The following is a 144179-nucleotide window of genomic DNA, read 5'->3' on the forward strand; positions in this document are numbered from 1 at the left end:
CCTTATTTTTAGGTTGGTCAGATCTTTCCTCGAGGCTGAACATCTTCAAGTCCTTCAACGGAACTCGTGTGCATAGTTTTGAGACCTTCATATACCACTGACAGGTATGTCTATCCAGATCACTGATTCTCAAACTTTGGCACGTGTTGGAATCATGCTAAGGTTTGCTAGTCGCTCAGTCGAGTCCAACTCTTTGCTACCCCGTAGACTATAGCCCACCAGGCTCCTCTGTCCATGGAATTCTCCAGGCAAGAATACTGGAGTGGACTGCCATTTCCTTCTCCAGAGGATCTTCCCAACCCAGGGATGGAACCTGGGTATCCTGCATTGCAGGCAAATTCTTTACCATCTGGCTCTTAAACTCTCTCCATATTCTTTGTTGAATGTCTATTGTGTGCCAAATGCTTTAAGGAGTTATTTAACTCTCACGACAACCCTTGAAATGGGCAGCTATTTCTTTTGGGGCAACTGATGCTCAGAGAAATAAAGAAAAGCAATTCCCGAGATCACCTAGCTGGTAAATAAATGAGGGACCTAGTATTTGAGGCTGGGTTATATAGAACTCTACAATTAAGAACTCTCCTCCTGCTTAACAGCATCAATTAATCAGCTGCCCTTTGGGGCCCAAGATAAATTTACCTAATTGTGGCTCATCTAGCTCATTTCTCTTTCTTGTCTACATGGTCATCAAATGTGATTTTTGTCAAATGCCCCAGGTTTCTTGAGCCTCCAATATCTCCTTCACCTACAACTCAGCCCTTTGACTGCCCTCACGTCTCACAAAGAAAAGGAGGTTTGCTGAGTTGCATTTGGAGCCATAGGAGTTTGGTTTCTGAAAGTGTTAACTGTGGACACATTTAAATAAAGGCCATTTTCTAGGCTACAGCGACATAAATGTTCCAATGTAATATGCAAATATACCACAAGTGATTTAGGTTGTGCTGGGCCTTTATTGTTCTACTTGCAGTTATGTTGATTTAGCCCAGAGCTGTATACTTAATAACTTAGTAAGCAACCTTATTTTTCAGTCTCCCTTTGTCCTCATGCCTCACCCTTTCTTACATTAAGGGACTTAGGCCTGCATGCAGATTTAGTTTAATGAACAATGAATCCTTGAATAAGTGTAGTGGCAAAAAAAACCCCTTGAAATGCTAGGAAAAGTTCATGAGTTTTCACTTTCTTGATGGGATTCTTCATTTTATCATAAATATCATGACTCAGTTTATCCCTAGTAGTCCTTTTTTGCATTATATTCTATTTTGCTGATATTGGAGTTCTTAGATGCATTTTCTTTGGTTACTATTTGCCTGTGATATCTGTTTCTTTTTTGATATTTCTGTGTCGTTGTCTTAGGTGTATCTCTTACACAAAGCTGATGCTGGATTTTGATTCTTTTAAAAATCTCATAGTCTCTGTCTTTAATAGGTAAGTTTAATCCACTTACATTTATTGTGATTACTGACTTGTTTAGACTTATTTTCTACCATCTTATTTTTAGTGTATTTGTGTGTGTGTTTTCTATTAACATGACACTTTTGGGGGAGGGGAACGCATAGGTTTACTTTAATGTTTTTCTTCTTTTTTGAATTTTGATGGATAGCACTCTTTAGCACCCCATCCTTTATCCTCCTCACTGACTTGAAAGCTGTGTATCACATTTCTTTTACTATTTTAATATTTTTTCTTTTAAAAAAATATTTATTTATATTTGTGTTTTGGCTGTGTCAGGTCTTAGTTGCAGCATGTGGGATCTTCCTTGAAGCATGCAGATCTCTAGTTGTGGCGTGAGGGCTTAGTTGCCCCGCAGCATGTGGGATCTTAGTTCCCTGAGCAGGAATTGAACCCACGTCCCCTGCATTGGAAGGTGAATTTTCAACCACTGGACCACCAAGGAAATCCCTGATTTAATTTTTTAACATACTTAAGTATATATTTTCCTAACAGCGTTCATATAAAGCTTTTCAGTATCTTTATTTTCCTCTTGACAAGACAACCCCTCTAACACCATCTAACTATGAGCTGAATTATCCCCCATTGCATCATCCTTGTTAGAATCTTAGTTCCACTGTTTATCACAGAAATTAATTATATTATCAGAAATTATTTAGATTCACCAATATATTTGACCAGTTTCTGCACTCAGTGTTTTCCTTCTTCCACTTTCCCTTTTGCTGAAGTACTTGCTTTAATACTCAGGTGGTACAGGTGGTAACAGTACAGGTGGTAAACTCTCTTAATCTATGAAAAGATCTGTAATTTGATTTCCTTTTTCAGTGCTCATCTGTTGTGCATCGAGGTAGGCTGATCCAATTTTACCCTCTGCATGATCTGGATAATATTTCTCTGTTTCTGTCATCTATTGCTGTTGATGAGAAATCTGCTGTGAGCGCAACTGGATTTCCTTTGTTGGCAATTTGCCTTATCCTCTTAAATCTTAAGATTTTTCTCTCTATCTTTGTCATTCTACTCTACCATTACAATGCTTCTTGGTTGAGATTTCTTTGGGGGCGAGGAGATGGGGGTCACACTGCGAGACTTGCAGGACCTTAGTTCTTTGACTAGGGATCGAATCCAGGCTGCTGCAGTGAAAGCATCTAGTGCTAACCCACTGGACCATCAGGGAATTCCTGAGATTTTTAGCCATTCTATTGAGCACACAGTGTTTTTCATCTGAGGACTTCTGTTTTGATTCTGAAATATTCTCAGTCACCATTTCTTAAATATTGTATCTCCACTATACCTTTTATTCTATCCTCCAGAATTTCTATTACATATATGTTGGACTCTTTCTATATGCTCACTATGTCTTAAATATTCTTTTCTATTTTCCACTTCTTTATCTCTCTGTGCTGCTTTCTGGGTGAATTACTCAGGAATATCTTTCAAACCTAGGGCTTCCCAGGTGGCTCAGTGGCAAAGAATCTGCCTGCAGTGCAGGAGATGAGGGTTTGATTTCTGGGTCGGGAAGATGCCCTGGAGTAGGGGAAATGGCAACGCTCTCCAGTATTCTTGCCTGGAAAAATCCATGGAGAGAGAAACCTAGCGGGCTGCAGTCTATGGGGTCGCAATAGTTGGACACAACTAAGCACACGTGCACACATCTTTTGATACACTAATTGTCTCTTCAACTGTGTTTTATTTAGAATGTATCTCATTTGAATTCACTTCAATACTGATCCTTTTCATTTTTAGGATTTCTGATTGTTTCTTTTTCACATTAGCAGTTAATTGTTTGTTTCATAACTCTTTTTTTTTTTTTTACAAGTTATTCATCCCTTTACCTTGGTTGGGGGCTTCCCCAGTGGCTCAGTAAAGCATCTGCCTGCAATACAGGAGACCTGGGTTTGATCCCTGGGTCGGGAAGATCTCCTGGAGAAGGAAATGGCAACCCACTTCAGTATTCTTGCTTGGAGAATTCCACGAACAGAGGAGCCTGGCAGGGTACAATCCTTGGGGTCACAGAGTTGGACATGATTGAGCAACTAACATTTACCTTTGTTAGGATCCTAAACCTTTAATGGATTTTTCAGATTTCTTTTTTATTGGCACTTCTCATGAGCAAATTCATCTCTTAAGAGTTGAGTTTGTCAGCTGTCTGTCAGTTTACCTCAAGTGCTTTAGAATTTTGGTTTACAAGCTTGTTTTGAAGAGGAATCTTTATGCTCATTTTCTCTCTCTGCACTTGTCTAAATCCCCAGGAATCTAGTTGCAAACTGTGCTTCCTACTGGAGCTTAGGATTCCCAGATTTCAGTGCTATCAGAGATGTCACAGATGCAGTTAATGAGTCAAGGTGGCATGGCTCAATTTCTAATTGCCAGACCAGCTTCTGTTCCCCCCATTACCTAAGATATGGATTCAAGCAAGAGTCTGATATGGTATCTCTACTTCTTGAAGAATCCTTTTGGTCTTGAATTCCAGGTCGCTTCTGCCTGTTTCCAGATCCAGGGCTTGTGAGTGTGGTTATGTAATTTTATTTATTTAAAAATATAATTTAAAAAAATATATATATAATTTATCTGTTGCCCAGTATATAAACAGGTTATCTTTCCTCACTAATTTATGGATAATATGGTTGAATTCTCTTTTGTCAAGGGCTTCCCCGGTAGTCCAGTGGTTAAAAATCTGCTTGCCAAAATGGGACAGGGGCTCTATCCCTGGTCTGGGAAGATCCCACACTATACAAGCAACTCAGCCCATGCACAACTACTGAAGCCACATGCCACAACTACTGAAGTGTGCGTGTTCTAGAGCCTATGTTCCACAACAAGAGAAGCCACCGCAATGAGAAGCCCACACACTGCAACTAGAGAGTTGTCACAACTAGAGAAAGCCCATGCACAGCAACAAAGACCCAGCACAGCCAACAGTAAGTAAAATAAATAAAAATTAAAAAATATTTCTTATGTCAGTTTTGTTAAGGTATATATGACTCATATATTAATAGAATAAAAGCATCCATATAAAGTGTATAACTTGATGCAGTCATAAAGTCACCATTATATGATAAACATATACAGTATATAATCAAGAATAATTTCATGAACCCCCAACTTCCTTTGTACCCCTTTGCTATCAATCCCCTTCTCCAAACTGCAGCCCCAGGTAACCAGTGATCTACTTTCTATAGATTAGTTTTGCCTTTCTTAGAATTTCATATAAATTGAATCAGACAGTATATACTCATTGGAAGGACTGATGTTGAAGCTGAAACTCCAATACTTTGGCCACCAGATGCAAAGAGCTGACTCATTTGAAAAGACCCTGATGCTGGGAAAGATTGAGGGCAGGAGGAGAAGGAGACGACAGAGGATGAGATGGTTGGATGGCATCACCGACTCGATGGACACGGGTTTGGGTGGACTCCGGGAGTTCGTGATGGACAGGGAGGCCTGGCGTGCTGCGGTTCATGGGCTTGCAAAGAGTCGGACACAACTGAGCAACTGAACTGAACTGAACTGAACTCCCACTAAGCATAGTGATTTTGAGATTTATCCAGGTTGTGTATACTACTACTTCATTTGTTTCCACTGTTGAGCAGTATTCTGTTGTATGGATATATCACCATTTGCTTATCCACTCTCCTACTGATGGACATTTGGGTTGTTTCTAGTTGGGGCCATTATATATAAATCTGCCATGAACATTCATACACAAATCTTTGTGTGGACATGTTTTCACTTCTTTTGGGTAAATACCTGAATGGGATTGCTGGGCAGGAAAGTAAGTGTATGTCTGGAAACTTCCAACCTGTTTTTCAAAGTGGCTACACCATTTTGCATTCCCATCTGCAATATATGAGTGTTCTGGTTGAGGGGCAGGTTATTTTTAAAGCGTGAACTCAATGCCATCTTCACTGTAGGTGACTGTAAAAACATTTTAGAATGTACCCCGAGCTATAAAATGTCAGGAATGGTGATGAAGGCTCTGTGAGGGCACAGACTTTTAGTGTCCTGCTGTGTCCCCAATGCCTCGTACAGGTCTCGAGGTTCATGGCATGCACTCAGTAAATGAATCAATGAATAAAGATCTGTCCCTGACGGGCACTGACAGCTTTTAAGGGTTGGGTCAAAGTTTGGACTGTATCTCATTTAAACAAAGGAAGTTTTTTGGAGCCCTGTTTTCTCCTTCCCTAAATATCACAAGACCCTTGTTTTGAACTAGTTGGCATTTCTAATTACTATGGGACCTACGGTCCCTTTGGCCAGATTTCTCTTCATAGCCCAAGATGGCCACTCTACCTCCCAACACTGGGTCTGCATTTGAGCCAGGAGGAAGGAGGAAAAGGGAGAGAGGGGCACACAGCCTCTCTTTAAGGATGCTTTCTTGAAGTTGCAGATCATTTCTGCTTCTCTATCATGGCCCAGAACTTAGTCACATGGCCACATCTGGCTCAAAGGAGATGGGAAAGGGTGACCTTTATTCTGACCAGCTGTGGGCCTAGATAAATACCAGGGTTCTTTTACTTAGAAGAAGGGGAGGTTAATTACTGATGACTTCTAGCAGGCCCTACTCTGAGCCTGCCTCTGTCCTGAACTCTAGGCACTTTGAGTTTAATATACTATCTTAGTAGAAAAATACAATTATTCCTCAAAATCAGGGAGAACTTTTTAATTTACTATACAAAAGGAAGCCAGGCTGGTGGGTAAGGAGGTGTCTCACTCAGCACCTCCAAACTCCCCACTCCCCACCACCAGACCAGCCACATTAGCTTCTCCCTCAAAGTTCTCTGCTCCAGCTACAGGGGATGAGAGAGGGGTGGGAAGCAGTTGAAGGGTGGTGCATTCAGAGAAGAGGGAGTTAAGAACGGAATCTGTAGACAGACCCGCACTGTTGACCACCCTGGGACCTGAGTGGCTGCCTTCTGGTGACCCACCTGAGGAAGCTCTGATGGGCCCACTGGCTGAGCTGGGTGCAGAGAGCTGGGTCCACTTGGCTGCCCTTCCCACAATCCATCAGACTTGATGTCCAGGAAATATAGCAGCCTACAGACAGTAGGGCATATCCCAGAGCTGTGTGTACGATATAATAGCCATTAGCCACACATTTTTTCATAATATCTTATTTATTTTTAATTGGAGGATAATTGCTTTTCATTGCTGTATTTGTTTCTGCTGTAGAACAACATGAATCAGCGATGTATATCCATACATCCCCATCACTCTTGAGCCTCCCTCCCACCACCCACCCCTGATCCCACCGCTCTAGGTCATCACGGAGCACAGGGCTGAGCTCCCGGTGGCAAACAGCAGCTTCCCACTAGCTATTTCACGCATCACGGTGTATATATGTCAATGCTACTGTCTCTTGTACCCCCGTCTCCTGCCCCTACTGTGTCCACAAGTCCATTCTCTACATCTGTGTCTCTGTTCCTGCCCTGCAAATAGGTTCATCTGTACCATTTTTCTAGATTCCATATATATGCATTAATATACAGTATTTGTTTGTTTCTTTCTGACTTACTTCACTCTGTAGAACAGGTTCTAGGTTCATCCACCTCACTACAACTGACTCAGATTCATTCCTTTCACATGTATCTATTTAAATCTGAGCTAATAAAATATTAAGTCCGAGTTATACCAACCACATTGCAAGTGGCTAGTGGCCACCGTATTGGCTAGAGAAGACATAAAACACTTCCATCACTGAAGAACGTTCTGTTGGACTTGCTGTCCTGGAGGAAAGACAACTCAGGTTGAATTACAGAGGCAGAGTACTGAGAAAGAGGTGGGTGATGGGTCTGACATGCACTGTGCCAGGCAGACCCCAGCTGGGCCACCACAGTGCATGGGCCCCACTCTGCAAGGGAAGCAAGTGCGAGAGAGGAAGGCGTCCAGGCAAGGATGCAGAGGCGGCTGGAAAACTACCTGTGTCTTGTTTAAGGGATGTTGTAGCATGTGGTTCCTCCAGAAGCAGATGCTGGGACAAGGGTGTTTTTTTTTTTTTTAATATTTATTTTTTAAAGTTTATTTATCTGTTTACTTGACTGCATCAGGTCTTAGTTGCAGCACTTGAAATCTTTGTTGTGTCGTGCAGGATCTTCCATTGTAGCGCGGGCTCCAGAGAGCACAGGCTCAGTAGTTGTGGCGTGGGATATGGGATCTTAGTTCCCCGATCAGGGATCGAACCCAAGTCCTCTGCATTGCTAGGCGGACTCTCAACCACTGGACCACCAGGGAAGTCCCTGGGACAAAGGCTTAAGGGTAAGTAGTTTACTTGGGGAGGTGATTCCAGAAAGTACCAGAAGGGGAGTGGGGAAGTGAGACAGGGAAAGTGTGAGTGGTCAGGCAAGCAGCCACTGTGAGCGAGTGGGGCTCTGTCCTACCAGGGAGCTCTGGGAGCCAGTATAGTGCATGTACCTCAAAGTCACCCCTAGCGCTGGGGGACCTGTGGCTTTTATACATGAACTTCCATCAGTCATTGGCTGAAGGCTGCTCCCAAGCTGTTAATATGCCAAGACTTGTGGTCTGCTAAGAAGGCCCTCCTTATCTATGCAAAGTCTTCAGGTAAAAAGATGCAAATATGGGGTAGCAGGAAGTTAGTGGGAGCACACTGAGGTGGTAAGACTTGAAGAATGTGGGCTAGACACTGGGCCCTGTCTGCTACAAAGGAGAGAACCAACATCCTTAACCCCAGCCTCACATCTCTCTCTCTGTCTCACACACACACACACACTACTTGCACATCCCTCCTGCTGGCCTCTTCCTTTTCCTCAGACTCACTCTGTTCTCTCTCACCACAGGACCTTTGCATGTGCTGTTCTGGAGCTGTCTGAAGCACTCTTCTACTCTTTCCTGTCCCCTTTCATGTAGTCAAGTCTTACTTATTCTTCTGTTCTTGGCTCAAACATCCCTTCCTCTAGGTAGCCTTCTCTGAGGGACACTCCCACCCCAGCACAAGGACAAGCCCTCCTGTTGCACACCAGTCGAGCTCGCTGTCCTGTAAGTGTGTTACTATATATTTGTGAGGTTAGTTGATGTCTTCCTCACAGACTGTCTTGCAATCAGACTGTAAGGAAGGATCTTGCTTGTCCTTGTTCACAGCAACACATAGTAGGTCCTCAAGAAATAGATGTGAGGTGATGAGCAAAAAATGAATTAATTCCAGTCCCACTGACTAGGACTTCCAGTAGTCAGAGAGAATTTACCAGTTAAAGATCCAGGAAGGGGAGGAGGCTAATTAGCAATTCATTAGGATTCGTTTTCACTTCTGTAGTCAATGCTAATCACTTGTTTGTTTAAAACAGGAAGTTCTACACTCATTAAATCCATTAGTAAATGAAAATGTTTCTCAGGAAAGTCTGGCCTCCCACACTGGAGTGTAAATTCTAGGGCTCCCCCCACCCTTCCCCCGCTACTTTGTGCAGACTTCCCAAAAGTCAGGAAAGCAGGCGCTGACAAGCTGGAATCGCGCTGGAAAGCCCCGCTTCGCAGTGGGACCCTGGGAATCTGCTTCTTCAGTCCTCTGAACTCAGTTTCTGCCCCTGTACAATGGGCACAACATTCAGTCTCAGGGCTGTTGTAAAGATCAGAGAGAGCTGTGTAGCCAGGAGTATCAGCTCACACCCTGGTGTTAACTTCCTTGATGGCCAATAGAGGGTCTATTTGAGAATGTGGCTACCTGGCAGTCCCAGTGTCCTGAATTCTTTCATTCTTATTAACAGCCAGGCTCCTGGGACTTGCCTGGTGGCTCAGGGCTTAAGACTTTGTCTTCTAATGCAGGGTGCACAAGTTCAATCTCTGGTCGGGGAACTAAGATCCCACACGTGGGATCACTTTTCCTACATCAAATTTTTGTGAGTCCTCACACAATTCGACAAGATGAGCTGTTATTATTACTCCCATTTTACAGATGAGGAAACTGACTTGTCACGTGGTCATATGTCTGGAAAGTGCATAAATGGCAGAGGCAGGCTGCCTTCAGATCCCATGCACTTCACCACATGAAGGACAGTTCTGTCCCCACAAGAGGCCTCAGGGACAGTGGAGGGTAGGACTGGGGGTGCCTGGCAGGGGTGAACTCAGCCCTCCATCCAGTCCTGCAGAAAAGTCACAGAGAACAACTTCCCCGGGGCAATGCTACCAATCCATTCCTCAGGCACATACTGAGCACCCACTGGAAGTAGAGTTCTGTCTGCCTTTGGGTTTGGAATAGACCAGTCTCCCTTCCTGAAGTTTCATCTTTTTGTACAGCCTTATTTCTTAAGGATTGTACCTCAATGCTTTTTTAAAAATTTACTTATTTTTAATTGAAGGATAATTGCTTTACAGAATAAATTTTTAATTAGAGTATAACTACAATATTGTGATTTTTTTTTTGCCATACATCAACATGGATTGGCCATAGGTATACATATATCCCCTTCCTCTTGAACCCCCTCCCACCCCTCAGCACAATGCTTTTTTAAAAAAATAACATCAACTCACTTTGTGCTTGTAATGTTTATTTATTACTTATTTATATTTATGGCTACACTGGGTCTTCATTGCTGCACAAGTTTTTCTCTATTGTGGCAAGAGGAGGCTACTCTTTGTTGCGGTGCATGGGCTTCTTATCGCAGTGGCTTCACTTGTTGCAAAGCATGGGCTCTAGTGTGAGTGGGCTTCACTAACTCTGACCTGTGGGTTCAGTATTTGAGGCCTTGGGCTCTAGAGTGTGAGCTCAGTAGTTGTAGCACACAGGCTTAGTTACTCTGCAGCATGTGGAATCTTCCCAGACTGGGAAGACTGGCAGGCGGATTCCTATCCACTGTACCACCAGGTAGCTATGGTTTTCCCAGTAGTCATGTTTGGATGTAAGAGTTGTACCATAAAGAAGGCTGAACCCCAAAGAATTGATGCTTTCGAACTGTGGTGTTGGAGAAAACTCTTGGGAGTCCCTTGGATGCCAAGGAGATCAAACCAGTCAATCCTAAAGAAAATCAGTCCTGAATATTCATTGGAAGGACTGATGCTGATGCTGAAGCTCCAATACATTTTTTGGCCACCTGATGCGAAGAACTGACTCCTTAGAAAAGACCCTGATGTTAGGAAAGATTGAAGGCAGGAGGAGAAGGGGATGACAGAGGGTGAGATGGCTGGATGGCATCACCGACTTGATGGACATGAGTTGGAGCAAGCTCCGGGAGTTGGTGGTGAACAGGGAAGTCTGGTGTGCTGCAGTCCATGGGTTTGCAAAGAATCGGACACGACTGAGTGACTGAACTGAACTGTACCACCAGGAACATCCCCAGCCTTATTGTTTACTGTCCCTGCCTCCTTCCCTCTTCCTAGAGGGGTCCCTCCCTTTGTACCTGAGGGGCAAATACTGCAAAGCCAGCTTGGACGGCCTCTCTTCAGCGGAGACTCCCAGTTTCCTTTCAGTTCATGTTCTGAGCTGGCACTTACACCCCTAAGGTCTCATCATCGCCTGACAACCAGCTCCTACAGAGCACTGCCCAGAGGCCAGGCCCTGAGTCGAGCACTTTATTCTCACCAGGCTCTAATTCTCACCATGCTCTCAGGGAGCTATGATTTTTAGGTCCATTCTGTTGAAGCTTGGAGCAATGAAGAGACTTGCTGAGGCAGCAGGGTCAGAAGTCAAACCCAGGCTGTGTGTCCAGAGGCCATGCTCTTAACTGCTGCTCCCAACCTTCTTCCAATCCAGACTTTATCACTGCCTCCTCACGATGACTGTCTTGTTCAGCTCTCCTCTGAGCTTGGCTCTTAGGAGACAGAATGTATGCCTTTTTGTCTCAGGGTCTGGCACATAAAAAACCTCGAAAAATGCTTGTTGGACGGAATTGAAGTTTCCAGCCTGCAGATTCTGAATTCTGTGGCGTAAACCTGGTGTAACTGATCATGTAACTCATCATGGGATATCAGCAGCCTCCGGCTTGAATTCTATTGTTGCCCTCTATTTGGTGTCTCTGGGCCCATCCCTAGGTGGCTGTCATCCTAACAATGAGAGGAAGGCACATGCCGCAGCCCCCAAGGTGCTAAAGATGCAGCCAGGAATGCCATCTCTCCACAGGGACAAGGCGGCCAGCCTGACAGAGCCACAGTAGAGGGCAGAGGGCAGCGGGCACTGCCCAAGGGCACTGAGGCAGCCAGGAAAGCCTCTGAGCCTCCACTTTCTTCTTTTAGGGCTCTGAGGGGCTCAGATGAGCTGGGCCACGGATGGGGGGATGGTCTTTCTCCATGCACGCCGGAGCTGTGCCGTGGTTGCCTGTACAGTACACAACCCATCCTGTGAAGGGATCTTTGCCAAGATCCCTTTCCTTATTTGGCTTAAGCAATACCTCCTCTTCCCAAGCCTGGTTGCCCTGGAGAAATGCAAAGCACATGAGAGGAAGCCCAGATGATGTTATACTCCTATCACCAAAATGTGAGTAGAATAACAGACTCACAAATGCCTTATATTTTAATAATAATTTTTTGGGTGAGTGAAGAAGTTACACATATGATTATGTATATGGCTTTAAAATGTGAAGATATGAAGGGCACAATGTGAAAAGATTTCTCATCACTGATCCTGCTATTCTTCCTAGAAGGCTGCCACTTGGGTATTCTTTAAGAGGGATTCCACACATAAAGTATCTCTGTCCCCCATAAATACTAGCATTGCTCTGCTTGCCTTTTTCTTTAATAATAAATCTTGGTGATGTACACAGAGAACTAGCTCTTTTTTTAAGTCTATTTGGCACATTACATGATAGTAAGCACTTATTTAGCCAAGATCTTCTGGATGGACCTTGAGGTCATTTCCAAACTTTTATTAATGCAAACATTGCTTCAAAGAACACTGTGTTCACCATCTTTGCATGCTGCGCTGTGCTTACTCGCTCAGTCATGCCTGACTCTTTGCGACCCATGGACTGTAGCCCCCCAGGCCCCTCTGTCCATGGGGATTCTCCGGGCAAGAATACTGGAGCGGGTTGCCATGCCCTCCTCCAGGGGATCTTCCTAACTCAGGGATTAAACCCAGGTCTCCCCCATTGGAGATGGATTCCTTACCATATGAACCACCAGGGAAGCCCATGAATACTGAAGTGGGTAGCCTGTTCCTTCTCCAGGGGATTTTCCCAACTCAGGAATTGAACTGGGGTCTCCTGCATTGCAGGCAGATTCTTTACCATCTGAGCTACCAGGGAAGCCCCCATCTTTGCATTTGGACAAGCAAATCCCTAAAAGCAGGATTGCTGAGTCAAAGAGTATGTGCATTTAAAATTCTGATACCCATTGTTGTTTCATTCATTTTGTTATAAGGATGAACCATAGTTCATTTAACCAATCCCTCCCTCCCTCCCTCCCCAACCCCTCCTTCTGCTTTCTTTTTAATTCCGTACTTACTTTTAGGAAATAGTTAACATTTCATGACATTTGATGTACCATTGTTCAATAAAGCTCACTAGAACTTCTGGTGGGGCTTTTTGGGGCATGGGGTGACGGGGTCTTTCAGCCTCCTCTGGGTGGATTTGAAGTCCTGTGATTAGGTTGTTTCCTATCTTTTGCTCCCAGTCTCTTGAGATATTAATGTAAAGCATTAAGCATAATGCCTGGTACATACTGGGCATTCAGTATTGTGAGTTTCTGCAAATTAGGAACAACCTTTCAGTGACTTGCCTATGCAGGTACCCCTTTGTGCACATGCATCAGTATTAAATTCTTAGAGGCAGAATTGCTGGTCAAAAGGTGTGTACATTTAAATTTATGAGATACGGTCAAGTTGACCTCCAGAGAGCTTATACCAATATACATATTATATATATATATTCCCCTGGAGAAGGGACTGGTTACACATTTCAGTATTCTTGCCTGGATTCCAGTATTCCTCCATGGATAGAGGAGTATATATATACAGATATTGGCCACGCTGCACAGTATGCAAGATCAAAATGTGGGATCTTAGTTCCCCAACCGGGGATCAAACCCATGCCCTCTGCAGTGGAAGCAAGGAGTCTTACTAACTGGACTGCCAGGGAAATCCCGAGCTCATGCCACCTTACATGCCTGTTTCCCCCGCATACTTGCCAACACATTATTATCCAGTCAGTCACAATTTAGGTGGTGGGGCAATTTTGGAGACTGGTTGGTTCAAATCCTTCATCTAGCGGACAGGGAACCTGAGGCCCTGGGGAGGGGGAGGGTCCGCCCAAGGTCACCCGTACACTGTGGCATGGTTAGATTCCCATTTCTGGCCTCCCTGGCCTCTTCTCGGGGACTGGGCAGTGTCCCAGGTGGAACGTGTGACAGCATGAGGTGGGGTCTGTGAGGTAAGAAAGGATGTGAAAATGGAGTGGAGGGGAAACAGGGTGCACCAAGGTCTGTGTCCACTGCACACCTCTGCCCTGGGGAACGTAACAGGTTTTAGTTCTTGTATATTTTTTTGTTGGCTGTGCCATCTGGCGTGTGGGATCTTAGCTCCCTGACCAGGGATTGAACCCGTGCCCCCCTGAAACGGAAGGCAGATTTTAGACACCGGACCATCAGGGAATTCCCATGTTTTATTTCTTGAAGAAACTTCTGACTCATCTTCATTACTTCTCCCTGCTCCACCCGCCCGCCCCCGCCATCGCCATCTTTTCCCTTGGAAACGGCCTCAGAGATTCCGGAAGGTGCTTCCTTACTTCAGAGCCGCCTGTGTGGGAGGAAGCTGAGGACGTGAGGGTACTGGCTAAGAGAACAGGTTGAGACCTGGGAGCTGTGGTGCGAAAAGAATGGCAAATTACCTAAGGAGGGAAAACTGGAAGCGGGTGTTGGAGGCAGCGGGTCATCAGCGCTTTTTAACCCTTTCCTGCTGCACAGGCGGGCAGGCCCAGACACGGGAGACCAGAGAGATTTTCATAAACGGCTGGTGCGGATGGCTCTGGAGGGAGATGGGCACCGCTCCCTCTGAGCCCTTGGCAGACAGGCTTTGTACTCTGGGTGAAAGTGTCGGAAAAAAAGGGAGAACAGCTCCTCATCTCGGAGAGGATTCCTCAGGGAAATCAGGCTGCTTTTCAAGCGTACTTTGGAAAGCCACTGCCTCCTCCAAACTTCTGTGGGGAAGGGGGTGGGGGGTGGGGAGAGGAAGGCCATTTATAAAGCAATCGGCGCTTCCATAGAGGCAGCCATCACTCAGAGTTATTTTCTGAAATTTGGCTTCTCTTCCTTACTCTGGAGGCAAGGCAACACGGGCAACTCTGCTTCCAATCAAGGCCGACACAGAGGCTGGGGTGAGTCACACAAAGCGAGAGGAGCCCTGCCCTGCTCATCGCAGCCGGAGCTGCTTTTGGAAAATCACTCCCCAGGCTTCTGAACAAGGAGGGAGCCTCATCAGAGGTTCCATTCATCTCACTTCTTACTCTTAAACTTTAAAGCACATATTTATGTGCCTCGAGTTGCCCATGAACCACGGCGTGTCAAACAGTTTGGGGTTGATGGAAGAGGTACATTTTCTCATCCTGGGACTTTCAGAAACACAATTTCATTGCCAGGCTCTCTCCTTTCCAATTTCTCCTGCACTCTGCCACGAGATGAATATTCCTAAAACGCTGCTTTTAGCACATTACTCACCCATTCAAGAACCCTCCAAGGCCTCCCCTCTTGATCTCTTAAGGCTGGATCCCCAGGTTGACAAGTCAAGGCCCTTCATACACATGGCCTCAGCCACCACAACCTCCTCACACACCCCCTCCCTAGATGGCCAAGCCACCCTTGTCACCTGCCACAGACATGAGGTGGTGAAGGCCTGTCGACTTGGCCCCTCTCCACCCAGCATCTCTCTCTTTTCCTGGTAACGGAAATGCAGTGCTTCCTTTTAGGGGAAACCACCCCAGTTCCCTCTCCATATAGTTTGGTGAACTGACCTGACACCTGCCTCCAGGCCTGCCTGTGAAAATGTAGATCAGGGCAAACTAAGGTCCCCGGGGGGGAAAACAAAAAAAAGGCCCCTGTCCTATTTTGAGGGGCTTCTGAGCTAAGAATAGTGCTTACACGTGAAAAGGTTGTAAAAAATATCAAGGAAGAAGATGCCATAGAGCTGCAGTCCCCAGCCATGGAAGACAATTTTCCCATGGACCAAAGAGGAGGGAGTGGTTTGGGGATGATTCAAACGAATTGCATTTATTGTGCACTTTATTTCTATTATTATTACTCAGCTCCACCTCAGATCATCAGGGATTAGATCCCAGAGGTGGGGAACCCCTGTCCTAGAGAACCTGTCTGCAAAGCCTAAAATATTTGCCAGCTGGCCCTTTCCAGAGAAAGTTTGTGGATACCCGCTTGGATGCACAGTGCTTGGTTTGGTGCGTGGCGACAGAAGGGCTGAGCTGAGGAGAGCAACTGCTAGGACTAGAACTGGAGCTGTCAGAAGGAGGAGCCCTCTGCTAGGTTTGTTGAACCTACGTCTGGAACTAGTGGTGGCCATCTCGGGCACTTAACAGAGAGAGGCTGCCTGAGAAGCAAGGTAGCACTGGGGGAAGCAGAATCAAAAGACAGAGGCTGGCTGTGGAGCCGAAGCCAGCTAGGCCCATTGGTCATGCGAGCCCAGACATTTCTTTGTAGCTGAAGCCAGTTTGAGTTGGGTCTCCTGCCAGCTGCAAGGGAAGGAGTTATGATGAGTACAGATATTGGCAGGTATGCCCGATGCCTCTGGGCATGTTATTACCTTGTCTGGAATGCCCTTTATCCTCTCTGCCTGTCTGCTATCTTTCAGGATCTTATTTCCTCCTCTGCTGCGGTGCCCTGTAGTTCCTGGATAGTTCATTCAGAGACATAACCATCTACTTGCTCAGCTGTAAATGTCTTGGAGGAGGGGGTGTTGCATCCCTAACAAAGCCACGAGCAGTGGGGTTGGGAGATGGGGGAAGGACAGCATGTTGTCCTGGGAGCCAGGCACGCACTTACTCACCAGAGACTGCAGCACTTACTCCTCCTGAAGCAGCCGCCAAAAGAGGCAGTGGCAGCGGCTCCATTTTACTTAGTTATTTAAAATATTTATTTATTTGACTGCATCAGGTCTTCACTGCAGCACATGGGATATTCATTGCGGTAAGCAGGCTTCTCTAGCTGTGGTGCGCGGGCTTAGTTGTCCCTTGGCATGTGGGGTCTTAGTTCCCTGACCAGGGATGGAACCCACTCCTCTGGCATTAGAAAGTGGACTCTTAACCACTGGACCACCAGGGCAGTCCCAGCGGCTCCATTTTAGAGATGGGAAAATGAAGCAAAGTGACCCAGTGAGGTCATGCCGTTATGAAGAGTCAGAGTCAGAAATCAACCCCAGCTCTGATGGAACTCCACATCTATGTTCTTTCCAGAGGATGGTGCCCCCCACCTCCACCCTGCCGAGGGTCACATCTAACTCTTCTCAGGATGCCCTGGGTCCAGCTTTACACATCCCTGAATCCTCCACTTCCTGCAGATCAGAGCTCAAACATCTCAACCCCAACTGTAGGGCCTTTCAGCATCTACCTGTTCATTCCTCCCCTACCCCTGCCACTCAGGGTACTCAAGGTACACCCTGAAGGAGAGGAGAAACCTTCGCTGCACCAGCAAGTTTTAACAGGGGGAAACGATCGCTTTGCGAAGTCAACGTTAATAAGGACTAGATTGAGTCAGCAGGACAGGTTCAAAATTAAAGTTGCCTGAATATAATAATAACCGGAGAGGCACTCTAATTAGTTTTTTTTTTTTTTTTAATCAAGTGCAACAATCTGCCTGCAGGAATCTGAAAGCGACTCGGGATATCTTAACTCTTTGAGGAAGTGGTGGGTTTTTGGAACATCACGGAAATTCTCCCGTGCAGGTTATCCCCTGGAGGGCTTCCCCAGAGCACGAGATTTCTAATATCATGATACAGGGTGGGTGTGCATGTATCCCGACTCCTTGGCACACCATCTCGGCCTGCCACACCCTGGCACCTGCTGAAGGAAGGCAGGGCTGCTTTAATCTCTCTGGGAGCCAGGTCATGCTAGACAAGTCACGCCACCTCTCTGACCTGTTTTCTCATTTGTCAGGACCTAGAGATTGAATTAGTCTATCACTCTGTGTCCCCAGCGGAATCGGGAACAATGCTCTGTGAATCCTTTGACAATCCCCTCAATTAGAGGGCATTTCCTCTCTTTCCCCAAAGGAAATCACTCCAGAATTTTCAAACTGGAAGAGAGTTAAGTGATTATCTCTCTGTTTTCAGGGCTTCTTAACTTGGAGTCCCTGTGGGGTCACAGGTGAGGTCTCTGAAATTGGACACAGAATTTTTCGAGGTCAGCTGAGCAGACCCAGCGGGAGGTGGAGATGGGCCGAGACTGCAGTCTCGGAGGATACTGTACCCTCCAGGGAGCGACGGGAGGACGAATGTTTTCGGGGAGTGACTCCTAGCGGAGTCTAGAATCATCCAAGTTTAAGAGTCCTCCCTCTGGCCCATTCCGTCCACTTTCCAGGTGGGAGAACTGAGGCCCAAAGTTGTCGGAGGCGGGGTGGAGGCTGATGACTCACTGACAGAGCCAGACCAGAAGCCAGCTGGGCATCCTGCTGCCTTTGCATGGAGGCCCTGCAAGGCAAGGAGTGGGGCCTCTCTGGAATGGGCGGGGGACCCTTGCTCCACAAGGTCCCCATGCCAGCCATCTTCTGTTTTTTTTTTTTTTTTTTAGAGCTCAGAGATTATCTATGTCACTGGAGGAGTTATCTAGCTAGTGCTTCACCATGCATCTGCTGAGAAAGCATTCATCATTCCTGCACATGTGCCCTTCAGCACCTGTGTGTATGTGTGTGTGCGAGGCTGTATACCTGAATTTACATAATCTGTGGGTTTTAAGTCTCCCAGCTAGGAAAATCAAGTGTTTATGCTGCCTTTTCCACACAAATTCCCTCAAGGTTACCGCATGGTTGATGAAGGGACGCAAGGCTCTAGCTACAAGCCAGCTGGCGTGGTGGGGCGGCAAGAGCACTGCTCTGCGGTCAGTAATGAATGAGTGGGTCCAGGCGCGACCCACCAGTGGCTGCCAACATCAGAAGAAGAGATCAGACACCATACTCCTCCTGATGGAAGTGAGTGATACCACCCACAGAGGAGTGCTGCCAAAAAATAAAAACAAAAAAACCCTGATCTCTTGTTTTGTCTCATTTATAGGAAATACAGGTGACAGGAGGAGCCTGTGCAATGACCCCCAAGGGGATGTAATCAGTAAATCCGGACTGTGGGAAGTGCTGTAGAATAAATGACCTGTTTCCTTAACAAAAAACTTCCCAGAAAAAGAAAAGAGAGGTGGAGAATCTATAAATTAAGAGAGATTTATTAAGGGACATATTGATAATGGCAATGTACACACCTTATTTGCATCCTGATTCAAACACACTGGGAAAATCTGAACACTGACTGAATATAATATTAAAGGACCATTGTTAAATTTTTTAACGCTATTCTGTGGGTTAGTCGCTCAGTCGTGTCCGAGTCTTTACAATCCCATGGACTGCTGCCCCTCAGGCTCCTCTGTCCATGGGATTCTCCAGGCAAGAATACTAGAGTGGGTAGCCATTCCCTCCTCCAGGGGATCTTCCCGACCCAGGGATCAAACCTAGGTCTCTCTCCAGCATTGTGGACAGATTCTTTACCATCTGAGCCACCAGGGAAGCCCCATCTATTCTGGTTGTCCATTAAAAAAAACAACAACAACCAAAAACCAGTTTGGATATGACATTTGGGATTTGCTTCAAAATATGCAGGGGCTGAGTGGGGGCATGGAGGTAACTGGGAAGGGGTAGGATGAAGCAGGGCTGGCCAAGTCCTGACTGGTGCAACTGGGTCACGGCCACAGTAGCCTTCAGTAGACCATTATCCATGACAGACAGTTAAAAAATACTTAAAAGTCATCCAAACAACTATCAGGAGTGTTTGCCTCTGGAGAGGGAAACTAGATGTCTGGGGAAAGAGGATGGGGAGAATGACTTCTCAGTGTTTTGCACCACCTGGATTTTATACCATGACTCTGTATTATCTCTTTACAAACATAAACTCATTTTTAAAAAGTCACCCAATTTAAATAACAAACTTCAAAGTGAGGTCTTGATCATACTTTTCATCCAAGAAGTGCCTTTATTTCATCTTCTTCCAAAGAACAGGTGAGGTTCCATCTCCTTATTTGAGGAGAGGGAGGTGTGTGAGTCGGTGCTGCTGGCCAGGGACCGGAACTCGTGGATGGGTGTCGCTTCCACGTGGTCCTTGAGTGCTCAGAGGACACACACGATGCACAGGCCTCTGCCCCACGTGTCCTCAAGCTCTCGGGTGTGGGTATGTGCATGGGGTGACCTGTGAGGCAGCTGGGGCCGCAGAGATGGTGAGCTAAGGAGTTAAGCCCTTAGAGCTGCCAGACAATGTCATTTGAAAACACCAGGTATGAAACATAAATAACAGTTGGCTGCTTTCCTTCAATCCAATTTCTGAGCAGTTGTGTGATCGATCAATTTATAAATCGATCTGCTGTCTAATCCACCTTGGCAGTCTTCTCCGCTGCCACTGCCCTCGCCAGGGTGGGGTCAGCCCCACGTCCTCATCCTCCTCGGCAGGGGAGGGAAGGGACCTCCTCTGGCGTCCATCTGCCCGCCCGGGAAGGGGAGGCGAGGGGTCACTGCAGCTCCGGGAGCAGGCGGAGCACGTTGGCCGAGTACAGGCTCTGCTGCCTGGTGGCACCCCGCAGCTGCACAGGGTGGAGGCTGGGGTGAGGAGGCGTGAACTCCTCCGGGCAGTAAAGTTCGTTCAGGAGGAACCAGGTGGAGTCTGGGTCGACCTTCATCAGGTGGAGGAAAACGCTGTGGAGAGATGGAAAAGGAGTTTGGAGGCATGGGGGGGAGCTTCTGGGCTCCCCGCACCACCAGGGGCTGCGTACTGGGCTATTTGTGAAAAAAACTGATAACTGCATCACTTTGAACAGCAGAACAAAACCCGCTTTAGTTCCAAAGACCATTATGATGGTCCCAAAGTCTAACACAAAGAGAGGTAAAGAGTTTTGTTTCTGTTGACCGAGAGAGAAGCAAAGTAATTAGTCTGAGCAGAACCATATTGATATCAAACAAGCTCTTGGCAAAGAAAGTGGTTAAATTCTTGGCTACAAAGCAGTTTTTAGAAGGAAGGAAGTGGAGAGGGCACACCTCCATTACAGGGTCCTCTCCGCTCACAGGACCAGTCCCGGGCATGGACTCCCTGTCCTGCTTGGGGAGCCTGGGCAAAACCCTCAACTCATGGGCCTCAGGTCCTTACCTCTTCCCTCCAGCAAGCTGCTGAACTCAGTAGTAAGGCCTCTGAGAGCCATGGAATTTCGGTGGACTGGATTCACTCACAAAGAGATTTGAAACAGTTGTTCTCCCGTGGCAGGATCGGCTGAGACCTGCCCTGAGACCTTTAGCAGACGCCAAGTACTGGTCATGAACATACAACACAAACACAGTGGAAGGGCCCAGGCTACCCAGCGCCAGACACCCACCACAGGTGAGGTTCTTGGTCTGAATCGTGGGGTCACATCCCTTGCCTCTTATCTGCTCACATCTCATTTCTAAATGATGCCCAGGGCCATGGCACTGGGCAACCCAGGTGTAAACTTCTTACACTCGGCTGACTCAGCGATGCAGAGTCTGGCTTTTCAGTCTCAGGAAGGGTGAGGCCCTTCCCTAGCTGGGCAGCTCTCTTGCAGCCATCCTGCCCATCTCAGCGTACCACCTGCACAGAGAAGGCGACCTTCCCGACTACTTCACCCAGGTGGTTGCCCCTGACTTTTCCTTCTCAGGACACTCTTCCCAGCATTTGTCAATGGCCTGTTGACTGACCATCTCCCTTCCTTATAGCACAAGCCCCCGAGGCCAGGGACGTCTGTTTGATTCACTGCTGTATCTTGGGTTTTCGGCGTGCACATGGTAAGCACTCAACCAACACTTGATTGAACAGGTGTCATGTTTAATAAGGAAGGGACTTATCACGCTGCTCACTAATGACTTCAGATGGCATCCCTCTCTGAAATAGTTGTCGTTCAATTGCTAACTCATGTCTGATCTTTGCGACCCCATGGACTGCAGCACGCCAGGCTTCCCTGTCCCTCACCATCTCCCGGAGTTTGCTCAAACTCATGTCCATTGAGTTGATGACACCATCCAACCACCTCATCCTCTGTCGTTCCCTTCTCCTCCTGTTCTCAACATTGAAATATTGTTGCTCAGTCACCCAGCCGTGTTCGACTCTTTGCAACCCCATGGATGGCAGCACGCCAGGCCTCCCTGTCCCTCATCTCCCAGAGTTTGTCCAAGTTCATGTCCATTGCACTGGTGATGTCATCCAGCTATCTCATCCTCTGATGCCCTCTTCTTCTGCCCTCAATCTTTCTCAGCATTGGGGTCTTTTACAATCAGCTGGCTGTTTGCATCAGGTGACCAAAATATTGGAGCTGAAATAGCTATATTCTGTAAAATGACCTAAAGAAGAGGTGAATGGCTCACCACCAAGGAAGGATCCACGGATGTCACTAACGGGAGTCACGTCACCACAGACGTCACTAGCTGTGTGATTTATCTTCATCTCAGCGTCCTCATTTCTGAAAACGGGAGATATACTTCACCCAGGGTTCTGCTGGGGTTTAATTGAGAAAACACAGATCTGGCCCTACACAGGGCTGCCCACATGTGACCCCTGTCTACCAGCTAACAGCAGACAGAATCTACCTGATGGATCAAGTTTTATTCTTGATGACCATTCCAAGGAGCCTCTCCCCTACTACTGGGCGTTGGATAGGAACTTAAACAGTTGTGGCGTGCCTGCTCGGTCATGTCCAAAACAGTTGCTAACCGGCGCTAAATTCTGGTTTTTAGTTTTGTTCATCTGTGCCCTTGGGGGACGGGATTCGGGTTTTACTTCAGTGGAGCCAGTTGTGCTTCCTTCCTTGGGTTTAACAGATGTGGGCTCAGGTGGCCGGAGAGACAGGTGGAGGAGGAACTGATTTTCTGACCTGTCTGGTGCCTGAAGTTTTCTTTACTCAGGATAATCTTGAGTTTATAACCTCAGCAGTGGCTGCTGGAGAAGTGATTAGAATATTCTAATTCATTGTTTCCACTTCACCGCAGAAAGGAGATGGGGCCTGCGTAGGAGACAATTTTTGTTTAAAAACAAAAATATCTTTGATAATTAGAGTGGCGAGGGAAGTGATGAAAAAAATGCACCAAAACTGGGAAGCAGATTTCTATTTACACGTGACACAGTTGACAGTTTTCCCTGGTGCCAAAGGCTGTTAGAATGCAAATGATTTCATTTGATTTTTTTTTCTCCCCCTTCAAGAACTGGAACAATTCCTCCAGCAACAGCATGGGTGCACACTCTCAACTTCAAGGAGTATTTTGATCTGGGCGACACCCAGCCAAGTGGTGCTGCAGCCCAGTTCAGTCACCGCTCTGTTCTGCAGTTCATTTTCGGCATCCCTTTTTAACTTGCTAAATGCGGGTGTTGTATTCGTTGGCAGGAAAGGAAAAGGAAGGAAGCCACTCTCTCTGCCCTTCGAGATCCCTAAATAAGACGCTAACAGGGAAGCAAACGAAAAAGCACGTGCAAAGTTCATCTTCTTCTAGAAGGCAGGGTCAAACTCCTGGAAGAATTATTTTGGGTCTCATTCCTGAGCTTCTAAAGTGATAGAATCCCCAGAATGGCAGGTTGGCTATGCTGGTTTCTTCTCTCTGTGGCTGGAAGCAAATTATTTTGCCTCTGTGAACCTGTTTTCCTCTTTCTCCAAAGGAAAATAATCACACTGGCCCCACCCTCCTCACAGGTTTGTTCTGAGACTCTAAGGAGATGAGGTGCAGGAAAACACTTTGAAGTGTATGATGAAAACAACTGTTCCTTCCAGAAAGAGTGTGTGTGTCTGAGGAATAATTATCACTACCAACCCCAGCAGGACTGCCACACCATGGAAAATGCTCAGATGCTCTGAAAAGGGCAGATCATTTGTCTTTTGCTTCAGTCATAATTTCCTTCATATCGACTTGGTAGGGGTCCCAATTCTCAGCCACTGGGGTTGTAATTTTGCCCATTATTTTCAGGAAGAAATAAATGCATTGTTCTTTGCCCTCCACGTGCCTGAGGTCGGGAGCAATTACTGTGTTGCGCAACTATGCCAGGTGGCTGGTAGGCAGAGCTATGATCTTTGCTTGGCAAAAGACATGCGACCCGCTGAACTCTAAACACTGACAAATTCTGAACCCAGACCCTCGCTCACTTTGAGGCCCGGGGAGCTGAGCCTGAGACCCAGGAGGTGCTGGCTGACTACTCAGAGGCCCAGCTTTGCTCCAACCTCGAGGATCGCCCTGTCCCGGGCTCGGTTCCTGTCCTTCTTGGAGAGAGGGCCCTCAGACAGGGAAGGGCAGAAAGCTGAAGACCTCGAAGGCATCCTTCTGCATAATCGAAAGATGAAAGACAAAGAGGAGACCTCTGTTTTAAGTGATTGGAGTAACTGCCTGGAAAATGTTCCTAATACATCTTGAGACATGGCTGGGATGGCTGGTGAACACGCCAAATGGCCAACTCCATCTTTTTTCAAGCCCAAAGAGAAACACTTTTAAAAAATATATATATGTACACCATTTAACTCCTGCACAAAAATTTCTTTCTCCTTCCCCCAGGCCCAAATCGGTGGCTCCAGGGAGCACAGTTATCAAGAGATTATCTGGTCCCCAGAGTTCCGGGAGGCACTCGGCTGGGCCTCCTGCCTCCGAGTGTCCTGAGGCGAGTGATTATCTCTCAATAACCTGTAGGGCCGTGTAGCTTAAATGATAACTTGACTTTAAAAAATTTAGAACTCGCCGTTAGGCAGTTTCTAAGCAACCTCTGTTTCCATGGCAAAGAAGCCTGGTGTTTATACTGATTTTTCACTTAAAATGCGGTTTTATTGAATTTCACTTCATGCAGGCAGCCATTTCCCTGCACTTCAGCCCTATCTACAGTTGACGGGTATCAGTAAGTACCTAATAAACTCCAGACACCAAACCAACAGAAGCGACTCATTCCTTTCTGATCAATATCAGGTGCTCTGAGTGACAAAGCTGGGGGTGAGGGCGCCTGGGGGGCTGGGAAACGTGCTGCTGGAATCTGGTTGGCTGGGGGTCTGGTCCCGTCTCTGTGTGGTTCACCAAATGTTTACTGGCACCTGGTCCAGCCCAGGGAACTATGTCAGGTGCTGGGATACAAAGATGGGGGGACAAAGGCTCTGGCCTCAGGGTGCCCTGTCTGGTGGGGGAGGACAGATGGACCACAGACACCCACAATGCAACATGAAGAGGGTCAGGCTCAGGTCACGGCTGGGCTGGAGCTGGGGAAGGACTCCTGAGGCGGGGACATGGCAAGTCTTTCCTGGACATCAGTGGGATTGGTTCTAAGCCCCTTCCAGCTCCAACATGCCCCAACAGTTCTCAAACCTGGGGGCTGGGTCCTGGGCCTGTCCATCCCAAGTAGGGCAGAACCAAAAAGACACCCTTCTGCTGAAGACGTGAATATTATGGAGCGTGTCCTCACCATCTCGTGCTAGACCATGCTGGCTTCAAGGGGAATTCTAGAAAACCGCCAGCCAATCGAGGCTCAGCAAAGCTAAATAAACCGTAACTGAAATTCAGTGCTCCCAGTTCTCCTGGGTGACAGGCTATTCTTTCTCTGTCAATTACTCGCTTGAGGGATCTGCGGCTCCTTGCCTCCTTCTGGATTTATAAAATGCTCTCATGAGCTGTCTGCATAAATGCCAGTGGTAAAGAACTTGCGGCTCTGAGAGGTTTATTTATTTATTTATTTGGGGCGTTGAAAGAAGTTACTCAGGGCGTCTCCTTAGGGACACGGCACAGGCTGTCTCTATTTGGGCGCAACTAAATGCAACTGGAGGATAAACTCACTTGTTGGAAAGCAGATACACTGCAAAGTGGTTTTGGCTTCCCTGTGATTCCCTTTCTGGCAGAACAGCCTCCACGCCCTTCTCTTCTCTGGCCACCTCTTCTCCCATGATTCTGTACCTGCTGACTCGGTACATGCTGACGCTACAAGTGAGGCTGTGTGTTTCCTTTTAAATAAACGGATGCTAGGGGTATCCATGTGTCCGAGTCAGCAAAGCAGTGGGGCGATGCTTCTATACTCGGTAATTTACTCTAATGGGTCTCGCTTCATTGGTTAACCAGTATTTCAAGCCTGTCCTTTCTTGCTATTCAATTTAGCTATCTTCCCCTGCACGGAGGCCGTTTTTTTGTTTCTAAATGTTGGAAATGGAGGATTATGACTTGGAGCAACGATTTACTCTCCAAATAAATACCACCAATTGCCTTTGCAGCTATACATACTCGTTCGACTTAACTATATTTACCTGTTCACAGTCATTCATCTATCGATCGCCAACCCGTACACTCATGCAGAGGCTGGTATTAAAAACATTTTAAAATGCAACAGGCACAGGAATTAAAACCATAAACACTAGTGGAAGCTTACGATCCTAATTCAGTCCCTAAAGTACCACAAGACAAAGTATCATAGTTGCAGTGGAATGACTCCATGGCTTTGTGCATATTTAAAAAGATATGGCACTGAGAGGCCCAATCTGTTACCGACAATTCAAAAATAAGCCAGAGCCGAGAAGGGTTTAAATCCCACTGGGGCTGGATTTAAAAGCAGTCCTTCCCATCTGGCCAGCTCTCCCCGCTCCAGGCCCCACCGACAGCCCAGATCCCACGATGGCAATGCTGCTGGGCATGGATCTCAAGTGGCCCTGGCCGTCTGTACTCTCCGGCCGCATGCCAAGTTTCCTGGCCCTCCCTGGAAGATTCATATCCTTGCAGAAAAAGGCATCTTCCTGGTAGCCTACCTGTTTTGCACCTCCTTTCCTGCCACCCTCGAACTCTTTTCCTGCAACCCACACTTGGGCACCAAGCCAGCAGCCTCCACTGATGGAGCTGTAAGAAACAGCTCTAGGAAATGTGCTTCTGTATTTACTGCAAGGATGTTAGGAGTCATCAGTCACAAAGGTACCTAGTATTCTTCTAAGATGACCCAGGGGGGCACTTTCTCAGGGTTCAGTACCAAGGGGATTCCAGAGAGGGCTGCCTTCTAAAAGCTTTCTGTTCTGACTTCAGTAATGACTGGACATCGCACAGCAGGTGTGTCTCCCTCTCTGCCTCCTGTGTTAGGAAGCCCAGAGCCACGCTGCAGGCTCATCTCTAGCAGAGGTGAAGAGTTCCAAGTCTGTGTTTTACAAATGAACCTCGGACCTGGCTTCACTTTGTTTTCCCTCTTCTTATTTTTCCTTTAAAAAATATCTTCACTTCTTATTTATCTTGTTGCATACATTTTAGTTTGTAAGATGCTCAAGGTCTTTTTTGGAATAAGGAGGAAGTTTAAATAATGATAATGACTACTACTGATTGACTTTTTACTCTGGGCTGACATTTTGTGCTATAGACTAATATACATGTAAATTTGCTAAATCTTTGTAATAATTTTATCATGCAGAAAAAAAAAGATATGCTTATTCTAGTCTTGTAGATGAGGAAACAGACTTTCAGAAGGAAATTAATTTGCCCAAGGTGATACCACTACTAAGCAGTAATGTGAGGCCAACTCTACCGTGGTCTTCACCTTTGAACTCTCAGCACAGTATCTGGCTAATAAGAGACTCTAAAGCATCTTTTGAATAAACACATATACAATAAGACAATTGAGGCCATGTCCCTGGCTACTTCACCTGGCACTGAGATTGTCAACATTCACTCCTGCCTCTTAGGTGTTCAAGACAGACCTCAGACCCTGCAAAGGGATGAAACGACCACTCTGTAGTTGGCCAAGGCTTTTAATATCTGAAATCCACTTGGTGCAGGCTCGATCTCCCATCATGAGCATCATGATTCCCAACCCAGTCCGGCACATGTAAGTGTGCATGCAGGCCCCACACTGGGCTTTACCACTGGGTGGTAGAATGGATGACCCTGGCAGATTATCAGTCACGTGACAACACCGAGAAAGCAGGGGAAGGATTGGTAGCATTTGATTTAATTGGTAGCACAGAGGTCCCTGCCTTCCAATCTGAAACCCAGCAACCTACTTTGTTTGTAATTTGCATGGCAGATGTCTTTTATCTTTGACACCAGGAAATCATGCCTATATCCACACAGTGAACAGCTTCAGATCTGAGTGCATTTTTAGAACAATGAGACTTGAAAAGCAGCGGTGCCTGCCAAAAGATGGATAATAGGAAAGCTAACTACTGGGTCTGGATTTGTCCACTATTAATCAAATGTCAGAAGGGAAAATATTAGGAGTGCCCTCATTTCCATGCTGGGTGTAGTCTGAGGGGGAAACAGCTCAGAAGCCCAAGCTCAAACACACTGCCCACACCATTTAAGGGGGTGAGCTGCTAATTTCAAGCTCAGCTGAACTAACGGATCACCTCTGTGGCTGCTGATCCATTCAAATATAATAAGCCCACATGTGGGTAAAGAGAGGAGTTGGGGCTCTGACGGGGATGAAATGAACAAGCCTCTGCCAGTCTGAGTTCGTCCAGGGTTTGAGGCAGTGGCTGCATCTTTGATGGGCTGAGATCCTACTGCTAGAAAGAGTGCAGGGAAGTCAGTCAGTAAATGAACATTCAATCTTGGTCCTGGCTGCTCACGCAAAAGGGGTAAGGGGAAGGTGGAACAACTAACATGAAAAGGATCTTTCAGGGACTTCCCTGGCGGTCCAGTGGTTAAAATTCTGCACTTCCACTGCAGTGGGCACAGGTTCAATCCCTGGTTCAGGAACTAAGATTCTGCATGCTTCGAGGTGCAGTCAAGATAAATAAATAAAATTTAAAAATACTTTAAGAAAAAGATCCTTCTGAGGTGAATACCCCTATTTCAGATTTCAGTCAAGATGAAGCAGGCTTCCAACAAAAAATACCATGCCCAAGGGTATACATGTATGTGTTAACATATACACAACATATCATATATTTGGCACATTTATGTATCTTCCCACGTGGATGATTCCCTGGTGTCTCAGATGGTAAAGAATATGCCTACAATGCAGGAGACCTTGGTTTGAACTCTAGGTCAGGAAGATTCCCTGGAGAAGGCAATGGCTACCCACTCCAGTATTCTTGCCTGGAGAATTCCATTGACAGAGGAGCCTGGTGGGCTACAGTCTATGGGGTCACAGAAGAGTCGGACACGAATGAACGACTAATGCTTTCCACACGGGTTTGCACACACACATAAATATAACTCCAGAATGGGAGCACCATGAGGGCACAGGCCTCCTCTCTCCCGCTCCCCTCTAGTTTCCATGCCTAGAACAGTGCCAGGCACAGAGTAGCTACTCAGTCAATCAGCAGCATGAATGACCGCTGAGTGGACTCTTACATACTACCACTAAGCATCGGCGTGACATGTCTGGGGGAAGTTGTTATCACCAAACCTGGTTTATGGAGAAAGGAGATAAGGCGCAAGGAAACGAAGTCACCTGCTCAAGGTCGCAGAGCCAGTAAGATGTGAACCTGGGTCTGCCTGCGTCCAGGACTGAAGCCCCGGGCCCGTCTACACAATGTCCAGGAGAGGTAGATGGGGGAGGCTCTCTCCCTTTCCCACCACACGCATCAAGAACCATAGCATCCCGCACCTGCCCAACCAGGAGGTGAACCAGCTGGTCACTACCTGCTGGCACCCTGCACCCCCACCTGGCACCTCAGGGTGACAGGTGGAGTTAGGACTGTGGGGGTGGAAACCGTGCGGCCTGAAAGCATCGTCCCTCCCTTGCTGGGCATGGACTTCCAAGGTTGAAAAAAACAGATATTGCCCAGTTTTTGTTCTCGTTAGCCCTAGGGTAGGAGACTGACTAGATGATGTATGCAAAAGACAGGGAGCCTCAGAGGCTGCTTGGAGAGAGGCCTGAGCAGTGTGGTTTTAATGGAGCTGAGTTGAACCAGGTTGAGAGCATGTACTGATTGGAAGGAAAAACACAGAAATTTGGGGGAACGTGTGCTCATCTCAGATTCCTTTCATGTAGGGGAAGGAAAAGCTCCATGGCCAGAAAGGCATAGAACCGCGGAGGTCCACTACATGCCGGGAGGTACCTTAAAGGCCTCTGGGGCCACTGGGGAATTTATGTCAGTTAAGTTCCCCAAGGCTGAGATGGGGGTGTGGCTGATAGAACGTGTTATTTTGTACTCCAGTGCTTATTCTCAGGGACTGGGCCTTATTTATAGCTCGTGACATGCTGACCCCTCCTCCCACACCCCAAACATGGTTTTCTCATTTGTTATCCACTGAAATCATTTAACTAGGTGAACTCTGGGAGAGTTGGTATTTTTTCTTGCACAGCCAGTTAACAGTGACACCTGGTGGTAACAAACAGCAAGATTATACCCCTACTCCTACCACCCACCCCCATGCCCCCCCATCCCGCCCCCTCCCCCCAACCAAGCTGCAAGATTTATGTTCCTCCTTACAAGGCACATTCGCTAGATAAAAGCATTAAACTGGAATGGCATCTCCGTTCTTAGCATTTATGGCCTCGGTTATATCAACCACCCCCTGATCAATTTCCATTTCTAGAGTTTACAGCCGGGATGTAAAAGCCTGCCACAAAGGCTATATTTAATATGACAAATTAAAAAAGCAAACACAGGCTTGGTCATTCTTTGGAGCCAGGAGAAGCAAACAGGAGGAAGGAAAAATCCAACCGTGAATACACGCAAAGGGGAACTTGCCTGGAGCTGCTGAGTCTGTCTCCATCCCCATATGAGGGAGGCCGCCCTGCCGAGGTCTCACCGAACCCCCACCTGCCAGACCTACGGACACAGCTGCTCCTCCACCTTCTTTCTGCATTGGGGTGGGGGGACCCTCAGAGCAGCCACCTGTCCTCCCAGGTTTCCTCACCAGCCCCGCTACAGTCAAAGCGAGCCTGTCACCTGCCCAATGCCAGAAAGTCACTACCCCGGAGGGAGTTGGGGCATCTCTGAACGGCTCTGGTTTGTACTAGTTCTTTTGATTATGGAGCTGAGGCTTGAGTTGTTGTAACCCTCTGGTTACAGAACTCCCCTGTGGGCCCTGGCAAAGAACACACAGCCTTTTCTTCTCCCCTGAGTGGGTAGGGGTGTCACTGACAGTTGTGGGGAGGAACACTGAGAGGCAGGCGTGGAAGCAGGGGGCTGGGGAGAGGCTTCTGCAGGGGATCGGGTAAAGAGATGAGGGTGCCTGGCCCGGCAGCTTGAAGGTAAGGAGAAGCAGACAGTGTTAAGAGAGATATTGCGAGTTAGATAGACAGGCTTCACTTCTGGAATGGATGCGGCGTGTGAAGGAAAGAGGAGAATTAAGGACCAACAACTGGATGGATGTGCGGCCATTTTCTGAGCTGGGGCCTCTGTCTCACTCAGGGACCTCGTTCATTAGTCCCTGGAGGTCTGACTGCTTTCATACTCATTGGCCCACCCTTCTCCCTGTCTTTGCTCTGCAATCAGACTCACAAAGGGACCAGGTTGCCTATGGTCTCAGACTTCTTCTCCCATTTAGAGAGCTTATTAATTTCTGAATCAAGATGCCAAATCAACTCTAGATCAAGGACAAAACAGGTATTTTTTTCCCCTGACTTCAAAATAAGTTTGCAGATGATGCTACGTGAAGCAATCAACCTTGCACTTCCTCCCCACCCGGCAGAAGGAGGTCATCTGACTCAACCCTGAGTGGAATGCGGTGGAGCAAACAAAAGGCAAGGCAGTCAGGCTGGCTGGCAGCAACCTCCTCCTGCCCCACCCGCCTCCTCCCGAGGCACCTGGAATTCCAACTCAAAAGTCAGCAAGGTCCAGCTTAGGTTTGATTGCTTTCAATGGCAAAAAAAAAAAAAAGAAAAGAAAAAGAAAATTAGAAATGAAAAGATAATGAATTGTGAATATTAGCCTGTTTGATGGGTCTGAATTTGAAGGACGGCTATGGGGAGGGTGGAGGAAAAGTAGAATGAGACGGGAGATGAGAAAAACCAGATCTTTCAGACTCTCGATCGTAATAGACACCCAGAAGAATCTGCTTCCAGATGGATTCGTCATGTTCGTGAGTTGTACTTTAAATCAGAGCACAATTAGCTTCAGGGACTCTGCCTGGGGGAGGACGATTTTCATCTTTAAGGAACGAGAATGTCTGGGGACAAGAAGCTGGTTGAGATGCGCCCTGTGCTCGAGAAACCATGACTGATTCTGGGCCTAGAGGATGTGACAGGTAAGGGACAGAAAGAAAAAAGGGAACTGGGGAAATCAAGAGCAGAAAACTGCAAAGGATAATAAATCAATTCGAAGAGATATTTCCATCACTCCCAGAGAGTGCAAGGTTTATAAGGGAGCAAGTGGGCTTTCCTCACTCACAGAGAGCAGCCTTCCAGCCCTTCAGGGAGCGAGATGACGCTGACCGCACCAAAGAAGATTAGCGGCGCGTTTCCAGAAGCTGATGGAGTGGGAGGGGCTGTTTCTTTGCCTGGGGAGGTGGAACTCTAAGGCCCAGGGCAGGCGGCAGGGCCAGGCAGATCGGCCAGCTTTCGCCTTCGCTGCAGACAACCAAGGATGGCAGTTCCAGGGCGCAGGCTGCTGCCGGCTAGAAGGAGGGCTCGGGACAGGGGGGTCAGGGTGCACTGTGGGTCTCAAGTCAGGGGAAGGCTGCGGTGCTCAGTTATAGCTTTTGCCGAATATTCCTTAGGACTCTAGGCACCAGACACAGGTTCTTCCGTTAGAGGTGGTAGAGCTATTCTTCAATAAGCAAATCTCTTAGAAATGAGAATCACATATTTCAGAGTTGAAAAGGCCCTTTAAATCATTAGTCTAGGGGTTTTGAATGATTCTTGGTTCACAGGCTCCTATTACATATCAGATGAGTGATGTAGACTCCGTCTAGAAAAAGACATGTACGTGTCTGCTTGCACACACACACATACACAGTGCTGCAGACGATTTGTGAGGGTCCGTGGCACCTGAAGACCATTAAGACATTCTGTGGAGCCAAGGTTTGCTGGATCAATAACCCAATGCTTTTGCTTGGCGAGTGGGGGAGCTGAGAGAGAGGTGCCAGGGTCACCAGAAGAGGAGGGCTGGAAGCCAGTCACCCTCTGCCTGCTCCCCTCCAGGACACTGTCTTTATGCTTTTGGCCCCTTTGGAACTGTTGCTGACGCTGCAGCAGCAGAAAAGGTTACTTTCAAAGAGAAAGGCGTCTAGTCAAAATGCCATCTCTGGATGTTGGCACAGTTAAAGAACCCATCTTAACCTGGCGAGGAGAGAGAGAAGAGAAAGGAGCAGAGATGCCTCCACTCTGCTCGCCATTAGCAAATCATCCATAATTTAGGACAAACGTAAAAGAGATGCGGGTGATCAAGCAGACGTACCTCCTGGCCGCCTCTTGTAATTTCACGGGCTGCTTGGCACTGAGGTAAATCAAGCAGGCATCCGCCACTGTATTCAGGTCACCCTCACCTGCAGAGAGGAAAAACAAAACAAGCGCTGGCCCTCAGACTTCACCGGGGATGAGCAGTAACCCACTGCTGTTGGATGAAACTGGAACAGCTCGGCAAGATGCATGGGCTCTGTACTCCATCCCCAAGTCAGAAAACACAGCAAGGTAAATGGATAAATGAGGCTGAAGTGAGATGAAAGGATGTGCACAGGAAGGGAGATGAGGGGAGCAGGGCCAAGTAAAGAGGGCAACAGAGGGGGTGAGACAGAGAGGATGGGGTGTGGGTCCAGGCGAAACTGGCTGGTACCTACCGAGGTCCAGTCTCTCACAGAGGGGGCCCAGGCCTTGTAAGACGGCCAGCTGCAACTTGAAGGCCAGCGTGTGGGAGTAAACTGGTCCAGCTCTGGCACTGACGGGAGCCTGGCTGACTAAAGAGCCAGCCAGCTTTGGCAAGACATCTTTGCAGAACCGGCTCCTTAGAAAATCGCCACACTTGCCTCCCAGGGTACGCAAAACCTGCGGAAACAGTCCCCAACCCACTGACTGAACATCGCGAAGGCAGCAAGAGTGCTTAAGAGAATGTTTGGTAATTCAATTTCATCTCAGTCTCTGCTTGGGGAAAAAAAAAAAAAAATAGAATTATTGCTGTTAATTCCTTGCCCACGGTTTGTGATTCTGACAGTTATGAATTAGGAGGTCTCTGTTCCTGAGGCATGGCTGCTTCTATCCATAAATACAGATTACGTGGAGAATAATTCAAAGGAATCTTGGGTTGGATGAATAATTTGGTTAATACCTGGATTTTCCTCCCTTTTTTGTTAAAAAAAAACCCCAAGAGCTTAAAGCAGTTCACATAGATCATTTCTTGAATCTTCCTAACAGCCCTTGAAGGAAAGACTTGGGCTTTTTAACTCTAGCTGGCTGAACACACACAAACAGGCCCCGGAGCCCAGGCCCAGCTCAGCTGCTGCCATGTGCAGGCGTCGGGAGGGCAGTGACTGGCTGAGGTCCTTGGCTGGGTCTGGGCAGGGACCCCGGTGGGCAGAGCTGAGTCAGAGTTCCTTCTGTTCCCTGGCACAATCTCTTATGTACATCCTCCTCATTCCAATTTGCACAACAGGCAGTCTCTTTGCATGTCTCGTTTTAAACTTTCTCTAGCAGAACATATTGAAACGTTTTGCCCCACTGCACAGGACTGACTGTACAGGATAATAAGAATTTCTTTAAAAATTGGTAAGCAAGGCATATCCAGCACCGAGAGCACTTGCCGACTTCGTAGAGAATGAGGCACTTATTTCAGGGCCCTCAGTTGGGCTGCACAAGGCCTGACGGAGCTCAAGGGTCGCCAGTGGGAAAGCGGGCTCAGTTACAGTGCATACACCTTTATATTTTTTTGTTTTTCCACACTTGCTGTCATTTCAGATAACCTATTAATTTTCTTAAAGGAAACAGCACAGATGAGTACGATTTGAGCAAGACCTCCTTCCTCCTCCCTTCCCCTAACTTCCCTTCTTCCCTCTCTCTTTCTCTCCCCACCCCGCCCCACCGTCAACACACGTGTGTCACTTTGCACATTTTGCTTTTGAAAATACGTTAACAATTTTGTACGTTGTCAATGTAAGCTTGCATTTTGGTCCAGTATATGTTGAAGAATCTTACAGAAACAATATATTTTTGCCAAGTATATCAGTTGCATCCCTGGCTTCATTTTATATCCCTACACATCTTTTTTTCTTTGCCTTATCTTGCTCACCCACTTCTAACTTATGTTAGCTTGCCACGATAAATGTATCTCTGTAAGCTGCCTTAAGTGCTTTTTAGAACAAGGAAGAATATAAATAAATAAGCCAAAATATGTGTGCTAACATACGCCAAACTAAGTCAGGGAGAATAATACCATGCATACACAGAGGGCTTTTACCTTTTCAAAGCATTTCACCAAATAGTCTAATTTTATCCTCGACAATAACAACTATGAGAAAGGTGGGCTAGGTGGCCATGAGCTTTGTCCAGAGTTGCCCACCTGGATAGAGGGTGCCCACTGCTAGCCTGCAGACCCTTGGCCTCTTCACCTTGACTCTTTGTGCCATGCACAGAACGTGGGCATGAACTCACAGATTCAGGTTCTATCACTTACTATCTGTGTGATCTTTGTTTTGATTTTTGACTGTGCTGGGTCTTTACTGCTGTGTGAGGGCTTTCTCTAGTTGTGGTGAGCGGCGGGCTACTCTCTAGTTGTGGTGTGTGGGCTTCTCATTGTGGCGGCTCCTCTTGTGCAGCGGTGGGCCCTAGAGTGTGGGTTCAGTAGTTGTGGCGCACAGGCTTAGCTGCCCTGAGGTATGTGGGATCTTCCGGGGCCAGGAATTGAACCTCTGTCTCCTGCATTGGCAGGCAGATTCTTAACTATTGGACCACCAGGGAAGTCCCCAGCTGTGTGATCTTGAGAAAGTTCCTCAACATCTCTGGGCTTGTTTCCTGCTCTGTCAAAGATGGGGATGTTAGTCTCTTCCTTGCAAGGGTGTTGTAAGATGAGCTCACACGTGGAGAATTGCCAAGCATGCTGCCTGGGGCACAGGAGGTGCTCACTGGATCTTGGTGGCCCTTTCATCTACTAGCTCACTCATTCTGCTTCAAATTCAAAAGGAAACTTTCATTTTTTTTTTCTCCGTGCTTTTCTTATTTTTCTGTACTTTCTTCAAGGTATAGTAGGTCACATCAGATAAAAGGAGAACCAATCCCCCCAAAATACTGCTGAGCTTCCAGCTTCCATCCCCCAATCCCTGTGACTGACGGCAGCGGGGCACCGGTGCGGTACCTTGAAGGCTCTGAGCACCGCCAGGGGGTCATCGTTGGTGAGTCGGTGCACGAGCGAGGGCCAGGCCCGATGAGCCAAGGGAAGCAGCTGGTTCTTGTGGGACTGCAGAACAACCACACACAGATCCAGCACATCCAGGACCTGAAAGGGAAGAGGACGTGATTGCAGCAGACCGTAAAGGCTGGAAACCAAATACCTGAGATCAAGTCGCCACTTAAGAAGAATCAAGCTTACACACTCATGAGTTCCTGACTACATGCCAAGCTTACTGGTGAGGTACACTGGGTGGGAGGCACACAGGGACAAAATACGTATGTTCAAAATACATGTTTCCTTGTCTTCATGGGGGGCTTATGGTCAACTGGGGAAAGATCCAAGGTCTTAGACCTTAGCTAAGATCCAAGGTCTTAGACCTTAGCTAAGACAAATAAAGGGATGAATGATTGCCAATTGTGACGAGTGCTACGAAGGACAAAGTCAAGGGAGAAATGCAAAGACACTAAAGGGAGGGATCTACATCATACAAACTGCTGGGAGGGCTGCTGGGCCGGCTTCCTCCTCTGTCAAAAGAGGGGATGTCAGTATCTTCCTTGCAAGGTTGCTGTAAGGAGATGAGCAAGGCAGAAACAAGGTAGTAACTTCCACAAGGAGGCATAAAGGATGAGCAGGAGCTAGTCACATAAAAAGCGGAAGAGTTGGGACTTCCCTGGTGGTCCAGTGGCCAAGGCTCAGCACTCCCAATGCAGGGTGCTTGGGTTTGATGCCTGGTCAGGAAACTAGATCTTACATGATATAACAAAGATCTCGCATGCAGCAACTAAGACCCAGTACACCCAAATAAATGCATAAATAAAAAGAAACTAGAGCAGGGCAGCATGGAGCGTGACAGAGGAGGGGTAAGATGGGGCTGGACCATGGAGGCATCATGTTAAGACTTTTTTATCTGGTACTAAATGCGGTGGGGAGCCAGGGGAATGTTCAGGAACATGATTATGATACAATTCATGTTTTAAAAAGGTCACTCTGGCTGTTGAGTGGAGAGGGGACTTGAAGTGGGAGTGAGAAGTGAGGAGGCACTGGAGGAAGCTAAGACATACATCCACTTGGGTGGCGTGGGGGTGGAGTCACGCGGCCACATGGTGGAGACAGAGGCAGGGATGTGAAGCGTTTGAGATCTGTTTTGGAGATGAAATGGCTTAAATTGCTGAAGGACTTGCTCTTTGGGGAAGTGAAGAGAAGTATTAAAAAGAGCTGCTTGGATTCAGGCTTAGCAACTGAATAGATGCAGGTGCAGCTTTATGAGACAGGAACAGGGGAGGAGGAAAAAGCTGGGAGGGAAGAGGGAGATCGGGTTCTGTTACCTCTAAGCAGAGATCAAGTAGGAGGTCTGGGATAGCCTAGATGTCAATTTGGTTTTTTTACCTTTTCTGAAAATATGTCTCCTGATCTCTCAGGTCTCAAAGTTCACTGAAGACAGATGGCCTGCTCAGGGCCACAGGCAGCGGTCGCCGTGATGACCAGGGCAGGCTTCCCCCCAGCAGAGAGGAGATGAGGGCACACATGTGAGTCAGGAAGACAGAGTGAGGTCTGCAGGAAACCCAGATTGGATGCCTAGGATGTGCTGGTCATAGGAGGATTGGAACAGAAACAGAGAACAAAACAGGCCCTGCCCTTGAGGGCCGAATAGTTAGGGGAAGAAGAAAAACCTCAGGAGAGCAGGGTAGTATGCAGGGGGAAATGGCTTTGGGATCGCTGACTGGCTTTGGATGTGTGTTCTGTCACTAACTGGGCAAGTTACATCATACGTCATTGACTCAAAGATGCAGGTTTTCCCCCTTCTGCCTGGAATGTTCTTCCTCTCCCTTTTGCCCCTGCAGGGCTGGTTCCTTCTCATCCTATAAGCTTAAACGTCACCCAAAAAACTGCTCTAAATTGGAACATAAGCTCCCTCTTATTCAACAGGCCGTGGGAAGAGTAGGTTCCCAAATACCTTTACTGCAGGTGTGAATTTTCTATCACAGAACCTCTTACTATCTTCACAGCATTTCCTCCACGTACATGTGTGTATTTGTGCATCACCTCTTTCCCCTCGAGACACAGAAAGTTCCATGAAGACAGGGATCGTGTCTGCTTCATTTCCTTCTACATACCCTCTGCCTGATCTGTAGCAGTCCTCAATAAGCGCTGAGTGAATAAGTGAATGAGTATAAATGCCACACCTCATGCTGTTTTTTCTTTATAGCAAATAACTCAGTGAGGTAGGTACTATCATGTCTACTTTACAGATGAACCAGAAGATGCTCAAAAAGGTACACTGATCTACTCCAGGTGACGTGAGGGACAGAGCCAGGATTTGAACTTGGGTATGTCGATCTGATTCCAGTGCTGACGCTCTCCATAGCTACAGTGGTTACATGACTGCTGGGCTTCCCTTGTGGCTCAGCTGGTAGAGAATCCGCCTGCAATGCAGGAGACCTGGGTTCATTTCCTGGATTGGGAAGATCCCTTGGAGAAGGGAAAGGCTACCCTCTCCAGTATTCTGGCCTGGAGAATTCCATGGACTATATAAGCCATGGGGTCACAAAGAGTCTGACATGACTGAGCAACTTTCACTTTCATACATGGCTGCTACAAAGTGTCCAGAAGAGGGAAGACACTTTGTTAATGTATCAACCAGACACCACTTAACAAAAGGCACCTGAAAAGTAACTCTTGAATGGAACAGAAAATACTAAGAAGTAAGTATCTCTGGGAAGACTAAACAAGTCCCACAAAACCCAGATGATGAAGTTTGAAGTAATCTGTGGGCCAGAGTTTCCCAGCCCACTGTCCCTAGTCAGGGTGAAGTGCTCTCATCACTATCAGTAATTCATGGAGGCGGCTGTGTTTCTCACTCCTGCTTGGGGGTATGGAGGAGTGGGTCAGGCTGTGCTTTCCTGTGGGTGTCAGATCTGCCCCCAGATGATCTGAAAGCTCCCCCCATGCTCACCCTGCCCCCACCCCCCTGGCCTATTATTGGAATCACTACTGTATAGTTTAAGTCCTTGCTGATGGGGAGGCTGCTTCAGAAACTGCCTGCAAGCGAGGATGTAAGATTAAGAAAAGTGTTGATGCTTGGCCTAGGATGAGAATGGAAGCGGAAACAGAGATAAGGGCTACAGTCAGGCTTAGAAGAATGACCACTTTAAAGTATTAAAACCTGTGTCCCGCATTAAGTCAGCACAGAAAATGATATCCTTCCTAAAGCATGTGACTTTTTTTTTTCCCTTGGAGACGCGATGACTCTGAAACTTTGTGCTTTTTAATTCCATCAAGGGGACTCGGCTCCCTTTTGGCATCTGGGTCGATACAGAAAGACTAAGATGGCATCCCACAGATAAATTCCTCCTGAGGCCTTCTCTTGGCCACCGCACATGCACCGGAGATAAGGGCGGCTCCTGCTCACCCTGCAGTCACTGCCCGCAGACCAAACCTCATCCCGCTGCTCTGGGAACGCAGGGGTAGGGCTGCACACTGACCTTCAAGCGGATTTTCAGGCTTTTATCTGACATCAGGTGGATGCAGCGCTCCATCACGTCTGTGGCTATTTGGATCTGCACTGGCAGTGGTGGCTCCACGTGGGGACCGGTGTCATCCGCCTCCACTTCGGGAGGGTCTGACTGCTCCTCTGGAAAAACAGCATAACTGGGGGCAGTGTTTTCTGAGAGATGCTGCAGCTCAACTTAACCTCCTAACCTCAGATCTGGAGTAAGACTTTAGAGGGAAAATGTCAAGGAACTGATCCCAAGGAAACCATGTAAAAAAGGTGGGTCAAGCTCGAGTCAAGATATTCACCAAAGCATTACCTCTAACAGCTAAAAACTGGGGGGAAACCATCCATGTCCACTGTAGGGGGATGGTTATATAAACCATGGTATGATCCATAGAATGAATGGCATGTTATGAAGGCCTGAAAATTTGTGTTTATCAAGGGCTATGAAATAACATTGTGTTAAAAAGAGAAAAGCAGGAAACAAAATTGCATATACAGTGTGAGTGCTATTATATAAAGTTTTATATAAAGACAGGAGGAAGTACAAAATATTAACAGAGATGGGGGCACGAGATAATGATTCTTATTTTTTTCCCTATACTGTTAGCCTTTTCTAAGTTGCCATTCATAAATATTTAAAATAAAAACATAAGAGGGCAAGGTTCTAATTGGGAGCCCTGAGGCTGGGCAGTTCCCTGGTGGGCCTCTGGCCCTTTTTCTATTTCCTCTCCTTTTGACTAAGGGGGTACATGTCTGTCTTCTTTACCAGCCTGAAAGCTCTTTTGAGGGCCAAGATCAAGCCTTGTACATCCTGGTATGAGAGATAACACCAGGGCAGCTTGGTGCAATATACAATGATGGGGTTTGATCAGAGGACTAGTCTTGCCTCCACATCCTACTAGCAACTCCTCTCACCGCATGTTACCTCATCTGAAAAAAATGGGGATAAAGCATGTATATCTCATTGGCTTGTTGAGAGAATTAAATGAGATGAATGTCACCAGTTATTTATTTATTTTCACTGCCTGGAGTGATACATTGCATGAGATAAGTGTAAGTTTGTAAATTAAAACAAAAACACTTGAGTAGCGTGAAACCCAGGCCAAAATTCCTCCCCTGAAATTCTTCCTCCCTCTGCTTATAGCCTCTATCCTACCATCCCCCTCCCCCCAATCCTCAATATCAGCTGTGCTCATTTCCATGGAGCTCAGTATTGCTCCCCTAACTTTCTTCCATTTCAGTTTCCTCTGCTGGAAAAACAGAATCTTAAGAGTCCACATCTGTCTCTAACAATGCTGAAAAGATAAAGGAAAATGTGTTTATAGGATGCTTGGATTTCCTGGCAAAAGGGGCCTCAGATACCCATGGTGCACTTATGGCTAAAACAAAAAACCCATGTCAAACCACTATCAATCTAAACATTCCTTATAATGCCAAGCGTGTGGTGTGTACTTGATGAGTGATAATGATAAGCACAAGGCTGTACTCTGCTTCTGGAGGAGGACTGGTTGTTTGAAATTCACCTACTGTGGAATGCTATTTGAGAGCTGTGGATTCTTGCTATTGTAAGAAAGATTTGATTCATTTACTCTGCTCCTGGCGAACATCAACTAAAACCAGAAGTTCCTAATCACGAAAGAATGGATTCAGGGACGATGCTAGAATTTCAAATAGGAATGGCCAATCTGGATTACCAGGGATCAAGATGCCTCTTTTTCATGGTGCAAGGGGTGCAGTTTACAAGGATTGGGTTGGCTCCAGAAACAAAATGGAGGCGAAAAAGCCGGATAGATTTCTGATCAGAAAAGTCTGTTTCTGGAGAGAAAAACAACTCAGCTCTGCATAAATTTTTACTTGGTTGTGATGCTTCCCTGCTATTTAGAAGGAATTTGTTGTAGTTAGCTGCACTGAACTACTATTTCCTGTTATCCTGAAAAAAATATTGGCTTCGGTTCACCAGAGCCTCAGAGTAGAGACTGCCAAAAAAAAAGAGAGAAATCTGCTCAACTCCAACCTAACAAACTAATTTGGGACTCAGTTCGATTTAGGATAGTTCTGAGACCACCAAGCTCATTATGACTTGGCATTTTACGTTTGCAGAGGAGATTCTAATAATTTATTAATCCTTCCGTGACCTGAAGCTCCAGATTGAGCTTGTGAATAAAACAACAGGCCAGAGTTTCAACTAGCCTAAACTCCCTTCTCCTTTATCATATCTGTTGGTAAGAAAAACACTGGAATCTCCTCCTACCAATAAATAAAATAAATGGACAAAGTATATGAAAAGATAATGGGCGTAAGGAAAGAAAAAACTGTTAGGAAAGATGCGTGCAGAAAGATGTTTGACCTCTCTAGTGATCAAAGACATGCAAAGTGAAATAACCAGAACTAGTGAGAAGTAAAACTGGTGACAGCCGTTGTTGGCAAGGCTGTGGTGAAACCAGTATTAATCCTGGACTGCTGAAGGGAAGGCATAAATTGACACAACCTTTTTGGAAGGCAATTCGGCAGGCGTAAAATAATGTTCATATCCTTGACCTAGAAATCCCACTTCTGGGATTTATAAAGAAATATGCAAAAGGAAGGAAAAGGTCATATGCACAGAATCATACACTGCAGCACTGTTTATCAGAGTGGAAAGCTAGAAGCAACCTAAACTTCCCACAGGGGAATGGATGCTTAGTAGCAGCTATTAAAACATTAATTATGAAAACTCCATAGCAACGTGAAGAGCTCCTTCTTATATAACTAAATGCAAAAAGGGTATCATACATTTCAACTGTGGCTGCAATCAAATAAAAACAGGCTTGCAACAGAAAAGGATGGAAAAAGACAACACCCAAAGTGAGAATGCCTACATTAGCATGGTGGGCTTATGAACGATGCTTCTTATTTCCAAACTTTCTATAATGTTTCATTGTTTTTACAATAACCTGCTTCAAAAAGAAAGGAAAAAAAAAACAAACAAAACAGTTGAAGCCAAAATAAATGATAGTTACCGTCTTCATTATCAAGATCTGAGACGTTCCCAGCTGCCACATCCTTTTCCTTGAGGTAGTTCAGCACGAACTGTTCGATGTCTTCGGCTGTTGTGGGGTTCTCAAGGCCTTTCTCGAGACTTGATGGTCTCTGGCTCAAAGGACTTCCCTCTTCCCCTATACTTTGCTCCTGGAGTTGCCCGAGATGACCAGCATCTGGGAACCACTGAGCTGTAAATAAAGTGTTATAATGATCACCTTGGTCATTGACAATAGGCATTAGTACCTTCTAACTAGAATAAGCTCTTTGCCATGGCCCATGTGCTTCCCACAGGATCCAGTCTCTACCTGTCTCTCCAACCTGCTCTTCCAACCACTCCTGGCTGCCTATTCACTGACCATCTTCTGGTTCCTCCAATCTGTCAGGTGCCCTCCTGCCTGGGAACTTCTGTAAGTGCTGTTCTCATTGTCTGGAATACTTTCACCCCGTGTCACATCTGGTTAATTCCAACTCACTTTTCATGTCTTAATACAAATACACTTGCCCAGTAAAGCCATCCCTTGACTCCTGTACCATCCCAACTTCGGTCTCTTATATGCTATCTTAGACACGTTCTTTCATTTCAACTCATCACCATTTGCAGTTACTGTATTTACCTTGCATGTACTGTTTAGTGTCTGAATCTCCCATAAGACACTGTGGTCCAGTGATCACCCCTGGAAAGCCAATCTGCCCAGCATGGAGTGCACGCTCAAAATACATGCTGAGTGAGTATATATGCTAGACTGAAGGACAGCTACAAGAGACAAAATTCTGAGTGCAGACTACATCGCTTATCAGCAGAAGAGAGGTTCAGCAGAGCCTTGAGAACTGACAAGTCTCACACAGGTATTTGATACAAAATGCTTCAGAAGGCTGGCATTTTCTCTCCAAAGCTTTTCCTTTGTCAGTGATCCTCCAATACTTTTGATGTGTCACCACGGAATAAGCTTCAAATGGTACCGAATCAGGGGTTTTCAAACTGTGCCTTGAGGAGCCTTAGGACTCTGCAGAAATGTCTCAGGGTCACAAGAGGAAGGGCACCCAGAGACAGCAGGTTAAAGTGTGGGAACAGGGTTTCTATCCCTTCTGTGGCCAGCACTGCTCTAGTTTAAACTCTTTTTATATATTGGGGTCCCCCAGGGCTTCATTTCAAAAATGGCACTTCATACTTAAAGAACAAAACAATAAGAAAGCCCGGTAGCCTGAATTTTTGTCCTCCTTTTGCAGACAGCAGGGCAAAGTCTCTGATGACCTTTGGCACCTGCTAATCTCCTTTCTGCTTCCCTGGTGGCTCAGCAGGAAAGAATCCACCTGCCAAAGGAGGAGACGTGGGTTCGATCCCTGGATCAGGAAGATTCCCTGGAGACAGAAATGACAACCCGCTCCAGTATTCTTGCCTAGGACAGCCCATGGACAGAGGAGCCTACCGGGTTGTGGTCCATGTGGTCACAAAGAGTCAGACACAACTTAGCAACTAAGACAGCAACGGCAACAATCTCCTTTCCATCAAGGAGCATCTGCAAAGAGTCACAGCAATAGCAGATGGGCTATGCCAGGGGCAGGTAACTGGAAGTGGCAGAGAGCAGATGCTGGACATGAGAACTCCTGGTCCGGTATTTGAAGGTTCCTACATGAAGGGATCGATTATGCCAATGCTTCGATGCCCAGATGTAAACCTGTCCTTACTGTACTCTGAAGGACTGCATTCCCAATGGGTTAAAGCCAGTACCCAGCATTTACAGTGCTGAAAGCAGACACGCTGCGAAGATTATTTTCTAGATTTAAGGCTACTGCCAGACATTAAAAAGTCTTTGCCCACAAATGGGTTTTAAACATACGAAAAGAAGCTCAACCTCACTCTTAATGCAAATTAAGCTATAATAAGGTGCAATTTTTCTCCTACTGGATTAGCAAAGATCAAAAAGCTCAGGTAATATACAGGGTGGGTGAGGGGGGTGGCAAAATTGGCACTTCTCTTATACTGCTGATGGGAGTTTAAATTGGTGTAACCTCTTTACAGAGCAATTTGAAACTGTATCTCTCTATCAGAGACTTAAATGTAACACTCTCTAAGCCAGCAACTGCCTTAGGACTTTACACTACAGATACACTTAGACACGTCCAAAATGATCTACAAAGATACTCACTGAAGCATTTTTTGTGGGGAGAAAAAGATCAGAACAAACAAAATGCCCACCAAGAAAGAACTGCTTAAATCATGGTGCAGCCGCAGAACAGAACACTATGCGGCCATCAAAACAATATAGCAGCCCCGTGTGTGGATGTGGCATGTTCTTTGGGGGCCAGGGTGTGTGGTACGGATGCTTTCTCATTTTTCAAAGAGACTCAATTTTTTGTTGTTGCTGCTGTTACAAATAATCAGCCAACCAGTAGCTGGTGCTAAGCAGTAATTTAACTGACAGTTCTTGCCTTCACTATGGAACCTTAGGGCTTTTTAGTCAATGAGTGTGAAACGCTGTGCTTATAGTAACTCGGTTTCCTGAAAGGCATACTGGGTTCTTTTAAAACCTTTCAGAAGTTCCCTGAGACCACACTTCCACTCCCATCTTAAGAGAATGTGACCATCGTTAGACAATTTGATGACAAGAAGAAACGCCAGCAGACAGTGCTACTTTGCTTCATGCGGGGCTGATCCGTTCCCCACAGTACTGCTTACCATTCAAAATGCAAGTGTTGTCTGGGTTATTTTGAAACTTCTGGAATAGCTATCCCCACTTTCGCAGCTTTTCCTAGGATGTTCTCAAGTCAAGCTTTTGCCATCCTCATTTTCCTTTCTACAATTTAAGGAAAGGGTGCTATACAGGATCCCTCCTTTAGAAATGATCAAAGACACTGGCAATCCAAGGCAATTCCATTTTCAAGGCCCAAAATGAGATATCTCCTGAGAGAATATATATATATATATATATATCAGTTTGGTTCAGTTCAGTCACTCAGTCGTGTCTGACTCTTTGCGACCCCATGAATCGCAGCACGCCAGGCATCCCTGTCCATCCTAGATAGCATGTTGAAAAGCAGAGACATTACTTTGCCAACAAAGGTCCGTCTGGTCAAGGCTATGGTTTTTCCAGTGGTCATGTATGGATGTGAGAGTTGGACTGTGAAGAAAGCTGAGCACCGAAAAATTGATGCTTTTGAACTGTGGTGTTGGAGAAGACTCTTGAGAGTCCCTTGGACTGCAAGGAGATCCAACCAGTCCATCCTAAAGGAGATCAGTCCTGGGTGTTCATTGGAAGGACTGATGCTGAAGCTGAAACTCCAGTACTTTGGCCACCTCATGCGAAGAGTTGACTCATTGGAAAAGACCCTGATGCATATATATAAAATTCCATAGACAGAGGAGCTTGACAGGTTATAGTCCATGAGGCTGCAAAGATTCAGACATGACTGAGTGACTAACACACTGTGGCTTTTCTCAATGACTCAGCGGATAAAGAATCCATCAACAATGCAGGAGACACAAGAAGAAGGAGGTTCGATCCCTGGGTCCAAAAGATCCTCTAGAGGAGGAAATGGTGACCCACTCCAATATTCTTGCCTGAATAATCCCATGACAGAGGAGCATGGCGGGCTACAGTCCAAAGGGTCACACAAGAGTCCAACACAATTGAGCAGGCACAACTATCATGAGTGTGTGTATGCTGCACAGCATTTGAGATCTTAGTTCTTCAACCAGAGATCAAACCTGTGACCCCAGCACTGGATGCACGGAGTCTTAACTGCTAGACTGTCAGGGACGTCCCTGAGGATATTTTTAATAGGCCTTAATATATTTTTTATTTTTATTTATTTATTTACTTTTTAAATATATATTTTTTAAAACTCAAATTAAGACATAGTAGAGTTCGCCAAAGCACTAAGGGCAGGAGTCTGGGCCCTGGAATATTTGGGCCATGGAAGCTGATCATAATCTAAAATCTATAAATAGTCAGCCAGTGTTAGCTGCACTTCCCCGAGGGCAGGGACCAGGTTCTCCTTGGTCATCGCTGCTTTCCCAGTGACTAGCCCAGGATGCAGGCTTCTTCATGGTTGCAAAATACAACCCCTACTCCTTCCTTTGGTCTACAAGGCCTGTGGGATTCACATTTACCCACCCTTTCAATATCATCTGGTGTCACTCTCTCCACAGTGACCTCTCTCCCATTCTCCAAAGACCCCAAGCCCTTTCTTCCCTCCAGGCCTTCCACCTGCTATTCGCTTGGCTGAATATTCTTAAAAACCCTGAAAAGGACATGATAGCTCCAAGATGAGCCCTTCTCAAACTCTGAGTCATGGCAATAACGTCCCTTCTTCTGAGAAGCCCTCCATGACCACTCTGCTATTGTTCCTGTTACCCTCTCACAGTAGCAGGAAAGCTCCTTGAGTTTATCCGTCTTGTTCACTGCTGTACCCTGATTATTTAGCACAGTGTCTGACATCTAACAGCCACCCTTTATATAATGAAAGAATTAAAGAACATTTACATTGCATGTTCATGAATGAACACTGGAAGCGGTATCAGCTACAGGGCAGAGGACTGCCCCTGTTCAGTCATCTTCCTTGAGAAACTTTTCTTATGTGGTCTTGGCTTTGCCAGCTGACAAAATGAGGTCAGCGACCTTTCCACCTACTTTGGTGGCTACTAGCAGTACTGAAATAAACACTGGATGTATGTCCTTTGGATAAAAGGAGCTCATGTATATAGCTCGTTTTTTGTTTTTGTTTTTTTATGCAAAGATGGACTATCCAGTGGAGGGATTCTTTTTCTTAAGAGTCCAAAAACTCTGCCATTTTAATGGTGGTTAATACCTCCAACAGATACCCAACAAGTTCAAAGGGATGGAGAGAAATTCAAACCAACTCATACAATTAAAAGGTTAAAGGAAGTTTCTAGGCCTGCTCTGACATGGCAGTCGCTAGCTATGTGTGGCTATTTAAATAAAAATAATTCGGTCCCTCCGTCACACTTGCTGCATGTAGTTACTGTACTGGACAGAACAGATATAGAACATCCCCACCATCATAGAAAGCTCTATTGGACAGTACTGTTCTGGATTATCTGTGGACTGAATAATTCATGCTAGTTCTGTTCTACATTAGCAAAGATACTGCTAACTCTAAATACTGTCAGAAGCAGTCTGGTATACTGAAGAGAACAAAATCATCATAAATCTTGACTTTCTGCCTTATTAATTGTGTGACCTCAGCTAAGTAGGAGTTCACTGAACTTTAGTTTTCCTTCTCTGTAAAATAAAAATAACATTTACATTTAGTGTGCAGGGTTCATATCCCTGGGATAGAGCAGGAGCATTGAGCATGTTGGGATAGAAGAGACTATTACAAGCATAAGCGCATAAGCAATGGAACCCTAGCATAACACGTGGGATCAGATAACCAACTATACAAATAATGAAAGAATGTCCTCCATAGCATAACCACAAATAAACAAACAAACAAACAAAAAAAACCAAGATGCAGCAAACAAGGATACTAGTCCTTCCCTCCCATCAGCATTAAAAAGGGCTCTCAATTTACCTAATGCTGCCATCAGGGCATGCAGGACACTGACAAAAGTCGCAGCTCTCTTATCATAAATTTGGTCCAGGGTGGCCAAGACATCTTGAACCACATCTGCAACCAAAGGAAGCAGGCTCGCATCCGAGTTCTGCAGCATGACTTCCAGGACCTTCGGGGTGTGGGGGTGCAGTGAGAGATGACGCAGGTTTAAAGAGATCCCGTTCACCAAATAGTCGGAATTCTCATTGATCAGGTGCTGCAGCGAGTCATAGCCACAAGCCTGGCAGATGTCCGTCATGGTGCCGATGGCCGCCTGACTGATGAGCAGGGTTTGGTCCCCAGCCTTCTCCAGTACTGGATAGAGGGCTGACATCAAGAGCAAACGGAAGTCCTTCCCTAGTGCGTGTGCGAAGTGGCCGATCCCTTCCAACTGGATGCATATCTGCCAGATGTTGCTATTCATGGAGCAGATGGTGGGACTCGGCTTTGAGAACGCGGGAGAAGAGGTAGGCGGGCAGGGGTGTGCACCAGAAGCGAGGGCCTGAAGGCCCGCCCACTTCATCGTCAGCTCCTCTCCCACGTCTTCAGTTTCCACGCAAGTGACCAAATACCAGTTTTCTTGGCTCGTGTATACTTCAAGTATGGAGGTCACGATCTCCCTCAGCTCCTCCGGGTCGGCTGGAGTGTGTTTTTCATGGAGGTTCTCCACCCCCAGCCCAGCAGCTCCCACGACCAGTTCGTTCAGGACCATGGCGGCCTGCTTCCGGTACACCACGGACTCGTGGTACAGTTCCATAAAGTGATCCACCAGCAAGTAGAGGTTCCCATAGAAACCAAGCAGCTGACAAACCTGCCTCAAGAGCAGAAAAACCCTCTCGTCGGTGAAGAAGCGGAAATATCTCCTCTGCATTGGAGCCCAGGGCCGCGCGGCTGGAGTCTCTGGAGAAGCGCTCAGATGCTCCGAGTTCCAGCGCCGCTCTTCAACAATTTTGACGTCAGCCACGTCTAACTCCAGAACTTGGATAAGCGCTTTGGAAAGGCGCTGGAGGTGGGCCACAGAGTTGAGGACGAAGTCCACTTTGGGGCCCAAGAGTTTCAGGTACCCGAGTAACAGGGAGAGAGTAGAGAACCGGCCCTGGTCGTCTTGGGAGCTCATCAGGCGGGGAAGGGACGTGGCCAGGGAGTGCAGGTTTTCTGACAGGACGTCAGCGAAGGCTCTGCTGCCCACCACCACCTTCTCTTCTGCGAAACACCTCAGGGCTTTATTGCACTGGGCTTGGACTTCAGGACTCTCATCATTTACCAGACTCACCAGGGCCTTCAGAAGGGGACCAGCCGACTCGATCAGTGACCGACTGCACTTCAAGAGGAGGGCCTCGACAAAGTCTATCAGCTCCAGCCTGACCTTCCAGTGTGGGTGGACTGCAATGCACTCCGTTATCTTTTTAATAAGGATGGTCAACTTGTCACCAGTATTTTTTACCCAATTGGCTTCCCTGTGAACCATCAGCTCCGCTACTCTGCGCTCCACGGCAGGCTTCGCCGGGACCTCTGAGACCCTTCCGAGCTGGTCATCGGCCATAATGAAACTCACTGTCTCGTAAAAGACCTTGAGGGAAGACACGACGATGCTGTGCCCCTGTTTGAAGTCTCCTGTAATGACTCTGGTCAGGGTCGTGGAGAGTCCAGGTAAAAAGGAAGCAAACAGATCCCCCAGCTGCTTCTGCTGAAGCTCATCCAAGGCGCGGGGATGGTCCTGGCAGTCACACTGAAAGAGCAGAACCCGCAAACATGCTAAGGCAGCCATTTTAATTTCCTTGGATTTCTCCTGTTCTGCGAGACCCAACAGCAAAGATACAGCAAATCCTAAGCGAGGCAGAATGGAGGGCTCGTAAAAAGTCAGAAGGATGTCCCCATAAGCCGAGTGCATCAACGTGCTGAGGCCCCGGATCACAGCCAGTTTCAGCTCCTCGGACACAGCCGCGGGTTTCCGGGAGCCGGGAGAATACAGGCAGGCAGAGAGCTCCGAGAAGAGCTCCTGGAGGAGGCCTTGTTCCCTGATGCATGTTGAGGAGAGGACGAAGGTGATGCACTCCACCACACTCTGGATCAAGCGCTCTCTTTTGGGGCCTGGGGTCTTCAAGGTAAATCGCAAAGGGAAGAGGATGTACTGCTGAAGTTCCTGAAGGGCAGAGTCACTCACGGCTTGTAACTGGGCCTGCAAACGCTCCACGTTCTCCACCGTCTGCGTCTTGGTGAGCTGAACGCAGACTGGACGCAAGACGCCGAAGGCCTCCTCTGGGGTATCAAACACCGCCATTGTGCAACAGCCTTCCTCTCACTGAGGAAACATCCTGCAGGCTGGAGGGAAGGAGACTTTTCAGTACAGAAGGCCAAGCTCAGAGCAAATACAAAGTGAACTCGCACTCAACAGACATTCAGTGGGGGCCTACGTGCCAGTCACTGCACGAGGTGCTGGGGGAGCAACGGAATGGAAAAGAGCCGGTTCCTGGTCTTCGGGAGCGCCCAGTCCAGTGAGGGAAGCAGATATACAGTGATAACATGGTCTATGAAGAACTAGGAGAGACCTGTGCTTACCGTCCTACATGAGCCTGGAAGACCTACATGTCTTAACACTCAGACAGGCAGCCTGGGTTTCACAGGAGGAAAACGCTTGAGGCAAGACTCAAGGGAGGAGTGAACAGAAACCTCAGTGAATTTCAATATATGCAGAGGCCCATGAAACACTACCCAAAATAAGATACAGAATTATTTCCAGCACACTGAAAGGATCCCTCATTCCCTTTTGCAATCATTTCCCACTTCCCCTACCCATTGGTTACTTACCCAGAGGTAACCATTACTCTGACTTTTACCAGCATGGACTAGTTATGCCTGTTCTTATCATGGACAGGTTCTAAGCAGAGGGTGATTGAATCAACTTTATTCACTGAAAAAGACTCCCTGGCAGCCAGTAATACAGGAGAAGACTCAGAACTGGGTGAGACTGAAAGCAAAACAAAATGAAAGGAAGCGGCCAGAGAAATGGGAAAACCAGGAGCACACATGAGCACAGAGACCATGGGAGAAGAGAGGTTGGGGCAGGATGGAGAGGTGGGCGGCAGGCAGGCAGGAAAGGAGACAGGTTTACAGGTAGTCGAAGGAGCTGAGCAACTTTACACAAGAGAAGCTCTTTTTCTCTATGAGGGGAAATGCAAAGTCATGGGCTGACAGTCAACAAGAAGGAGGGGAAACAGAGGGCTTGAGGAGAGAAATAAAAGTCTCCAGTATTCCCTCTGGGGAAAGCAAAGCATGCTGGGAAGACATAAAAGTGTGGTCCCCGGGTACTGAGGACTGGGCTGAAGCTGGAGGCCATAAATACGCGTGGCTGTAAAAGGCAGGCATGGAGGCTTAGAGATCACCGAGCCTGGTGGTCTCTCTTTTTGCTGGGGGCTTCTGAACAGACGATGACAAGAAAGTGTCTGCTGGCACTTCCCTGGTGGTCCAGTGGCTAAGACTCCACACTCCTAATGCAGGGGACCTGGGATCGGTCCCCGGTCAGGGAATTCGATTCCACATGCTGCAAATAAAGATCCTGCATGCCATAACTAAGACCCAAGGCAGCCAAACAAATACAAATTTTTTTTTTAAATAAAAGTGTCTGTTGCTTCTCCCTGTCCCAATACAGCTGCCAGGCAAGTGGTGCTTGGTGGGTGTGGGCAAAACCTGCTCAGCCCAGAGAGACGGCTGGTCCTGGATTTCTCCCCTGGGGTCAGCAGGGGGCTCTGCGACAACGATTAGGCTGGCGTAAGTTTGGTCCCCAGAGTTCCAAGAGAGGAAGGGCACTGCTGGTCTGTGAGGTTCCTGGTCTCTGTGACCTCCAAGAAGCCAGGGAAGGGAAGAAGCTCAAATCCTCCCTAATCCAGGCTAGCAAAATGCCAGGTGTGGATGCCAGAAGCTAAGGAAGCTAAGCCGAGGACTACAAACACTCCATCAGCACCAGCTCACACACCGATGATTCGGAGGTACTAGAACTGTAACAACAGAATGAAAGAAGTAACCACTTACTGGGACACAGAGGTCAGGAGTAGGAAAGGCAGGCAGAGCACCCCTGAGGTGGTGAACCTTGGAGAAACAGAACTAAAGGAGATAGAAGGTTTCCCCGGTGGCTCAGCAGTAAGCAATCCGCTTGCTAATGCAGAAAACACAGGTTCAATCTCTGGGTTGGGAAGACCCACTGAAGAAGAAAAATGGCAACCCACTCCAGTATTTTTGGCTAGGAAATCCCATGGACAGAGGAGCCTGGTGGGTTACAGTCCATGGGGTCGCAAAGAGTCAGACAGGGCTTAGTGTGACCCAAACAACAAAAGGAGATAGATAAAAATCTGAAAAAACAATAATAAGGAAATTCAATTACAAGACAAAAAGATATTTCCTAGAATTTTAAAAACATGTCTTTCCATACCAAGAAAGCTCAACTTACTAAAAAAATTTTTTTAAAAGACAGTTACTCACTGCAATCCTATTAGTGGCTGGGAAGATCAAGTATAGCTATCTTAAAACTGAGCAGAAATACAAAGAGATAGAAAATGTGAGGCTTGGAGGACAGATCTGGGAGAACCCACAGATAAATAGCTGGGAATTCTAGAAGGAGAAAAAAGAACAGATGGAGGAGCTAAAACAAATAAACAACTGAAACACTTGCCTGAGCTGCAAAAGGATTTACCTGGAGATTGGAAAGACTGAAGGATACACATCTAGTCACATTCTGGTAAAATTCCTGTACACTAAAACATAAAAGGGGGGAAATCACATATGCCTTCAGGAAGAAACAACAAATAACTTACAAAAAGACCAGCTTTGGACTTCTCATTTGCAATAGAAGACACTGGAATAGCATCTACTGACTAGAAATAAAGGATTGTGGCCCCCCCAAACCCTACTTATAGTAAAGAGATGCAGCCATCAGGGTCAAAGAGTCACAGACAAGGATTCAGAGAGGGTAGCACTGCACGTCCTACCAAAGGACTCCATTCAAATAAGTGACTCGAAACAGACTTAAAATGGGAAGATGAATGAAGAAGGAAACACTGCTTAGTAACTTTTTTTCCTTTTAGCATGGAAAACTTTCTTCAAATAGAACAGTTTAAGTGGAAGCCCAGCATGTAAAACGGATAAAATCAGTGTCTGATTAAAGCTGGGCGGAAGGCAATGGCCTGGGGTTCTGCATCTCTCTTATTCATCTCAGGAGTTTCAGGAAGATAACCTGGGGGTCCCAGGAACTACGTTCTCAGATTACAGGACGAAAACTGTAACAGAGCTAGCGAAGTGAGTACACTACAGCCTGTCCCAAACTGAACTCATCTGCTCTTTCTGCTGTTATTCCCTTCGTGAGTTATGGTCCTCACCTGGGCTAGACACCTTAGACTCTCTGCATTCTTTCACCTCCCTTTAAAAAAAAAAAACAAAAAATTATTTTTGGCTGTGCTGGGGCTTCATTGCTGCCCAAGCTTTTCTACAGTTGCGGCGAGCAGGGGCTACTCCTCATTGTGGTGGCTGGGCTGCTCACTGCAGTGGCTTCTCTTGTTGTAGAGCACAGGCTCTAGGCGCACACGCTTCGGTGGTTGCGGCTCACAGGTTCGAGAATTCGCAGGCTTCAGTAGTTGTGGTGGGTGAGCTCAGTAGTTGCAGCTCCCAGGCTCTGGAGCACAGGCTCAGTAGTTGTGGCACAGAGGTTTAGTTGCTCTGTGGCATGTGGGATTCTTCTGGACCAGGGACCGAACCTGTGTCTCCTGCTTTGGCAGGTGGATTCTTTACCACAGAGTCACTGAGGAAGCCCCTCACCTCTCTCTTAATTCCACTCTTCCCTTAAGTTTCATCAGTTCTTCCCCTTCAATATCTTTCAAACCTATTGATGCTTATAACCATCTACTTAATATTGGACTGATCATAATGTTTTTTTCTTTGGCAACTCTTGCCTTGCGTGTATGTCCTTCTTGAATCCACATTTCACACTGACATGTAAGTAATTTTTTAAAACAAAAACCCGGATCACTCTTTTCCATGCTTAAAATTCGTCACCTGCTCTTTGCAGCCTGCCTAAAGTGTAAATGCCTTTGTCCCACGGCGTACAGGGCTCTGCACCAGCAGGCCCGTGCCCATCTCATCAGCTTCATTTCTCACTGCTTCGCCCCTTGAAATGGAAACTGCACCATGTGAAGCGATAAAACTTGCAATTCCCTAAACAGGTGGTGCTGTCACACTCACCTTTCTCCTAGCACCGTATACACTGCTATTACAGCATTCAGCATGCTGAATTATTTTGTTTGTGCCTGTTTTACCTACTTTAGACTAGGCAACCATACACCTAGAAGCCGCAAGAGCATCTGGCGTATGACAAAGCACTCAAAAACATCTGTACAGATTCTCCTTTCAAGTAGCTCCAGTAGAGGACAGCAGGCCAATATACCTGGTGACAACTAAAGAAACCCAGTGAAATTTTAAAAACCATTTCTTAAAGCATCAAATAGTTGTAGAAGCAACAAAGACCAGATGGACTAATACTCCAGTGAAGGATGAAAGTCACGGTGAGTCAACAATCAACAGCTGGTTTGTTTGTTTTCCTTTGGTCTATTTGCTGATTCTGGATGTGGCTCACGCTTATGATGAGGCCCAGGCTGAGGGCTGTCACTGATGAAAAAGAAACGATGATGCTTTTAATGTGGTCATATAGGATTGGGGTCCTATGCGCAAAACCACAGTCTTCAGGAATCTCAAAATACATGACTTCTGAGAGGAGGCTGCTGCTGGGGGACAAATGGCTGAGAAATGGCTAACAAAATGAAAGAGATTAACCCACAGATTCGAGAAGCTCAGCAAACTCCAAGCTGACAATACAAAGAGAAACACAGAGACACATCATACAGTCAAAAAGCCAGAAATAAAGAGAAAAATCTTAAAACTAATACAGCGGTAGAAGTGATAGATAGCTTCTCTAAAGAAATGATGAAATCCACAAAACAACAGAATGACATCTCTAAAGTGATAAAAGAAAGTAACTGCTAACCTTGAATTTTACACTCTACAAAAATATCTTTCAAAATTGAAGGTAAAATGCAAGACAATAATGCACAAAAGGTGCATGGATAGTGTAAAAGGAGATAAGGATATTAAGAGACTAGTAGTACCAGGAAGTGGTTAAAAAAAGAAATCTGTATTAGCTAACATGTTGAAATCTGTAGGGTAAATTCCAAAAGAACTGTAAAAGAATATGTTCCTAACAAGTTCAGAGAGCAGTAAAAATGGGACAAATAAATTCATTGTTGTTCAGTCACTCAGTTGTGTCCAACTCTTTGCGACCCCATGGACTGCAGCATGCCAGACTTCCCTGTCCATCACCATCTCCTGGAGTTTGCTCAAACTCATGTCCATTGAGTCGATGATGCCATCCAACCATCTCATCCTCTGTCACCCCCTTCTCCTCCTGCCCTCAATCTTTCCTAGCATCAGCATCTTTTCCAATGAGTCAGCTCTTCGCATCAGTTGGCCAAAGTATTGGAGCTTCAGCATCAGTCCTTCTGATGAATATTCAGGGTTGACTTCCTTTAGGATTGACTGGTTTGATCTCCTTGATGTCCAAGGGACTCTCAAGAGTCTTCTCTAGCACCAGTTTGAAAGCATCAATTCTAGGGGCTCAGCCTTCTTTATGGTCCAATTCTCACAAACATACATAACCACTGGAAAGACCATAGCCTTGATCCATAGAACCTTGTTCCATGTCTGGTTCTACAGGGAGGGAGCACAGCCTCACCCATTATCAGAAAATTGGATTAAAGATTTACTGAGCAAGGCCCTGCCCACCAGAGCAAGACCTAGCTTCCCCTATAGCTAGTCCCTTCCATCAGAAGCTTGCACAAGCCTCTTATCCTTATCCATCAGAGGGCAGATAGAATGAAAATCACAATCACAGAAAACTAACCAAAATGATCACAGGGATCACAGCCTTGTATAACTCAATGAAACTATGAACCATGCCATGCAGGGCTATCCAAGACAGATGGGTCATGGTGGAGAGTTCTGACAAAATGTGGTCCACTGGAGAAGGGAATGGCAAACCACTTCAGCATTCTTACCTTGAGAACCCCATGAATAGCATGAAAACGGATAATAAATATTTTTTATTAATCCAAAGGAAGGTGAAAAATGAGAAAAAAAGGAAGCAAAACCAGTGAGTCAAACAGAAGACAAATACTTAATAAGATGGTAGACAGAAACACAAAGAAACACTGATTACGTTAATTCTGAATTTCTCTACAGTGGTTCTATTGACACTTTTGAACTGGACAGTTTATTGGTAGAGGACTGTCTGTGCATTGTCAGATGTTGAGCAGCATCTCTGGCCCCATCCCCAATGTGCCAGGAGCACTCCCCTAAGAGGACCAACCAAAACATCTCCAGATAGTGCCAAATGTCCTGTGGAGGGTAAAAATCACTCTGGCTGAGAAACACTGGTACAGAGTCAACATAATCCCAACCAAAACACAGTAGCATTTTTGCAGAAAGTTACAAGATTATTCTAAAATTGATATGGGAATACAAACCACCTATAATAGCGAAGATAATCTTGAAGAAGAGGAATTAAATTGGTAAATTACACTACCTGATTTCAAGATTTACTGTAAAGATACGATAATTAAAGGCAGTGTGTTATTGGCAAAAAGAAAGAGAAACAAATTAACGGAACAGAATAGAGTCCAGAAATAATCCCCACACATAGACTTAACCCCCTTAACAGAGACTCCACATGTAGGCTCACATATGTGACAAAGGTGACACTGACATAAAGTGGCAAAGAATAGGTCTTGATTACATCTCATGCTAGATTTAAATGTGAAATGTCAAATAATAAATCTTTCTAAAGAAAACAAAGAAAATCTTTGTAATGTTGGAGTAGCCGAAGATTTCTTAAACAGGACACAGAAAAGAGCTAACCATAGAAAAAAATTGATAAATGGGACTATGTTAAAATTAAGAACTTTTGTTCATCAAAAGATACCATTAAGAGGGTGAAGACAACCCATAAAGTGAGGAAAGATATCTGATATGTCTGACAACACACTCATATTTATAATAAAGATTTTCTGTAAATCATTAAGGAAAAGACAATGCAGCAGAAACACGGAAAAGGACTTGAACAAGCATACCACAATAGAGGATATCTAGATGGCCAATAAACATATGCAAAGATATTAACATCATTAGTATGGAAAATGCAATATAAAACCACAACAAAACACCATTACGCAACAACTAGAAGGGCTAAACTGAAATAAAGGGGGGGGGGGGGGAAAGAAAATACTAGGTGTTGGCAAGGATATGAAGCAACTAGAACTCTCGTTCAGTTCTGATAAGAGTATACCTGGTACTACTCCTTTGGAAAATACTTAGGCAGTATCTATTATTCTAAAGATAAATATACATACACACTATGACCTAGTAATTACATTCTTTGATAAATATACCCAACAGAAATGCATACAATAGATGTGTTCTGGAATACACTATCCACAATTGCCTCCACATTAAAAACTACTGCACATCTATAGTAGAATGGATAGAGTAGTATATTCTCCCAATGGGATACTGCACAGATGAAGATTTACCACTATTGGAGATCTTCAAAGAATGGGTTATGGGTTCAGAAATACAAAAACCAGCTTTCTGTAAGGAAGAGAGTATAACAAATTGCTACTTTGGCATGACTATAAAAGGTACTCATATATAACACCTTTATGGGATGGCCATGAAATCACACCTGTGTGACAATATGTCAATTACAGAAGAAACTGTTTAGAGATTTAGAAGTTTAGGTGTCCTAGATTCTATTCCTATAAAATGCAACCCTGATTATTTAAAGTGGCACTTCGAAGTCTGATGTTTATATAACTTACAGCAAGAGGCATTCTGGCCCAGAAAGTGATACTGGGATGAGGCACTCAGAACAAGCTGATTCTCTGGGTGAGCAGAGAAGACAACCCAGAGTTCAACTGTGGCAGAGAGTGACTGAATAAACCAGTTCTTGACTCTAATCTTTTCCAAGTTCAGTGGAGCCCTACTGGGTTGTGGAAAGCAGTCCCTGGGGAGGTGTTGGAACAGAACTGCAATCAGTATTTGAGTGAACCCATTTCCCTGGCAACCTCTTCCCCTCCTCCCCATCTCTTTCTGCTTCGTCACAGGCATGGGCGATATAAGACCTCTGTGCTATGGTGTACAGGTGTGGAAGACAAATGGGACACTCTGTATAGGATAAGGTGCTATACTTTTGTTGTTGTTTAGTCGCTAAGTCGTGTCCCACTCTTTTGTGACCCCATTGACTATAGCCCACCAGGCTCCTCTGTCCATAGGATTTCCCAGGCAAGAATACAGGAGTGGGTTGCCATTTGCTTCTCCAGGGCATCTTCTGGACCAAAGGATCCAACCCGAGTCTTTTGACTTGGCAGGCAGATTCTTTACCACTGAGTTACCAGGGAAACCCCCCCTCATCCCTCTTACCCTCCTTTATTTTTATTCAAGGCACCTACAACTTTTGGGCTCGTTTTACACACGCCTATGTTTATCTTCCTGTGTAGAAGATAGGCTTCCAAGGACAAAGATTCAGTCTGTTTGCACTATTCTGAATAGTGCTTCAGACATATGCTTTCAAAAATTACTGGCTGAAAGAATAAATGAACCCCCCCCGGCTTGAGAGTGAAGAATCTGTGACAAGATAACCTCAGTTTGATTCCCAGTTCTGTTGTTTCTTGTGTCCAAGTGACACTGAACAGATTACTCATCCATGTTTAATGTTTTCTCATATATCAAATAGTGATACCCATATCCCATAGGACTGTTAACAATTAAATAAAAGAATGTATGTAAGATGCTTAATACACAGTAACTTGGTGTAAAAGTGCTCACTATATGACACTGTTACTTAATACAGAAAGATGGCCTAGATTTGGGGCTTCCCTGGTAGCTCAGCTGGTAAAGAATCCGCCCGCAATGCAGGAGATTCTGGTTCGATTCCTGGGTTGGGAAGATCTGCTGGAGAAGGGACAGGCTACCCACTCCAGAATTCTTGGGCTTTCCTGGTGGCTCAGCTGATAAAGAATCCGCCTGCAATGCGGGAGACCTGAGTTTGACCCCTGGGTTGGGAAGATCCCCTGGAGAAGGGAACAGCTACCCACTCCAGTATTCTGGCCTGGAGAATTCCATGGACTGTATAGTCTATGGGATCGGAAAGAGTTGGACACGACTGAGCAACTGGACTCAAAGGCCCTAGGTTATAATTATGACTATTTGACTGTGATTTTAGGCTTTTCACCTCTTTGATATTAATTCACTCAATCAGCTATGAATAAGGTGTTAGGGTAAAAAAGATAGGTAGAGTCCCTTCCCTGTAATCTTAGATATGTGATCTTAGGTAGGTTATCTAAGCTTTCTCAGCCTCAGTTTCTTCATTTGCCAAATGGGAATACATAATACCATCTCATAGCTTTGTTGTGACGATTAAATGAGTCACTGTGTGAAAACACTGCGTCTAGCTCACAGCAGCAGCTCATTATGTTGGCTATGATGATCACGATTCCAGTCTGGAGGAGAAGTAAAAGCAGCTAAGCAAAAAACAGGGCAGTAAGAGCAAAAACAGGCATCGACTATAATAGAACAGCGTCTCCGAAGTGGAATCTGCTTCAACTGGTCGGTTCCACTACGATCGGGACATTTAAAAATTCTGTTATGTCTACAATAACCTAACTCCCTACCACCACCCCATAGCAGTTAAAAGGACAAATTTCTCTGCTGATTTGATAACTGCAATCTATAAATTTTTTGAAATAGGAACAGGGTACAGAGTATTTCTGTTTCCGAAAACAGTGTCAAATAGTGTTTCTTAAAGGAGGTTAAGGAACCCACTGACTTCCTCATCCACCCACAAAATTAACATATGGTACTTAAATTTGAGCAACAGTCAAATGGACTCCCATCCCCACCCCCACCCCAGAGGGCAGCCTGTAATTCTCCGAAGAGCAGGAAGATCCCCTGGAGTAGGAAACGGCAAACCCACTCCAGTATTCTTGCTAGGAAAATCCCATGGATAGAGGAGCCTGGCACGCGGCAGTCCATGGGGTTGCATAAGAGTCAAACACTAGCGAGAACGCACGCAGGCACGCACACCAACCAAGAGCACAAAGGTGTGTTTTACAGCGGTGCTCTCACAAACAACATCGGAACTGGCCACTAAGGGTGGTTCTGGAGGTGGAGTGGGAGCCCACCACGTGGGGACGGGGGCGTCACCTCCGGAGAAAGAAGAGCAAAAGCCAAGGTGTGGAGGCAGAAAAAGTGCACGTGGGTGGCTTGGCAGAACCAACAAAAAGCTTTTTGTGGTGGGAGGTCAGAAAGCAGGAGGAAGAGTGTGGCTGTGGCCTGCCAGGTGAAGGAGAAAGGCCCCGTTCCACTCCCAGGTTACGATTTCTGTCTCATTGTCTCCCTGGGATTCCCCTCTAAGGGCTCGCGGTTGCTGGGCTCCCTCCTGCTCGCGCCACTCTTCCCTTACCTCGTCTTCCAGCCTTTCCCTCACTCTCCCGCCTCCTCCGCCGCGCCGGAAGTGACGTGTAATTCGCGCACCGCCCAGCGCCAGAAAGGTTCTGCGGGAGCGGGAGAAAGTGTTCCGATGAGACTCACTGCGCCGGCGTGCGGGCGCGAGCGGTGAAAGCGCCTTCCGGAGGCCGTCGAAGTGCGCTCTTTTCCCGGTCTGCCGCTCTCGGAGTACGCAGGGGCGAGATTCAAAGAGGCCTCCAACACTGGGGTGTTTTGTACACTCTGACTCCCCCCACCCCGGTGCCCCACCACTTCTGCGCTTGCCCTTTGACCCTGCTCTCGCGGCGGGGTGAGAGGTCGGTGGCCATCTTGTGGCGGCGGTGCGGGTGCCTGTTACTGCGGAGACCCATCCCCTCCCCCGCCGGGCCCCCGGGCCGTCTGTCAGTCCGTGAAGAGTCCCGCAGGCGGGTGGAGTGAGGCCCCGGCCTCGTGCCGTCACTCTTCCCGCCGCACTGGGCGGCCTAGGCCGCTCCCTGCCGGGCCTCACCGCCGCCACCATGTCGTCCTTCTCCGAGTCGGCGCTGGAGAAGAAGCTCTCGGAGCTGAGCAACTCTCAGCAGAGCGTGCAGACCCTCTCCCTGTGGCTCATCCATCACCGCAAGCACGCGGGGCCCATCGTCTCGGTGTGGCACCGCGAGCTCCGCAAAGGTAAACATTGTCTCCGTCCCCCTCCGGACCTCCCCCGGGTAGCCCTCGTCCGCACCCACTCCCGCGGCCCCTCTAGCTTCTTAGCTGAGCCTTGGCTTTCCAGGCCCGGGCCTCTGATGGATTGCGGTTGCTGAGGTTGAAGACAGTGTTATCCTCATTTCTCGGAGAAGGAAACCGAGGCCTCGGAAGGTTTAAGGTGCTTGTTGAAGTTCCACCGACCAGGGCTCAGGACTCTCAGTTCATCCAGCCGTTTTCCCCCTCCGGCTTCTTCTGACACTTCTGACTATTATTCTGTCGGCCCCGTTGAGCGCCAGGTGGAGGGTACAGGGCCTGGCCTGTTGTGTGCCAGGCGCTGGCTAGGGATTTGAAGTAAGATTGCCCAGATCGAACCCTGGCTCAGCCACTTTTACTAGCTGAGTGATATCGGGCAAGTTTCTTCTAAGCCTCTGTTTTCTCATCTGTCAAACGGAAATGAGGATAGTTGGCCCTTACAGAGACTTTATTCTGTGCCAGTCAGTGTGCTAGGACCTTTCGTACATCCTTGCACCCAATGCTCAGCACTGTTCTGGGGAGTGGATATAGTCACTGCCATTACAGAGAAGTTGAGAGGCCACTCCACCTAGACCTCGCCTCTCAGGCTCCTCTTCTCATGCGGCTCTCCTTAGTTCTAGATCCTGCTCACGATCTGGCCGCCATTGATTGAGCTTAGCCTGTCATGTGCCAGGCACTGGGTTGGGTGCTTGAAAGCCTGTTGGCCCCAGAGGCCAACTGCCTGGAATCTAAGCCCGACTTTGTCATTTACTGAGCCCCAGCGGCTTAACGTCTCTGTTCCTCAGTTTCCTGATCTGTAAAATGAAGATGATAAGTGATACTTATGGTGCATCTGTTCTGTGCCAAGTGCAGTACTGATTTCTTTACACACATGTCTTTTGTTTAAGTTCTCAGAGTTCTGTGAAGTAGAAACTTGTCAGGTGAGAAAAAAGAAGGCTCAGACGGCGTGTGGTGAAGAGTGATCAGCCTAATCCACATCAACGTCTAGCATGGTGTCAGGCACAGTGTAGGCATTGGATAGATATTGGGGACTCCATGTGCGACATGGTCTTTGCCACAGTTGCTTTCCGGTGGGGAAAGATGGGCAACTGCATAGCTGTCTCATGCCCTGGTGAGTTTCAGAGCAAAAAGCCGAGGAAATGAAGCTCAGTGCTGTTTTGGACAGCCTGTGTGTGGTAGACCTTTTCTAGCATAGGAAGTAACTGCATGTGTCCTCTGCTCCATGAGCTCAGGATGTCACCCTGTTTTGCAGATGAGAGAACCTGTGAGCCTCGGATAACATCAGATTGGCAGACACCAAAATCCGGGATTCTTTTGGGAGACCCAGTTCTAGTCCTCTGGCAGAGACCCTCACCCCCCACAAATACCATGTGCTGTACCGAGATGTGGGGGGGTGGTCCCCTTCATCCTTCTAGGTAGTTGGAGAATAGAGCCTGGGGCTCCCAGAACCTCATTCGTGTACCCTACTGTGCCACTCAGATATTATTTCCATCATCGGAGATGTGGGGAGAAAATTTGAATTGCCTCTATAGGATCCTTTCTAGTAGGATCTCAGAGGCATGTCAAAATCCATCTCGAATGTCACTTCTTGTGACACCATCTTGATTCCCCCACCTCACCATATTTGAGTTATTGAGAGTAACAATTTAGAGTTCTTTTGTTTATGAAGCTCCTTAAACCCTAATCTCGTATAATGGAACTTTATGTTGTAAGTAGGTCAGTATTATTATCCCTGTTTTATAGATGAAAAGATAAAGATACGAAGAGATTAAATGCTTTGTTAAGGGTTATCCAGTTGGGACATGAGCTTTCTGTGATGAGAGAAATGTTTTACATTTGCTGTCCAATAAGGTAGCCTCTTGGTCATGAGCACTCAAAATGTGTGACTAAGGAAGTTTCAAATAAATACAATGGAAAATTCAGTTCCTGAGTTTTGTTAGGTACAAAGCAAATATTCATAGCCGCATGTGGCTAGTGGCTACCATATTGGACAATATAGAACTAAAGGCTGGTCTTCCAAGCCTCAGGATACAGTTTTCTTTTTTCTTTTTAGGATACAGTTTTCTATTACCCAAGCTTCCTTCGTGAATCGGAAATGCCTCCACACTAAAATGGAAAAGGATTTTGTGCCCTAATGTTCAAATTGACTAGCCCTTTAGGTCCTAGCCCACCCTGAGTCTTTAAAAGTGGGCATTTCTGTCTGTAGTCATTTCTTTAAGACACTCACAGATCATCATCTTTTTGCCTCCAACTATTTATGAGACTTTAAACTTTTTCCTTCTCCTGCTTGGATACTGTTTCTATTCCTGCTGTTTTATTTTCTTTCCATTTCCTAGGAATAATTCTTAATTTATCCCTTTGGACTCTGTTCTAGGTAGACTCCCTTTATTTTTGAAACAGTTTGGTATAAGATACTCTGTTGTGTTGTTATTTAGTTGCAAAGTCCTGTCAGACTCTTTTGCAACCCCATGGACTGTAGCCTGCCAGGCTCCTCTATCCATGGGATTTCCCAGGCAGGAATACTGGAGTGGTTTGCCATTTCCTTCTCCAGGGAAAATGCTCTTAGGTGAACATTTTTCAGTAGTGTTTTGTACTTTATCCTGAATGCAGGTAAATAGACCTTTTTAAAAAAAGTTAGTTTCCCTAGATGTCAAAACCAGCCAAACAAGTGAAAAATTTTGGACAGCCAGTTACTTAAACCTTGCTCAATAACTGTTTCAACCAATTTGGAATGGGCCTCTGTAGGGAGTGAAAGAGTCTGTACTGACATATTGGAAAGACACCTGAACAAGGGCTGGAGTAGATGGGGGGTGTGTGTGTGTTCTGTGTATTGTGACTGTGTATTTTCAAGTATTCTAGGGTTTTGTGGGGTTTTTTGTTTTTGTTTGTTTCGGCTGTGGCTTGTGGGATCTTAGTTCTCTCACCGGGGGTAGAACCAGGCCCTAGGCAGTGAGCGCTCAGAATCCTAACCACTGGACCACCAGGGAATTCTGTCTAAGGCTTGTTATATTGCCTTTGCACACATGGTGCTAATGTTGACTATTCAGGACGTTGAATGTGGAGGGATGAAGTTTTATCCTAAACAAATTCCCATTGCTAAGTTTGAGGGTGATGAGAATTAATGGGCATCATAGATGGTGAAAACCTTGACTCTGTATCTTCTTAGCTATCATATTTGTAATAGTGCACAGTGTATCAGCTCTTGAATGGCCTAGTAGACATTTTACAACATGGATTTTGCGCTTTTTTTTTTTTAACATAAATTATATCAAATTTGTAAACGTTCACTTAGTCCGATTTTCTCTGTAGAAGTTCTCTTTTACTTCTGAATCTTCAACTTTCATGGTGTTGTTAACGTGATAGCTTTAATTTGCAGCAATATCCTAGAACAAGGTTTACTTAAAAAAAAACAAACACTTTTTGCTGTAATCATACCTTTGTAGCAGCAGTGGCATATTGAAACTATTGATGCTTACATTCTGCTTTTGAATAATCATTAGAACAGTTAAAGATAGCTCCAGGTTTCAATATTCTCATCAGTTGTCCGTCTAAACTAGGTTATTACCAGAAGGTTAATACAGTTCAGTGTATCCATGTTTAATTTTATGAGCACTTTTAAGTCATCAGTTTAAACTGTAACATGCCTTAAAAATCGTGTTTTTACCTGAGTTATTCTCCTGTACTACATTTTAAAATGTCAGACCTTATGCCTGCTGTGTCAGAGTTTATGCATGCTGTGTGCATTTCAGAAGAAACAGAAATGGTTTCTCAGAGCAAGGAATAAGAACTAGTAATTCAGTGTGTCAAGTTTGACATAGGGCTTGCTTGAGTTTTTCGGGCACTTTGATGTTGAAGAATACTTTATGTTTTGAACTGATTGTGTTACTATTTATTTCTTACAAAGGAAAACTGGGACCAAAAATGATATTGATGTAACTCCATGGTTGAAAAGTTATGTGCAGAGAAGCCAGGAAATTCAGTATGTTCCCCTAAGCAACTGTAACTCAGATATAGTGCATGAGATTTTTATGGTTTAATATATGATGCCATGTAGAGTAATAGAGAATACTGCATTTAGTAGGTATAAGAGAGAAGGACTTTTGTGGGAGCCATGAATTTGCATATCCAGATTTCAGACGTGTAAATTTTTGCTGATTATGTAGATTAACATGTATTTTTATTTAAGATGAATATCCACGAGTACATCTAGAAACTCCTCTGGATCGTAGAGTTGGCATCATTGACCAATTATGGTTATTGAACTGTTGAAAAAGAAATTCTTGGTCCAGGAGCATAAATTACAAGAATCTATTTTAAAATTGAAACCTAACTCAGTCTTTCATTCTGTGGTATTTGATAATTAACAGTGAGTTAGAAATGTTCGACTTCCCTGGCGGCTTAGATGGTAAAGTGTCCGCCTACAATGCGGGAGACCCAGGTTCAGTCCCTGGGTTGGGAAGATCTCCTGGAGAAGGAAATGGCAACCCACTCCAGTAGTCTTGCCTGGAAAATCCCATGGATGGAGGAACCTGGTAGGTTACAGTCCATGAGGTCGCAAAGAGTCGGACACGACTGAGCAATTTCACTTAGAAATGTTCATCTTTGCAACAGAGTAAATGAAAATCTTGCTTTTAACATGTCTTCTGGAGAATATTGACTGCTTATCCTTTAGGAATCTTCTCTGGATTATCTTCATTTTTATTGCCAATTAATTACACTGATTAACACAGAAATTAAGATGGCTTTTCTTGTTTCCTGTTTTTTCAAAATTGTATTCTCAGTTCTATTTTACTAGACATACCTCCAGGAGTTCCTTAAATTGTGTTTTTTTGTTTGTTTGTTTTCAAACATAGCAGTCTAGACCTCAAGTGGATAATGTTTGTCTTAGTATTCTTTAGGAGTAGCATAAGGCAAAAGAATTGTGGATTGAGAATTTCCTTGGTGTAAGCTAAATTGTCTTTTCTTTTTTTCCAGCCAAATCAAATAGAAAGCTTACTTTTCTATACTTAGCCAACGATGTCATTCAAAACAGTAAAAGGAAAGGACCTGAATTCACAAGGGAATTTGAATCTGTCCTTGTGGATGCTTTTTCTCATGTTGCCAGGTATGTTTTATTTTTAAATGCATTACTTTTTCCTTTTTGTTCTTTTTTTGTGATAACCTTTGTAACTCGCCAACTTCATACTTTAAAGAGATGTGCTTTATAGAAAGTGTTGGAGAGGCCAAATTGCAGTTTTCTGTTTTGCCTGGGCCCTTGAGAACTATGTCAGACATGTAGATATTTTGTTGTATTGAAGGGATTCAGTCTAGCACTTGAAGCACATCTTTTCTCCTAGATGTACTCACTGTTGAATTTATTTCTAGAATATGTTATTTTCCTTGGTTTGGCTGAGTTATCTCATTAGCTTATGGTCAAAAAAAAAAAAGCTAAATTGTATAAGGGAACTTTCCAGTAACAAAACTGTGCTATTTAGCAAGAAATTAGTTGCTTGTGCCTTTGTTTTTATTAACTTCCTTCTGGGTGTCTGGATGTCTAACTTACTAAAAATAGTAGTCATTATTGTAACTGCAAAGATAGTAATTATTAGTGTGAAGTTTCTCTGGCTCTATCATATTAAGTCTCTGCCACTGTTGTGTTTTGTGACAGAGGATGGAAGTGTAGGGTATGCATATAGCTGAGATCATGGAAATTATACATTTCATTAAAAGTTTTACAAATAATTTTTATTCATTTAAAAGCAAACTGCTTTTGACACTGAGCTGCCCAGAAGCAGCAAAGAAAAACTGCTTTTCACTAGACTGTTACTAAGTAAACATATGAAAGTAGACATCTTTGCCAAAGGAAACTGGCAGTGAGGAGACTAGTGGGTTAAACAAAAACTGTTCTAGGGTCTAGTGTAAGTGAAAGACCTTAAGTGTGGAAATAACTCTGGCATTCCATGAAAGATTTGGAAAGTTTGAAAGAATGAAATGAAAAATTCAGAACATTTTTAAGAAATGACATCTAGCTTTATAGAGATGGAAACAAAATATTTGTTTGCCAAGTGACTTTTTTTGTGAACATGGCTACTGAAAAAGCAGAATGTGTTAGGAACTTGAAAACATATGGAATCCTCATAACAGTGAATAAACTTAGAGCAGACTACTAGAGTAGCCTTCTACTACTAGAGAGGCAATTTTTTTGAGGAGATTTAGTTCACGGTTTCTTAGATGTGGGCTTATAGCTCTACCTCCAACACTGTCTGAGTGGCCTTGGTTGTGTTACTTAGCTTTTTGAACCCGAGTTTCGTAATTGGTTAAAAGGGGATGTTACCACCTATCTCTTTAGAGTTGTTGTGAGGTTAAAGTTAAACAACAGTCTTTGCTCATTCATGGGAGTATACTAAATTATAAACTCTGTGAAGAGAAGGACTGTTTCTTTTTTGTTCTTTGCTGTGTTCCAGGCATCTAGTGCAGTGTCTGGCATAGAGCTACTGGCTTATGTAGCTTAGGTAACACCATTTAGTCTTGATGGCAGTGGTGTCCCAAGAGCTGAGCAACATTGTTGCACAGCCTTGGCACAGATACAGTAAATAGTCACTGGGCTACAGTAAATAGTCACTGAATAAGTTAACTAATTTAGAGCATAGGAAATTGACTAAAATAATTCCTATAGGGATAACATACATTTTCCCTTAAACATTGAACAGTAATCATTAGCTGCCCCCAAATCAGAAAAGGATAAGTAGAAAGGGGTGGGAGAAGAGGGATGAGCAATACCAAGATTAAAATTCCTTTTCTACTTGGTTTCATCTTAAAACCTATCGAGGAGACATTGTAAACACGTCTTGGCAAATTCCATGGCATTGTGGGGAAAATAGACCTGATCCTAAAAAAAAAAAAATAGGACTGTTACCTTTCCTCTTTGCATTCTTCTAGTTTTTTTAAGGTTCTGTTTGGATATTATTTCCAAGATCCCCATGTTTCTAAGTTCCCTCCCTACTCCCACCCCCATTATTAGGATAGAAAGTTCAGCCAGTCCACTTTGATCCTGAGGCACCTTATCAACAATGAGAAATGCTCTCTGTATTTTTTTTTTGTGGCCAATTAATGAACAAAGATAGACCCATTAATATTGACTAAAATTGATTAGGAATCTCTTTATGATAATTTCCTACTTTCTCCTTCAAACCCCCTGCCACCTGGGGTGGGGTGGGGTGGAGGAAAACCTCTCAAGTCAGGGAAAGCTTGTCAAGCTTATAAGTAAATAAGTGTTAGTCGATCAGTTGTGTCCCACTCTCCTTGATCCCTTGGACTGTAGCCCCCCAGGCTCCTCTGTCCATGGACTTCTCCAGGCAAGAGTGCTGGAGTGGGTTGCCATTCTCTGGATCTTCCCCACCCAGGGATTGAACCTGGGTGTCCTGCATTGCAGGCAGATTCTTTACCATCTAAGCTACAGAGCGGAACCCAAGCTCCTGTGAGTAGATATAATTTGAATAGCAGTTTAAGTAACCAGAGAGGTAGCCAGGTGACAGTCACATATGCCCTGTGAGCCTTGGGAAAGTGTTAGGATTTTGTCCTGATGGGATGTCAGTGAGGGATTTTAAACAGGGGAATGATATATTCCAATTACTTTTGTTCTAGGATCCCTCCACTTTGGGGTGGAGAGTGAATTATAAAGGGCAGGGACATGGGCATGGAGGGTGTTGCACTTGCATGGGCAAGAGATGACATTGGCTAGGACTCAGAAGTGGTGAGAAGATTACAGCTTTATTAAATGTGTATGAATAGATTTCTGTGGCCCAATCCCATGTAAAATTGATAAGATTTGTGGGAATTAAGTGGGAGCTGGTAGTGAGGGAAAAGAGAAGTCAAAGAGTGCCTATTTCTAGGTTCTTGACATGAGTATGGATGACTGGATGGCCCTGCTTACTATGATGAAGATTGGGGTAAAGAATTGGTAGAGGAAATCAGGAATTTTGTTTTGGCTATATTAAGTTCGAGATGGCTAATAGATATTCCAAGGGGTGTTGCCAGGTAGGCGGATGGATGAAATAGTTGGAAGCTCAGTAGGAAATTAATTTCTGGAGACATGAATGTGGAATTATCCCTCTATACATATTTATTTCCTGTTATAACAGTCATGGGTCCCCAAGACCACTTCCAGGTTTGGTGACTTGCTAGGAGGACTCACCGGACTCAGTGTGTAGTTGTGTTCATGGCTGTGATTTATTACAGTGAAAGGATATAAAGCAAAATTAGCAGAGGGAAAAGGTGCAAGGGGTGCAGTCCAGAGGAGACCAGGCATAAACTCCCAGGAGTGCATTCATGGTGGAATCCCATGCGACATACTCAGTTCCTCCCACTTTGAGTTGGGACAGCACATGCCAAGTGTTGTCTACTTGGGGGGCCCATTAGAGATTTAGTACCTAGAGGTTTTGTTGGGGTTGGTCACAGGCACTCTTGGCCAAAATTCTAGACTCCCAGAAGAAAAGCAGGTGTTCAGCCTAAAACCATACTGTTTGTACAAACGGTTTAAGCACAGTAAACCACCCTCATCTGTTAGGATGTGATGGGACCATGTCTGAAATACAAGTTCCCAGATGCCAATCAAGGGCCAGCCCTGTGAGCAGGCCTTTCTCAGGGCAGCAGTCTCAGGCCTGCCGGGTTAAGTGTTTTCTCAGTTCAGTTCAGTTGCTCAGTCATGTCAGACTCTGCAACTGCATGGACGCCAGGCTTCCCTATCCATCACCTTTTCTACACAATTGCAAAGGACTGTTTTTGCTCTGCCCTTACATGAGGTGCTTTTGGAAGTGCTGAGTGTACTTAGAATTTCTGTCCTGAGTAGGCCCGCCATTGGCCTGCTGGGCACGGGATAAGAGAGAAACACGAGCTGCAGTGGGTGTACCGAGGAAGGCAGTGCCCTTAGAACTGCAAAGGAAGACCCGTAACCTGGCTTGGCGGGCCCTCGGGTGTCCAGCTGACACTTCAGTCAGCAGTCCCACATGGGTGTAATACATACTTTTCACTTTTTAGAGCAGATTTTCAGTGGTTAAATTTTTAATTAATTAGAATTAAGATACATACTAAGTTGTGTTCCACAAAATAAGTTATATATATACTTATCTCTGTTTATTCATTGATAGGTGGCAAGGGGTTTTTTGGTGCTCTTTCACTTAAATATCTCTATTTAGAATGGAATTAGTACAACTTGAAAAGACAGCTCCTCCTGTCATAAAATGATTTTATTGCTTTGGTTGTATCCAGTTCAGGTGCTAAAGTGACTTCCACTTCATTGGAGCTACTTATATACAGCAAAGCCCCATCTGTAAAAAGATTTTTTCACTGTTGTGTCTCTGTCTTTGTTTTACTATAGTGCTTAAGGAATCAGCCTATCATGGTTAATTCACTCATTAAACTAGAGCGCCCTTTTGGCTTTAGCCTTTAATGGTGAAAGCCTTTTGAAAATCTTTTGGTGATAACAGATTTGAGCATCAGTATCCACCGTCCAGCAGTGAGACGGCAGCGGTGCTGTCAGCCTTCATGGAGCACCAAACCACCAGCTGCAGGAATGGTGGGTGGTGTTTGGGTAGGTGTCCCTCACAATCCTTTCAACTAAATCCTTGACAGGAATTTGTTGTCGTGATTGGTTTCTCTTTTAAGAAAATTTGCAGACAACAGATCTTATTTGTTTAATTTTTAAAATACATATCTTTATTTATTTGGCTGTGAGCTGTCTTCATTGTGTCAGCAGGCTCTTTCCTTGTGGCACACAGTCTCTAGTTGCAGCACGTGGGCTTGGTTGCCCCTTGGCATGTGGGATCTTAGTTCCCCTACCAGGGATCGAACCCACATTCCCTGCATTGTAAGGCAGACTTAACCACTGGACCACTGGGGAAGCCCCAAGAGAACAGATTTTATGTTAAAATACCAACCAGTTAAACTCTGGTTAGTTGTGATTTTGTTACAATAGTTATAATGACCTCATTTTCCTAAAGCCTATATTTGATCACATTAGGGACTTTGTTGCCTCCAGGATAAAGGCCATAATGACTTAACAACAAAATAAAGTCCTGTATAGTCTCAGGCCACTCTGTCTGTATCCCTCCAGTTTCTTCTGTTTCCACACACTCCCTGTAGACTTCAACTACCGGAATTACTCACAGCTTCCTGCTGTTTACCTTGTTCCATTTTGGGGGTTCCATTCAAGGGAGCAGAGATAGCATGAACACAGTGACATTCACCAGTGGCAGCAAAATGCTGAGTAGAAAATACGGTTGAGTGTTCTAGAATGTGAAGGTATGGATGGAGAGGTGGGGTGCTGCTAGATCAAGCCCTAGAGGTGAGGACCTAGACCTTGTTCAGTGTATTCCAAGCACGGTATTTCACAAACCCCAATGAATGAGCAGATGAATATTTAATTGAATTGACATCTGATGTGAATGACCTCCATGTAGTAAAATGGTCTTTGACAGCTAACTAATTGTCTGGCCTACTGAAACCTATCTAAAATTTTATTCAAAACATTGCAGTTCAGCATTTATTGTGCTTATTCTTGGGCATATAGCAGTGTGGGGAAGACACATCCCTGCCCTTGTGAAAACTACATTCAAACGGAAAGAGTATAAACAACAGGGAAACTGTACATACAGCACATCCAACTAGTAAATGTTATGGAGAAAAATTAAGCAGGAGTAAGGAGTGTACTCTTAAATAGGAAGGTTAGGAAAGGATTCACTGGAAAGGTGTTGTGTGAACAGACACACCTGAAGGAGGAGAGCAGAGGGGCCTTGCCGGGCCTGAGCTGTGTTGGGTAATGTGGTTCCAGGCGAGGTGCAAAGGCCCTGAGGCAGAAGGGCCAGGGAGCTGTTGTGGAGGGAAGGGAGAGTGAGGACAGAAGGTGAGCTCAGGGAAACGACGGGCTGGCCTGAGAAGGGTTTGTCGGCTTTATCAGGCCTTTCACTTTTATTCTGAGGGAAAGTGTGAAGAACTGTTGGAAGTATGGAGAAAAAGTGACGTGAACTGCCTTCACAATACAGTTAGGATTGGAGTTTTAAAACTTAGGAATAGATGGTTGGAGGACAGGGTGGAAGCAGGGAGACTAGTGATGAGGCTGCTGTCGTCATTAGACAAGAAATGATGGTGACTTGGACCAGTCTGATAGCAGAGAAAGAGAAGTAATTTGCTTCTAGATGTATTTTGAAGATGGAGTAGAGATGTTTTTCTTATAAATATCAAGGTGATATCTTTACTTTTTATAAGTTATCAGTGGAAAGTTTCCCCCCCCCTTCCTCATCGTGACCTCTGACTTATTAAAAAGAAGGCTGAACAAAAGAATAATTAATTTTGCATGTATCCTGATTTAATTAGTACTTTGACCCCCCCCCCCAATTTAGCGAAATTTGCCACTAATAATTCGTAAGTAATTATAATACTCTGACCACATGAGTTTTAAAAGTGTTGTCAGGGCTGGTGGTGGGTGAAATTCCCATCTAAGTTGAACTTGGTATGGAGGGCTTCCCTGGTGGCTGAGTTAGTAAAGAATCTGCCTGCAATGCAGGACTTTCCAACTTCCCTGAGTTGGGAAGATCCCCTGGAGGAGGGCATGGCGACCCACTCCAGTATCCTTGCCTGGAGAATCCCCCTGGACAGAGGAGCCTGGGGGGCTACCTTCCATGGCGTCGCAAAGAGTGGGACAGGACTGAGCGACTTTCACTCACTACTTCTTGAGTTTCCTGTTAAAGCTGTTGACTTAGATGCTAAGATGTCAGGGTATCTCTTGTGTAAAATCCCTCAGTGCTTCACAGAACAGAACAATTCAGATTTGTTTTCCTTTCGAAAAGTCTTTCCTCCACGCTTCCACTTGCTGTCTGACACTTTATGGTAAACAACTGTCTTACGCTGAGTGTGAGCTATGGTCATTGCCCTAAAAAATGGTCTGTTTTAAGAAGAGTAACATGTCAAGAATAAAACTATCTAGCTGCTTTCATTCAGATATAAATTACAAAGAACTGTATTATGCTCGGTGTGTTCTAAGATTATCTGCTCAACACCTTTGTGTGAACCTGGAAGGTAGACCTAGCAAGAAATGAAAATAATTATGAAGTAGTGAGTATAAAGTTGAGATTAGTCTTGACATATATATGTGTACAACTGTATTTGTGCATGTTAGAGGTGTTGGTGTGTTAGCATTGATGAGTTGTTACAAATGTATTCCCCATTTTAAACATTTGATTTTAATCATTTTTTTTTCTCATCCTAAAAAGTTTTGGCCTGCCTTGATTTTTCAGCAGTATGTCTGGCACTAGATTTAAGTTAATTCATTCTAAAAAACATGCTGTCACAATTGATATGATTGGTTTTTGATAATTTTCTGTCAGTGAAAATGAGCCTTTGGCTTTTGCCCTGTTTGCCTTTCAAAGAGGATAAAAGACACAGATTACTTTTGTAACATAATCCCTCTCTCTTCACTACACGCCACAGGGAGAATATAGTTTCTGGTGAAGTTTTGAGTATCCATTAATTACAGCATGTACCTTAGTCTTCCTTCTTTTTTTAAATATGTAAATCATGTAGTCAGTTGTTGGTGTTTTCTGTTTTTGTTTTTGTTTTTTTTAAAGTAAATCTGTCCTAATTAAAAATAAAAAATCTTAAGCTTATATATATATCTTTTCATCTTTTCTGGGCAGAGAGGCAGATGAAGGCTGTAAAAAACCTTTAGAAAGATTGCTGAACATCTGGCAAGAAAGAAGTGTGTATGGCGGCGAGTTCATCCAGCAGCTGAAGCTGTCTATGGAGGACTCCAAGAGCCCTCCCCCCAAAGGTAGAGACATCACCACATGCTTACAGCTCTTGGTCTTTGCCTACTTTCGAATCAAATATGAAAAGCTGCAGTGGGGGTTGCTGTGAACCACCAGCGATTGTATGATTCTTCAGAGAGAGATGATCATAAATGATGGTGAGAATTTATGTAGTGCTTGCAGCGTGTAAGCCTGGTTCTAGTATTCATGCTATTCATCATCTCGTCCCCTACCTTTTGCTCTGTATGGCACCCCACTCCAGTACTCTTGCCTGGAAAATCCCATGGACGGAGGATACAGGTAGGCTGCAGTCCATGGGGTTGCGAAGAGTCGGACACGACTGAGCGACTTCACTTTCACTTTCTCCTTGGTTCACTCCTGCCTTTCTGAGACTTTCCTCGCACAAGGGAAGGAGCAACAAACTTGTTTAGGGTTCTAGGGAACTAGGAAGTACCCCGGGTAAGATTTTGTCCTAGCTTTGCTGTTAACTACTATAGGCTCTTGAATAAGTCCTTTAGCCCTTTTGGAACTCAGTTTCATTAAATATTCATGTGGTTTGGGGACGTACTTTTGATGGGTGTCAGCTGTCATCAAAAATTAGTTTTGGTCTTTACTGAACCAAGAATATCCTCAGGTAATGTGTACATGCATGTATGTGAATTTTGCCAGGTCCTTCTTAAAAGCTATGTTGTTTTTTCCTTTGAAGAGGAGTAAGATGAAACATTATTTGGTTCTTTGGCTTCTGGTTAGTTGTGATTGAATTCTGGTTGGCACAGTTCTCATGTGACTGCATATATACCCATTGCCTGGAGGATCAAGTCTGAGTCCTGTCGTGGTGTACTCTTTATAATGTGAGCTAGTCTACTTTTCCAGATTTTTGTCCCATTTCCTCACATGTACCATATTCTTTGGCCACTCGTAACAACTTCCCCTCTGGATGCTATGTGGTTCCCCTTACTTTGCATCTGCTGTCCCTCTGCCTAAAATGTCTTTCTGCCCCTTGTACGTGGTGAACCTACTCTTCAAGAATGCTACTCTCATTCTGACATCTTTGCCAGCTTGTCTGGGCACATGTAGCCAATTCCGTCCTTGTTCCTCTGGTACTTTGTACACATGTCTGCAATAGAATTTAACAGTGATTAGCATACATAATGATATCATTCATTTAGCAACTCTTTATTGTATACCTTTCATGATCCCTTCCAGATCTGAGTTTATATGTGTTTTAAGGTAGAGTAACTTTTCTGTGAAACTAGAGGTTAGAGGCTTGCTAAGAATGGCATAAGTGTTTTCACACTGCAGATCATTGTTGTTTTACTTGGAGTTGACAGAAGACAATTTTGGGGTCACTCTGAAAAGCAGGATATTTCCTGCTTTGGATTCTGGCAGTGTTTGTGTTGTGTCCTTTGGAGGTTTCTGCACAGCGTCGGGGAATTATCCAGCATTCTTTTCTCTCCTCTAACTTCAAGTTCATTGGTAAACAGTGCTGATTTCTTAAAAACACCTTTGGGCAAGTAGGAGAGCTCTGAAAGATGATGTTTGAAGCCAAGTGTTGAATTTCAATTCAGCAAACATTTGCCAGACATATGCTATGAGTAAACAGCTCTGCTAGACGGTATAGGAAGGAGCAGAGAGGAGTGAGAAATAGTTCTGCACTCAGGGAGCAGTCAGACTAATTGGGGGATTTGTGGTAGCAGTAGATTTGAAAATAGCTCCATTAGGTTTCTGGGTTTTTTTTTTTTTTGAGTGTCTAGACATTAACAATAGAGGCAATATTCCTTTACTGTGGAGGATGATGCTGATCCAAAGATAATTTCTCTTTCTCTGGTTTGTAAAGATGAAAACACGTATCAAAAGGTTCCAATGTGTGTATTCGTCTCAGCTAACTCACTGTCTTCTCTCTGTCTTTTTCAGACTTCAATTACCAGAATATTTTACATGATCCTTTCAGAATGTTGATGAGTTTTTCCAGAAACTTATTTCCAAATTTAAATAGTCCGTTTATATTGCAGTGTTAATTCATGAGTAATTCTTTGTCTGCAGACAGCTTTATAGAGTTTACCCTTGGAATAAAAATTTTCCTGTGGAACTTTGGCAGTTCTAATCTTTTAGAATGTGTGAGTTTAGGAATTTTTAGAACTGGACTTTTCTTGAGTTTATATACCTGTGATAGCTTATGGTGAACGATTCGTGATCTCCGAAGAAGATTTAGCTGCTGGACCAGGGACCAGGCTTGATCACTCAAGAGCTTTTGTGTAGCTGAGTTTTATTAAAGTAAGACAAGGGACAGAGAAAGCTTCTGACATAGACATCAGAAGGAGGGTGGAGAATGCCCCCCTTGCTAGTGTTAGCAAGGGAGTTACATACTTTTTAATTATTACAATAAATCAAAACAATGCCTCAAGTTTGTGAAAATTTATCAGACCCACTCCCACAATTTACATTTTAAGGTAATAGGATTAGCCAGAAGGTTTTCAGGAAGGAGAAACTGCCCTCAAGCAGGATACATTGTTGTTATATAATCCTTAGTAGAGTTTAAACTGAGCTGTTTGTTGTGTAATCCTCAGTTCCGGGCTTAAAGAAAAAAACGTTTTATGTGACTAAGACTAACGAATGTAGAGGAAAAAAAAAAAGCTTGTCCTTTCCTCCTCCTTGAGAGTTCCAGACCCCTGTCTCCTCCTTGAGAACCCCAGACTCCTCTCTCCTCGGGGACCCCCAGACTTCTTATCAACCTGCCTAGGAATTGACTCTCTCACCTGTCTCCCAGGTACAGGACCCAGGGATTCTAGAGTTGTCTCTCTGTTCTTAGGAATACTCAAGCCGTTGCTTGTCTGGGTGGCACCTCATCATTCACTTGAGTCCCACATGAATCCTGCAGTGTCCTGTAGTTGTAGGCTTTGGGAGGGAAAGGGAGACACAGAGGAAGCAGGATTTATTCGGCTCCAGTCTCTCTGCTGGCTTCTTTTCCTGTTAATTTATTTTAGGTCCTTGAGAACTATATGTATTTGGTATTGTATTTCAGATGACAGTATTAAGACTTAAAAGGATAGACTAATTTTGTCCAAGTAGATACAATTGATAAGTAAGTCTATATAAACCCAGGTCTATATAACTTAAAAGCGTATTTTCTTCACACCATAACTTTTCCTTGCGAGCACATGGATTCAGTAGACTTGAATTAGGATATGAATTCATGAGTAGGTCACTCAACTTCCCTGGACCTTTAGTATAGTTAGTTTAGCTATTCAGGGCAAGGGTTTGAAAGCAAACTTCCAGAAAGCAAACTTCCAGAGTATGAATCCTAGCTCTGTCACTTGCAAGTTGTGTGACCTGGGGCATGGCATTTGACCTCTCTGAGCCCCAGGTTCCTCACTGTACAGTATGGCTATTAATAGTAAGACCTCATAGGCTTGTGTGAGGATTACTTGAGATCATGTAGGTATGAAGTTATTAATGTGATCACATGACTTCTTTTTGGCACCCCGTCCCCCCCGCCCCAGTTCTAATATCTAATATTCTGAGTTTCTAAATACAAGCCAATAGCAAAAGTAGGAAGAGTCTTGTTAGTATTTTCAGTCCCTGAGATTTTGCACAAGGCTGGAAAGCATGGTGGTTCAGAGCACACACTCTAGGCTTAGCTTCCCGGGTTCAGGTCTGGACCTGGCGGTTCAGTCCAGTGAGATGAGATGGATCGGGTGCTTCCAGAACTGTGCCTCGAGTGTCAGCCCTTGGTGTGCTGCACATTTTTTTCTCCCCACAAGTAGAAGTTAATATGCTTTTTAAAAGAAAACTCTCTTATTTTGCAGGGAGGGGACAAAGAATGAGGCAGCTGTTAGAAATAGTATTTCCTGATTCTTTTTCATTATAAAGGTAATATAAAATCTGTGGGATTTTTTTTCTTTTTTTTTAATTTTAGAAATTTTTAGTAGATCTTTAGAAGGTCCAGCTTTTTGGGTAGATGACTGCATTTTGTAATGTGATTAGGGTTCCTTCGGGCTAATTTCTTGCCTTAGAATTAGTTTTAGTGTCGGAAATTCTATCATAGTCAGGTCTTTAAGAAGCATAACACAAACCCTTCTGTCACCAGAGCATTTGACAGTTAGCTGAGTGCAAGGCCCCCTGGAGACACAGGAATGAGTTGGAGGATAGAACAGAAGGTGTGCAAGATGAGGACAGAAGGAACTTTGCCCCCGAGGTGTTTGCCCTGCCTATGAATAGAGTGAGTGAGGACGTGAAAAGGGGATGAGTGGAACTGCTGTGGTCAGAGCCGAATGGATAGCGGAAGGTGCCTGATCTGACATCCACACAGGGACAGGCCTGGCAGATGCCTGGGTCGTTTTAATGGTTGTGTGACTCGACTGAGGATTCTGGGCATCCTCACCGCCAACTCTGCACTTGAGCAGAGGAGAGTCCGGTTCCTGTAAAGGACGGCAGGGATGGTCATTTGTGGCACAGCACTGGGGCTTTCCAAGCACTGTGCTCCCTCTGCCCTCAGGAGGCTTCAGGCTCAGGTGGGTTGGCACTTTGCTGAGCATCGTAGGGCTGTAAAGGAATAAGGTACTGACAGTTTCTATCAGAGAGGGAAGGCCTGTGCCTGCCAACGGCCATGCAAAGTAGCAGGGCCAGCTGCTTTCAAAGAGAAGCCCATGGGGTTAGAGGGAGACGGTGACGGTTGAAAGGGAGGGCTGAGAGTGATGCTGCGTTATCATTCATTACCAAGTAGACCGAACCTCGGTGGCCTTTCCAGGGTTTTGAACAGAGGCCTGATGGGGCCAGAGCTCAGCTTTAGGAAGAGAGAATAGTCCATGTTGGAGAAGGAGTGGTTGGAAGAGGCAGGATGCAGTTGGGACAGCGGTCTGGATGAGGCATGAGAAAGGACAGGTGGCTGATAAGAGGCTTTGAGAAGAAGCAGAAAGAGGACATATGGGAGAATTCCTCACAGGTGTGAAATCTGTTACAAGTTGGGACTTGGGGAGAGATTCTGCTGTTCTCCAAGGCATGGTACTTGGAAGATGGAGCCAATGAACGTGTTCATAATGGAACTAGATAGCTCAGGAAAGGTGGAGCCCTGTGGGGGAAATGATAATTTATTTCCAGTAGGTCCTCTAAGTGGAGACAGGAGAGAACTGGAAACGTAGGATGATGATGGTTACTTCCTATTACACCCTCTTCCATCAGGATGTGAAGGATGGAAATAGCCCTAAAATTGTCATCAGTTTGATTTCAGTTTTGCATTGCTGTGAGTGAGTGAGTGACAGCAAGAACTCCTGCTTAGGAGACAGAAAGCTTTAGCTGTAGGACCCAGACTTACTAAACAAGTTCTCTGGCTTTAGAGAAATCTCAGCTGGTGGGCCTTGACATTCTCATGAAAAATGAGTGGGGGAGCACTGGGGAAAGCAAAGACATAGGTATGAGTAAGGGCTTCCACTATCTGAATTCAGTGATTCTGAGTGTCTTGAGATGTTCAGTGATATGTGGTTTTTATATGTAATAATTTCTGTATGAGAGTTGGAAACTCAAGTTTTATAATTCTTTCTACCTTCTTTAGTGTATTTAACAGTTATTTATGGAGCATTCTCTTCTAGGTGTTTGAAAGTGAACAGAACAATACTATAAATTCTTTTCTGCTCCTGTGCTTACATTCTTATGGCTACTAAACAAACATAGCCATTTTGATGCTGTAGTGACTGAATGCTGACGGGGTCATACCACACTCTACACACTACTGAGGCAGCCACTGTATGCAAAGTACTGCTAGATATTTCATATGCAAATTGTAGCCTTACAGGTTTTCTGTTTGAAAAATACAGCCATCCTTGCTTTGCATAGTTGTAGGACTGTAAAAATGACTGGTCAAGCTGAAAACCATCCAGAGTGATCTTAATAATCAGTGGGGAAAGTTACAGTTGTTCTGTAACTTAAAATTTTTTTGTCAAAGAAAGAAAAACTCACTGTTGATCACAATTGTATAAGAAAAACAAGAAAGTAAAATAAAGGCTTATTTAGCATGTTTTAACATAAATTAGAAACATGAGTTACAATGTTTATTTCTCTGTAACAGACTTATCAAGAGTGTTTGAACAAAGCTTGTTGCATCTTTTCCATCTTTGTCATTTTCCTTCCTGACTTTGGATCAGTTTCCAGCATTTTTTCCTTTGTGCTTTCAGTGTTGTGAAATATCTCTTAAGCGTTCATCTAAAGTGAATTTTGTCAGCATCACTTCCTCTAGGACATTGTCATTCTTTTCATCACAACCACTTTCTTCATTTATGTTGATAAGTTAGCCTTCACTAAGTTCCCTCTGGCTATGAATCCAGAGTCTCTTGAAGAACATGACAAGGGTCCGCATCCCTACAGCCAGCTGTCTCTTGTACAGCCCCATTTATGTTTCATGTGAATTTCATTTCCAGCATTAATTTTAGTTTCTTTGTTGCTCTTTCATCTTTGTCAGTCAGTTCCCTGTTTTGATTATTTTTATAAAATGTCATGTGGATTTTGACACTGGGAGACTAACAACACGACTGAACACTTTGTTGCCTATGTGTGAACTGAATAACAGTGACCAGTTACTGACCTTGAAAGAAGTGATGTGGTCACTAATCATGATGCCCTTCTGTTTTTTACATAGTGATTTGTGGACCAAAGTTAGCAGCAAGGTTTGTTGTTGATGCAGTTACTCTGAGTAAATACACCATGACAACGGAAATTTTAAAGTGTGTTGTTGGGGGAATGGTGTTATTTAACCAAACCATGGTAATAAGTCTGTGCATAATAGAATAGTGCAAAGACAGGACTGCCCATCGTACAAATGCTGCTGTTTCTCTTCTTTAGTAGAGCAAACAAAACATTAAGAAAAAAAAAAAAATGAAACCCATGATATTGACTTGGCTTTCACGTCAAACATAGTTTGCTCAGTTAATATGTAAGGTAGAGAACAGGAGATCCATCCTGGGTTCCAGAAGAGAATGTTGAATTAAGCAGAAAGTATCCGTGTCCTATTTATAACTCACAGAGTTCTGAGGCAGGTGCGTGGTGCCTTTCACTTAACAAGATGAGAGGATAGTTGTGTGGCACTAAGTAAGTTTTAGTTGAGTTCAGTGGAAAGAACACAGATGTTGAAATCATACCATTACATGAGTTATTTAGCCTCTCTGGGTCTTCATTTTCTCACCTATAAAATGGAGACACACAGCCCCTTAGAATTGTTGAAAGGATCAAATGTAAAGAAACTGTTGGAATTCCCGGCATATGTTAGGCGTCCAATAGTTTCTTTACTTTACAAACTTGAATTTCTTGTTTAGCTTTATGTCCCTCAGTAGTTTGGCATTTATTTTGTATTGTCCAATTTAATGCAAAAGGGATGACTTTGGAATTAATACATCCATCATAAAAATTTAAGAGCACATGATACAGATAATGAAAAAATGTAACCCGTTAGCCTCAAAAGTGGTTAATTTTAAAATGTTGACTTAGGTCATTTCTCTAAGTAGTATCATCATGCTCAGCAATGGTTATTTTAAATTTTAGTGTAAAACTAGGTTTATTTTGTTCTTAAAGGGATGATTTAAAGGGTATTTGTTTTTAGAGCTTTTGATACAGCCTTATCGATGGGTCTCTCTCTACTGCTTATTTTCTGAAATGATCCCAGAAAGTGCGAAGTCTCTCATTTTACACACGGTATAGTCTCTATAGACCTTGGCACTCGTTGGCTTGCTTCTTCATTATATTTTCTGTTGAGGTTTGTTACCTTTTTACTTTTCCTGTTAACTTTCTGTTTTCTTTTAAAGATAATGAGGTTTTTAGTGAAATGTGTTCGTTTGGTAAGTTTCACTTTTAGATGCTTTTCTCTGGTGGTGTTTTTCCAGTGAATCAATCTGAGATGACTAACTGAGGCCATTTTGACTCTTCTCAATAATGTATGGAATGACCATCACTTGAAAATAAGTGGCATTAGGGTTAATGTTAAGCCATCTCTGGAAAGGTACACTCTTTTACCCTTTTTTACTTGTGACCCATTGTGCTTAGCGTTTGACCTACTTCTTCAGGCTGCAGTGACCCACATGTATCACTTTTTTCTTTCCTCTAGCAACAGAGGAGAAGAAATCTCTGAAGCGAACTTTTCAGCAAATACAAGAGGAGGAGGATGACGACTATCCTGGAAGCTACTCCCCCCAAGATCCTTCTGCAGGACCCCTCTTGGTATGTCCTGACCCCCCAGAGCATAGGGCCGAATGGCTTGAAGGGCCCCCTAGTTGAAGATTCTGACCACAAGGTGGAGCTAGTGATCAATGGTATGGAATCACTGGAGGGCCGCCGTTGGCACTGGGTGCAGGATCCACGTCGTGAAGCAGGCTTGATTTTGTCTTTGCATGCCTCAGACTCTGGGATGGATTTGTGTTTTACAGAGTAATTGGATTTGGTGTTTTTTCACTCCTAGAAATTTAAAATATTCTTTAAAAGCAGTTTTTGTAAACTGGTAGATGTTACAAAGACACTCAGAAGTCCTCTACCATGGCTTGTCTTATAAGTAAACAACATGTTAGTATCTAAGGATAGTCTGTGTAGAAACAGCAAATTTGCCACACTGTAGCCTATTTAAATATTAGACCAGGTGCTAGCATTGACTGAGTTTTTGGCCACTTATTTGCATTGTTTGACCCCCTTGTGTAAGTTAGTTCATGAACTCTATGGTTGGTTCGTTTTAGCTGTCTGTTTATTTATGTATTCATTTACAGTCAAAGAAAGTGAGTCTCAAGGAGACAAATTAAGTAACTTACTCGGTGTTTTAATTGAATCTGGGCCTGGCTGACTTCAAAGCCCATACACATTTCACTGAGTTTCATTGCCTCTTATTCTGCCTAATGCAGCTTTATTTTATTACACATGAGTGTGCTTAAGGCCTGTGTAAATAGAAAGCATGTCTGATTTGTGTTATGTTAAGATGTCAGATTAGCCTTGGAGTTAAATGAAAACAGTATTAGGCCATGTATCTTTGCATTTAAAAATTTTCAAGAGAACAGCCCAAATGACCAACTTTCAGGATAACCTGACTGCCATCGCCATGGTACTCTGGGGGGTCACTGTGAACTAGCTCACCTGTCAGTGTTGTATGTTTCCCTGACAATTAAAAACCCTTTTTGGTATACACAGAATATGCATTCTTGGTTTGTTTGGGGTTTTTTTGGTTTTCTTCCCTCTTTGTTTATAATTAATGAGCTTGACACATTTAATTTTGGTAGTGGCTGCTGAAATCAAAAACATCATCTTTGTGGCATTCATTTTGTAGAGCAAATCCAGGAAAGAATTGAAGTAGCTAGTGTCTTTTCATTTAATCAGTCAACACACAGGTTGCTAGAGCATTTGGTACGTGTTCCTTTACTCTAAACTGGAAACCGTTCTATACTAGAGATCATGCATCCTTTGAAACTAAGCAATATAAACCAGACTCCATTTTCTTAAGTTGCCAAAAACACACTCTTCAAGAAAAAATTCTTTTTCACAGTTATGTAGAATTTCATTTGTGTTCTGCCTCATATTTAGAAATACTATGTGCATTCTTGGAATTCGTATCACTGATTCAGTATACACTCTGGAGTAAGGACAGTGGTTCTTTTCTAAATGTCAAGGATGATCATTTTTAGAATTCGCCTTCACCTTGTTGAACTCCAGCTAAGTTTCTCTAAACCCCACATCCCCACACGTCTTCATGGATAGTGTTTTCTGTGTTTTCCTTGTACAGACTGAGGAGCTGATCAAAGCTTTGCAGGACCTAGAAAATGCTGCATCGGGGGATGCTACTGTCCGACAGAAAATTGCTTCTTTACCCCAGGAAGTGCAAGACGTTTCTCTTTTGGAAAAAATAACAGGTGAGAAGTTAGAGGGTGGGTGAAGGATGAGGGAGGGGGAACATAACTCCAGTGCATCAGACCCCGGGACATGCCAACATCTGCAGATACAGACCTTCCACCTAGAGCTGGGTTCTCTATTGTCTTAAGATTTGCAAACATAACTCACAGACTGAACAAAGGAGCTGCTGGAATAGTCTGATCTTGAATAGTGATTCTAGGAATTATTGCAGAAATGCTAGCGTGCCACAGCCTGTGGTACTCAGTTCAGGTAAGGTCTTTTGAAACCAGGGTACAAAGTGTGTGTGTAGGAGGGAAGGAGGGGGAAGCATTAAACTCATGACCCTCTTAACAAAAAAAAATGTATGACTCAGCGTCATGATTTTTACACTGTACCCTGCCACACCCCCTCGAGGTTCTTCAGCTGAGAACCCTGGGTTTGTATTGTTAATCATATCATCTTGCCCTTGTGATGATCACCCCCAATTAAACAGGGAGGGGCAGTTGACATTCTTCCTGCTTTATTCTGTGAGGAGATGTGAGGGAAGGCAGTGCTACCCAGACAGAGCGGGCGGGGAGACCTTCAGGCTGGAGTGGGTTAGCTAGAGAACACAGCACAGCCTCTCGGCTCCCTCGCTCTACTGCCCCCACCCCAGCCATCAAACCCACTGGATCGAACGACCTGTTGAGCCCACAGGCTGTTGATCTTTCCCCCTTTTCCCAGGCTTTAGCCCCCTCCTGGCTTCGTGCTCTCTATAACTCAGCCTCGGGTCTTTGTAATCACCCTTCACACACACCCTCAGTGTCTTTCGCTCTTTTTCCCGTTCACCCTGTAGTCTCCTGGAAAAAACCCAACTTTTTGAATCGCAATCTGCAAAATTGAAAACAAGTCAATATAAAATTAGCAGCGTGTGTAATTGCATTTGTCTGTCTTCGCTGACTTAAAGGACTTACATGGCTTTTTAAAATTATTTATTTATTTTGGTTTTTAATTATGGTGAAATACACCTCACTAAACTTGCCATCTTCACCATTCTGAAGTGTACCATTCAGAAGTGCTGAGTACATTCATGTTGTGCAACCAATTTCCAGAACTCGTTCCATCTTGGAGAACTGAAGCTCTTTATCATTAAAGTAACAATTCACTGTCCCCACCCACCCCGCAGCTCCTGGTGGCCGCTGCTCACAATTGTATGTGGCTGGGCAAAACAAATGATAAACATTGGCTAACTTTTCTTCCTATTTCTGTGGATGAGCATGCTGCTTTCTAAAGCAGCCCCTTGCCTAGTAAGCCCGTTTCTTCTTACCCGCCAAGGGCACTGCTCTGACAATTCTTCCCGTTTCTCCTGCATCTCCAGTTTTGTTTTGTTTTGTTTTGTTTTTTCCCCCCCTCTACTGGGTCATTCTCCATAGCATAAAAATACATATTTTTTTCCCATGTGGGAAAATTTTTTTTTCTTGGCCTGATACCTTCCTCCAGCTATTGTCTCCTTTCTCTGTTGTGTAGCTAAACATTCTAGATAGATGGCGCACACTCACCTGTCTCTGTTCTTCGCCCCGCCCCTTTTGCTTTCACTTTACTGACTGCTCTTATCAGTGTTGGCTGATGACTTCCATGTTGCTGAATTCAGTGGTGAACTTTTTCTGCCTATTCTTTTGTGTGTGTGTGTGTGTGTGTGTAGCAGAGTTTTATTAAAGTATAAAAAGGGACAGAGAAAGCTTCTGACATAAACATCAGAAGGGGGACAGAGTATGCCCCGTCCCCACTAGTCTTATCAAGGCCTTATATATTTTTGCCCATTCTTAATTTGGCCCAGTTGATCATTTCTTCTTCCTAAAAATAGTTTCTCACTTGGTGTGGTAAGCAGAATAATGATTCTCCCCAACTGTCCATGTCCTAATCCTTAGAGCCTGTCTTACATAGGAAAAGGGACTTTGTGGATGTGGTTGAGTGAAGGATCTTGCGGTGGGGAGGTTATTCTTCTGGGTTAGTCAAGTGGGCCGGGTCCTTAGAAGAGAAAGGAGAGCAGGAGTAAGAGATGTGACTGGGGAAGCAGAAGTTGGAGAGATGCATTTTGAAGATAGAGGAAAGGGCTGTGATAATAAATGTCAAGATAATACGTTTGTGCTGTTTTAAGTCACCAAGTTTCTGATGCTGTCTTGCTGGCAGCAGGAGGAAGCTGGGAACCCCGTGTTTCCTAGCATTCCTCTCTAGTCTCTTCTCTTTTCAGGCCCTTTGTTGATTTCTTCCCTTCTCCTTCTCTTAATTTTGAGTAATTAGCTCTCTTCCCTAGTTAGTTTCACTGACAGTTCCTTTCATCCTGTTTGCTGACTTTAAATAACAATTTTTGTGCTAATGATCCCCTAATTTACATCTGTAGGGTTGACCTCTCCCTTGAACTTGAGACCCATACATCCAGCCTCCTGCTCTGAGTGTTACTTAGTTGGATATCCTGAAAGACATTTCAGACTTGACCTATCCCAAACCAAACTTCTCCTCTTCCCTCCAGTTTTGTCTCATGGTCTTCCCCATCTCAGTAGATGACCCTGTCCTCATTCCTGTTGATCTGAACTACAGCTTGAACCTGACACCTGTTACCACCTCTGCTGCTGCCCCCTGCTGGGAGTCTCCACCATCTCCACTTGAATTATCCCAGTAGCCTCCTGTCTGCTCTCCCTGCTGGCTCTGTTACCCAGCCATCAGTCTGCCTTCAGCATAGTAACCGGAGTGATCCACTGAAATAGAAGTTGGATCATGCCCCACTCTGCTCGAACACTCTGGCCATGTGGCTCCTTGCCAAGCACTCTCCAAGGGCCCTTGTACTTGACTGTTTCCTCTGCCTGGAGTGATCTTCCCCAGATGGTCACATGACTTGTTCTCTCACCACCTCCTTCCAAATGCTTTGCCTTATTGTTCTCTAGAGTTCTTATATTCAGCTGGTAAATAAGTAAAATATAGTGTATTATTTATTTCTCTTCCTCCCTGAGAATGTAAACTTAAAGGCAGAACGTTTTTGTCTTTTGTGTTACCTGTTGGTTCAGAGCCTAGAACATCGCTGGACACACAATAGGAGTCCGCTTATATGTCAGGCTAATTGGAGGGTTTGGGGTATAAACTTCTGATGGGAGTGAGTTTAGTGACCTGCTGGGAGAGAAGGTGGGTACCGGGAGGAGAGACGGCTCTACTGAGTAGCGCTGCCGTAAGAGGAGCAGGCTTGCGGCCCAGGAACTGGGGAGGGACACGTGGTCAGAAGACGGAACAGTGTGTGTGCGTGCCAGTGGGGATGCTTCTCGGGAAAGAGTCGTGATGGAGCTGGGGAAAGGCAGGTGGCAGTCCCAGACAGTGGAGTCTTGGAAGAGGCAGATGGGATGCCCATGCGTAAGTGAAGGGGTGGCTGAAAGAGGCACACAGCCCTTGTCTGTGGACTTGGGAGGGCAGAGCATTTGAGGGTAGCCACAGGTAAGTTCATCCAAGTGAGCATCTCGCTGCTACATTTCGACTGCATTTTTTTCTTTGGCTCATAAAACTGTCACGGGTTCTTTTTCTGGGTTGTAATTATTTGAATGAATTATTTCCCTTGTACAACTTCATGGAGTGTGACAATTGTTTTTCTTTTTAATCTCAAAAAGTAGTGTTTTACTTGTCATTTCCTGCCACAGGCCCTGAAACATTTTAATGACATTAACCATTACAAAAATAGTTCAGCAGTAACGAAGGTAACCAACCTAACGACCCCAGCAACTTGTTCCTAGACTGTGCCACCAGTCTAGAAGAATAAGTTTCGCTGTCCTCTTTACCCTCAGTGACTGAAATCGTCTCTCTCTGTTTTCTCTTTGGCTCACTCCTCCTCCACCAAGAACATCCTGTTGTTTCCTTGTCCCTGAGGAGCCTAGAAGTACCTGATTTTTGGCATCAGGCCTAATTTGGAATCCCTCAACAGTTCACCTTCCAGTATTCATATTGAGGCAGCATCTAATAGTCAGGCGCTGTTTGCCAGAGAAACTCTGTGGGGAATTCTTAAATCCGGGTTACCTGTGATTGTGCTGAACTCTCTCACCTTGCCCACCTGTATTCAGAAGAAGCAACAGATCTATATCACTGACACTCACTTTCAGTTTATCCCATGGAACTACTGGCGTCTCTAGTGCTTTGTTTCAAAGCACCGAACTCTCTTGATCCTTTAAAGCCTTTTTAACTATGACAAACCTAGACAGCATATTAAAAAGCAGAGACATCACTTTGCCAAGTCCGTATAGTCAAAGCTATGATTTTTCTAGTTGTCATGTACTAATGTGAGAGTTGGGCCATAAAGAAGGCTAAGTGCCAAAGAATTGATGCTTTTCAGTTGTGTTGGAGAAGACTCTTGAGAGTCCATTTTACAGCAAGGAGATCAAACCGGTCAACCCCAAATATTCACTGGAAGTACTGATGCTGAAGCTTCAGTACTATCGGCCACCTGATGTGAAGAGCTGACTTATTAAAAAAGATCCTGATGCTGGGAAAGATTGAAGGCAAGAGGAGAAGAGGGCGACAGAGAATAAGATGGTTGGATGGCATCACCGACTCAATGGACATGAGTTTGAGCAAAATCAGGGAGATAGTGAAGGACAGGGAAGCCTAGGGTGCTGCGGTCCGTGGGGTCGCAAAGAGTTGGACACGACTGAGCAGCTGAACAACAGCAGCAACAACGTACATGCTTAAGTGTTATCTCACCATCCCCACACGTGTTTAATCATACCAGTTTTTTGAAATACAAATCATCCTTTGTCTTTTCTTACTTCCTGAGGTTGAGTGTGGTTCACCACTTTTTCCCAAGGATACCCTTTCTTATGCTTCGATTCTTTTGCAGTTTCTTCCTCAGACAATGAGCTGAAACCCATTAATTGGGCCTGAAGTCAGTCTGGTAGATAATAACCATCCTTTTTCTTTTTTTTTAATGAGATGGCAGATAGAATGCTCTGCTCACACTGAAGGAAGTATTGTCTAATGAAACTTTGGTTTCTTTTTTAATATATATTTATATAAAGTGTATTTCTTAGCATGAGTCACATTCAAAAGCATTTAAAAGCTTCTATTTTATCAGATTCTATATTTTGCTTAACAAAAAAGGTTTAATGCTTACACACATTAAGAAATAGAATCTTACAGGTCCATTTTATTTATTTTTAATCAAGCTTTTTTTTTTTTTTTAAGTCTATTGAATTTGTTATAATGTTGCTTCTGTTTTATGTTTTGGTTTTTTGGCCCTGAGGCATGTGGAATCTTGGCTGTCCAACCAGGGATTGAACCCCCACCCCCTGCATTGAAAGGGGAAGTCTTAACCACTGGACCACCAGGGAAGTCCCTATAGGTCCATTTTAGAGGTATGGTTTTGAGTCCGCAGCTTCCCAGCAAAGCCAACGATACTGAATCTGTTGTGTAGCTTTCATTGTTTTAGTTTTCAGACTCAAGAAATGGGTGCTTAGTTTTGTATTTCAGATGGATGTGCAAAGAATGTTTAATGATGTAATATGAAGAAAGCAGTTTTGAAATTTTCAGAGATGGGGAAATATTATTTCACCTATAACCTTAAATCTGTTTATTTGTAGAGCTTTTATAGGAATAGGCATTTTGAAGTCCTTTGTCAGATTCACCTCTTTGTACAATTGCCTCACTTCAGGTAGTTCGGAAAGGTCCCATCTTATTGACAGGAGTGAGTACCTTTGATTTTTCTGCCAGCCAGTCCATTGTCTACAGGTTCCAGCCTATTCTTGGACTTGAGTGTTAGGGGAGAAACTGCTAACGTTCCCTAGAAGTGTTTGCAATTATGCCTGTGTCATTATTTATTGTCTCTCTCTTTTTGGTTTGATTTGTATTTAGACAAAGAGGCAGCTGAACGTCTTTCAAAAACAGTAGATGAAGCATGTCTGCTACTAGCCGAATATAACGGGCGCCTGGCGGCGGAGCTGGAAGACCGACGCCAGCTGGCTCGGATGTTGGTGGAGTACACCCAGAACCAGAAAGACGTTTTGTCAGAAAAGGAGAAAAAACTGGAAGTGAGTACACTGCAAGGCAGACCCAAACTCCCCAGGTTTACCTTCCTGGAGCCCACATTAGGAGGGTTTTATTATGCCTTAATGAGCACAGTTTTTTCTTTCATGAGATGAGAACATCCATCAGATACTCTAATGATTTAAACCAAGTTGAAAATCGAAGTCGTGTTTTTATATGTCCAGGAAAGAACAAAGTGGAATGCAGAAAGCAAGCAATGAAGTCTTAAATCACAGCATTTAGGGTCTCATTGCTTTAGTTTGAACTCATATTTCAAGAAAAACAATTGTAGATTGAGGTTTGAGAAGAGTAGTCATTCAGCACAGCCAAGGAATGATTGCATTTGGGAAATGCTTAAAACTTTCTTTTGGATTATATTGAGATTTATTTCCACCCTGTATCCTTGCTAAGGCTAGTAAGTAGTGTGCCTCCAAGCTCTGTCTGCAGTCTGTTCTAGAATTCCACATAAACCTAATAATGTTTGTGGAGCCCAGTTCTCAAACTGTTGAGAAGGAGCTGATTTTTACCCTGAGTTGACATTGCCTGAATGCCCTTGGAGAGCGGCTCCAGAACTAATTTCTCTCCATGCATTTGTCTGGCTTAATTAAATACCTGGCAGTTTATCTCAGTCCTTTGATAACTGAACCAGCAGTACGGATATCTGGGAACTTTTGCTTGCATCCTGCAGCTAGGCTTCCTTTTTAGGAGTTTCTGCCTTTCTTTTTTTCAAAGAGACGTAGAGAAGAGTTGCAACCAGTGGCTTGGGAAGGGGAGACAGTTTTGAGTTGAAGAATCAAGTCATTTCTTACAGGAAACAGAGTAGATCAAGGAAGTCGGGGGTTTGTCCCCATCTGCCAACCCTGCACTCAAAAAAGACTTTCTCAGGCCCAGAGGGACAGAAAAGTGAGCTAGCCCTGAGGCTGCCAGGATTATGTTTGCCTTTCAACACAGTCATTTGACTTGTGCAGAGAAATGAAAGATGGCGCTTCTTCCCATGTCGTTACCTGCAATGACTACGGGAGCTGTGATGGGTAGTGCTAGTGGGAACTTCATATTCCTAGCCAGCTTGAGAGTGGAAGATGGGAAAGAGATATAAAAATAGTATGGCTTAGATTTAGAAATCAACACTGACCAGAAATCCTAAGGGGTGTTTCATGGGCAGTACCAGACGGTCATTTATCTGAAATGCTCATCTTTCACTGAGGAAGCGTTTTTAGACCTGTGCCCCGGGACTAATAAGAGAGTGTAATTAATGATTCTGGTTGTAAGTCACCATACCATCTGTTGAACTGCCCCTTGGCGACACATTAAGGGCTTTCTCTGATCTGTCAGACATTGATTATCATGAGCAGCTGCTGTTGGGTGGAACGTGGCAGGCTACCATAGAGGACAGAGTCTTTGAGAAGGAGATTGGGTTGGTACAGTGAATTAACTCTTTGTCTCCTTTCCTCATGGTTGCACTTTCCTCCCTATGTTTCTTCTGGGGGAATCTTCCTGGTTTCAGTAGAACCAATGGTTCGCTAGATGCCACAGGAGGTCATTAAGGCAGAAATGGATCAGAGATTTGGATCCGTTTTGTTGCTTTCCAGCCCCAATTTTTTTACTCACTTGGGCATTGGAATTCCATTGCTTTAAGAATCAGAACAGGTATGTCCCATCACCCAAAAGTATAGATTCTGAACTCCCAGTTCTTATCCCAAACCATGTCTGTCAGCCACATGAGTGAAAACTGTTCATTGTAAAAATGGAGCTAAATTTGCTACATTTAAAAAAAGCAAACTGCTAGATATAAGATGTTGAGAGATGGTTTTCATTCTTTATCTGTGTTTGCTAAAACTGTGAACAGTCTGCTCCCTAGAATCTGAGATTTTTTTCTCATATCCCATAATAGACTGATCTTAATTCCATTATATCTTTATGGTGATGATAAAACTTAATAAGTATGTGCCACTTGAAAGACACATTATTACTATGATTTCTTCTAAATCTTCCAAAAGTGTCTTATTGATAGGGACAGTACATAAAGTATATGTGTTTTTTTAACACTTTTTTTTTTTTAAAAAAAACAGTCCTTGTTTTAAAACTGCCACATCAGAAGAGTAATGAAATCTGCTTTTATTTTTTAATCTTTTCATTGCCATCAGTGTATGAACATGGAATTCTTAGAACTCTGGAAATGTAGTTATTTGCTTGAGAGTCTCTTTTCTTCCCAGAGTTCTAATTTGATAACACATAACATTTTTTTCTACAGATTTATATCTTCTATGAGTGTACTTCTTTATTCTTTCACTTGAGAATTTTATCTTAGTTTCTCAGTGTCTCCTGAACTTTGGGATAGGAAGTATAATGATTTCAGAGTCTAGGATGATTCAGACCCTGAGACGTAGAAGACAAGAGTTATGGCTCCCAGAGAGAACGTGTTTCTGCCCTCAAGGAAATAATATTTTTACATAAACAGGATGGTTGAACATAAAACCAAACCAAGGGATCGTACGTAATATAGATCAAGGAGACAGTTGGCAATTATGATTGTGGTTGCAGTTATAATTGTGGTTTAAGGTTAAGTCTAAACTTCCTGGCAGGCAGTAAAGCCTTTTCATAAGAGGAAGTAGCAGCTGAAGAAGGGAAATACATTTGTAAATGGAGAACAACCAAACTGGTGCAGACAGATGAGTGAAGGAAGACAAAAGACAGAAGGTATGGGAAGCGGGGTCCCAGAGCCCTCCCATGGGAATTAGGCGTCATACTCTTTCAGCAACAACAAAGCTCTTTGAGCAGCTGCTCATTCAGCGGTGAAGTTAGCAGAGCCCCTGCCAGGCAGGAGATAATGGAGATGAGCAGGATATGTGCTCTCCCTCAGTGAGCTTCCACTCTAGTAGAAGCAAGAATGAAGTTAAAGTAGAATGTGAGAAATGTTCTCAATAAGGGGCATATCTTAACTCACTATGTCTAAGCTAAAATCAACTGAGGAAAGTTGAAAATGTTATTTGTTTAATATACTGTTTTGATCACACATTCATTTAAAATCGAAGCGAATTATAAAATGCACAGTTTTTGAACAATGCTGTGCTTTCAGTGGGCTTCCCTGGTGGCTCAGTGGTAAAGAATCCACTTGCCAGTGCAGGAGACATGGGTTCGATCTCTGGGTGGGGAAGATCCCCTGAGAAGGAAATGGCCACCCACCCCAGTATTCCTGCCTGGGAAATCCCTTGGACAGAGGAGCCTGGCAGGCTACAGCCCATGGGGTTGCAAAGAGTCAGATGCAGCCTAGCAACTCAGCAGCAATGCCTTCAGCAGGCCCTCCGGAGTCCACTAGAATGGGTGTTCTTTGGCAGCTCTTATAGTATCAGGAACGTAATTTTTTTCGGCAAATATTTGTTCTGGGAGTGAAATTCATCACCTGATACAGCCTTACTCAATGAGGAGGGTTTTTTAGGTTGCATTTAAAAACTAATTCTTGGTTGTAAAGACTATATTAGTAAAGAAAGGTGAGTATTTGATGGAAACTGTGGGTTTCCTCCTTTGTTTTTCTTTTTTTTTTCCTTTAAGTAGAATCATGATTCATTTTTGTTTACCTTTTTTTTTCTTTCTTCCCCATGTTATTGCTTTTAGATGGTATAATAGACATTGGCCTTAAACTCCAGGCAAGTTAGAAGGAAAACTGCTTAATATTTGTCATGCTTTTGTCATGAACATGAGAAAACATAGAAATGGGAAAAGAGGACATGTAGCAGGAAGTACAAATAGCAGCCTGAAAGGGAGGATCAGGAGTGTGGAGGAGAGAGAAGAAAGTAAATTCAGAAAAGGAAAAGGAACCAGAAAAGCCTCTAAAACTTCAGTTCTTAGAGCAAAGGGAGGATTTGTTTCTGGGGGACGGAGGTGACCATTAAGCCCAAGTGACTGCTAGAAGCTCACAAGCCATAGGGTAGGGTGGACAGAGTTCCAGTCTTGTCAGTTTGGAGAAAGCCTGATATGGTATGTTCCGTCTGGGCGTATGCAAAAGGGAAAGAGAGAGAGGGAGGGAAGTCTATTTGTACATGCATTGAAGAAAAAAATCAAAACGGGGAAGGTACTCATAATTTTACCACCTTGACACATCAGTCCTTTTTTTTTTAACATCATGGTGTTTGACTTGACATTCTAGCAGTGCTCTAGAACTGAAAGGAGACAGATCTGTGTGTGATGTCCATACCAGTGGTACACACACAGACTGGGGAACTGTGTTCCTGTCTGCAGATGTTTTAAAAATACGAGGTGAAACATGAAAATAATAACCCTTTCAAAGTATATGCATTTCAGTGACACATAGTACATTCATAGTATTGAGTACCCACCACCTGTATCCAGTTCTAAAACAGTTCACTTTATGTCAGACCAAAAGAAAACCCTGTCCCCCATTAACCACTCCCTCCCTGTGTGCCCTTCCTCCCAGCCTGTCTCAACCACCAATCGGCTTTCTCTGCCCATGGATTTGCCAGCGCTGGATATTTCATATAATTGGGCCTGATTTCTTTCACTTAGCATGTTTTGGGATTTATCCACATTGTAGCATGTATTAGTACTTCATTTCTTCTTATGGCTGAATTGTCCATTTTTTAGATATGCAAAAATGTCTACCCGTTAATTTGCTGATGCACGGTTGGGTTGTTTCTGCCTTTTGGCCCTTATGAATAGTGTTGCCATAAACAGTTGTGTACAAGTTTTTGTATGGACATAAGTTTTATTTCTCTTGGGTATTTGTATACCTAGGAATAGAATTACTGAGTCGTAAGGTGAAGTCTATGTTTAACTTTTTGAGGAGACGCCAGAACTGGTTCCCATAGCAGCTGTGCCATTTTCCATTCCCACTAGCAGCGTATGAGGCTTCATTTCTCCACATCCTTGTCAACACTTGGCGTTGTCTGTCCTTTTTAAGTTCTAGCCATCCTGGCGGATGTGAAGTGATGTGTGGTTTTGATTTGCGTTTCCTTAGTGACTGACAGGGGTGAGCATCTTAGCTTGTGCTTGTTAGCCATTTGTGTATCTTTTTTAAGAGCGTGTTTGTTCAAGTCCTGTGCCCATTTTTGAATAGAGTTGTTTGTTCTTGAATTGTAAGAGTTCTTGGTATGTTCTGGATATCAGACTTCTACCAGTTCAATGCCTTGCAAATATTTTGTTCCATTCTGTAAGTTTTTTTTTTTTTCACTTTCTTCAGTATGCTGTTCGAAGCAGTAAGTTTTGATAAGTTCTAATGTGATTTTCTTGTGTTGCTTCTGTTTTGGTGTCATATTTAAGAAGCCATTGAGAAATCCAGATCATAGGAAGAGTTATTCCTGTGTTTTCTTCTAGGAGTTTTATAGTTTTAGCTTTTACATTTAGGTTGCTGAGTTAATTTTGTATATGATGTGAGGTGGGGCAGGGGAGTTTGAGTGCACCTTTTTTATTTACATATAGATACCTAGTTGCCCTAGCACTGTTTGTTGTTCCGCACTGAATACTTAATGCTTTTATTAAAAATCGATTGGCCATAGATGTATGGGTTTATTTCTTGACTTTCTGTTCTGTTCCACTGATCTGTGTGTTTGTCCTATGCCAGTATCACACGCAACTAGTTTGATCAGTGTAGCTTCATAGTAAGTTTTAAGATTGGAAAATGTGAGTCCTCAGACTTCGTTCTTCTTTTTTAGTGTCATTTGGCTGTTCAGGGCCTCTTTCAGTTCTGTGGGAATTTGAGGATCAGCTTTTCCATTTCCAAAAGAGTTTGTTGGAATTTTCGTAGGAGTTGTATTGAATCTGGAGATTGCTTTAGGCACTATTGCCATCTTAACAATCTTAAGCCTTCCAATCCCTGAACATGAAATGTCTTCCCATGTAGTTAGATAATTCTTTAATTTCTGCTGCAGAATTTTCAAAGACGTGCTAGAGCATCGTTTCCCAGTGCGTTTAGTTTTACAGAGGCCCTGTTTAGGTCCCTCAGCGTCCAGAGCCACAGTAGACGACTGTGCGTCTCTCCTCACAGTAGGCAGTGTTTACCCACCTCTGGAAGGCCTGCATATGTACGCATGTGTGTTTAACAAAGTCACCAGGGCACAGGCAAGACTGCCAGCTTCCTTCTGCAGAGGAGAGGCCTGAATATCTAGCTAAGGCCTCTAACAGGATTACAGAGCCAGATAGGACCTCACAAGGTGTATAGTCCAGCTTCTGAATTGTATAGTCTTCTCTTCAGACCCAGGGTTAGCCCAGACCAGGAATATAATTTAAAGCAGACATCTTGTCATTTTATCAAGTTTGTGTTTTGGTTTGTTTATTGTGGTTTTAATTATTTATTTATTTATTTCATAAGGTCAGGTCACAGCAGAAAGACACTCTACACAGAAGAGTAGCCAGAGTTGATCATTTCAGCAGTCCCAAGAATCTTGTTTTAGAGACATGATGTCTTACATAGGGGCATTAAAATGGTTGCAGGAAAGCATTCTGGAATGGCCCCTGAGAAAACCTTTCTGAGTTTGAGAGAGCCCACTTTGCCACCAAGCTCCTAAGTACCCTCCTGCCATAACTCTGCATGCTCTTGCTCTGAGAGGAAGGGAGAAATTGGTCATTGGACTTGGGCCTGCTGCTGTGTCTCCCAGACTTGGTAGGTCGCCCCCCACTGTAATGAATGCTCAAGAGTACATGCGACTTTTCCTTTGAGACTGGTGGCTCAGATGGTAAAGAATCCGCCTGCAGTGCAGGAGACGCGGGTTCGATCCCTGGGTCAGGAAGATCCCCTGGAGAAGGGAATGTCTACCCACTCCAGTATTCTTGCCTGAAGAATTTCGTGAACAGAGGAGCCTGACAGGCTATATAGTCAATGGGGTCACAGAGTTGGACACTACTGAGTGACTCACACTTTCACACTTTCACAGCCTTCTACTTAAGACAGCACAGCTAGGAAGGGGGAAATGGCCCAGAATCTAGCACTGACTTGTGACTTCTTATATCTGTTTGTAATTTGGTTCCAACAAACTTGAGAGATTCTTGGGCTCTAGCTGAGGGGGCACTAACCAAATGGATGGGCGTCTTATTTCTGTTGGCATCCCCCACCTCCCCGCAGGGTGCAGATGGTGAGAGGTGTTCATTCCAGTAATGGGACGGGCAGTAGATGGAGATAGAGAGCTCCGTTTTTGGTCAGCTTTGGACAAATCCTCCCCTTTCTCCATGGTGAGGGAAGCCAGTATCTCATTGTCCATTACAGTCAGGGCAGATGGGAGCAGGCAATCTAATCCCCCTTTTAGATGAGAAGCAGAGCTCAGCATTCCTATGAGCAGTTCAGGGTCACAGAAGGAAGTCAGTGAGGACCAGAACCCCAGTCTGCAGAATCCTGACCCCAGTGATCATCTCCCGTGCTCCCTGGGAACTGAGAGGCCCTATGTATGGGTCTTCTGTATCACTCCCTTCCTTAGCGTGTTGTTCTCCCCTCCCTAGACTAGCAGTGCTGTCAGCACCATGGGCTGAAGCAGGTCAGTCTGCTCCCACTGATCACTTGATCGGCGGTGGGCTGGTGGGGTGTCCTTGTGTCCTTCCCCACACAGCAGGCCTTGGCTCGCTCACTGCTTTTTCACCCCTGCTTTGATGTGGATCCCCCTTTTTTTTCTTTTTTAATAAAGTTTCCCTCCAGTAGTTGGGGACTTTTTGAGTTGAGTGGTTCTGTAAGTGATTTGGAGTTTGGAGACTGTGTTTAATCCTTGGATTCCTTCCATTCATTTTAGGTACTGCTGACCCTTCTAGCTCAGGCCAGATTTGTAGCCGGAGCTCTTATCTATCGGTGTGTGCGCTTAGAGGGGTGTGTGTATGTGTTTTTCTCTATTAATCTCTCATTACTCCAGGGGAGAAAAGGCCCCATATAATGTACTTCACTTACTTGGTGACCTAAGGGCATGGTTCACTGACACGTGAGACTTTACTTTGAAAATGGTGATGTGAATTCAAAGCTCTCCCCGCTGTAAATCCATACCTTTATATTTAGTCACAGGATTGTTTTCCTATTTATCAACTTTTGATGGTTCCTCCTCCTTCCCGGAACAGCTCCACTGAGTTTTAGCAAGTGTGTGTAGCACTAAATTTTCATATTTATATATAAAGTGCATATGTACATTGAGTCAAAACAGTATTCAGCCCCGCATCACTGCTTTGTCTGCCAAAATATTCCTTTTTTTTTTTTTTTTTTTTAAAAAAACTAACCTACTTAACTTGGCTAGCTGCCTAACTGCACCGGGTCTTAGTTGCAGCATGTGGAGTCTAGTTCCCTGACCAGGAATTGAAACCAGGCCCCCTGCATTGGGAGCTTGGAGTCTTAGCCACCCCACCACCAGAGAAGTCCCAAAACATTCATTCTTACTCAACTAATATTCAGTTCATTATTTATTAATTTTTTAATTACAAAAGAAGCACTCACAGAAAACTTAGAAAAAATGAATATAAAGGAAAAAAATCATTATCTCACTATTCAGAGATAACCACTTTTAATTTTGGTATATTTCTTCCTCCTGTTTTAAAATTAAAATGATCATATGTGCCTTTAAAAACTTTATGTGGTTATTTTCCCTATTAGTAAAAAACTTTGTAAACATTTTAAATGGTTTCTTGAATATGGTTTGATATTCGATTACTTTTATTGAAGGTTTTTTTTTTAACTTTGGGCTGACTTTTAGTATCTGGATTTTTTAATTCCTGTAAATTTTAAAAAATGGATTCTGTATGTGTGCAGATGTCCACTTGTCTTTAAGTGTACTCCAGGTCATATGTATCTCAAGGTCTTTGTCCTCAGTAGGCATTTCTGACTTACGGGTTCTTGATCTTTTTCAAAGCATCTTAAGTAGACTAGAACTTCACTGAGCTTTACAGACAGACAGACAGACAGGTAGAAGATACACAGGTATGTGTGTAATGTGTGTATATACCCATGAGATGAGGATGAATCTTTGCTTTATGAAGAACTGAACATGGAAGTAGACACAGTAGACAAACGGGGCTCTCTTCTGGGTTTTAGATTGACTGTTTACATTTGAAACAGCTGTGGGAAAATAGCAACTCGTTATTATAACATCGACTTGAGTGAGCATAGCTTTGAGAGCAGAGTTCAGATTACAGAAATTTGAGCTCTTGTGTCTAAGTGTCTATTTGGCCCAAGGGGTACATGTTACTTTGAGCAAAGATCTATTTTAGTTTTTATGAATGTTCCTGCTCCTGTTAAGGTGGACCTTCTACTCCCACTGTAAGTTGTGGATTTTGAAGAAAGTAAAACTAGATTATGGCATGCTCTGCAATTTTGTAAATTGTGTCTCTGACTTTGTTTTCCCTCATAAAATGAATGACTTAAAGTAAGGTCATAAAGAGTCTTTTTCCATGTTTAGAGCAAAATTTGCTTGCTTATAATAAGGAGTCAACATGAAACCTTTACAAAGTCCCTGAGCTCCCAAAGGTATAGCATGCTTCACGTGAAGAAGTGATAGTACTAGTCAGCTTTCTTTATGACTCTGCAAGCCTCCTTATTTGTTCTCCTCCTTATTCAGATTCTTTCAACATCTTTAGGAAAAAGTATGGATATCTCTCTTACTCCAATCATGAGGTTCTTTGAGAATTTTAAGCAGAGTAACTTTGCAAATTTCAACTCAGCAAAAATTTGCTGGTGGCCTTCTAAGCATTCTTGAGGTTTTGATAGTGGTTATAAATAGACTCATCCCACTCTTCCTTCATGGTGTCTGGTAGGCTCTGCTTGGTGCTTTTATTTTGCCCACCATTGTTTCTGCTCCATGGAAGGTAAGACTCACAAGGAGTTATTCCCAGAAATATACCATTTAACCCCAGTCAGGTTTAGTGATGAAGATCCACAGTGCCCATTCCAGGCTCTTTGTGAATTTCTCTGCTGAGGCCAGTCAGTGGTTTTGGTAGCCTCCTATCTTTGGCATGGTTTTTCATTTATAAAATAACAATTTTACCTTCACCTGTGACAAACAGGTTCCAGCCCTTGTCCAACCTCAGTTGTTAGTGTTTGCCTTTCCTTAGAGCACGGGACCTTTATGACCAAGTTATTTTCCTTTCTGTGTAAGAAGTATCCAGCAGGCTGGCCGAAGGGCTTCTTCTCAGCAAGTGTACCATGCTTTGACTCTCTGATACTGTTTTTACATCACGTTCACACGAGCATACCCCGAATCTCTACCACTCTCCCTTTTTACCACCTCACTGTGTCGTGGCTCCCCATTTTGCCTCTGCTTACCCCACTGCAGCTTGGCAGGTACATCTCCATTACTCTCTTTAGAATCCCCCACCAGTAGCCTAGGGCTTCCCAGATGGCTCAGCAGTAAAATAATCAGTCTTCTAGTGCAGGAGCTGCAGGAGACTCAGGTTTGATCCCTGAGTCGGGTAGATCCCCTGGAGGAGGAAATGACAACCTACTCCAGTATTCTCATCTGGAGAATCCTGTGGACAGAGAAGCCTGGAGGGCTACCGTCCATGCAGTCACAAAGAGCTGGGCATGGCTGAGCACCCACACACACCCGTAGTCTAACCTCAAAAGCCTAGATACTTCTCAGTCTCTGGCTTTCTTTTTCTTTTCTCTTTTTGGCCCTCTCTATAGCATTTAATTAGAGAAGGCAATGGCAACCCACTCCAGTACTCTTGCGTGGAAAATCCCATGGACGGAGGAGCCTGGTAGGCTGCAGTCCATGGGGTCACTAGGAGTCGGACATGACTGAGCGACTTCACTTTCCCTTTTCACTTTCATGCATTGGAGAAGGAAATGGCAACCCACTCCAGTGTTCTTGCCCAGAGAATCCCAGGGACAGGGGAGCCTGGTGGGTTGCCGTCTATGGGGTCGCACAGGGTCGGACACAACTGAAGCAACTTAGTGGCAGCAGCAGCATAGCATTTAATGGGGGCTTCCCTGGTGGCTCAGTTGGCAAAGAATCTGCCTACAATGCAGGAGACCCAGGTTCAATTTCTAGGTCGGAAAGATCTCCTGGAGAAAGAGTGGAATGGCAACCCACTCCAGTACTCTTGCCTGGAGAATTCCATGGACAGAGAAGCCTGGCAGGCTATAGTCCCATGTGGTCACAGAGAGTTGGACACGACTTAGTGACTAACAGTCATCTGCACGAAAACCAGGAGTCCTAGCCACCAGACCAGCAAGGGCTAAAGGCCAGAAACTGTAGCATTTAATACTGTTTATTACTTTTCATGTGTTTTCCTTCTCTTCGTTTCTGGATCCCACCTTCTGCTGGTTCTAGGCTTTTTGTCCTTTAATATGCTTTTCTCCATTCTTGCCCAATAAATGGATATTCCTTTAGCTTTTTTCTCATTCTCATTCTCTGAAGTGGCTTCCGCTACCACCTCTGTGCTGATGGCTTCTATCTAGGTCTATACCTAGATCCTTCCTTGTACTTAAGACCCATGTATCTTATTTCCACAGACACCTCATACTTAATATAGTCACATACACCATCTTCTCCCTTCCAGCTGCCATTCATCAAAGCCAGACACTGGGCCTCATCCAGTGTTTCTCTTCATGTTTTTCCCACCTCCCACATGAGTCGCTTCACTCGCCTGATGTCCCAGTCGCTTCCTCAGCTCCACTGCTGCAGCGCTGCAAGACAGCCTCCCATCACCTGTCTTCCACATTGGAGTCATCGCCAAGCCATTGTGATTTTTATCTCCTCAGTTTTCCTTGAATTTGTCCTCCTTCTCTTCATCTCTGTCTCTACTTACCACTGTAGTCCAAACTGTCATCATTGCTCACCTGAGTGTGTGAATGCTCACTCAGTCGTGTCCAACTCTTTGCGACCCCATGAACTATAGCTCGCCAGGCTCCTCTGTCCGTGGGATTCTCCAGGCAAGAACGGTAGAGTGGGTTGCTGTTCTTTTCTCCACGTGGTCTTCCGGATCCAGGATCAGACCCACATCTCCCATGTCTCCTGCATTGGCAGCCTTGTTACTGCCCCATCTACAATTGTTCTTATCCCCTGTGACCCACTCTTCACGTGGCAACCTGTAATGTTTTAAAAATACAGCTCTGGGCATGTCGTTCTCTGCTCCAACATTTAAATGGCTTCCATTGCTCCTAGAATATAAGCCCAAACCCTTGTATGTCACCATACCCCCATCACACCCAGGACTTGGCCCCTGCTCATCTCATCAGCCATATCTCTTGTGTTCCGTTCCCTTTTGTCCATGCCAGCTTCTGTCTCTGGCTTTGCATGTCCTGTTCTCTTTGCCTAGAACACTCTCCCTCGTTTACTTGTCTTCCTTGGTTGATCCTCATTCATCGTTTATATCCCAAGTCAAACACTATTTCCAGAACCCCACCCCCTAAAGCCGGGTCTCTTCCCCTGTGGCATTCCCACACACACTGTCTAGCGTTCTTATCATCTTCTTCAGCACCACGTGGTCTGTCAGTGTGTTTAGGGATTATTTGGTGATTCTCTGACCAGATCATAAAATCTGGTCTTTGTCTTCATTCTTTCATCCCCAGCCGTATCCTGATGCTTGGCCCAGCGTCTGACCTCATGCGGCACATACAGTTGCAGCTAGGTTCATCTCCAGGTGGGGTCAGAGGCCATCTTCAATGGAAACTCCTTCCAGTTGAGGGCATTCCCATGAGATCTAGGCTTTCCTCCTGAGAAATTCTTTGCCCTCTCTCAGCCTTTAGATTGATAGGGTTGGACTCTGGTGCTACCTGATTATAAAATTCTGTGACTTTTTTCAAGTCAGCTTCTAGTAAATGTGCCAGATTTTCAGGTCATACTCAGGTAGTTTGTGGGAGGAAGGATTTTGTATGCCATTAATAATTCTTTTCACTTCTGTACACCTTTTCTTAATATGTAAATCAGGAAGGTAAACTATTACTTACAAAATAATAAACATGGGAGGGGGTCATTATTCGTTTCCTCCCTCTGATCTGCTCATTGACATTGAGCAGTTTAACACGTGCTTGACCTCACTGACACTCCAGGGTACAGGCGTCATTTCCATTCCCATCTGAGGTAGGGGGACACTGAGCCTAGCGAGGTCACACCACAGGCACAGAGTAGAGTAGGATCTGAACATTGGTTTTCTTTTTTCTTTCTTTCTTATTTATTTATTTGACTGAGCTGGGTCTTAGCTACGGCATGTAGGATCTAGATCCCCGACCAGGAATTGAACCTAGGCCCCCTGCGTTGGGAGCACAGAGTGGAGTCTTAGCCACTGGACCACCAGGAAAGTCCCTGAATCTGGAGTTTCTGACTCCAGGTTTTTTCTGTTCTACCATAGAGACCTTCCTCCCATGGGAGTGTGATGTACCCTCAGTCTTTTGGGAGAGCTGGGAAGTGCATTTTACTTCGTTTTTTTTTTTGCTAATGGGAGGAAATGAAAACTTTTTATTGCTTGTAGAGAGAGCTGTATCAAATGCAGAGCAGTAACCAATAGGCCACCTTGCTCCAGGCAGACCTTTTAGCACTTTAAATTATAACAAACATTGCTTAAAGTAATTTTGTGTGAAAAATGTCCTTTTCCTTTCTATCCTTTGCTCTCATCTGCCCTGCAGGAATACTTGACTCCACCAGTATTAGGCTCAACAAGAGAAACGGTTGAAAGGTCTGCCTGCACCTTTCATGTTTGCACAACATCAATAACTTGGTTTTTTATTAAAATGGTTATAAAGGGAATCAGTTTGTGGGGGCTTTATTTGCATAAAGCTTGTGTTTTTTGAAGGTTAACTTTTTAAAAAATGAATTAATTATAAATATACTTCCTGTATGTTAGTGGTTTGGTTTTACCTGGTTTTGTATGAGGGACCCATTGTATAAATGGTGTAAGGGACCATTTTTGAGGGACCCAGGTGCATTTTTAAATTAGTCTCTTTTTAAAGCACTCTCACAGGCATCTGTTAAATTGTAAATTTTAGCTTTATGATTGCATTAAGATTTGAAAATTTGCCCAGTCCCAAAATGGAGTTTGGGCTTCCTGGGTGGCACTTGTGGTAAAGAACCCATCTGCCAATACAGGAGACATAAGAGATGTGGGTTCAGTCCCTGGGTTGGGAAGATCCCCTGGAGGAGAGCATGGCAACCCACTCCAGTATTCTTGCCTGGAGAATCCCATGGACAGAGGAGCCTGGTGGACTCCAGTCCCAAGGGTCATAAAGAGTCAGGCACAACTGAAGTGACTTTCACACACATGTACACAAAATGGATTTTATTTTTGTTAGTTTCATTTTTATTAGTTTAATTATGTGTGTTGGGCTTCCCTGGTGGCTCAGATGGTAAAGAATCTGCCTGCAATGTAGGAAACTCAGGTTTGATCCCTGGGTTGGGGAGATTCCCTGGAAGAGGGAATGGCAACCCACTCCAGGATTCTTGCCTGGAGAATCCCATGGACAGAGGAACCTGGTGGGCTATAGTCGCAGAAGAGTCAGACATGATACACAGTAACTTTTCATTCTTCTTCCCTTGCTTTTGCAAATCCCTCTCAGAAGGGGATTTTTGTTGTAATGGTAGAAGCTTCCTTAAACCTTTTGTTAGAGGGTCTTCTGGGGAGAAAGAAATACTCCAAAACACTTTGTGGTATGCTTTCCAGCTTAAGAAGCCAGTTCCATTTGATTCCGCCGATCAGTTCAATTGCTCATTTGTGTCTGACTCTTTGCGACCCCATGAACTGCAGCATGCCAGGCTTCCCTGTCCATCACCTACTCCTGGAGCTTGCTCCAACTCATGTCCTTTGAGTCGGTGATGCCATCCAACCATCTCATCGTCTGTCATCCCCTTCTCCTCCTACCTTCAATCTTTCCCAGCATTAGGGTTTTTTCCAGTGAGTCAGTTCTTCGCGTCAGGTGGCCAAAGTATTGGAGCTTCAGCTTTAGCATCAGTCCTTCCAGTGAATATTCAGAACTGAATTCTTTGAGGATTGACTGGTTTGATCTCCTTGCTGTCCAAGGGACTCTAAAGAATTTTCAACACCACAGTTCAGAAGCATCAATTCTTTTTTTTTTAAAGCATCAATTCTTCAGCGCTCAGCTTTCTTTATGGTCGAACTCTCACATCCATACACAACTACTGGAAAGACCATCGCTTTGACTAAACGGACCTTTGTTGGTAAAGTAATGTACTGCTCTGAGAATACTTCGAGTTGTAGTCCTTTTGTCACTTTCCCTCCTGGGAAACACTGTGTGTGTACTTTTGGATAGGGGGGATTTCCCCCTCTGCTCCTCTTGAGCTCTTGTGACTGTACCACTAAAACAAAAAACAAAAAAAAGGACAGAAGGCAGATTAAGAGGAGAAAAAGAAATTTTTTTTTTTTTTTCGTGTACACAGAGGTCTTCTAAAAATGAGACCTAAGAAGTAACCAAAGCAGGCAGCTTTTATACTTTTTACACAGTAAATTTGTGAGGAATGGACAGTACAAAGAAACTTAGGCTTTGGGTGCTTAATTATAAAATAATCTAAACAGAATTTGAGTGTGGGTTGGTAAATTAGAGAAGTAACAGAGTTTGTTTATACAGCCTCCTCAGCTCTGAATTCCTGTCTCTGACAATGAGGGTGTCTGTCCTTCCACCTCCAGATGCAGAAAACGAACCTTTCACTCAAGAGATTTATTTCCTGCTTTTCAGGGAGACAGAAGAGGATCAGAGTTTTTCTTGTTTTTTAGTTTCTTATATCAGCGCTTTTCATGCAACTTCAGATAATTAATATGCCATGGTATCGCCATTTTGGGGTAGCCCACTCGGAGCCCCAACAGTAGTAGTCCCTTTATTATTGGTTTTGGTAACAGAGCTGAGAGCCACTGAAGACCAGAATCAGAGCCATGGCTTTCTCTTTTCCTTGTATCTTCCATAGCATCTTAACTCAGCAGCTCCAGCCCTGCTGTGACACCTCAGAAGGGATCATTTTGAAACGTCACAGCTGCCACTAAGTCACATGGAGCAGTGGAGCTGGCTGGGAGAGAGGTGCGAGTCAGCGATGGGTTTTTAACGTTCCCATGTAGATCCTTGAAGAAAAATTAAAAGCAGCATTCTTATTTTCAGCCCAAAGATTTATATATTGTATTTTTCCATAAAAAATGAAGGATGAGTTAATTACTTGTAGTTTAAGTTGAAGGTATGCTTTCTAAGTGTAGATTTCTAAGTCTATAGCTTCAGCAACTATAGAGTGAAGCCTCCTGGAAAGACAAGAGGGCTGAGGAGGCATGTTAAGTAACCTTGGGGCAAGGTTCAGCTTTCCCTTTCTGCCTGGCGTTCTTGCCATTCCTGTGATGAAGCCATTCTTTGACTTTAATTCAGCAGGGCAGGTCACGTTTCAAACAGGGCCCTTCATAAACTTCTTCATGCATAATAACCGTTTATAATTCTTAATTGGAAATAGCTGAGCAGTGGGTGATTTTTATATACCATATGTCCTATAGCACAACAGGGCAAGATAAAGGAAAACAGGCATCATGTTACTGGAAATCTTATCAAATCAAGCCCCTGCCTTTGGTGTTATTTCTAACATAATTTTTGTTGTGTAAATACTTCTTAGCAAGAAAAAAAGTAGGTTTGACACTTTACATTTTGATCAGTATTTCTTACATGATTTGCTAGAGGAAATGCTTGCAATTTTTGTTTGTTTTGAAAATGAAATTCCCCTTGAAAGGTCATTGCGATGTCAGCCCCTGTCATTTCTAACCATCTTATCCCCCAGCTCATCTGCAGCGTGTCAGGTCTGGCTTACCGCTCTAACCAAAAAAGGCAAAGAATGTGTCAGCCTTGCTTCCCTCGGCCAGTTGTCTCTGTGCGCTGTGCTGGGCTGTGTTCCCACAGTGCCAGCTGGATCCATAGGAAGCAGGGGGATGTTGGACACATTTTCTACTTCTAGTTCGAAGAATCTGTGAGGCAAGATTCCAGAATTTTGCCAGGAACATAAATCCTAGGCTCAGTCTTAGAGCCACACCTCCATCCTTTACCTTCTCTGTTTTCAGCGTTCCTTGGCGATCACAGAAACCCAGGCAGTTCATCACGCATGCCTGCTTCCCCCTCCACAACCTCCCCTCCAGGACCCCACACCAGGGCAGCAGTAGCCGCAAGTCTGGTAGAACACCTGCCCGTTTCGTGGCTCCCCGTGGTGGGGGTCGGTGGGGGTGTTTTGCTGCAGTGAGTGCCTGTAGCGAACGGCGGATTCAGCTCAACCCTTCGCCTCTGCCACCACCCCAGTGTAAATTATGTGTGAGCAGGGAAGGAAAAGCAACAACGCTGACTGCTTTTGTCTTGTCTTTTCTTGCTTACCTGGTAGTGGAGGAAAAGGCGTGTCTGAAGATACGAGTGCGGAAAAGCCATGTGAAGTGTGGGTGAGGTGAATCAACTGGTGGGGAGAGAAGACAGAAACAGGAGCAGGGCAGGGGTGGCATCTGCTGGTGTAAACGGTGCAGGGCTCCATCTCTCGAGTTCCTGGACCAGGCAGGGTAGTGGGAGCCTTAAAGGCTGAGTCCTCTGTTATACACAAGTGTAAGGTATTTTAACCAAGGAGCATGTGACCACCTTGTTGCATCGTTTGTCTATGTGGTACTTGGTGTGCTGAAGAGATTGTGGGATGCAGCACATTTCAGTGAGTCAAAAGAATTTGGGTCTCATCACTTGGAAGTTGGTTTTCATGGTATCTTGAAAAGAATCCTGATTCTGCTGAGGACAGGAGTTCCTGAGGGCTCCGTGTGGAACCTTGCAGGAGCAGAGCTTGTGAGTCTTAGTTATCAGAAAACAAGACTAGTACGTTGAGAAAAAAGATGCTTGGATTCTCCTGAGGTCTGTCTCCTTTGCCTGTTTAGAACCTAAGAAAATAAGAGGAAGGCAGCTATCAAGGGTGTGCCCTGCCCTAACAGAGGGAAGAAGTGGAAACAGGTAAAGGCTGGATTTGTGTCTGGGGGAGTAGTTTTATTTGGATTCATGCTTAATTTTCTGTTGGTCAGTGGCAGCATTAAGGGCTTCCCAGGTGGCTCAGTGTTAAAGAATCTACCTGCCAGTGCAGGTTCGGTCCCTCAATTGGGAAGATCCCCTGGAGGAGGAAATGGTAACCCACTCCAGTATTCTTGCATGGATAATCCCATGGACAGAGGAGCCTGGTGGGCTACAGTCCCTGGGGTCGCACAGAGTCTGACCCAAGCTGTACACATATACAGTTGGGAAGGCTGAGTCTAATTTTAAAGAGAAGGGTTAGGATATCACACAGTCAGTTACTACTAAATCTATTTAGGGGACTATAAAATTACTGTAGCCTCAGTTTGACCTAATCAGAGCTTGGGGTGAATTCTAACCTGTTTGTCTTTCCTCAAGGCATTTAGTGGGGTCATTCAGCTGTCCCAGTTAAGCAGCTACATATTTTAACAGTTTTGTTTGTTTATTTATGTTTGTTTTTTTGGCTGTGCCATATGACTTGTGGGATCTTAATTCTCCCCCTGTCCAGGGATGTTTTAATAGTGTTAAAGGCAGTCTTTACCTGTATTTAGATATTCAGAGTATATACCTAGTGGCTCTTGCTGATCCATTTTAACCAGTTGGCCGAGTCACCATTTTTCAGAACAGTTTTAGGTTCACAGCAAAGTTAAGAGGAAGGTACAGAGATTTCCTGTATACTCCCTTATCCCCAGACCTGTATTGTCTCCCCCACTCCTCAGCGTCCTCCAGATGGGGTACATTTTTGCTCTTGATGAACGTGTAGAGTGAGTAGTGAAAGTCCTTCATTCTCTTTGCAACCCCATGAACTGTAGCCTGCCAGGCTCCTCTGTCCACGGAATTCTCCAGGCTAGAATACTGGAGTGGGTAGCTGTTCCCTTTTCCAGGGGATCTTCCCAACCCAGGGATTGAACCCAGGTCTCCTGCATTGCAAGTGGATTCCTTATCATCTGAGCCACCAAGGAAGCCCTGATGAACCTATGCTGACACTATATTAATAATTACCTAAAGTCAGTAGTTTATATTAGCTTTCACATTGATGTTGGACATTCTGTGGGTTTGGACAGATGTGCAGTTCATCACTATAGTATTTCCACTACCCTAAAAATCATCTGCTTTACCTATTCATCCCTACCTCCTCCCTCCAACCTTTGTATCCATGGTTTTGCCTTTTTTAGAATGTCGTATAGTTGAAGTCATACAGGAGTTAACCTTTCCAGATTAGCTTCTTTCACTAAATAATATGCATTTAAAGTTTTTCCCTGTCTTTTCATGGTTTGATAGGTGATTTATTTTTGTTGTTGTTCAGTCGCTCAGTCATGTCCGGACTCTTTGCAACACCAGTGGACAGCTCACAAGGCTTTCCTGTCCTTCACCATCTCCCAGAGCTTGCTCAAACTCACGTCCATTGAGTTGGTGATACCATCTGACCATCTCATCCTCTGTCATCCCTTTGTCCTCCTGCCTTCAATCTTTCCCAGCATCAGGGTCTTTTCCAGTGAGTCAGCTCTTCACATCAGGTGGCTGATAGTATTGAAGCTTCATCATCAGTCCTTCCAGTGAATATTCAGGGTTGATTTCCTTTAGCATTGACTCGTTTGCTATCTTTGCAGTCTAAGGGACTCTCAAGAGTCTTCTCCAATACCACAGTTCAAAAGCATCAATTCTTCAGCACTCAGCTTTCTTTATAGTCCAACTCTCACATCCATACATGACAACTGGAAAAACCATAGCTTTGACTAGATGGGCCTTTGTCAGCAAAGTAATGTCTCTGTTTTTAATATGCTATCTAGGTTTGTCATAGCTTTTCTTTCAAGGAGCAATCACCTTTTAATTTCACAGCTACAGTCACCATCTGCAGTGATTTTGGAGCACAGGAAAGCAAAGTCTGCCACTGTTTCCATTGTTTCACCATCTATTTGCCATGAAGTGATGGGACCGGATGCTATGATTGTAGTTTTTTGAATGTTGCATTTTAAGCCAGCTTTTTCACCTCCTCTGTCATCGAGGGGCTCTTTAGTTCCTATTTGCTTTCTGCCCTAAGGGTGGTGTCATCCTCATATCTGAAGTTATTGATACTTCTCCCAGCAATCTTGATTACTACTTGTGCTTCATCTAGCCCAGCATTTTGCATGATGTACTCTGCTTATTTAATTGAAGTTAAATAAGCAGGGTCACAGTATACATCCTTGACGTACTCATTTCTTTTTAGTGCTGAATAATATTCTGTTGTTTGAATGTACCAGAGTTTATCCACTCCCCTACTTGACATCTTGGTTGATTCCAGCTTTGGGTAATTATGATAAGGCTGCTGTAAACGGTGGTGTGATGGTATTTGTGTGGGCACAGGTATTTAGCTCCTTTGGGTAAAGGCCAGTAAGCACAGTCATATGGTAGGAGTATGTTTGGTTTTGCAAGAAGCTACCAGATTGTCTTCCAAAGTGGCTGTACCACACTGCATTCCCACCAGTGGTGTATACGAGCGTTCCTCTTGCTCCGCATCCTCGCCAACACGTGGTAATGTCTCTTCTGCACTCTGACTGTTCTAGCAGGTATGGGGTGGTATCTCAATGTTGTTGTTGTTTTTAATGTTTATTTTATTTTTTGCTGTGCTGGGTCTTTGTTGCTGTGTGCAGGCTTTCTCTAGTTGTGGCGAGTGGGGGCTACTCTTCAATTGCGGTATGGGGGCTTCTCATTTCAGTGGCTTCTCTTGTTGCAGAGCACAGACTCTAGGGTGTGTGAGCTTCAGTAGCACAGGCTCCAGAGCGCGGGCTCAGTAGTTGTGACAGATGGTTTCAGATGCCCTGAGGCATGTGGGATCTTCCCGGAACAGGTATCAAACTTGTATCCCCTGCATTGCAAGGTGGACTCTTAACTACTGGACCATCAGGGAAGCCCTCAGTATTGTTTTAATTTGCATTTCCCTCATGACATATGATGTCTTTCACAAACATTTTCTCCCAGTCTCTGGCTTATCTTTTCATTCTCTTGGCAGTATTTTCTAGAGTCGAAATTTTTCATTTTAATGAAATCCAGTTTGTCATTTCTTTCATGGATCACGTTGTTGATGTTGTATGTAAAATACTGTCTGCTCTCCTTTGTATTGCCTTTGCTCCTTTGTCAAAGATCAGTTGACTGTTTATATATTCTGGGCTCTCTATTTTGTTGCATTCATCTGTTTGTCTGTTCTTTTGCCGGCAATGCCTTCTTGATTACAACAGCTTAAAGTAAGTCTTAGAGTTAAGTAGTGTCTAGCTTTGTTCTTTTAATATTGTGTTGACTCTTCAGAATCTTTTGCCTCACCATATAAACTTTAGAATTAGTTTATATCTTCAAAATAACTTGCTGTGGTTTTGACTGAGATTGCCTTGGATCTGCAGATCAAGTTGAGAAGAACTGACATTGTAAGAGAATTGCATCTTCCTATCCATGAACATGGAATATCTATTTATTTACCTCTTCTGGGTTCGATCATCAGAATTTTGTAGTTTTCCTCCTGTAGATGTCATAATTATTTTGTTAGCTTTATACTTAAGTATTTCATTATTTTAAGGCTAATGTAAATGGTATTGCGTTTTAATTTCAATTCCACTAGTTCATTGCCAATATATAGGAACGCAATTGACTTTTATATATTAATGTTGTATCTTGCAACTCTTTTTTTTAATCCTGTTCAGTGGCTCCTGCTCTCATCCTTTGTCTAGTGATGCCCTCCTCCTAGACTCATGAACCTGCTCTTAAAATAGAAATGTCTGTGGGTAGAGAACAAGAAGACCTCCGTGGGCCACAAGGAGGTGTGGGCCTGACCCGTCCACTTTCAGAGTGGTATGAAAAAAGGACTTGAATGTGGAACATACTTCCTTTCATTAAAATAAAGTTTCTCTAATGATATCTAGAATATAATAGCAACCTAAACATGATGAGATACCCTCCCACCTCTTGTGCTCCTAAAGAGGAACAAATGGGATTTTTTTTAAGATGAGAGTTGTTTGAGTTAAAGATGGTGTGGGAGTGTTAATCCAATCAATCACTTTTTGACCTCAGGTGGACTTGCTAAATTAGGCTGGGGATCATCCAAGAGTATGGATCCTTGGATTCTGATCCTAGGTCAGCTCTCCAGAGATGCGGTGATTTTCAAACTGTCCTTGAGGAATTCCTCCTTCAACTGAAGTGCTCTCTGACTGCTCTGGATGGCTCTGAGTTGAGGTGGCTTTCATGTGTCAGCTTTGGTCAGAGGATGGTCACAGGGAGCAAGGGGTAACTATTATCCTTTTTGTACCTAGAATTCAGGAATAGTTCAATAAGTGAATCCATGTCCAGTAATAGAGAATAGGTCTCCTCTGTTAGCTTTCTGTGACATCTGTAAAAACAAAGGAGAAAGCTGTTTGTAGAAGGAAGAACAGAGAACTTTGACGTTTTATTAATAGAGCCTCAGATTTGAAATCAATTGTTTGCTTCAAGAATGAAAGGTAATTACTGGTTCATAACCCATCTTTTATATATTGTTAATTCACTGGGCAGCTGTGCAGACACTTCCTGTTGGCAGGGCAGTGCTGGGCATGGTGGATGCTGAGGAGGCAGTTGGGTCTGGTCCTTGCCTTCTGATGCTTACTGGTTTGTTGGAGTCACTAGGAATAATTTACAGAAGTCATTATTTTAGTTGTGTTAAGTCTACAGAGGAAAGGAAGGGGATGTCAGCAGAGCTTCCTTTCTTTACTGGTCCCTTGTCTCTGTTTGAGGGCTAGTATGAGCAGCTCTCACTTCAGGGGGAAGGCCGACAGCCAGCAGTCGCATGGGGGCAGAGCCTCCCTGCTCATTTCCCTATTTCCCTCTCCCACTCCTTGCTTGGAATTTGTCTTTACAACTTCAGCTAAGTGTTCTTCTTTTAACCTATTTCCTATCTTATCACTCTTGTTCAAACCTTTTGCCTCTCTAAGTATGTGGAAAGTGTCTGGCATGAAGGAATCTAGAACATGAAGAAAAACCTTATGGATGCTCCACTTCCTTCATTTTCAGATGAAGAAGGATGGAGGAAAGGTGGGAACACCACAGTCACACCGGAACTTGGGAGTCGGAGCCAGAACTAAGCCCAGGGCTTTGTGTCTCAGCCCAGTGCTCTGTTATGTTCCTGTAGGAGAGGCTTTAGGCAGCAAGAGCCAGTCTCGGGAACCTCCTTGTCTTTGCAGAAACACCGAAGAGGGTGAAAAAAGAAAAAAGTCAAGCCCCAAAGAAGCCATAAACCACAGATGTCCTCTGGCCTAGAGTTGTTACCCAAGACCTTTTAGCTGGGAGCTGAGGAAAGAAAATAGTATATTCAGTTCCTATCATCAAGGGAGTCGTATTTTAGAGGAACGTAGAACTCTGACATGTGGAGAGAGCACCTAAGAGCAGTCCGTTAGGGGTGCAGTGCCCAGGAAGGCCGGTGGAGATGGGGGCCAGTGCATTGGATGAGGAGGAAAGATTTTCCTAGAGAGGCGGGACTCAGCAGTTGGCGAAGGAGCGGAGTCAGGACCTTGCCAAGCCCAGGAGAAGAAGGAGAGCCCTTCAGGCTTAGGGGGTCCTGAACAAACGGCCAGTGCAGGCTCTGGCCTGTGCAGCATGTGGGCAGGAGCTAATTTTAGAAGACCTTGCACTCAGATCAGTCATGGAGATAGTGTGGTACCCTGCTTCCCTTTATCAGAGGAGGGACTTGATGAAAGCTGGGCTTCTGAAAGATAAGTCCAGGGGCATGTTTAGGGGTGACTGCTAGAAGGCCTCAGCAGGGCCTTGCTGCAGTGCCTACGTGTGGAACAAGGAAGTCCTGACCCAGGTGGTAGCGGTGGGAATTTTGAGCTTCTTAGTCCTTGTCTATGAAGATGCTAACTCTGGGTTAATCTAAGTTTAACACAGAAAATACAGTTAGCTCTAGAGTGGTTTTCCTAGTCATGTCTAGGTGGAGCCCTCAAAATAATTGTAAAGCTCAAGCATTATTTTATCTTACAAAGTATTTTGAAATAGATAAGCACCAAAGACACTACAAATACCAAACATCGCTTTTTAGTTCCAGATCTCAAGCACTCAGTTAAGTACCATTTAATTCACTATTGCCAGTATCGAACTTTAGAGCTTTCGTTTTTTGTGTAAAGTCTTGCTGTTGAGCATTTGAAAACCTGAGCCTGGTAGTTTAGCTGAATGTGTGAGGGGCTGTCTGGTCAGGAGCACGTAGACCAGGAGGCTGAGAGTATCTATATCATCTCCTTAACGTAACTGTATTCTCCTCAGGAATATAAACAGAAGCTTGTTTTCTCTTTGTCCTTAACGTAACTCTTTGTCTCCTCAGGAATATAAACAGAAGCTTGCTCGGGTAACCCAGGTCCGCAAGGAACTCAAGTCCCATATTCAGAGCTTGCCAGACCTCTCGCTGCTGCCCAACGTCACAGGGGGCTTGGCCCCCCTGCCCTCTGCTGGTGACCTGTTTTCAACTGACTAGGGCAGGTGGCATGCCCCAGATTCCCATCTGTACCAGCAGAAAGAAGCGGGCACGTCATGGTTGGAAATAACCTGGAAGCCCCTGGTTCTGTCCCTCGTTCAGTCGGCCCCCATCCTCAAGAAAGAACCACAGACTCTGATTCTCCTCCCTCTCCGGCCTCTCCTCTGTCGAGCACAATTGAGAACAGTGGCAAATGGAATCCAGTTTCAATGTATACTTGGAAAGAATGCAAACTCAGTTCGTGTTTCCATGCCCCTGTTGGTATTCCCTTTTTAGCCCTCTCTGTACACCTAAGAAGTTATGAAAATCATGTGTAGAAGAATCTTGTCCCTCATGACAGCACTGTGTCATGAAAGCAGTTGCTCCTTTTCGAGCTGGGCTTGTTCAAGTTCAGGACAGGCTTCTGCCAAGGGACTCAGGTCTGGAATCGTTGGCTTTCCTGGCTGCCATCCACCCCAGAGGTTGGAGGCACAACTGTTTTGAGCGTCTTCGCCATAAAGAGTTTGCCAAATCTCAGATTCTTCCTTGTTGTGACTTCTGGCAATGTGTTGTCAGAGGTTAGGTGCGTGTGTTCTGTGAGCAGACTAGAGAATCTAGCAGTAAAGATTCAAAGCTGATCTGGGACATCAAGCCACAGTTCCAGGACAGACTCACGGGGATCACAAGCCTGAGTCAGAAATAAGGTATTTGCTCAAGGTTCCTGTCAACCTTCCCAGGCTGCTCTGGTCAAGGGCCCCACCCTCTGTTCAGGAGCACGTTTCTAGAAACATGATCCTTGCCCCACATTGTGAAGGCTTGAAGGCAGTTATTAGAAATGGCACAGTGGGCCCCTGAAACTGAAGGCAGAAATTTCTGGGAGTCCGGGTTCTGCTGTCGCTTTGCCCCCCTTCTTTGGGGGAATAGGGCACACACTACCAATTAATTCACTGCGTGGGCACGTGTCCACAGCATGGTGACTAAACTTGAAACTCTCCCCTGCAGACCCGACACTCTGCATGCTTGTCTGTCCTTCGGTTCACACCACTGCACATGTCCTTGTGCCCCTAGGAGGAGTGCTTTGTGTCAGGTGTCACTGAATAACCCACCTCGGGAAGGGGGAAAGTGAGGGATAGTAATTGGGGGGTCTTAATTCCATTATCATGCCAGCTGACATTATGACTGTATGATGTAGTTAGGATTTTTATCTTACTTTTAGTAAAGGCTAGGCCTGCTATCTGTAAATCATTCTCACTTGGCAGGCTGATTTTTGACATTGGAAAGGGCAGAAAACAATTTGCCCTAATAGTGTAATAGGGATTAGAGCCCAGAGGCTGAAATCCAAAAGCTATAAAAGGAATTCCTTGGAGGGGGCTTCAGAATCTCCATCATTTTGAGTTGCTCTTTTCAGGATTACCAAAAAAGCCAATTACATGTGATTCTTTGTGTTCAATGTGTTAGAGCATGATGATGTCTGTTTTTAGAAGTGTAACAGGCTTCCCTTCAAGAAGCTCTCCTGCCTGCCATGAAGTGAAAACAAGGAAAAGTCACAGCAGGTATGCAGTTTAACTCTGTGTAGAACCTCGTAGCATTTAAGCTGTTTTTCAGATTGAATACGGACTGTGTGTTGGTTGCATATCGACACTGCCTGTCGTCCTGTCATTATTAAATTAATGGGTCTGTCTGTAAAGTGTTCTCCCAGAGGCCCTAGGGCAGTAAATGACTTTATCACAATTGCAAAATAAATTCCAGCCTTCGCTGTATCTGCATATAAGCCCCCTCCCCTTGTGGTGTGCTGCTGTGGTTTGCAGGCGAGCTTGCTTCTAAACAGATCCGTCATGGACGCACTCTGCTTTCTTCCACCAAGGAAGCAGAGTCTTACCAGCCACAAACCAACCAAAAAGGTGTAGAAGGTATTTGCTTTCATCAGCTAGATGAAAATGTTGTATAACATAATGGATTTTGCCCACTGCTGTGTTTTATCTGATTGAGTCTTTGACTAGAGATTGGTGTGTAATTATTACAGCAAGAGCAAGAAATGAAACTGTAGCAATTATGTAAATGAATGTGTTGGCCTCTTAACACCTGTTACTAGTGGACTTCCTATGAGGAGGTTAGTCCTGTGTTTTTTTTTCTCCCAATGAAATGCTTTTGTTTTTTAACTCTCAATTCTCCCACATCCTCCCCAAGTGTACTTTTTACTTCATTTGTTTAATTTAAATGACCCTTTCTCCTTGTGCATATGAGGTGACCAGGTGGGGTGGGGGTGGGGAGTTGTTTTGTGTTTTCCTACACTTAGGACATCCATCGGCCTCCAAGACCTTTCCTTTAGGTCATGTTCCTCAGAAAGTCTTCAATCTTCCTTTGTTTTTTTTTCCTTAAAGAATATTTTTAAAACTTAAATTTGTATATTAATTTAGGACTTTATTTAGAAGTATAGGCTGCCATTGGCGGTAGCAGTATATTCTGAAATGTCTCATAGATATATATTTTTGAATAAAGATGGTGTTGTTGAATGACATTGTACAGTGTTTATTTTCCCTTCCCTCTTAAGGAACCACCAAAGCTTTCTTTGTAATCAGTGGGTAATTAGTGATCACCAATAGAGATTGTGCTGTCTGCACAGAATCCTGCCTCTTAGGAGTTTTTGTGACTGTTGGTGGCCCATGAATACTCAGCTCTTACATAGAATTTTTTGGTTCTTTCCAAGGGGTCAGTTAGCTTTAATTAGCCAATCCACACAGTATCCAGGAGAGGTACCTCCAGAGTTTTATCCTCATTATACAGAAATGGGACTGATGGAGAGAGGTCACATGACTTTTTCCCTAGTACCACACAGTCTCTGACAGATTAAAACTTGGAAGTTGTTTGATTTCAGTGCTTTTGTTCACACCACCAGGCCTCCTAAGAGAGATTTGATGTTGACAGTACAGTGAAAGCCACTCTGAACAGTAAAAAGAAACATGGGAGATAAAAAAAGTTTTTCTTGTGGGTTCCTTTTCACTTTTAGATTAATGAGAGCATATTGACTATTACTGGTTAAAATTCAAAATATTGAAAAATGTTTTGAAATACAGTCCTTTGAAGCAACTGATACGTTTAGAAGGATGGTTTTAACCTTTGTTATGGGAGAGAGCAGCATTTATCAGAAGTATCTGTTTATTTCACTGTGCAAAAAACTGCTGCAGTCATGGTCCTTCAAGGCTACATATGTAGCAACTCAAGATGAAGATCAGAGTTGGAAAGTTGAGACTATGGCATTAACCAAGTTCTTCCTTAAAATATAAAGGCTGAATGTAATATGTGAATCTCAGGAGACAATCTCCTTCTGTGTCCCCAGGTTTCATGGCCTAGTTAATGTCTTCACTCCTACCTATAAATAGTAAGTCCATAATTCCTCAGGTTTAATTAGCACTTCAGGCTACAAAATGTGACTCCGAGGTCCTCAGAGCTGGGGGTGGAACTACCCAAGAGTTCATGAATCTGTCAAACTGCTTTACTTTTGTGATGAGAGCCATTAACTGTGTGACCTTCCTGGCAAGGTCCTTTCCTCTCTGGGGCCTCAGTTTTCCCATCTTTGAAGTGTATTGGATGAAATTATTTCTAGAGACCCTGCCAGCCCTGAAGCATATGATTTGTTGTGTTCCAGGAAATGAACGCAGGACTAGAGTCTGAGAATGCTGAATGGCATGTCCTGGGTTGCCAACAGTATTTGATAAATAGAGTAATAATATCATCATTATGCCGTATATACGTATTTTTTAAGAAATATCTATGAAACCCTGGGGTACTGTAGCCAATAAAGGTGAGACCATGAGACAGTACGAAGACTAGAAAGATGAGAGTAAGCACAGTAGTTCACTGTCTGGGCACAAACTGCCTGTATTTGGTTTATTTGAAATCTTTAAGAAAAAGCCACTCTCCAGCCTGGCTTTGCTGTCTTACTTTCTCTTAAGATCATTCATCTAGCTAAACTCATTTCTCATCACCACCTCTGAGATTTTCCATTTAAAAATCATTCTTCCACTCTGAGGCACAGATTCAATTAAGAATCCATTATTCTCCTGTACAGTAGATTAGGATTTTCACAGCTTTATCTCGTGTTGAAAGCCCAGGTTGTTCAATTTTTTAAGACTCTGAATAGTTATTTTGCATTAAGAAGTCATTTCTACCACTGGTTTGATAAATATTAAAATTAGCAGTATGCATCAGAATGTATCTAGTACTTTTCACAAACAAGAGCTGCAGCAAATGACAGTCCTCACCTTCCGATCTGTCACTGTGATGACCTTGGGCATGTCCCTCAGCCTCTCAGGACCTCAGCTGCTTCTTAAGGGCAATGAGTAAGGTTGAATAACCTTTGCCATCATTTCCAGATCTACAGTTCTGCAACTAGGGTTTCAAAATATTTCTTCCTACTGAGAATCTTATTAATAATACCTCACTCTGTAGATTTTTAAATGCCAGTTATCTCTGGGAACTCATGAAATTGATAAATCAAGGTAATTATAACTATTAATAACCTTAAGTGACTTTAAACTTTTAATAACTTTAAATGTTCAGTCACTGAGTCGTGTCTGAATCTTTTACACCCCATGAATTGCAGCACACCAGGCTTCCCTATCCTTCACTCTCTGCTGGAGCTTGAATAGACTCACGTCCATTGAGTTGGGAATGCTATCTAACCGTCTCCTCCTCCACTGCCCCCTTCTTTTGCCTCAGTCTTTCCCAGCATCAGGGTCTTTTCTAATGAGTTGGCTCTTTGCATCAGGTGGCCAAAATATTGGAGCTTCAGCTTCAGCATCAGTTCTTCCAACTTTAAATGAGATGTTTGTAAAATAGGGCCTAGTACCATGTCTGGGACAAATTAGGGGCTCAACAGTAGCTGCTAACTGTATTCAATAATGGTTGTAGTTATTTAAATGTGCATGTAACAAGATGTTAAAATACATGTCTTTTGGAAGACACCACATACCTATACCATACACTGAATTTATAATGGAGATGGTCAAAGACCTGAAGCCCTCTTAAACTCCCTCACCCACACTGAAGGTGTAAAAGAAGAGTTAGACACGGTGAAGAAGGAGAGTTCTTGGTGGGGATTTCTTTGAGAGAGCTATTTGTGTGTTTTGAGTCTCCTCAGGGAGAGTAGTGGGTGCCAGCTGCCCCTCACCTCAAGGCCAAGGAAAGGGGGCCTGGGTGGAAACTTAACGTGCGTCCCCTGTAGGGTGACAATCCAGTGGACTACACAGACCCCAGCCTGGAAAAATCTAAAGGATGAGCTACCAGTGTGGCTGCTTCGATGATGGAGCAAATGACAGAGGTGAGTACGGCCTCCACTGCTGGAGCCTGGATGGGGCTGGGGGGGAGAGGGGGTGCGAGCACGCCTCCCTAGGCCAGGATGTGGGCTGTGTGCGAGGAAACTGACACTCAGTCATCTCAGCCTGAACAGAGGCAAGGGTTCCCTCCAGGAGGTGAACTTCCGGCTCACAGTGCGGACAAAGGAGCAGCAAGCAGAGCCACAGGGTGGGCATCACTGCTGAGGGATCTCTGGGCCTGAAGATGGCATGACTGGGAGGGAGAAGCCGCCCTGAGGGGCGCTGGAAGAGTCACGGGAGAAAGACACGGTTAAAACTCCTGCCAGGTCAGCATCCAGTTACTACAACACCTCAACTCAGGATTTCTTGCTTTGCCTTCATTTCCTCAGCCCTGTCCCTGGAAGGGTCAGAAACCTTAATACACAAGACCTCGCTTCCCTAATGCTGGCTTCCAGTCTGCAGCTGGCCCAGAGAAGCCTCAACTTCAAGTGATAAGCCGTTTTGATTATAACGGAATAGGACACTTAAATTTCTGAACTGAGACTGTTATACACCTTAAGTGTGACTGTGTGTGTGTGTGCATGCTCAGTCGTGTCTGACTCTTTACAACCCCATGAACTGTAGCCCACCAGGCTCCTCTGTCCATGGAATTTTCCAGGCAAGAATACTGGAGTGGGTTGTCATTTCCTTCTCCAGGGGATCTTCCCGACCCGGAAATCAAACCCATATCTCTTGTGTCTCCTGCATTGGCAGGCAGGTTCTTTACCACTGTGTCACCTGGAAAGCCCCAAATGTGACTACAGGATGATATTAAGATGCACTAAGGAAGTGGCGCAAACTCCAGGAAATAGTGAAAGACAGGAAAGCCTGGCATGCTGCAGTCCACGGGGTCACAAAGAGTTGGACGTGACTGAAGAGAAGTTGCAGAGGCCTGAGTTTTCTTCTAGAATTAAGGGATACACTAGTCTCAAGTTGGGCTTTAAGGGAGAGTAGGAGACAAAAGTAAAGTTGCTTTGTGATTGTACAAGCCTACCTGTTGATTGTAACGGTTGTTGTTTAGTCACTCAGTCATGTCTGACTCTTTGTGACCCACGGACTACATGTGGCCCGCGCCAGGCTCCTCTGTCCATGGGATTCTCCAGGCAAGAATACTGGAGTGGGTTGCCATTTCCTTATGGTTACATACATGATTTATTTTACGACCTCTAATTCTTCATTCACTGTTTCGTTTTTTTGTTTAACTTAAAAAGTTCACTTCCGTATCTTTAATTTGTTTCTTAATTAGTAATTTCAAGAATTACCCTTCTCTGTGTACTTGAACACATTTTTTAATTATAAAATGCACATGATATAAATTAACCATTTTAGCCATTTTAAAGGTGTATGATTCACTGGTATTTAATACACTCATGATGTTATGTAACCATCACAGCTTGGCTTTAGAATATCTTCACCCCTCAAAAGGAAACCCCATAGTCATTAAATAGTCACTGCTAATTCCAAGCCCCTGTGAGTGAAAGTCACTCAGTCATGTCAGACTCTTTGTGACCCCATGGACTATACAATCCATGGAATTCTCCAGGCCAGAATACTGGAGTGGGTAGCCTTTCCCTTCTCCAGGGGATCTTCCCAACCCGGGGATTGAACCCAGGTCTCCAACATTGCAGGCAGATTCTTTACCAGCTGAGCCACAACAGAAGCCCCTGTGCCAAGCCCCTGGCAACCACTAGTTTGCTTTTTTGTCTTTATGACATTGCCTATTCTGGACGTTTACTATAAATAGAATTATATAATGTGTGATCTTTGTGTCTGGTTTCGTCCATTCAGCGTAGTGTTTTCAACGTTCATGTTATAGCATTTATCAGAATTTTATTTTTTTTAATGGTTGAATAATATATTGTATAGATATGCCACATATTCACCAGTATTTATCAGTCAACAAACATCTGAGTTGATTTTTACCTTTTGGCTATTGTCAGTAGTGTTGCCATGAATATTCTTTTACAAATTTTTGTTTGAACACCTATTTTCAATTCTTTTAGATATATACTTTGGAATGGAAATCCTAGGTCATATGACAACTCTGTTTAACTAATTGAAGAACCACCAAATGATTTTCCACAGTGGTGGCACCATGTACATTTCCATCAGCAGTGGATGAGAACTGCTGTATTAGGGTTTTCCAGAAACAAAATCATCAGGATATTGAGACAGATGTTTTCTTCTAGAATTTTATACTTTCAGCTCTTATATTTAGGTCATTGCTGCATTTTTTAGTTAATTTTTGTGTATGGTGTGAGGTGAGAATTCAGCTTCATTCCTGCATGTGGATATCCATTTATCTCACCCAGTACCATCTGCCAAAGAGATTATTTTTTTTCCCTTGAATGGTTTTGGCATCCTTGTCAAGATCTTGAACACTTTAAGAAAACAAATGTAAAAGTTAAGTAATGTGTTGTGTCTTGATCAATTTGAGTTAACCTTGAAGATCTTTGCCTAGTTCAACTTTTCACAAAATCTTCACAGAGCCTGACTTCCTGATAGAATTGTAAAACTCAAAAAATTTTCATGAACTAACTCCCAATATTATTTTCTTAAACTGTCTCTAACAACTTTTAATGAAGTCACCATCTATTAGATAAGTGATATTTTAAAGTATAAACCAATGGTGAAAACAACTAGGATAGAGATTTTCAGTTCCACCCATGAAGGATTAAGTGCTGTGGGATTTGCCTTCCACCATAAACAACTAGAAAAGCAGATGAAATACATAAAACAAATGTTTTTAGACATTGGACATCAGGAAGCACAGGCTGTGATTCCCTGAGAGACGGGAAATGCACAGGAAGAGGTGATCACCAATCTTACTCATTTAGGATGCCTCCAACCTTCAGCACAGAAATGGGGAAACTGACACCCATTGTATCACTGAATTGAAGAGACAAAGGTAGGGGTACAGGAAGGCCGAGGCAGCTAAAATTTACATGGACATACAACAGAGATATTTTCTTGGGCTCCAAAATCACTATAGATGGTGACTGTCACCATAAAATTAAAAGACCCTTGCTCCTTGGAAGAAAAGCTATGACAAACCTAGACAGCATAGTAAAAAGCAGAAACATCACTTTGCTGACAAAGGTCTGTATAGTCAAAGCTATGGTTTTTCCAGTAATCATATATGGATGTGTGAGTTGGACTATAAAGAAGGCTGAGTGCTGAAGAAATGATGCTTTCAAACTGTGGTGTTGGAGAAGACTCTTGAGAGTCCCTTGGACTGCAAGGAGATCCAACCAGTCCATCCTAAAAGAAATCACCCCTGAAATTCATTGGAAGGACGATGCTAAAGCTGAGGCTCCAATACTTTGGCCACCTGATGCAAAGAGTCAACTCATTGAAAAAGGCCCTGATGTTGGGAAAGATTGAAGGCAGGAGGAGAAGTGGACGACAGAGGATGAGCTGATTGGATGGCATCACCGACTCAATCGATGGACATGAATTTGAGCAAGCTCCGGGAGATGGTGAAGGACAGGAAAGCCTGGCGTGCTGTAGTCCATGGGGTCACAAAGAGTCAGACACAGCTGAGTGGCTGAAAAACTGAACAACGTAACAAAGAAGGTAGCTGCACAGAGATAGAGCTCAGAAAATCCCACAGTTTCCTGGACCCCTAGGTGAGTTCTGATCAGGACATGGGATAAAACTCCATGCGACCAGGGAAAGAAAAAAGAAAGTTGCATGCCAAATAATTCCCAGAGTTCCCATAGTTCTGGGAATAGTTGAAGTTTCTGCCAGCCAGAGAAGAGACATTCTAACACACTGTGTTAGATAGAATCCTGAAAATGTCATGCCTTTCAAGTGGGGCTCAAGTAATCCCAGGGCAAAGGTTGCTTTTGGCCTGCCATAAAGCAAGCTCAATATTAATCCTCAGACTGATCTGCAAGCAACTTAACTGCTTGGCAGAACAAAGTCCAGCATGTTTAAAGAAATACAACAAAACCCAACACTCAACAACGTAAAATTTATTATGTTTGGTGCAAAACAAATTCACCAGGCAAAGCAGTAGAAACATATGATCAGAGTCAGGAGAAAAATAATTCCACAGATCCAGAATGACACAGATGATAGGATTAGCTGACAAAGAACTCAGCAGATGATATTATAAATACATAAGGATATATAAAGGAAAGCATGAACATAATGAGGAAAGGCATAGGGCATATACTTTTTAAAAATCCAAGTCATATTTTGGAGATGATACATGAAATATCATCTGAAATATCTTAAAATAAGCTGAATAGGATTGAATTGACAGCAGAAGAAATTAGACCCTCACAGAAGAAAGGGGGCTTCCCAGGTGGCTTAGTGGTAAAGAATCCGCCTGCCAATGCAGGGAACGCAGGAGATGCAGGTTTGATTCCTGGGTTGGAAAGATACCCTGGAGTAGGAAATGATACCCTGTTTCAGTATTCTTGCCTCAAAAATTCCATGGATAATGGAGCCTGGTGGGCTACAGTCCATGGGGGTCACAAAGAGTCAGACACAAGGGATCACACAGAGGAAAATATCAGTGAAATTGAAGGCCCAGAAATAGATATTCAAAATGAAGCACAAAGAGAAAATACTTTTAAAGGAATGAACAGAATAGGCTGTGAAACAATACCGAATATCAAAAATACATACCAGAAGGAAATGAGAGAAAAAGAAAACATACTTGCAAAAATAATGACCATTCTCCAAAGACGATGAAAACAAAAAAGGCACAGACCCAAGAAACTCAGTAGTCCTCAAAAAGGATACATATAAAAAAAACTTACATCCTAAGACACATCATAGTCAAATTGATAAACCACTGAGAATGAATCAAAAGAAACATACACCGAGGAACAAATATCAGAATAGCAGCAGACCTCTTGTCATAAGCTATGCAAGCCAGAAAGGAATGGCATGACATCTTTAATGTGTTGGAAGCGGGGGGAAAGTCCATAAATCTGTATTTAGCAAAAACGTCCCTCAAAAATGGGTAGTGTGGCCAAGATGGTGGAAGAGGTGGACCCTGAATTCAGCTCCCCGCCACAGACATACCAAAATTACAACTATTTAGAGAGTAACTCTCGATGAGAACAACTTGAAGGCTAGCAGAACAGATCCTCTACAACTAAAGACATAGAGAACTACAACAAGATGGTAGGAGGGGTGAAGATGCAGTGTAGCCAGGACCCACACCCTCAGGTAGGTTACCCACTGTAGGGGGCACTAGTTTGATCCCTGGTTGGGGAAGTTCCGCATGCCGTGTGGTGCAGCCTAAATATGTAAACAAGCAAGCAAATGATGGCTTGCTGAAGAGATCAATGAGGAAATTATCTAAGGATAATTGCTTTACAGAATTTTGTTGTTTCCTGTCAAACACCAACATGAATCAGCCACAGGTATACATATATCCCTTCCCTTTTGAACCTCCCTCCCATCTCCCTCCCCACCCACCCCTCTGGGTTGACACAGAGCCCCTGTTTGAGTTTCCTGAGACATATAGCAAATTCCCATTGGCTATCTATTCTACACATGGTAATGTAAGTTTCTCTGTTACTCTTCCCATACATCTCACTCTCTCCTCCGCTCTCCTCATGTCCATAAGTCTATTCTCTATGTCTGTTTCTCCATTGCTGTTCTGCAAATAAATTCTTCAGTACCATTTTTCTAGATTCCATATCTATGCATTAGAATACGATATATATCTTTCTCTTTCTGACTTAGTTCACTCTGTATAATAGGCTCTAGGTTCATCCAGCTCATTAGAACGGACTGCATTTCTTTTTATGGCTGAGTGATATTCCATTGTGTATATGTACCGCAACTCCTTTATCCATTCATCTGTTGATGGACATCTAGGTTGCTTCCATGTTCTAGCTATTGTAAATTAGTGCTGCAATGAACAATGGGATATATGTGTCTTTTTCAATTTTGGTTTCCTCAGGGTATATGCCTAGGAGTGGGATTGCTGGGTAATATGGTGGTTTTATTCCTAGTTTTTAAAGCAATCTCCATACTGTCTTCCATAGTGGCTGTATCAATTTACATTCCCACCAACAGTGCAAGAGTGTTCCCTTTTCTCCACACCCTCTCCAGCATTTATTGTTTGTAGACTTTGATGGAGGCCATTCTGACCAGTGTGAGGTGATATCTCATTGTAGCTTTGATTTGCGTTTCTCTAATAATGAGCTACGTTGAGCATTTTTTCATGTGTTTGTTAGCCGTCTGCTTCGGAGAAAGGTCTGTTTAGGCCTTTTCCCACTTTTTGATTGGGTTTGTTTTTCTGGTATTGAGTTGTATGAGCTGCTTGTATATTTTGGAAATTAATCCATTGTCCGTTGTTTCATTTGCTATTATTTTCTCCCATTCTGAGGGTTGTCTATTCACCTTGCTTATAGTTTCCTTTGCTGTGTAAAAGCTTTTAAGTTTAATTAGGTTCCACTTGTTTACTTTTGTTTTTGTTTTCATTACTTTAGGAGGTGGATCATAGAGGATCTTGCTTTGATTCATATCATTGAGTATTCTGCCTATGTTTTCCTCCAAGAGTTTTATAGAACGAACAACCCTTTTTTTTTTAATGGGCATACATACCTGAATATACCTTTTTTTTCCAAAGAAGACATACAAATGACCAACAGACACATGAAAATATGCTCAACGCCACTAATCATCAGGAAAATGCAAATCAAGCAATAATGAGATACAGTATCATACCTGTCAGAATGGCTATTGCCAAAAATACAAGAAATAACAAGGGTTGGTGAGGAGCTGGAGAAGTGGGGACACTCAAGCAGTGCTGGTAGGGGTGTAAATTAGTACAGCCACTATGGAAAGCAGGATGGAGAATCCTCAAAAAAAGTAAAAATAGAGTTGTCATATGATCCAGCAGTTCCACTTCCGGGTATTTTTCTGAAGAAAATAAAAACATTAATTCGAAAATATTTATGTGCCTCTGTGTTCACTGTAGCATTATTTGCAACAGCCAAGATATGGAAGCAACTTACGTGGCCATCAACAGATGAATGGATAAAGATGAGGTATATACACATAATGAAATATTACTAAGCTATAAAAAAAAAAAGAAATCTTACCATTTGTGACAACATGGGTGAACCTAGAGGGTATTATACTAAGTCAAATAAGTCAGAAAAGACAAATATCATATTACTTTCCTTATATGTGCTATCTAAAAAACAAACATCACAAAGCAGAAACAGACTCAGAGACACAGAGGTCAAACTGGTGTTTGCCAGAAGGAGTGGTGTATAAAACAGGTGAGGGAGATTAGGAGGTACAAACTTCCAGTTACAAAATAAATGTAAGTCATGTAATGTACAGCACAGGGAATATAGTCAATAATTTTGGAAAAACTTTGATGGTGACTGGTGGTAACTAGACTTCTCATGATGACCACTTTGTAGTTATAAAAATACTGAATCATGATATTGTACCCCTGAAACTGATTTAATATTGTAAGTCAATTTTACTTTGTTTTTAAAAAGAGAGAAAAATGAAGACGAAAGGAAAATGTTTTCAAAGCAACAAAAGCCGAAACAATCCATCACCAGTAGACCTGAACAATAAGAACTGTTAACGGAGGTTTTTCAGACTGAAGAAAAATGATACCAAGATACAAATCTGGATCTACACAAAGGAATGGAGAACACTGAAAATAACTCCATGGGGGAGTATATAATTTTTCTTATAATTTAAATGTCCTTAAAAGACAATTGGCTGTTTAAACAAAAATAATAATCTACTTAGAATTTTATGACATACAAGAAAGCAAAATGTATGACAACAATAGCATGAAGTCAGAAGGAGGAGAAATGAAATTAAAAGGATCACAGTATTTGTGACATAATGACACTTGAGGGTAAAAAGTGATAAGATAAACATATACACTAAAAAGTCTAAAACAACCATGAAAATAATGAAGAACTGTATGTAGCTAATAAGCAAAGGAGATGCAATGAAATCATAAAAATTATTCAATTATTCCAAAAGGAGGCAGAAAAAGGAAAAAATAGAGCAAAGAATAGAGGAGACACGTAGAAAACAAATAGCAAGATGATATGTGCAGCCATGAAATTAAAAGACGTTTACTCCTTGGAAGGAAAATTGTGACCAACCTAGATAGCATATTAAAAAGCAGAGACATTACTTTGCCAACAAAGGTCTGTCTGGTCAAGGCTATGGTTTTTCCAGTGGTCATGTATGGATGTGAGAGTTGGACTGTGAAGAAAGCTGAGCACCGAAAAATTGATGCTTTTGAACTGTGGTGTTGGAGAAGACTCTTGAGAGTCCCTTGGACTGCAAGGAGATCCAACCAGTCCATCCTAAAGGAGATCAGTCCTGGGTGTTCATTGGAAGGACTGATGCTGAAGCTGAAACTCCAATACTTTGGCCACCTCATGTGAAGAGTTGACTTGTTGGAAAAGACCCTGATGCTGGGAGGGATTGGGGGCAGGATGAGAAGGGGACGACAGAGGATGAGATGGCTGGATGGCATCACCAACTCGATGGACATGAGTTTGAGTAAACTCCGGGAGTTGGTGATGGACAGGGAGGCCTGGTATGCTGCGATTCATGGGGTCACAAAGAGTCGGACACAACTGAGCAACTGAACTGAACTGAACTGATGCTAAAATCTGATCATATCAGTAATCACATTAAACATCTAAATACCTCAGTTAAAAGTCAGATACTAAGAAATTTGCTTCTTTTTTTATTGACCACACCTCACGGCTTGTGGGATTTTAGTTCCCCAACCAGGGATGTGGCTCAGTCAGTAAAGAATCTGCCTGCAATGTGGGAGACTTAGATTCAATCCCTCTGTTGGGAAGATCCCCTGGAGGAGGGCATGGTAACTCACTCCAGTATTCTTGCCCAGAGAATCCCCATGGACAGAGGAGCCTGGCGGGCTGCAGTCCATGGGGTCATAAAGAGTCAGACATGACTGAGTGACTAAGCACAGCACAGTACCATCAGGCATAGAACCTAGGCCCTCGCAGTGACAGCCCTAACCACTGGACTGCCAGGTAATTCCCAATAATAAGAAATTTAAAGTGTATGGTTTCAGGTTGGAGTCACCAAGACACGACACACACAGGCACCAGATGGAATGATGCTTGACTCACAGAGAAGAGAGCAAGGTCTGCTTTAAGAGTGAACACTGGTTCCCATGGTCAGCAGGTCCTGTCCTGCAGCTGACACAGAAAGACGGCCTGCCTGCTCCCCTCTCGTGCTGCAGGGGGAGGACCCCATTTCCTCTCCCCAGGAAAAGATAGAAGCGGTGGGGTTGGCCAGGGCCCACTCAAGCAGAACAAAGACATACACATCAAGCCTGTTCGCAGGGAAAAGATATTTGCAAACAAGTACTTTGCCCAACACTGGCTGTGAGAGCTCCTTACCTTCCTGTAAGGAAATGTTTCAGGTCCCAGGAACACTTTTGTGCAACTGTGCAAGAATCACCAGCCTGAGACTTTCTGGTGGCACAGTGGATAAGAATCTGCCTGCCAGTGCAGGAGACATGGCTTCAATCCCCAATCCAGGAAAAGTCCACATGCCGCAGATCAGCTAAACCAGTTTGCCACAATTATCAAAGCCTGTATGTGACCGAAGCCCATGCACCCTAGAGCCTGTATCCATGAGAAGCCACTGTCATGAGAACCCCATGCACCGCAACAAGGAGTAGCCCCTGCTTGCTGAAACTAGAGAAAGCCTGTGCAAAGTACCAAAGACCCAGTGCAGCCAAAAATTAATTATTTTTTAAAAAGGATTGGTACACCTTAACAACAACAACAACAAAACAATCACCAGGCTCTGGATGACTGCCTTTCCCAACATACTTACTATCTGACCCTTTACCAAAGTTTGCCCATCTTTGGATTAATGTAATGTGCATTTCAACCCAACAGAGACCATGATGACTTCTGAATTAACGGGCTATGGATGAATGAGGTCTCCATGTATGTCCTAACATGGGCACTTTCAAACTATCAGGAGCCTAGGCTGGGTAGTTCTCCTCTCCCTGGGCCAGGAACCCACTGGGTTAATTGTGGTGTGTTATATATGCATGTGGGCTCAAAGCCAGTTTAGAACGCATTTCACTTTCCTAGGTAAGATTAAATCTGATGAGTCCACTCAGCCTGCTCTCAGTTCAGTTCAGTTCAGTCGCTCAGCCGTGTCTGACTCTTTGCGACCCCATGGACTGCAGCATGCCAGTCTTCCCTGTCCATCATCAAATCCCAGAGCTTACTCAAACTCACGTCCATTGAGGCGGTGATGACATCCAACCATCTCATCCTCTGTCGTCCACTTCTCCTCCTGCCTTCAATCTTTCCCAGCATCAGGGTCTTTTCCAGTGAGTCAGTTCTTCATATCAGGTGGCCAAAGTATTTGAGCTTCAGCTTCAGCATCAGACCTTCCAACAAATATTCAGGACTGATTTCCTTTAGGATGGACTGGTTGGATCTCCCTGCAGTCCAAGGGACTCTCAAGAGTCTTCTCCAACACCACAGTTCAAAAGTATCAATTCTTTGGTGCTCAACTTATAGTCCAACTCTCATATCCGTACATGACTATTGGAAAAACCATAGCTTTGTCTAGGTGGACCTTTGTTGGTAATGTCTCTGCTTTTTAATATGCTGTCTAGGTTGGTCATAACTTTTCTTTCAAGGAGCAAGCGTCTTTTAATTTCATGGCTGCAGTCACCATCTGCAGTGATTTTGAAGCCCAAGGAAATAAAGTCAGCCACTGTTTCCACCATTTCTCCATCTATTTGCCATGGAGTGATGGGGCCAGATGCCATGATCTTCGTTTTTTCAATGTTGAGTTTTAAACCAACTTTTTCACTCTCCTCTTTCACTTTCATCAAGAGGCCCTTTAGTTCTTCTTCATTTTCTGCCATAAGGGTGGTGTCATCTGCACATCTGAGGTTATTGATATTTCTCCTGGCAATCTTGATCCCAGCTTGGGCTTCATCCAGCCCAGCATTTCTCATGATGTACCCTGCATATAAGTTAAATAAGCAGGGTGACAATATACAGCCTTGACGTACTCCTTTCCCAATTTGGAACCAGTCTGTTGTTCCATATCCAGTTCCAACTGCTGCTTCTTGACCTGCATACAGATTTCTCAGGAGGCAGGTCAGATGATCTGATATTCCCATCTCTTGAAGAATTTTCCACAGTTTGAGCCCTGGACTTGAAACCAGTTGAGGTCCCAACTCCATCACTGCGGAATGGAGTGACTTTAGACAAGTCACTTCACATCTCAGGGTGAGGCTGACCTTATCAGGATGATGTAGATTTCCAGACCTCCCTGGAAATCTTTCTTCCCGAGCTTAACATGAACAAACTTCATGGAGAAGCAGCACAGGGAGGTTAAGGCGCTTCAGCTCCAAACTCCAAGGATCTGAGTTTGAATCCCAATCTCCCCACTTAACTGACATCTGGGCTGAGCGACTTAACTTTTCTGTGTCTCGGCTTCATCATCTGTACACTGGGGATGATAATGGCTATGCTGTAAGTCACTTCAGTCATGCTCGACTCTTTGCAACTCCATGGTCTGTAGCCCACCACGCTCCTCTGTCCGTGGTATTGTCCAGACAGAATACTGGAGTGAGTTGCCATTTCCTTCTCCAGGGAATCTTCTCCACCCAGGGACTGGACCCGCGTCTCTTAGGTCTTTGCATTGGCAGGCAGGTTCTTTACTACTAGAACCACCTAGGGTGATGGGGATTTAATGAATATTACTAAAGTAAGCTGAGCTACAAGAGTATTCGTTAAGTAAATAAAAACTGTTAACCGATATGGAATACTTTGTGCAAATTCTGGGCATGTCAACCTAAAATGTGGTACAGCTGGACTCAGCCGTTCTTCTCTAGAAATCATAGAGCAAGAGCTGTGTCCTCTTAAAGTCATAGCTGTTGTGAAAAGATGCTGGAGAGGGACATGGGCCAAGTGTAGGGGAGCAGCTAGGTCTCTCTATCAAGGTCTCCCAGGAAGGATGACCTGGAACAGTGTAGCCTGGTGATGAGAGAGTAAATATGGTGATGCTCAATATACATAGATGAAGAAGGGCATAAACATGGTTCTAACTTTGAGGATAAAACTGGGGACAGGAGCTGGAGGTTTCAACAGGGAGAGCTTCTGACTCATTATCAGGACGATGTCCCACCAAGGTTGGCTGAGCCTTCTTGTGTGGGGTGCTGTTGGAAGCTACTCAATTAAGGTAGAGTGTTAGACGAGTTGAAACATACAAGGGCACACCCATATTGAATAGTCCTGGACTCTAATATTTCTGTTGGCTTTGAGATATAGTCCTGGACTCTAATGTTTCCGCTGGTTTTGAGATTTGACTACTGATAAATGTGCTAAGAACAAAGCCATTGCTTTTAAAGTTCCAAAGTTTGAAGCTTGCCAAGAACTCTGTAAGCGTATCTGCCCAGATTCTCTGGGTCATCTCCTGCCTAATGTTCTAAGCACCCTCCCTCACCCCTACCCCCCACTCCCCCCACACCCATGGATTATGAAACACAGGGCAGGCGGTGGTGACAGCTCCTGGCAGGGTCATAGAAAGGCAATTTATCTGAGCACTGTCATTGCTCAAGAACCCGAAGACAGACCTCCAAGCCCTCTTTTGATATCAGCACGGATTTCCTTCAAAACTTCAAAAAGGCCATCCCGACCTGGTCTCTAGCTTAGCCAGAATGTGATGGCATGTGGATTTCATTTTGGTGGCCTAAAAGTCTATGAAGTCATTTCCAAGAGTCATTTCTTATCTGTCTCAACCAAAACAAGCATGGACCGTCCTGATTCAGAGGTAATTAAAGCTCATTAGAATTTGGAAGTACATTACAGCATGACCTGTTACAAATGGATTCAGATAAGCCACGGTTTAAATCAAGCTCTCCCTCCCCACCACCATCTACTTGGCCAGCCACAGAACAGACTGGAAGCACACCCCTTGTCCCTGTTGGCATCAAACAGTGCCTATGTGACTCCTTACCTGAGGAATTGTTACAGAGGGGATTTGCAAACCCCAAAGGAACAGGGGCTGCAAACTCAAATGCCTTCAGGACCTGGAAAGGCAACAGGAAGCAGGCAATGTGGCCAGCTGTGGACAGGCGGAGTGTGTGACAGCCGCTGGGTAGTTTAGCCAAGTGTCACACACTGGAGGGGATGTTCAGTATGATATCAGATTGGCTGATTTTTCTATGAGAATGTGGAAACTTGGATTTGCATATAAAAATATTTTCGTTTTTAAATGTTGGCAACTAATTTGAATACCAGCTTGGAATTTTTTCTTTTCTTTTTTTTTTTTGGAACGTTGTCTGGTTTGTTCTCGGAAGGCTGATTTGTTTTGGAATGCCACATTTTCATTTCAGAACTTAGAAAGTTACTCTCGGCTGAAGACCTGAGATGGAAATTTGTATAGCTGAGCACGGTCTGAGGAAGAATCTCTGTTCAAAGAAGAATCTATTAGCCTCAGATCAGAGCCTGTAAGTACCTTCAAGTTAATCCAGTCCAACTCCTTGCAGCCTACTGTAGAGACACAGGGTCCGCTGGCCAGAGAGTGGAGAGGCCCGGGTTCTGGTCCCCAGCCTGTCACTGACTCCCTCAGTGACCTTGCGAAAGTCTCTGCCCTTCTCTGGCCTCAGTTTCCCTTTTGGAATTGGCCCAGAACCTCTTAGGTCCTGGCCAAATCAAAAGGTCAAAGGCTCTACTTGCGAGGAATGGAGAATGCCCCAAAGGGAGAGTTTTCAAAGGCAGGGCTTGTTCTTGATGTGGGGGGAAATGGCTGTTTTCAGACTGGCTGTGCATCTTTGGAACTGGTAGTTGCAGAGCTAAGAAAAGTTTAACTGAAGGGAAGCTTTGTCAGCAGCTTCTGGAGTTCTTGTGCCGAGGTCTTAGGACTGATGGAGGTGATCTGTTAGTGTTTGTCAGGGCCCATTGGTGAAGTTTCGGTGGTGATAGGAAGTTAGTGGGGCTCATGGCAGATGGAAAGTGGCAGGCGAGGGGGTCATCCGGAGGTCTGTCTTCTTGTCTTCGTCTCCACCCATTCTGCAGCCCAGAAAGCCCTTCCCCATCTCTGGGCCTTAATTTCCTCTGGCTGGTTTCTGAGCCCCCTTTGAGCCCCAAAATTCTATGATTCTAATGAATTCTGTTTTTAAATTGTAGTTTTATCTTCCCAAGGACTTTAATTTTTTTTAAATTCTGTTTCTTTTTTTATGTTTTGGCTGCACCAAGTGGCATGTGAGATCTTAGTTCCCCAACCCCAATCTTCGATCCCCAAGGGATCAAACCCACGCCCCCCTACAAAGGACGTGCAGATTCTTAACCACTGAACTGCCGGGGAAGTCCCTTAAATAGATGTTTCTTAAGCACCCACTGGTGACAGGCACAATGGTTGCAGCTAGCAAAACCAGATTCAGTCCCTGCCATCATGGCACTTAGAGTCTTGGGGAAGGACAGACAGCGACCAATCAGATAAAGGCACAGCGGGCCTGGCAACATGCTATGACTAGAGGATGAGTTTTCAGCAGAGGACTTGAACTCAGTCAGGGCTGGACAGGGCCAGCTTCTTCAAGGAAGTGACTCTTGGGCCAATATCCCCAGGGTAATGAGGGTCTGACTAGGTGAAGGGTACAAAAAAGTGTTCCTGTAAGAGAAACAACATGTGGGAAACCTGGATCAAGAGGGCACAGGGCATGTTGGAGGCACCGAGGGGAGCCAGCAGTGCTGTGAGGTGAGGCTGTCGAGGTTCAGGGCGAGTCAGACCCAGCAGAATCTTGTTGTCTGTGGAGAAGACTCATGCTGAAAGTCACGGAGAGCCTCTGAAGAATTCTCAGCAAAGGGAGACAGCATCAAGTCTGCATTTTGACTCCCCTGACTACTATTCGGAAGGGACAGGTGATGGCGGAAAGGATGGTGGGGGCAGAGGGGAGCAGAATAGATACAGGGGGACCAGTGAGGAGATGGTGATGGGGTGATGACATCCTGGTGAGATATGATGGGGGCCTGGCCGGAGCCATGACAGTCCAGAGTGGTCACACTGGGAAACGATTTAGGATTGTGAATTAACAGGATTTGGCGAGAGAAGGAATGAGGGGTTGAGGCCAACTCCCAGCTCTGCACAGGTTCATCTGAAGGTGAGTCAGCCTTAGGTCTACCTGTGTGTCTCAGCCGCAGCCACCCTGAGGGGGGCACACTGTGAGATGGTCCCCAGTGATCCCTGGCTTCCTGCTTTTCCCACCCTCATATAATTCCCCTCCTGAGTGTGGGCTGGACTTACTGACTTACAGCTAAGAAATAAGAAACACTGGTAGGGGAAACACATTGACTGAAACTGCCCACCCTGGCCAGGCACCACAGTAACTATTTGCGTGAGTTATTTTACATTTTACAACAGGAGGTACTGGTAAGGAACATGGAACTAACAGGCCACCACCAACCGGAAGCGTTCAGGAAAGGTCCAAAGGAGACACCACGTGTCCCGCCACCTCCCAGAATCCTCACTGGAATTCACCTTGGCTGGGCAATGTGTGCACCACCAAGAAGGACCCTGAGTCGGAGTGATTGGCCAGAGACAACCCAGAAAGTAATTCCAACACCATAAAACCCAGCACTGCAAGCCACGTGGCAGAGCAGTCCTCCTGGGTTTCCTTACCCTCCTGCCCTCCACCCAGGCAACGCTTCCCAATAAAGTCTCTTGCTCTGTCAACACCTGTGTCTCCTCAGACAATTCATTTCCGAGTGTTAGACAAGAGTCCACTCTCAGCCCAGCAAGGGATCCCCCTTCCTGCAACAGCATCACAAGTGGTGGGTGAGGAGGTTGGGTTATTAAAGGTCTGTGCCTTCCATCTTGGATGCTTTTCTTTCTCCCTCTTCACCTCTAACACAGAGGAGGAGGGGGCAGCATGGGAGGACGCCAGCTGCCTTGACACGAGGCAGTTCCGTGGACAGGCACGTGTGAGTGAACTTAGTCACAGCTCTTCGGAAGCTGGCCAACAGCTACACGAGTGAGGGTGGAATCCAATCCTCCCGGAGTCGAGCCTCGACCTGTCTGCCATCTTGATTCGGGCTTCGTGAAATCTCTTGACCTGGAACCACCCAGTGATGCCACATTCAGATTCCTGAACCACAGAAGCTGAACGTTAATAGTTATTTATTTCCAGCTGCTAAATGTGGGGGTAACTTGTTCAGCAGCAAGTGATAATCAATATAGTCCTCTCTCACACATGCTCTGCTCTTAGCTTCCCTGGGGCTGGGAAGGGAAAGGGTTAACCCCAGGGTCCAGGCAGCAAGGTTAATGCCTCCAGCCTGAGGGACAGTTCATTACAGAGTTATCTAGGGGCTCAACCAACATGTGGTTCTGCTGTCAGCTGGGCTTCAGCCCTCCTATGAGGCAGGGGTCCCCGATAGGGATGGGGAAGATAGGGGGCATCCAGGAAACTGACAGTTAATCACAGCCGTGCTTCCCTACATCAGCCCGGATGCTACAGCTGCAGGGAAAGCTAGTGAGGCTCTGTGGCCAAGTCCCCGGCAGGGGTCAGGGCTGCCTCAGCTCCTGGGTCACAGCGTTTTCTAGAGATCATGGCCCTTGATTTACGGTGTTGAAAGACCAGAAGGTGAAAGTAAAAGTTGCTCAATATTGTCTGACTCTTTGCAACCCTGTGGACTGTAGCCCCCCAGGCCCCTCTGTCCATGAAATTCTCCAGGCAAGAATACTGGAGTGGGCTGCCATTCCCTTCTCCAGGGGATTGTCCCAACTCAGGGACTGAACCCAGATCTCCCACATGGCTGATTCTTTACCATCTGAGCCGCCAGGGAGGCCAGAAGGGGGTGCTGAGAGGCTACCCCAAACCCCAGAGACTGCCAATAACTGCAGGCGGTATGTATGCAGCACCTCCTGGGTGATGAGCCCTTACATGAGCTATCACGTTTAATCCTCACTGTAACCCTACAAAAGCAGGAAGGCCTTAGCCCCATTTTGCAGGGGAGAAGACCAAGGCTTAAGCTCAGGTAACTAGAGAGCTCGGGTCTGACTCCAAAGTCTGCAGCTATATGTGCTCTGCCCCCTGGGCCCCTCCTGTGAGGATGGTGGGTTTGGTGGCTGAGTACCAGTTGAGGGAGCTGCTCCGAGGAATAAGGTGAGAGAGTCCAGGAGTCCAGGCATGAGGGCAGCTCTACTGTTCCCAGCTGTGCCTTTAAAGCACTATGTCAAGCTTCACATGGAAAACAGTTGCAGAACCAAACCAAGAAAAACAAATATCGCACATTAACACATGTATACGGGATCTGGAAAAATGGTACAGATGAACCTATTTGCAGGGCAGGAATAGAGATGCTGAACAGACATGTGGATGTAGAAAGGGAGGGTGGAACAAACTGGGAGAGTAGCACTGACTCATATAAACTCTCAGTTATAAAATAGATAGCTCGTGGGAGGCTGCCGTGTAGCCCAGGGAGCTCAGCTCAGGGCTCTGTGATGGCCTAGAGAGGTGGAATGCGGGGTGGGAGGGCAGTTCAGGAGGGAGGGAATATATGTATATTTACGGCTGGTTCACTTTGTTGAACAGCAGAAACCAGCACAACGTTGTAAAGCAATCATACTCCAAGAAAGAAAGAAAAAAAAGGAAGGAAGGAAGACAATAATCTGGGGGCAAAAACAAAAACAAACAAAAACAAACCAGATGAACATGGTGTTTCAGACTGTGTGGCCTGAAGTGAGACCAACGCAGTCCCAAACTCTCACTGTGTGACCTGGAGCTAATAATAGATCCTACCTCATGGGGTCTCAGGGGGGATTCAGTGAAGTCAAGCCCAAGCGCAGTGCTGGACACGGTAAATCCAAATAGAGTGCTGTTTGCAAGGAAGGATTTGCCTTTCTCTAGGGGTCCGAGTTGCTGGGGAGAAAGCCCTGACTTTAGGCAGCAGGGAGGCTTTGAAGGCTTTGAACAGGGTGAACCTTCTCCAGTTTTTGCTTGTTGAAAACCCCCAGACCAACACCCATCCCCCTCGGAGAAGCTGTTTTGTTTGCCAGAGAACTTGGACTTGGTAGATAAGTCTGGTGGGGTGGGGATGGAAGGTAGGAGGCAGGGCAAGAGAAATACCGTTGTGGGTTTTCTCTGAAAGGGGAGCCTAGGCAAGAGGAGTGGACAGCGATAAGATTAGCGATTGCATTCTGGAGCCGTAAATCCCGGCTCATTTTACCTACGTTGCCAGAAGCATTAAGTTAATTTTGACAGGAGCCAAAAGAGAGGAGAGAGGCTGCCTCCCGGGGCCAAGTGTGAGAAGAGCTGAGGTCCAACCAGCCTTCAGCCCCCTTGGACGCAGCTCATCCTGTGCCTGCTTGAAGCCTCACTGACAGGAAGCTCACTCACACATGGAGTAAACCGTTCCCACAGGTTTATCTCTGAATGTTCAGAAGATCTTGTCCTCCAAGTGCAAATCTTCCCTGTGGTAGCTTTCTTCAATAATTCAGTGGGGGGTTATATGGAAACATATTTGCAATATATTTATTTTGAGTCCAATAAAAATGCTACATTTTCTTGTTAATTTAGATAACATAGTTGTAGAACATTTTGCCTTCCTCTATACATATTAACTGTAGCACCTTTGAGAGATGATTTTTATTTCTTTTCTAAATCTTACATCTTTCATTTCTTTTTCCCATCTCACTGCACTGGATAAGACTGCCAGTGAAATGTTGAATAAAATGGATGCAGTAGGCATCCTTGACTTCCTGATCTCAAGAGGAAAAGCTTGCAATATTTTACCATTAATTATGGTAGCCACAGACATAATCTTTATCAAAGTATGGAAATTTCCTTTTGTTCATAATGTTGTAGATTATCATCTTCTTAGTTTTAAAATAATGAATAAATATTAATTTTTTTATCAAATAGTTTTCTGAATGTAGTTTTTGTCCTTTAATCAGTTTATGTGCTGACTTGTATGAATAGATTTTCTATTTTAAATCAACTTTGTGTTTCTGGGATTAGCCTGCTTTTGTAGTATCCTTTTATATAGTGATTTTTGTGGCTAAAACTTTATTAAGGATATTTTCATTTATATTTATAAATAAAATTGGCCTGTAACTTTCTTTTCTTGCTTTATCTTTGTGCTGTTTTGGTCTGTAGGTTATGTTAATCTCATAAAATGAATTAGGGATTATATTACTCTTTTTCTTGTCTCCAGAAAACTAAAATTGTTTCTTCCTTGAATGTTGGATAGAATATGCCAGTGATGACTTGAAGTTTTCTTAATGAAAGAGATTCTCAGGGCTCTTAATTGTTAGAGAATTCTCTAGGGTTTCTATTTTGTCTTGTGCTGAAGTTGGTATAAGGTACCTTTCTAAGTCCATTTCATTTAAATTTTCAAATGTATTGATCAGAGTTGTTCAGAGTACCCTATTTTTTCCTTTAATGTTGGCAATATCTGTAGTGATGTCCCACTTTTTATCCTAATATTATTTTTTTGGTGCCAGTTCTGTTTTTCTCTAGACTAACTTCATTCAGGGGTTTTTCAATTTTGCTGTATTTCCAAAGAACCATCTTTTAGCTCTGGGTTAATCTTTGCTTTCTTATTTTATTTTCTGTTCTTGCCTTTATTATTTAATTCTTCCTACTTTTATTGGATTTGTCTTGACATTCTTTTTATAACTTCTTGGGGTGAATGTTTATTTTTATCAGTTTTCAGCTTCTTGTCTTTTCTGACATAGGTGTCTAAGACTATAAATTTCCCTTGTATGTACAATTTACCTACACTGTAAGAATTTTGATTTGAATTTTCTTTATTATCAAATAATTTAAAATATTTTCTAGCTTTCTTTATCAGTTCTTCTTCAACTCATGCATTATTTAGAAGTGTATTTAAAAAAAGTTTTTCCCCCATGAATTTACTGGCTGCACCACACAGCATGGGGGATCTTAGTTCCCTGACCAGGGATCGACCCCATGCCCCCTGCATTGGAAGCTTGGAGTCTTAACCACTGGACCACCAGCGAAGTCCCTAGAAGTGTATTTTAATTTCTCAGAATATGGAAATTTCTACTGCTCTCTTATTATTGATTTATACCCTAGTTATAAGAAATAACTAGTTAAATAATATGCTCTATTTTAGTTATTTGAAATTTAGTGACACTGGCTTTGTAGCCCAAGTTATAGTCAAATTTTGTAAATTGTCTTTTGTGTTTGAAAATAAGGCATTGGATGCAGAATTATATGTGTCTATTAGGTCAAGTTTGTTCATTGTTTTGTTTAAATTCTCTGAGTAGAGAGTATAAATGCTCTTTCCTACCTGATTTTCCTCTCTTTTCTGGAAACATAGGCAAACTACACTTCCCAGTACCGTTAGAGATGGGAGAGAACATGTGACCAGTTCTAGCAAAAGATGTGAATGCAAGTGATATGTGAACTTCTGGGCTAAGGGATTTAAGAGCCAGTGGGCTACAGTCTACGCGGTCTCAAAGAGTCAGACACAATTGATCAACTGAGCAAGCGTGCATATGCTACCTCCACACTTTTTCCTTAGAAGCATCCGTGGGATTTTGGGGTACCTTCTATGGTTTCCTGTACCATGCAGATATTTGCAGGATCCCACTGCTTCCTTCTTTTGTTCCCCATCTGGATTGCAAATCCTCACCTATCCCTCTTCATCCTCCACACCTGGAGACAAGTCTCATTTCCTTTCAAAACCTTTCACTGGATAGTTATGATGGAAACTAAAGCCATCTTCATAATTTAATCATTTTCTGTTTACTCAACAAAAAAAGCTACTAAGTGCTAGGCTGTTCCTATGGAAGATACAACCATGCCTCAATCTGCTGTTGAGAAGCCGTATCCTGGGAGAAGGCTGATGTGAGAAAAATGAAATGTAGGGCTTCCCTAGTGGTCCAGTGGTTAGGAATCCACCTGCCAATGCAGGGAACATGGGTTCGATCCCTGGTTCAGGAAGATCCCACATGCTGTGGGGCCACTAAGCCTGTGTGCCGCACTACTGAGCCCATGCTCTAGAGCCTGTGCTCTGCAACCACAGAAGCTGCGCAGTTGAGAAGGCCAAACACTGCCAGCAAGACTAGCCCCCGCTCACTGCAACCAGGGAAAGCCCGCACATAGCAACAAAGACCCAGCACAGCCAAAAAAAATACATAAAATATTATTAATATTAATAAATAAATAATATATTTTAAAAATATACTTAAAATAATATACTATATAATTTATTTATTTTTGGCTGTGCCGAGCCTTCCTCGCTGCACTGGCTTTTCTCTAGCTGCAGGGAGCAGGGGCTGCTCTCTGGTTGCGATACACCAGCTTCTCATTTCAGTGGCTTCTCTTGTTGCAGAGCACAGGATCTAGACAGGTGGGCTCAGTAGCTGTGGCTCTCAGGCTCTAGAGGACAGGCTCAGTAGTTGTGACTTAGTTGCTCCAGGGCATCTGGGATCCTCCCAGATCAGGGGTCCAACCCTTGTCTCCTGCATTGGCAGGCAAATTCTTTACCACTGAGCCACCAAGGAAGCCCAATAAGTAAAATATTTGTTTAAAGAAAGAAAAAGGAAATGTAGAATGAATTCTGCATACCTTCCTTGAATACCTTTTGGGCGCCTGTCACATAGCTGGGTTCTGAGTACACAAAAGGGAACAAGATGTGATCTCCTCCCTTCAGAATCTCACAGCAGACTAACAGAGAGGAAATCAGGTCTTAAATAATCCTGTGAAATGTAATAAGTGCCAGATACATGATAGATGCCTTATAAATCATCCCTGAGTGAACGATGGGAATCAACGTGGGGGTTCAGAGGAGAAAGAAATTACTTCTAATGGAAATAGATCAAGGAGACCTTTGCAATGGCATTTGAGTTGGGCCTTAGAACCGGCTGTTTTGGGGGCATTCAGAGAACTAGCAGAAGGTAGGGACAATCTAGGTAAGGGAAGAGTATGAAAAAAGGAATGGAGTATGCTTTTATTTTTAAACAGCTTTATTGAGATATAGTTTACATACCATAAGGTTTATCTCTCTATAGTGTACAAATCAATGGTTTTACATGTATTGAAGAGCTAGGCAGCCATCATAATATAACTTTAGAACAATGTCCATCATCCCCCAGAGAAAACACTCGTTTGCAGTCATTCCCTATGCTCTCAACCCCACCTCCACCCTCCCATCCCTGACCCTGCTGCTGCTGCTGCTGCGTCGCTTAAGTCGTGTCCGACTCTGTGCGACCCCATAGACAGCAGCCCACCAGGCTCCGCCGTCCCTGGGATTCTCCAGGCAAGAACACTGGAGTGGGTTGCCATTTCCTTCTCCAATGCATGAAAGTGAAAAATGAAAGTGAAGTTGCTCAGTCATGCCCAACTCTTCGCGACCCCATGGACTGCAACTTACCAGGCTCCTCCACCCATGGGATTTTCCAGGCAAGAGTACTGGAGTGCGGTGTCATTGTCTTCTCCGATCCCTGACCCTAGGCAACTACTATTCTATTTTCTGTTTGTCTGTTCTGGACAGGTCATGTAAAATAGAAACATAGTATATGTAGTCTTTTCATTTAGGATAGTGTTTCCAGATTTCATTCATGCTGTGGGATGTATCAGTACTTTATTCCTTTTTATTGCTGGATAATATTCCATTGTATGGATGTACCACATTTTATTTACCCACTCATGCGTTGGCGGACATTTAGGTTTTTTCTACTTGTTGTGGGGTGGGCAGTTGTTTATACTCTTAAGCTACTATGAATAATGCTGCTATGAGTTTTCATGTTCAACTTTTTGTGTGGACATATGTTTTTTTTACTTTTTTTCCTAACTCCTGTAGGAGTAAAATTAATGAATCAAATGGTAACTCTATGTTTAACCTTTTGAGGAACTGTCAAACTGTTCTTTCAAAACAGCTGCACCGTTTTATGTTTCCAGCAGCAATGTAGGAGGGTTCCAACTTCTCCACATCCTACCCATACTTGTTATTTTCTGTTTACTGAGCATAGTCATCTGGTTACTATGAAGTGGTGAATCTTTGTGGTTCTAATTTTCATTTCTTAATGTCTAATGATGTTGAACATCTTTTCATTTTCTTATTAGCATCTGTATATCTATTTTGGAGAAATGTCTTTCCAAGTCCTTTGCCTTTTTTAAAATTAGATTATTTTCCTTTTCATTATTGAGTTGTAAGAGTTATTTATATATTCTGGATACTAGTCTCTTATCAGATAGATGATTTCAAATATATTCCCCATCCTGTGTGTTGTCTTTTCACTTCTGCATGGTATCCTTTGAAACACAGAAGTTTTAAATGTTTTTGAAGTCCAAAACACCAATCTTCTCTTTCACCACTTATGCTTTTGGCGTTGCATCAATTGTTCCCTTTTTTTAACCTGGGTGCTGGTTTCATGGGTGGGTTCAGTTTATGATTTGTGGACTTTTCTGCACATGTACACAAGGCTTCAATAAACAGGTTTTTTTTTTAAGGGGGGTGATAATAAGTGCAGTTGCCTCCTCTGGGTCATTGCGGGGACTGAATAGATGAATGCATACACAGTATCTGGCACCCCTTAATGCTAATATGCAGCAGCTGTTAATTGTTGTTAAAAATCAGTCTCTGCCTCTGATGGAGTGAATGGTCTTGGCCCCAAGTTACTTCACCTCATCAGGCCTCACTTTCCTCATCTGTAAAATGGGTAGCACCGTGTATATGCCCAGTTGCTCAGTCATACCTGACTCTCTGCAACCCCATGGACTGTGGCCCGCCAGGCTCTTCTGTCCGTGGAATTCTCAGCCAAGAATATTCCTTGATGATCTCCTTAACGCTTTAGGAAGCTCCCTCCAGCCACCAGCATGGCTAAAACACAAAGCAAGAGAAAATAATTTGAATTGTTGGTGAAGATAGGGAAAAATAAGTACTTTTCTATGGGTTGCCATTTTCTACTCTACAGGATCCTCCCAACCCAGGGATCGAACCCAAGTCTCTTATGTCTCCTGCGTTGGCAGGTGGATTCTTTACGAGTGAGGCACCCGGGAAGCCTATAAAATGGGTTGGTACCACCCCTTTCACCAGGGCCACAAGATTTCTCAAGGAGACAAGGTACATCATCAAGCTTCAAGTCTGCCTCTGCTGTTAAGGCAAAGGTCCCTGAACCTCATTTCTCTGTGCATTTAAGCCAGAGACCTGTGGTTTATCAAGCAGTTTAAAATGAGGCAATTTTAGACCAACTAGGATCTTTCGCTCCATCGTGCTTTTTCTTTTTTTAGTTACTCATGAAATGAAAATGAAACACTATTCCTAAGGGTTTTCTTCCCTTCCCAAGAAAGCCCTCCTCATGATTTTCTTTCTTTCTTTCTTTTTTTAAGTTACTCATGAAATGAAAATGAAAGACTATTCCCAAGAAAAGTGTTTTCTCCCCTTCCCAAGAAAGGTCTCACAAGAGTTTGGGTCAGTAAAACAGGGAAGATTAAAAAAAAAACAAAAACAGTCATGACTGAGGAGAGACAAATTTTCAGCTCTGTGAGTGTCTGGGTGGCTGCCAAGAGCTGGCTGTGGGCCCCTCAGAGTTTCCATGAGCAGAACTGGCCAGGCCTGGGAAAGAGTGAAGGAGGAGCTGGCTGACAGAGAGCTGGCTTCCAGGTGGGGCTGGGGTGCCAGGCTTGGGCAGGGCTGCAGCTCGAGCCTGGCCGGGCAGGGGCCAGGGAAGTT

At 44.2% G+C, this 144179-nt stretch overlaps 2 protein-coding genes and 1 long non-coding RNA gene across 4 annotated transcripts; 2 read left to right on the forward strand and 1 right to left on the reverse strand.

Annotated features, from left to right (window-relative positions):
* Window positions 1-19523: 19523 nt before the first annotated feature.
* On the reverse strand, window positions 19524-60528 carry TTI1 (TELO2 interacting protein 1). The gene is made up of 8 exons (XM_043882907.1): window positions 60389-60528; window positions 47815-50157; window positions 42258-42467; window positions 39245-39393; window positions 35727-35867; window positions 33223-33427; window positions 32844-32931; window positions 19524-20262 (listed from the first exon to the last, which is right to left on the reverse strand). The coding sequence occupies exons 2-8, from the start codon at window positions 50114-50116 to the stop codon at window positions 20079-20081; spliced, it is 3279 nt and encodes a 1092-aa protein (XP_043738842.1). The 5' UTR covers window positions 50117-50157; window positions 60389-60528; the 3' UTR covers window positions 19524-20078.
* A 13-nt stretch (window positions 60529-60541) lies between these two features.
* On the forward strand, window positions 60542-116660 carry RPRD1B (regulation of nuclear pre-mRNA domain containing 1B). Of its 2 annotated transcripts, XM_043882909.1 has the most exons (7): window positions 60545-61080; window positions 66106-66235; window positions 73800-73933; window positions 81997-82109; window positions 83650-83776; window positions 89616-89791; window positions 114014-116660. In XM_043882909.1, exons 1-7 carry the CDS (start codon window positions 60930-60932, stop codon window positions 114161-114163), a joined length of 981 nt encoding a protein of 326 aa, XP_043738844.1. In that variant the 5' UTR covers window positions 60545-60929; the 3' UTR covers window positions 114164-116660. The 2 variants fall into 2 exon arrangements, with proteins under 2 accessions (XP_043738845.1, XP_043738844.1); XM_043882910.1 differs by lacking the exons at window positions 66106-66235; window positions 73800-73933 and having other exon boundaries at window positions 60542-61080.
* Window positions 116661-132444: 15784 nt separating this feature from the next.
* Window positions 132445-135204, forward strand: LOC122681799. The gene is made up of 3 exons (XR_006337110.1): window positions 132445-132675; window positions 132875-132988; window positions 134899-135204. It is a non-coding gene; the product is annotated as an uncharacterized LOC122681799 (long non-coding RNA).
* The last annotated feature ends 8975 nt before the right edge of the window (window positions 135205-144179 follow it).

This window comes from Cervus elaphus, chromosome 23 (assembly GCF_910594005.1).
Source record: "Cervus elaphus chromosome 23, mCerEla1.1, whole genome shotgun sequence".
Taxonomy (NCBI): Eukaryota; Metazoa; Chordata; class Mammalia; order Artiodactyla; family Cervidae; genus Cervus; species Cervus elaphus.

Coding starts and splice junctions, on each gene's coding strand:
- TTI1 (XM_043882907.1), bottom strand. CDS start 50,116: ATGGCGGTGTTTGATACCCCAGAGGAGGCCTTCGGCGTCTTGCGTCCA. Junction 32,932..33,222: donor CTGTGAGAGACTGGACCTCG/GTAGGTACCAGC, acceptor TCCTCTCTGCAG/GTGAGGGTGACCTGAATACA. Junction 20,263..32,843: donor TTACAAGAGGCGGCCAGGAG/GTACGTCTGCTT, acceptor ATCTCTCCACAG/CGTTTTCCTCCACCTGATGA.
- RPRD1B (XM_043882909.1), top strand. CDS start 60,930: ATGTCGTCCTTCTCCGAGTCGGCGCTGGAGAAGAAGCTCTCGGAGCTG. Junction 61,081..66,105: donor GCACCGCGAGCTCCGCAAAG/GTAAACATTGTC, acceptor CTTTTTTTCCAG/CCAAATCAAATAGAAAGCTT. Junction 89,792..114,013: donor AAAAGGAGAAAAAACTGGAA/GTGAGTACACTG, acceptor TTGTCTCCTCAG/GAATATAAACAGAAGCTTGC.